This window comes from Chaetodon auriga, chromosome 4 (genome assembly GCF_051107435.1).
Source record: "Chaetodon auriga isolate fChaAug3 chromosome 4, fChaAug3.hap1, whole genome shotgun sequence".
Lineage (NCBI taxonomy): Eukaryota > Metazoa > Chordata > Actinopteri > Chaetodontiformes > Chaetodontidae > Chaetodon > Chaetodon auriga.
This window is the reverse complement of record NC_135077.1, coordinates 16,138,622-16,252,502: the sequence shown is the minus strand read 5'-3', so window position 1 is coordinate 16,252,502 and position 113,881 is coordinate 16,138,622. Positions and strand designations below refer to the sequence as shown.

The window sequence follows — 113,881 nt, the reverse complement described above, 5'->3', positions numbered from 1 at the left end:
TTTGTCCCCAACATGTGAAACTGTTCCTTTAATATAAAAACACGTGAAAAAGTTTAAACACGTGAGTGTATGTTCACTTGTTGAATATTCTTATAAATACAACATCTCTGCCACGTAATTCTGAAATAATTATAAAGAAAATCTTGAAGAGTTCGAATAAATCTGACTGAAATACTGAAAAAAACCCTGTGAATTACGTCAGAAACAAAGTGTTTGTGGAGGCTGTGAACACGCTGAGATTTACACGTCAATAAATTGTGAATGAACCTCAGTTTCTTCTTATATAATCTGCTGGTTTGCACTTTAGAGAAGCCACCCCTTACGCTGAATGAATCCTTTCTTATAATACTGAATGCAGTTTCTTCCAAACCCCGTATGATTACAAACCAGTTTAACTTGATCTGTATGTGTGCACGTCATAGTGCATGCGCGCGTGTACGCGTGTGTGTGCAAGCACATGCACATGAAAACCAAATTTCACAGTCGTCATCTATTTGCTTGTTATTCTTTTTTATGCATTTAAACTGACAGACAGTCCATGAATAAATCCTGGGATATATTAAGGAAACTGATCTCCTGTAAAGCTTTAAAATAGATCCCTTGTGTCCACGTGAGAAGACCTTGTTGGGTGCACTTTCAAATGATCAGAATAAATCCGCGTTAATGTTATCTGCACAGTCAGAAAGGTAAGTTCAACAGTACAAAACAGGTTGTGTCAGTCTGAATTGCTTTATTTCAGACAAAGCCAAAGGCTTACTGTATATCCAAAAACAAACACAAGGGAGGCGTAACCTGCAGGACGTGAATCACATGTAACTTCATACTGTGTTTCTCTATCTTCCTTTTTCCAGACTCTCTTTCTGGCAGGTATTCATGCACAGAAAAGCTGAGTGCAACTGTACACACACACACACACGCACACACACGCACGCGCACACACACACACACACACACACACACCTGAAGCAGAAGAGCCAGCCTCGTCCTGCCCCCCTTGTGCACCATCATCACCTATGTCATCGTCAGAGAACAACACGCCCTTCAGCAGTTCACTGGTGCACCTGAGTCTCAGGTGTCAGGACAGAGGGAGTTAAACACCGACACGTTACAGCACCTGAAGCACCTCAGCAACAAAACAAGACCCGGTGAGAGATTCAGCTTTAATTTCATGTCATTGTCTCAGTGTAGTTCCTGGCCAAGTTTGTCACAAGGATCTCGTTAAGTTTTCATTTTCTCTCTATGTGTCTGGACTTGCTTGTCATAGATCGCTCTGTTCTGATTGATTGATAAATGCATGTACGGTCTACACCAGCAGGTCTTCAGATAAGGTTGAAAATCAGTGAAGTAATCGCTTAACGTACCATAATCAGGTGCTTCTTGTTGTGTGAGCGGGTACCTCTGGTAACAACATGCTGTTCAGGGATTTGAGCTGTGGAAATAATGAATTCTGCTGCGTATAGCTGGATAAGAGAGTGCGTTCCAGCCCGCATGAGTTAAGAAGAGGAATTCTCCTCACAGAATGATAATATCTGAAAAAAATGTGACTTTTAGAGGAAAGAATAATAAATGCAATACAGGAAATTCAGATGACAAAAAGACAGTCTCGTGTGTGACTGCTGTCGATGACAAATTAGGTTCTCGTTGAGGAATTAATGTGATGTAAGAAGCTTTCTGACCTTTTATTTCAGTCAAAGTCCTAAATCTGAACTAAGTAAACAAGCATTATCTGCAAAATATACTAAAAATTTTAAAAGTAAAAGTACTCTTTTTAATGCAGAATGCTTCCTTTCAGAGTGTAACAATATTATGGATATTTACATGCAGTATTTAAGTGTTGTGGTTCATCATTGTGGAGTTCATGTTAACTGCTGTAAGTTATCCACTCTGTGGTAGTGGAACATTATTTATAAAATGACAATATTTATTCTAAAAAACAAAAACAAAAAACAGTTTAGTCAGTCACAGGTCAATCAACATTTATGATAACCTGCAATAACAAAACATTTGTTTTTTTGATATTTAGATTTTTTTTATTTTCCAGAGAGCAAAACAGAGAATAGACAATGACAACATAATCTACAAGACATCCCGTGCAACATTCGTTACAGTGTCATACATACCTACAAACAAACAAACAAACAAACAAACAAAAACAAAAACAAAAAAACAAAAAAAAAAAGGGGGGGGGGGGTGTACAGATGTATAGATTTGGGGCAGTCAGATTATTATTCTGTCGTTCATGTATTGTCTAATAAAAGTCCATGGGGCACCTAGTCCAGCATCGTAGTCTTTGAGGGTTGAGGCTGCACTCTACACTGAAAGTAAATCCAGGAAGTCCTTTAACCAGATCTGTATATTATAGCAGTCTGGTTTACGGGATTTCCAGTTCATAAGTATTGTCCTCTTTACACAGAGGAAGGCTAATGCAACAATACGTTGTGCATTTCGACTTTGTACATTTTCTAATCTATTTCCCAATATACACAGAGCAAGACATTGTGGAATATGGACATTCAATATAGTCTTTAAAACATTTATTACCTCAGTCCGAAAACGTTTAACCGCTGGGCAGGACCACAGTAAGTGCACAAGAGTACCAAGCCTACCACAGCCATGCCAGCACGGTTCAGAAGCATCTGGATCTATTTTTTTTAATTTATGTGGTGTGATATACGCCCTGTGTATAATTTTCATTTGAATAATTTTATATCTGACACAGTTGGACATAGATGTTGAACGACGAGCCCATGTCGCCTTCCCATTGTATTTTGGTGGGAATAGTGCTATCAGGGAGGGACAGACGTAATATCTTATATACACTTGAGACAGTTCCTAACAAAACATTTGTAATTTACAGCTCGTATTGTATAAATATTTAAATTGTAAAGGTGTAAAGGGTGTGACTGTGAACTCTATTGAAGGATTATGGAATCACATTTAATTGTATTTTGTTAAAATCCTTTTCTATAAATACAGTAATAACAAAAACTGAAGGGGAAATGAAATAAGAAAATATATGTTTCCATATTATATATATATTTTTTGTGTGTGTATGGGTGATGTCATTTAACCAGCCTTGTTGGACAAACATTTTCAAATATTTTCACACCACTTCTCTCAGGCTCCAGCTTTGGAAATAGAGAATTAGTCACAAAGAATCTAAGCAGTGTTTGTCTTTCACCTGTCAGAGCTACAAGTGTGTGTGTGTGTGTGTGTGTGTGTGTGTGTGTGTGTGTGTGTGTGTGTGTGTGTGTGTGTGTGTGTGGAGGAGGAACGATCCTGAATAAACACTCAAAGTTAAACAAGTAATTTATTCTAACACGAGCATCCATGTTGCAACATATGGCTCTGAATCAGTGGGTGAAAGTGTGGAGAGGGGTGTGTGTGTGTGTGTGTGTGTGTGTGTGTGTGTGCATGTCGTGGGGACATAAATCTGTTTACACAGTCAAATTGAGGGGACTTGCCGTACTTGTGGGGACAAAATGCAGGTCCCCATAACGTAAATCATGACATTTTAGGGCGAGGACTTTGGTTAAGGTTGGGGTTAGAATTAGCCAGGGAGTGGTTAAGGTTATGGTTAAGGTTAGGGTAGGTCTCCAGGAAATGAATAGAAGTCTATGTAATTATGCTGTTGAGACATAAATCTGTTCACACAGTCACATCGTGGAGACTCACCTCTCATTTGGGGACAAAAATCTGGTCTCCGAGTTTCATTAAACTGAACCAAGTGACATTTTTCTATTAACAGTGGATCAAATGGCTAACGTCAGACCATCATCACCCGACTCCTCAGTCCCCCTCAGCTCTGTGTCTTTCAGTCTTTTAGTCTTTTTTGGATCATAGTTTTGGTTCTCATCAGTTTTGTTTCCACCTGCAGCAGCAGACACTTTTCTCAGTGATAGTGCTTCGATTAATCCACTGCCAGCAACAAACAGCAAAAGGACAAAGGTAACGGCTAGTTGGTGAAGACAGTGAAGCATAAAGCGAGCTAATATTTCCCCACAGAGAATGAACATGTCTGTCCATCAGGTGGACACACATGTGACTCCAAATGAATGCTTATGTAATGAAGTTTAGCCAATCACCAACCTGCTAACTCGCTAGTTACAACAGTAACGTTTGGTACAGTTATTTTCATTGTATTTTAGCGCAGTGGCTAACTAGCACAATAAAATGCAGAACTTTGACTTGTTACACTTCTTTGTGGCATTTCGCAATGCAAACATGTTCATACACAACAAAAGCTGAGCTAAACAAACTCAGTCAGATCTTTCATGACAAGCAAAGTTTCTTTTATTTGTGTCAAGCGGAGTCACTCATGGTCCAAACCCTGTTACACTGATGTTGGTCTGTCTCTGCCTGGTGTCTAAATAGGCTGTGTGCCAACACATTTTCCACAACAACCTTTCTTTGTATCTTTTGGCCGAAAAAGCTGTTAATGCAACTTTAAATGTTAGGTTTGAGTCTTCGTTCGAGTCTGTGCAATGTCATCAAAAAAAGACCAGAACAAGTGCTTTTGTGTGTGCGTTTTTATTTGTTTTGACAGAAGCTCAGGAAAGACGTGAGAGAGAGATGTCTAAAAAATGTGCACTGATTTCATATAATATTCACAGATCAATAAAAAATCAGCCATATATGAAGACATAAGTAATGCTATCAGTATCATTGTGAAAGAAAGCGTACTCTTTGTTTCGGTAACTTTCAGAGAATATATTTTTAAGGCAGGTTCATGTGCTCGTTTTCTTTGTGCGGATTGTTTGGAGGTCAATGGTGTAGAGTTTCAGCATTCTTTGCACTGATCCATTGTTTCATGTTTAAGGTTCCTTTATGCAACTGACCAAAATAGCTGACTGCCACTCCCTGATTTCTATCTGCCACCAAACCCAAAGACTCCAACCCTGATTCTCACAAAGCGCTTTAGCCTTAAACCACTAAAAATTGACAGTGACTTGACAACAATGTTCTGACTGAAAACAGGTTCAAAAGTCTTCTCATGTAAAGTATGAGGATTTCAAACGCTGAGATTTCAAAGGAGAAAAAAGTGCCCAGTATGTTTGGCGGCGATCACGTAACACCAGTTATTTCCTGCTGATCTCATATCAAGATGACTGGTTAGATAATGGTTGAGTGTTTTGCTCTGTGTTGATGTTTACCTCAAAAGAAAGCAAACTCGTCATTTCTAGTTCAGACTTATACTCCACCAGTTTGTGCTTTTTGCTGCAGTGGCTGACTGTGTCACCTGCTTTCTCTGATTCCCTCCCCAGTGAATTTCACCACAAAGCCCTTCCATCCCATGAGACGGGTCACAGCATGAGATCACGCAACCTATTCCTCCTGGTTTACTTACTGGCGAGCTGCTTGGGTGAGAGCACATGTTGTGTCCTTTCTGTCATGTGTGAGTGTGGAGATACAATCGAAGGACAAATCTACACAATGACAGCAGTTATCCAGTATTTTCTAATTGAGAAAAGCTCAATATGATTGACCAGATCCAGCCAACAGAGACCTTCCGCTCATACCTACGTAAGGCTGTAGCTGTGTGCATGTGAGGTATACCAGATACTAAGTTTAGCCTGTTGCTTCAGTGATTTAGACAGAGCATGTTTTGTTTGTTTTAAGCCGGTCTGTGCAGATTCACAGCAGTTTTTGTTAAATCTCATTCACTGACAAAATTGCTTCATACTCCTCGTTATACTCATTGTGATCCTCCAGGAAAAGGTCGTCCATACAGTTTGAAAGCTGCACAAGTGTTACTGAGCTGTTCCTTTCTTTTATTTGTATTACAGTTATGTATCTGTCAGGCTGCAGGCTGCAGGCAACGTGTGCAGTCAGCCCTGATTTAATAGAACAACAATGTGGAATCAATACTTTCCGACTTCCTGTCTGCTGTACTAGTAAGAGTAACAGTACATTTTTCAGGGAACTATTTTCAGCTGTGGATTTATACAAAAGTAATGTGCTATTGAGTATTTATAGCAGTGGGTGACAGTTTGTGTGGGATTGAATCAAAATAGATTACAATGAAGGAACATCACCCAGTCCAGCAGGGTGGCATTCATGTGTTTTAATGCTTTCATGTGGAATAAACTATTAGAAGGATTAATTTAATGTTTAATTCACAGTTTTGGTCTTTTCACTGCATTTATTGACGGTGCACAAATACAGAATATTGCCAAAATGATCACTTAAACTCTGCAATATGATCAGTCCACATACTTAGACTTCCTTGACCCATTTTCGCAGCATATTTTTTCTTATTTTCACTGACGTGCTAAAATGTAGACAGCAAAAATCATTGTGACAGATTCATTGCAGATAAAATGCTAGTTTGCAGGCTCTAGTTTGGCTATGTCGAATTCTACCGTCAGCTCAAACGGTGTCTTTGTCTTTTTCTAACAGGGTCATTGAGCGCACAAAGGTAAGATCAGGATGCTGAAATAAAAGCCACAGAATGTGTTTATTACAAATCCTGTGCATCATACATGTTCTTTTCCACTTGTGAAGACCTCGCCCTGTTCTAACAAACTGTATTTTCTCTAAACATCATGTTGCTTCACCGATGGAAATCTACAGAAATGCGACCTGCGCTAAAAGAGAAAACTGTGGCCGGGTGAGTGAAACTGTCACACACTCATACTTAAGCATTTTACTTAAGTGTGCATATAAGCAAAAGTCTACAAAGAGAAAGAGGAATTTCTCTCCCAAAAGTGTTCAAATTCTCTCTTTTTTATGATTATGTTGATGGATTTGGATTCATGATCATAATCAAATCCCTCCCAAGGCAACAGGTACAAAGGTCAGAGTCTGATTTTATCTTTGAAGACAGGTTCTCAGCTGTTCCTGAACAACGAATGATGAGACAGCTTTGAGCGAGCTTATGGTGTGGTTTTGTTTTTCAAAGCTTTTAAATCTTTCCCTCTTTCACTGTTTGCTGTTATTTCACAGCAAAGTCTCCGGCCAAGCAAAATGATACTAAAAGTTTCATAATAGTAGTGTCAGACCTCATGAGTCCTACAGTCATGTGGGGTCAGAAGACCAGGATTGATGTTTGGTCCCTGCTCAGCATTCTCACTGTGAGTTGGCAGTTTGGTAGTTGAACTACAGTGACACCTTGAAAGTCACAGTTAGCTCATGAATTCACTGACACTTGAATGACTCAGATGAAAAGTTGCAAAACTGCCCAAATCACATACCAGTCAGATCAGGATTTCACATTGTCCTCCATTATCAAACAGAGCAGAGAAGATACAGTAAACCTGAAGCGAGTTTATCACAGCACCTGGTAGTCCACAGGCGCAGAGTCTATAACCGAAACACCAAATAAAAGAGTTATCTGCAGTGAACACATGAGGCTATGAGATATGAGGCTATCAAAGGTGTTGATGCAAGTCCTTCATCATTAAGATTGTTTGCAGTCTTCATGCTTTCAGACTTTTGTCCTTTACCACACGTTACAACGAGGCAGTGTGTGTCAGATTTTAAAAACATCCTGTACGTGTGTGAACTTACAGAGGAATGAAGAAACGAGACGCTTGCTGAAACATTATGCAGGTCTTCTTCACAGACCATAACCACTTTACTGTCGCCGTCTTGGCAGTGGCTCAATGCCAAACTCCCTGCTAATCCAAAAATGAACAAAGAGGCAGGGGGTGGGTGCAGCTGAGGCGGGCCAAATGAAGCCTGGTTGCTGAAACCTAGCGGCTATCTGTCACTCAAAACAGCCATACCTATAATTATGTGTAACTTTAAGCCTTAATATAATGGAAACGAGTAAGTTATATAAGAATTCACCCCCTGTACAGTTGTCATGAATGGGAAAATAAGCTGTGGACGAAAGGCCTGTAAACATGTTGACTTCTGCTGTAAAGTTGGACATTTTAATATGGGGGTCTATGGGGACTGACTCGCTTTATGAGCCAGTCTCAAGAGGTCATTTGAGGAACTGCAGTTTTTGGCATGTGGCTTCATTTTTCATCCGCAGGGGTTGCTGCTTGGTCAGGTGTAAATAATGAGCCTGGATGTAGACTAGTGGAACAGGCAAAGCTTCACTACCTTTGTGATGAACAGAGCTCCAGAGCTGACCCTTAAATACATCAACATTTTCCCAGCTGTGTCCACTGCCAGCTGCACTACAGCCAGAACCAGATCACATTCAGTCTTCAAAACAAGCGCAACAAACAATCTGCCTCATCTAAGTGGACACATTTTAATAGAATTTAGGTGCACCTGTTTGGGTGTTGAGTTCAAATGTCAACAATCTTTCTCCAGAATGACTCACCCCACCTTTAAATCTACCACGATAAATACAAAAATAATAAATCTAGATGGCCACCTTCAGCCTTGGCCTTGTGAAAATCAATCTCTGTAAATTATCTAATACAGAAGCCAAAGTGTTCTGGTTTTCGTTGCAGTCTGAATAGTATTGACCAATCATGTTTTACGAGCCTGTGGTTGGAAACCAAGTTCACCTGCATGCCTACAGGTGAACACACAAGCTATCTTCTGGCAATAACTTAGCTTGTTATTGTCTTTTTAATATGTATCTGGTTCAGATTCAGATATCTATTTGTAGACATTAGCGGAAATGTTGAGCTATTGTCGAGTTTAAAAGCAGTGTTGCTAATTACACTTTAAACAATGACTGGCGCTCCGAAGAAGTCCTGACCCAGATATCCATAAATCTAGATACACTTTGGCTACACTAGAAGACCTAAAACGTTGTTTTTTTCCCTTATTGTATTTAGAACCAAAATATACATCTTATCAACGGCTTTCTTCAAGGCTTTCATTAAAAAGTCTAAATCAAAGCACTTAGCTCAGTCAAAGATGCATCCATATCAGTCCTATGAGGTCACAAAGGTTGCGTATAAAAGCCCAGACCTTAGACTTTTAGAGTTCTTTGAATATTTTATGGCTTATTCATTGGGTTCAAACACCAAACCACTGGCCGCTGCCCCCAGAGGCTAAACCGTCTCCAGATCAGGCGATGGGTTCTGAGATTGGATGAGACTTTACCTAATAGCACAGTATGGTCCAAATGTTATGGACTAATTGTATCAGCTCGGTATCTATGAGCTCTGGTGCAGTCTCTTCTCGGAAAGAAGCTTTCTTGTCACCGCCAAAGAATTCTATCAAACCACTTCCTCACTGCTCGTCTTTTCATTTCATCATTCCAAGGTGCCAGACTCGACTTCGCACTTCCTCCAGTGTGTGGGATTGCCATCGACGGACACGGGGAGAGACCACATGCAGAGGCTGAAAGGAATGCTCGAGGCGACGATGGACGTGTATACTTTCATGGTACAGCTGACAGTAACAGGAATGTTCTCAGTAGAAACACAGAAGGAATGCTGCCATAAATTCCAGCCTGACCAGTTGGTGTTGTAATGCTGTTTTTGTTTCCTTTCGTGAAGTGACAGATTAGCAATGTTGTGACGTTAGCAAAGACTTTTGCTCTACTGAATGTTCAATCTCATGTGCTAGTGTACTTGTAGCTTTTCAGGCAAACACTTTCACCCATGTATCATAAATACATTTCAATGGACTCTTCTCTTCCCTCATCCCACCCCTTCATTTTTTTCACTACCTCCATCGCCACAACCACAGCGGTCCAGCATGACGGGAGTGCCACTCCTCAGCCTGCAGGGGGCGCTGAGGTTAAACGCAGGTGTCGACCCCCTCCAGAATGAAGACCTGGTCCATATGTGGCTGGAGGTCAAGATGAAACCGCTGCTGAAATCCATCACCAAACACTTCCTGTCCTGCCTCAGCACCAAGAACTTCAGCTGCTCCACTTACCAGACTGTGTATGTCTGAGTCTCTGTCCGCCTGCACGTTTCTGTCACTTCTGTTAAAACCGTCTCACCATCCGGTCTCTTCTCGCAGGGTGAAGGAGCTCAGCCACCATTATTCTGACATGAATCCAGTCAGACAAAAGTGGATCTACACTTTTTTTATGTACCCCTTTCTGTCTGGAGACAGAGTAGCTGGTAAGGTTTTTATGTATTTAATTCAGCTTGATAATGAAATTAGCTGGATAGCACATACCGCCACTAAAGCTGCACACTCTACTACACTTGTAATTGCTCCAATGGCTCTAGAAGCATGTGCAGTATAAACAAAACTTTATGATGAGAGTGACACATTTAAGATCATCACTGAAGGCCACATGACTAATGTGATACCACAAATGCACCTTGGAAGAAGCTGAAGTTGTACCAGAAATCCCAACTCTGCATTCATTTCCATGAAAAGAAGTTCTCTGCACATCTTCCACAAGTGTGCAGCTGAACCAGGTGCTCCTCGGAACAAACCCAATATTTCTACACAGCGATGGACAATCATTTTGACTGACTGCAGCCATGATTTTTGAGGGACTGCTTAATCCGGCCCAGGGAGAATAGATCTCTGTTCATGGATTAACTACTCAGACTTTCCCATGAGTCACCTCACAGCCATTGTGTTAAGACTAGGTTGACACACACACGTGGCTGATCAGAACGTAGCTGTTATTGCACAATACAATGGAGATTTATGTAAAATTATTGACTTGTACAAAACAATGGCTATATATATATATATATGAAACTGGTAAGACATCAACAGCGAAGGAAACACAAGAAAAGCAGCAATGTCCTTTTTTTAACATAATTTAAAACCTTCAGTTAATGAAGTTCACAGGATGACGCTTCAGTTTGTTAGCATACGAGATTATTTATCTCTGCTGAAGTCTGCATACGTGTTCACTCACTGTGTGAAATCACTGTTTAGGTTGTGTGAGCCCAGAGGAGAGCAGTGAGGAGTGGCTGATGAAGAATTTTGGTGCCTTCAGAGCCATGGCCAGAATGAAGGACTTCTCAGCACTCAACATGGTCTTCAGCGGAGTGAGTTTGAGTATTTTATAGGATTTACAACACTAGTCGACCTCAGATTGGGCAGAGTTTTTTTTTCAAGTGAGTAAGTTTCTCCTGATCTTGTTCCTGCGCTCTATTGTTGTTTTTCCCCACAAAGTTGGAAGTTCTTCACCTGCTGTCTCCAGCACAGAAGGCCGAGCTGCTGATGAGGCCTGAGGTTGCAAGTTTAGACAACGGCACTCTGAGCCTGGTCTTCCACAATTTGTTGACAGGGGGCTCCGGCCCTCCCCCCACTGCCGGCCCTGGAGGGAACCACACCTGGATGACCCCTGGATACCCTCCTAATTATTATCCAAAACCCACACATCACCCATACCCACCACCACCCCCACACAACGGCCTCAGAGAGGTACAGTAATGTGGCATGAATGTTTGGATCCTGCCTTTGAATGAATTCAGTGCATGTATGGAAACTCCTACTGCATCATGTTTTGATGCCAAGTTTTCTTCAAATTTATGAGATTTTTTTCAAGGTAAGCACTGAATGTTTACAACACCTGCCTCCGCCCCTGCATGACTGCAAATGAATGCTAATGCTAATGTCTCTGCTACATCTGTAAATTAGCAAGTATTTAAAAACACTTTCATTAAATAAACTTTATATGGTGATAATATATCGGTTTCCCCATTATTGTTGTGACTCACCCCCCCAAAAAAAGAAAAAAGAAAAAGAGACATGCAGCTTTAAAGACGTTAATCAAATCTTTAATTTTAAGAAGTTAAGATGTCATTTCAAGTGATTTAAAACCACCTCACCTGCTTTGTCACACCTACAGGTTGTAAATGGGTTCATGATGGCTTTCAGACCTATTGGGAGCTTCGTTCATAACTTTGTGTCCTTCACACACGAGGTACAAGTTCACACACACACACACACAAACAAACACACACACACACACACACACACACACACACACACACACACTACACAGTCCACCTGCCGAGTGAAACGACTCCTGACCTGCTGTCTTTCTCCAGAGGGACGTGTCACAAATAAGAAGCGCCACTCTGACCCAGTTCATGCTCAACTGGACGCTGGCTGAGCTGGCAAACTTGTACCGGCCACAAAACACATCTGTAGTTCCAGAGAGCCCAAAGTTTGATGTGACAGATGTGGAGGACTGGTACCAGCAGGTCGTGATGCCGCTGCTGCAGAGCTTCTTGCCAACCGACGAAGCTCTGATGCATCCAAACATCAAACTGGCCTTCCACCGGGTGTTGTATGTCACTCTATCATTATATCCCTGCATATTCATGTATTATTTCCATACAGACTGTTATTTTTTTGTTTGATGTGTGCCCGTGAAGATAGAGTTGAATGAGTACAAGTTTAAGAAATCTACATCATAACTATAACATATATAATGATGGCTGTACGTTACCAGACCAGCATGAAACTGCTAGTTAGCGTCTAGCTTGTGAAGAAAGTGGACCATTGAACAGCTAAGAACCCAGTATTTCTCTCAGGAGTTGGTGGAGACCAAAACAGAGAACAAAACTTCATAAAGAGAAAATTCTGATTCTGGAAAACTTTATTGATTCCTGGTGGGACATTGCTTTGTGTCAACATTGAGGGTTTGTCAGCTAGATGTGAGGTGCCTCAAAAAAAAAAAAAAAAAAAATGAATGAATGGGTAAAAATGATCTTTTCCACTCGCTCCAGTCCAGGTCAGTGGATATGTTTCTCTGGTGTAAGATGGGGTATCATAATGTCTTCTAATGTCTTAACGTACATTTGTGCTTGTTTGTGTGCAGCTATTTGGACCATGTTACGGACAATGAAACCACCGAAAACCCAGATGTCTGTAGCATCACTCTGAATAAGAGCCCCTGTGGAGTGAGATTTTTTCTAATTTTTAATAATTAATGAAGTCTGAATGTTTGTCATTTTAATTCAAACTTACATGGACCTTTTGTTGCTCCTTTCAACTTACACAATCATCATTTTTTCACCCACCAGCTGACAGACGCAGTGGAAAATATGGCCCATGTTTTGCATTGTGCTGCACGCAGCAACCTGACGATGTCTGAGGTGACGATCATGAGACTGATTGAAGAGCTGACAGCACGTCTGAACTCACTGATCCAAGCGTTGTCGAAAGCAGTGAGTAGACCAACGACCCTGTCCATATTTATCATTACTTGATAACAATAACTTGAGAATAACCTGTCAAGTAAAGGTGAATTTTAAAAACAAAGACATTAATAGATAATTACAGACACACAAAACCTCCAGTATGAGACTTCAGTTATGCCAGTAAGGAGTCGCTGTTATTGACTAAAAAGGTCTCATATTTACATGTGTGTTTTCCTGCTGATGTTACCACACGTTGTAAACTCAGTACTCTTTTTTCCTCCTGCAGAACTTCAAGGAGTTGGCGTCTGAGTTTCAGCAGATCTTTAGCGAGCCGGAGTCTCCGTCTCTGACCCAGGAACACCTGAGGGACCCGGACTTCATCAAGCTCTGGTTTCAGATCAAGCTGATGCCCCTCCTGCCTGACATACCCACAGACCTCCTGTCCTGCCTCAGCACCAAGAACTTCTCCTGCCCAGTTTACCAAACCATGTGAGTGCGCAGGTTTGTCTCTCACACAGATGCAGTATGGTGTATTAAATTTCTCACGTCTTTATTTTCTCTTTCTATATGTGCAGTGTGGCTGCACTCAGCAAACACATGAGTTTCATGGATGCTAACCCGATGTACAGTCATAACATCTATGAGCACTTCGTCTATCCCTTCCTGCTGCATCACAACACCTCTGGTAAGTAAGCTGTAAGTTTCATTGTGTGTTCACAGCTGATCAAAGGTTTTGCAGATGAAATCTTAATGTGTTTTAATTTGTACTTGAGGAAAGGTGCTTAGTTACTTTACACCATTGAGTTTCAGAGTTTTGTGTTCTCTTAACCATGAATTAAAATCTAATGTGAAGACAAACTGTTAATACATGTAACTAATTTAATAAATATACATTAATTTTGCATATGTGTTTCAGACCCACAGTGTTTGTCCTCAGCCAATCACAGTGCAGATTGGTTGAAAAACAACTTTGGTTTCTTCTCAAGATTCGCCCCCATCACCGACTTCTACCAGCTGAACCCAAACTTCTCTGGAGTAAGTCTGGAAAAGGCCGAAATGTTTCATCGATAACTGACTTCACTTCATTAGAATTAATGTCTTCTCTTTTGTCTCTTGTCCAGGTGGAGGTCCTTCACCTCTTGTCTCCAAAGCAGACAGCAGAGCTGCTGCTGCTGCCTCTTCCAACTCCACCCCACAAACACGTTGTCATCAACCAGGTGTTTGACTTCCTGTTGGAGTCCCCTGAAGACAGGAACTTTACGGAGGTCCTGCACTACCTGGTCCAGCTCGCCAAAGAGGTAACAGCTTTGCTATGATGCAGAAACGTTCATGCTTTTGGAAACTTTTAACTGTCCTGGATGATGAATTGTAAAATATTCCAATCTTCAGGTGGATCCACCCTGCGGCATCTACAAACACATGTGAGTGCTGTTATTTTAATAAGATACCTGATTGCTTCGTTGCATTGTGAGGCTGTAATTGTTCAAAGTGACTCATCTTTAATGCTATAAGTTGTATAAGTCAAGTCAAGTATAACCCCAATGTGGTTCCTATAAAGAATGAAGGACAAATAAAATAAAGAATAAAGAAATGCTGATTTTTTTTCCTGAAAAAAGTATTAGATCATACTGATGGAAAAATCATATATGAATCCAGTAGTGACCTTTCAAAGTGGGACGTGAACCACTTCATAAACCAGCTGTGATCAGATATATTCAGTTTGGCTCATTAGAATTATCACTGCTAATCTCTTTGTTATTTAGCAGCTCAAAACTTTGATTTTTTTAAAGCATTATTCTTGATTTTGTGAAGGCATTTTTGGCCATTTTCACAGCTTTCTTATGAGCCTTATGCAGTTAGGATTACGTAGCTGTGGTCAAAATGTGGCCTCTAAATGTTAAATAAATGTTTTATGTGCTTTCTTTACGTTTGTGTGTCAGCTTTGTGAGACTGTATGAAGGCCTACCGTCTCTGCCTCCAAGCATGGAGCCTGTCACCTGGGCGGGCATAGACGACCTGATAACCTTGGCACCAGAGGGTCAGTGTCTGTCACACACACACACACACACACACACACACACACACGATAAACACCAAGTCACAATTACCTCCTTTATACCCTCTGCCTGGCAGCCAAAATGAGGCTTTATTTTTATACTTTAGGCTGTTTTTTAATTTAAATGTATGACAAGTGTTATCATGCGCACACAGTAGTTGACTGAATATGTTTTCTGTTTCATTTTGGACAGAGTGTGTGCCTGAAAACATCACGGTGAGATTTCTTTAGATCTGCTCAACTCATATTTCCAATGAATCTGTTTTACCTGCATTGTTGTAGCTTATGCTTCAGTTTTATAATATATTAAATCTTTTAATGTTGAATAAAATGTATTAAATCTGTCCTTCGCAGTGCCCAGTAACCCAGTACAATGGTAAGATCTTCCGTAAAGTCTCATTTAATAACTCTTTACATTACTGTGAGTGCTTCTAGAGATAATATTATTTTTTCTCTGCTGTCTGACAGATACAAACATCTGCAGAGGAATTAACAGGTATCCCATTGGTTTTGATTTGCATCCAATATTACAAAGGACTCCTTCAGTACCACTGATGCCTCTTTGCTTTTGCCTTCACAGCTCTGACTTGTTCTTGAACACGTCTATGGAAGTTTCCTGCAGTTTGCCCTTGGAGTCATATGCATGTGCAGAGGTGATTATCTCATTTAAAAGAGTCATTTATTTCTGAGAGCAGCATCAAAGCACTGTGCTGTTTGGCTAAATGACCACGTACTGTCTCACACATGCAGCTGGAGAACTTCACAGCCAATCAGCTGGTGTCTCTACTGAAGTGTGATCTGCCTGGAAACAGCAGCCACTCCAAATCACTGTGGAAGATGCTGCTGACTAAGCTGTCCCACGTGCTGAACCCAGCTCTGGACATCTTGGCTAACATGGTCAGTATCTTTTTAAACCTCTGATGAAGTTTCCATTCCGGGACAGCTCCAATTAATAGAATCTACAACAATTCAATCAATTGATCCTCCTTCAGTCCATGGTTGGTCCATCAGCGCCGGAGGTTTTGGATGTGATTGGAGAGATCAGGGTGTCGATACTGACTGATGAGCAGCTGATGAACAGCAGCTTCATCAGGAAGTGGTTCTCCGGCCGTCTGAGCGTCTTCCTGCCGCATGCGTCAGGAAGGTTTCTGCAGTGTCTGAGCCGCAGGAACCTCAGCTGTCCCTCATACCAGCAAATGTAAGCGGGACCGCCTCACCTTATGTTACACGTCCTCTTTCACAAGAACATGCAGAATCCTGGATTTGGTGTTATGAGAGATACAACCTCATGATTTTTAGCATTAAATTACCCCGATTTTATAATGTCTCTCATTCTGTCCTTGATTTTGTTGCCAGACTGCAGGTGTTTGTCCACCATTTTGACAACATGACCTTAAAACAACAGCACGTGGTCTTCAAGGATTTCGTGCTCAGCTTCCTGTCGCACTCAGGTACTCTAACCTGAACGAGTACAACGTGATATTGTCAAGCCTATTACATCTTTTTGAACTGGGATGATTGAGAGCTGGAAAATGTGTTAGCATTCACAGATATGTCTTTGTCCTCATGACTTGGTCCAGGTCCAGACTGCGCGTCGCTCTCCAATGGCAGCGCGGAGTGGCTGATGAAGAATCTGGGTCCATTTTCAGGGTTTTTGTCACTCAAGGAGCTGTTTTACCTCAACCCAGACTTCAACCCTGTAAGATTCACTGTCTGCTAACATCAAACAACAGCTCTGCTCTTTCATTGTTGTTTTCAGCGGCAGTAAACTTATTTTGTTCCATTTAGCTGGAGGTCCTTCCGTTCCTGACTCCAAAGCAGACTGCAGAGCTGCTGGTCTTGACTCTGCCTACTCTTCCAGACAAAGACGTCGTCATAAATATGATCTTTGATCACCTGACTGAGTCTCCTGATGAGGGGAAATTCGCAGAGTTCTTGTCTGAGCTCGTCATGGTGCTCGAGCGGGTAAGAAGATAAACATGATTCCTCTTCAAAATTTACACTTTGCACGACTCATTGAAGGTAATGATGTCTTTTTTCTTTATTTGAAGGGAAACCTCTCCTGTTCGTCCTACAAAACGCTGTGAGTTCACATGTATTCATGTTTTGTTTTTTTTATAATTAATTATGTGAAACATAAAACTGTGATTTTAACCCCACATGTTGCTGCTCCAGGTTTGACAGACTGGACTTGGCCATGGCCACCGTTTCTCTCGAGCTTGCATCATCCATCATTTACAGCAAGATGGCCTTGTCTAAGCACATACCAGTCGGTGAGAAGCATACCTTGTAAAATGCAGTAATATAATACTTACTCTCTTTGTGGAAGATGTTTACCTTAATGGGCTTTAAAGTCGGAAAAATCGTCAGAAAAATTCAACCCTAAGATGATGTTGACGTTATGGCTGCATCACTCAATCGAATGGAAATATTTTGGATGTCTTTTGCATCTTTGTAAACTTATTTCCACAAAATGCTCCCTAACTGAACGCCATTACTTAAATGCATTATTGTTAAATTGAGTTTCAGCTCATTCAACTGTTTGACCTGCAGCTGCTCTCATAGTGTCGTCTTTGGCTGCAGCAGGCTGCAAAAAATCAGTTGTTGTAGGTTTAACTGGCACAGTAGATAAACCAGTGTGATCTCCAGTATCAAAGTGAAGCAATAATTAAAGTGGAACAACCTGCCACTAAAAAACAACCATTGGTCAATATTAGGATCAGATTCTGTGCTGTAATCAAGTTTATTATCTTACATGAACATTAACGTGTCTTTATTTATCCTGTCATGATGTAAACTCATTGAAATTGGCTTCCTAATATGTATGTCTTTTATTATAGGCTGCATCATATACAGTGGAGAGGTAATTACACCTGATTTTCATGTTGTTTCCTGAATATTGTTTGTGCTGCATTGATTTTATGATGGGAGACTCACAATCATCTTAATCTGTTTCTCCCCAAAGTGCAATGTTACCATGATAAATGGTAAGTCGTCTCGCTGCTTAAAAAACTTTATTGATAAAATGATTCACTATTTGAATGTTAATAATCACCATGAATTCATCTGTTTCTATGTCTCACAGAAACAGACATTTGTGCTGGAGTGAACAGGTGGGATTTATGAACCGCTCTGTGGTATCTTACTTTGAGCTTGTTTTTCATTTTTAATTTTCTGTCAATAAATGTTTGACGTCCTTTTTTATTTGGAAACTACAGCACAATGCTGCAGCTCCACCTGAACAGCGGGCAGATGACGGGACGTTTCTGTGACTTTGCTGTTGAGGAATTCGCTTGCGCCTCGGTGAGACGCTGTGGGAAACAGTTTCAGTCTGATCTTCAGTGAGTTTTCTGATCTTCATTTCTCACATTCGGCTCTTTCGTCACACAGCTGTCGGCACTGAAAGCAGAGGATCTGGCAGCGATGCTGGCGTGTAATCGCTCCGCCAACTCCAGCAGCTCCAGACCCGTCTGGAAGCTGCTCCTCTCCAAAGCCTCACACGTTCTGGATGAAGCTCTGGATCTTCTGACCAACAAGGTGTGAATCAGCAACACTCCTCACATCACGTTTTCCTGGTCAGATCTAGACTCTGGACTCTTTTTTTCTTGCAGACTCTGGACCTCAGAAGTCCTGCAGCATCAATGGTGTTGGACTCTATACGAGAAATCCGATTGGACATATTCACCGAGGCCAGCATCAATAATCCTGCTTTCGTCCAGCTGTGGTTCAACCGCCGGCTGCTTCCATTCCTGCCAGCTGTTTCCCCTGACTTCCTGTCATGTCTCACCACCAAGGGACTGAACTGCAGCACCTACCAGCACATGTGAGCTCATGCCTTTACTGCTCCGATTTCAGCATAGATCCTGTCAAGATATTATCATTAACCACGCGACGCCTCATGTCGTTTCTGAACTCAGCGTGCAGATTTTGAGCCGTTTCCAGCCACACATGACAATCCCCAGGCAGATGTCTGTCTACACACACTTCATTAAGGTTTTCCTGACCAGGAATAACAGTGCAGGTAGAGCGTCAACCAGTACGGTTAAGATGTTGTAGCCATACTCATAATCATAACTCAAAATAACACCTGGGACTAAGTTGAATTTGTCGTGTGTCTTGTGGTGCAGACACGAGCTGCAGCTCAAACACTAACAACAGTGGGGAATGGCTGCAGAAGAACCTGGGAGGTTTCTCTGTCCTCGTGTCCATCCAGGACCTGCAGATGCTCTATTCCAACTTTTCAGCGGTACTTCCTGTTGCATCGCCTCTCCTCTTTTTAAATTTCTGTGCTTGTTTCCGTTTTTTTGTCTAATCTGTGTTGTTCGTTATTTGTCTGTTTGCACACACAGATGGAAGCCTTACCACAGCTGACAGTCAGACAGCTAGCCGAGGTGTCCGCCACGCCTGGCCAGCTCACCTCCTCTGCCATGGTTGCAATGGTGATGAAACACGTCCCCGACCAAGCCCTCCCTGCTTTCTTTGATTACTTGTCGCCTGCTATCGTGGTGAGTGTGCGTCAAACACTAGTTTTCAGATAATATCTCCACCTTGATTGTTGTCTGGAAAGAATGTTTTTGTCAGCATGAACAACATTTATCTACTTCTCTAAGGGAGAAGATTTCATGATTCATACACTTCCTGTCAAAGTTTTGCCTTCAGAAAATGAAATTCTACCTACTAAATCCAATTTCTAAAAGGCCGGCTTTGTTGTCGCGTTGGAGAAAAATTGTTTTTCTTGTTTTTTTCTCTCTAAGGTTCCTTATTTTCCCCTCGTTTCTCTTTCCCTGCAGGCTCATCAAAACATGCTCCCCGCTGCGGTGAGGTCGGCCTTCTTGCAGGTTGTGTTTGACCGTGCAAACCTCTCAGATCACTCTGTGGACGATTCAGTGGTTTCGCTGTGGCTCCACAACCGACTGCGCCCCCTGCTGGTCAACCTGTCCCCACTCCATGTTGCACCGTTCTTCAAGATACTGGCAGGAAGAAACTGCAGTATCGAGCAGCAGGGGTGAGTGTGTGGAGCCAGAGCTAACGATTCATTTTACTGGAATCCTGGACATGTTTTGGTCTTAGACATTGTTTTTTTTCCTCATCTCCAAGTTGCCTTTATGGGATTCCATATACATGTCAATGAATGTAGCAATACAACAGACACAAAACTGAGTTTATTTATTTTTCATTGCAGAGTCGGAGACCTGAATGCAACAATCTCCACGCTCAGTGAAGTCACACAGAAAGAAATCCACAATCACATCGTTCAGACTCTCAAAGGTAAAGAAAGCACAGTGAAACATGCAAAATATGTTACAGTAGTAACTGTAAGGGTTTTTTTTTTGGTGTCAATCCACAGCTGGTGTGTTATGTGAGGTGGTTTATTTGGTAGGTGGTTATATTTACGTAGCAATGATATGGATTCGTTCCTCCTGTCAGGATTCTACCAACATTTTGACTTGTAATCCACACAAAAAGAGATTTTTTCAGATATTTTGTAGAAAAGGAAGGACAATAAAGTCAGCTACAGAGACTTAAGCCCAGACAGTTTATCTCTATATTTGTATTAGTGGTGACTGGGTATGCATGTATTTCCATTATTTATTTATTATTTATTTTTCATTAAAAGCTCCTCTGGGCTGTCAAAGAGCACAGAGGACATATCTTAAGTGCCATTTTAAACCTTTTTTTTTTTTTTTACATATAATGTTCAATAAACCCTTCCTTTTCTAACACTGTTGATGGTGCAGCAAGTATATACATATTGTTAACAATATTAATGAGTTCATATCCTACAGCCTTCATTCTGACGGCCCACCTCTTTCACTCTCCTTCGTTCCAGGACCAGTCCCTCTCCAATGTTACGGCGACGGCTACAACCACAGTTTCTACGCCTTCTTGAAGCGCTCGTTCATGGCATTCCAGTTCCCCAACCTGACCACCTTCCTGTCCCTCATGCCTCACGACAGGATGCATCAGGTACGTTAAATGAACGTTATGGAGGGTTAGGATGTGAGGAGGAAGAGGACGACTCATTTGATGTTTGCTCTTCTTCTAGCTGGTGAACTCCATGCCTCCGTCAGATCTCGGGGATTTTCTCCGTCGCCCTGATGTTGTCGACAACGATGCAGAGCTCTGTGTGATCTACAACAACTACGTCCAGACACCGACTTTCCTGGAGACTGTACGTCCCACACGCATTAAAACAACAAAAAGTGCAAACACATGTTGATGATATAATGTTATTACTGCATATATTACTGCGACAGGAGTCCATCCCGGCGGTGGTGCAGCGGCCCACGCTGCCTTGCGTCTGGCCCATGGCTCTCAGCAGCTCCAACAGGTCAGATGTCAACGCTTGGTTTGACCAGCGCCTCCACAGCTACTTGGCCTTCCTCACGAAGAGTCTGATAAGCCCCAGCAGCACACACAACGCCTCCTGCCTGGCCTTCCAAAAGCTGTACGTGTGCTTTACTCAACATCATAACCCCTTTTTTACTTCATGTCATTTTTGGGTGTTTTCAAATAATTTCTTCTGGTTTCATTTTCAGTGTTTCAGTTCTCGGTGAATACAACTACACTGCTGCAGACTTCATGAGGCGAGATGTGTTCAACACCATCCGGTCGTATCTCACCTCAGGTCAGTCCTCACAATAACAGACCTACTTTATCACTACGTTTAGTGACTTTTAAGACCCCTTTAGTGACAAATCGAGTGATATTTTAGGCTCAGGTTTTCCCACCAATGTTTCTCAGTGAGTGTGCTCTCGTGCTGTGACTCTCTGGGCCGACTGTGTTCAGTCAGTGGAGGAGAGCAGCAGCACGTTCAGTCGACCAATCAGCAGCCAAAATGGAAACTTGAATGAGATGTGACAAGTGCAGGATAGATGCTACAACCCTGATTCCAACCTTGATTCTGCATAAAACAGAAATAAAAACAGAATGCAGCGTGGAAAAGGGCCAAATATTGACTCTCTACGTTTCTTTCTTTCTCTCTCTGGCTTCCCTCGGTAAAATCCTCCATTTGTAATCTGTCGTTTTAGCGACCGTGCCGAGGTGTTACAACTCCAGCGACCCAGAGCTAAACTCTACCGCCTGGTTTGCTGAGTACATCGGCCCTTTCATGCCTTTCCTCACTCTGGAGGAGCTTCAGACGTTTGGATCTGCACAGGTATTGATCCTAATCTGGGGACTCATCAGGTTTTATTCACTGAGATTGAAATGTGATCGATGATGTGCTGACCACCTTTCCTCTGCAGGTTATCCAGGTGTTCACGGTGAACCCTTTGAACATCGCCCTCCTCAACCACTCCGTCTTACCTCTCAACCTCACCAACTATTACACCCAGCTCATTTACCAACAGGACAGCAACTTCAACCCCTTACTGTGAGTCAATGTGTCGCAGCTTTCAGCCACATGGCCACAAATACATAGAATCACAAATGTGACGCACATCTACAGCAGTAAAATGCAACATATACATTAATGCAGCAGTGATATTAATCCAAAAACATCAGATATGATAGTAAAACACTGACAGAGAACACTTTACTACATAATGAATACTTTTACTAATGCTTTTTGTAGATAATTTGGACTTAAATCAAGTTTTGAATGTCCAAGTTTTCCGTGTAGTCGAGTATTTTAACAGAGTGGTATTAGTACTTTTGTTCAAGTAAGGAATCTGAATACTTCTCCCAGCTCGGCGTGAACAGTAGTATCCTGTCTGTGTGTAAGTGATTCTTCTCTCTGTCTGCAGTCTTCCTCTGTTGTGTCGGTGTGTCGCTCCTGGTCCAGCATTCAGCCAGCTGACTGCACAAGAAAGTATGACAGTTCTGTACAACCTGACCACTCTCTGTACAGACCTGGACCCACAGGTGAAAACACACAAATACGCACATGCTTTTCTAACTTTTTTTTTTTTTTGGTTTAACAAACAGGTGTCAATTTTCAAATCTGATACTGTGTTAAACATAAATAAAAACATAATGATTCACAAATGAATGTTTTACTGACAAGTTTTCCCGAGCTTGTGTAGTACTGTTAACATGAATATTATTAACATGTTTGAAACATTCATCAAATTCAGAATAAGCAGACATAAATGAAAAATTAAAAAGCTGATGAAGTAAAACACACAAGTGATACATAACTGTTTTGAAGGTATGAGCAAGCATTGAACAGTAGGGGTACAGATCGAGTTTTGGGTAAGGGTTCTGCTCTGTGTACAAACACTGCTCTATTCACACAGAAATGTAACCGCAGCTGACAAAATTTGGACTTTTTCCTTTGTAGGTTTCTGCAGCTTTGGCGGGTAACCTCGGTGACAACATTGATGCCATGGCCATCGCGGCCCTCGGCAACCAAAGCACCGGCATGTCCACGGGTCAGATCATGATGATAAAGCCTCAGGACCTACTGGCTGCCCTCAGCACTCTCAGCGGTGTGATGGGCTGGAGAGAAGGTCAGGCCAGGGCCATTATCCTGTCTCTGCTGTCTTCAGGGACCATGAAGGTAGCCGCCATTTGTCTGTCTGTCTGTCTGTCTGTCTGTGTGTTTTATTGAAGTCAGATTTGATATCATGTCTGTGAGCAGCCAGAAAAAAAGCTGTTCTCATCAGTTTGCTGCCTCCATCCTTTTCCATCCCACCAGATCAACGACACGTCGTCGTTGATCATGCTGGGCTCTCTTGTTATGGGAATACCTGCGACAACGCTCAACAGCATCGACGGCTCCCAGCTGCTCGTCGCATCCAAAAATCCTGCATTTCTGACGCACTTGATGTCGGCTCCACAGGTCGTCCAGCAGACCATCGTTACTCAGGTATGACAACTTCACTTCAGTTCAACACTTTCACTTCAAGTACACATTTTCACCACTAACTAGCTGCTTATTAGCATGCATATTAATAGCATATTGACTCATTTTTGGTTATTACAAATCACTTGTTATTGCCTTATTCTGCAGGACCATATCCTACAAATGTTGTGCATGAATTACAGTCTTAATCACCTAAATCTTGGTAACCTTAACCCCCAGAATAAGAGCCAATACCCTACCAATATGCATGCTAATAATCAAAACTGCCCCATTACAAGTTTCCCCCAGAAGATACTGACTTTGTACAGCATCCAGCATCCTGTAGTTTTACCATTTGGATAAAGGAAAAACTACACAAAAACGGAGGAAAGAAAAGGGAGAGAAGTCACAAAAAGCACAAGAGGAGGGATCCAGACATGCAGCAGATGTAAAATTACAACACGGATAAACAGAATGACAATATCTAATATGTTAAAGTGCAAGCATAAGTAAAGCATTGGATGGATTGTCTGTAAAATGAAAAAATCCTGCAGAGTTATGATTCATTTCTGCCTAAAAGCCACAAAATTACTTTAGGCAAAAAATACGATGAAAATATCCCATGAAGTTAGTAAGTTAGGAACTTTATTGTCCAAGGTTTGGAGAGCTGTGTTCAGCTTCACCATATCGTGTTAAAAACAGTCCACGACAAACAGCATGGACACAGTATTAACTGACAACATGATACATTCAGATAACAATAAGACTAAATGAAATTGGTGGATAAAGTGAGTTTATTGCCTAAACGTTCACCATATTTATTATGTGTTCTGCTGCTGCCCGTTGGAGACAAAGAGTGATGCACTCTGGGATGGTAAAGCATGTAATTCGCCTGGTTGTGGCTTGTCTGTTTGCATGATCTGAGCGTTTCCTTTGAACCATCACATCCACAAGTCTTTAGCTTTTTGTTCTTCTCCACCATGCTGGAAAAACCATCCCGCTGCATTTTACCCATTGCAAACTGATGTTGATTTACTGATGCCACCAATGCCAGATGGGCCGATTTAGACCATACACAGAAATCATGTCATGGACTAATCTGAAACACATCTTTAACTGAACCTCCCGCCTGCTCACCCAGATCATATCAGTGAACGACAACAGTGACGTGATCATACAGAACGTTCCAGATGAATTAGCCACTGAGATCCCTCGTGCTTTCCTGACGACCTTCTTAAGCAGCCGCAGCGTCGTCGCCACAATCAACGGGAAGAAATGGAAGCGGCAGCAGGTAAGATGCAACACTGACACACACACCTGCTGAACACACCTACGGGGCAGAACGTCATTCCAGCCTGTGTGTTCTCTTTTTAGGTCGAGTTGTTCTACAATGTCGTAGCAGTGGAGAGTTCGACTGCAGCTCTGGGAGGTGCAAATAAGTGAGTTTTGAAGAAGCTTTCAATCAAGAGTTGACAGAAAACACCCAGTCAGTCCTGTGGGTGTGTTTCAATATGTGCATGACATCACTCTGCGTGTGTGTGTGTGTGTGTGTGTGTGTGTGTGTGTGTGTGTAGTCTGTCCTCCTCAGTGCTGCAGGGGTTCACGTGCACCGGAGTGAGCACGCTTTCAAAGGCGCAGATCAAGAAGCTGATCAAAGCGAGCCGGAGACAAGGCAAGAACAAGGTCGTACTGGTGGAGACTCAGGTGAGAGCGTGGCACAGTGTGTGTGAGTGTGAGTGTGTGTGTGTGTGTGTGTGTGTGTGTGTGTGTGTGTGTGTCTGGAATACAGCTCAACATCTTTTCTCCTGCAAATCACTGCTTATCATTGTTATCATTATTAATAATTTTGTTATTATTATGTTAATTTTGTTTTTAGTTTAGTGTTTTTAGTAGTAGTAGTAGTAGTTGTAGTTGTAGTAGTAGTAGTACAGTAGTATAGTTGAACAATAAAGGAGAAACGCACAGAATTGGTCACAGTTTTTGCTCGTCTCACCGACAGTTGACCTGCATGTACAACTACATTAAAGGAGACTCAGACGTCACCAGCTTCGACCTCTATCCTCCTGATGTGCTGCTGTACTACGAGTGAGTTCACAATTATTTGTGTTGGAGTAGAACGAAATCGTGTGGGATTACAGAGCCGTTTGTGTCATCCTCTCCGTCTCTCTGCAGTTACTCCCTGGTGCCACAGGCCAGCTGCAGGCTCTACTTTGAACAGCTGTCGGAGGCGGACTTCTCCGTCTTCTCCTCCGCCCTCAGCTACAAACTGACCGATCTGTTTGCCAACGCCAGGAGCTGCTTGGTGAGTCAACAACAATGCACACATCTCAAGTGAAGTGGCCAGGTCCTGAGTCCTACATTAAGGTATTAACTTAATCTAGATTAAAGTTGCTCCAGGACTAAATTAAAGTTTAAATGAAATCTCCAAGGAGAACGATTCACTTTTGATTGTTGTTGTCTGTCAGTGGAAACACCTGGGTTGTCTGAAAGTGTACAAAGACAATGCAGAGGGAATTATTTCACTGTCTGTTTCAACATCTGTACTTACTTTTGCTTTTTGTGCTCCAATCTGATCTTTTATTTAACACTGGAGCCTGAAATTAAGCTTAAGTTAGTCCAGGACTCCACAGTGAAGCAGTGATTGACTGAAATTCAAGTGCTTCAGAAAGCCTCTTTCTAAGACAAGCTTTGTAGATTATACCCTATTAATTATTTCATCGATAAGATTGATTAAAACTGAAAAATACATGCGAGTGTACAGCACAGTGTCAGTGTAAATCTAACTCATTTCAGATGCTTAGTCTTCATTTATCATCTGAACTGCAATTAATTTCTGTTCTTGTTTAATTTCTAAGGGTATAACGGGCAAAAGTTTGACTAAAGATAATATATCAGTGTTGGGAAACATGTGCTGCACTCTGAATGGGTCCTACATCGAGAACTCTGACCCGTCCATCCTGGAAAAGCTCAAAAACTGCCCAGACCTCACCGACAATCAAGCAGCTGCTGCTCAAGCTCTGCTGCAGGGCGGGACAACGCAGTACGGGTATGTGAAAATCGTGCAACCTCTTTGCTGTGCGTCCGTGTATCTGCAGATTCATAGCTGACCACCAGCCTTCTGTGTCCTCTCAGATATCCCAGTACTTTCTTTTTTGTTTTTCAATAACCAGAGCTCCATCGACATGGACTGAACAGACCCTGCAGGACCTCGACATGTTGCCGCTGTATTTCACTTCAACCTTCTACGATAACTTTGACAAAGTGAGTAACACGTGAATACATGAATGTAGGAGAGCAGGTGACTGCATCTCCATCCCTCTGGGGCATTTCGTCACCTGTCCGACATTGCGTTGAGGTTGGTCATCTTTGCTATTTTGAACTGTTTTATTCCTGCGAGCAGAAAACAAAGCGGAGCTTCCTGAAGTACTTCCTGGAAGTTCTGAAGAGCAACAACGTGGAAAGGCAGAAGCAGAGGAATCTGAAGAAAGAAATAAGGAAATCCATGAAAAAGAGGTCAAAGCGATCTACAGGTGAGTCTCCCTTCATTATCTGCTGCTCATTTCTTCTTCATTAATCCAATTTCAACTATTTTCTTTATTGTGTTTTAGTTAACGAGTGCACTGTGGGAGAGATCACCCAGGTGACCATCAGCGACGAGACGTTCCCCTTTGACTACGACGACGTTACCCAGTTCAACTGCTGCCTCAGTGCCACCACTGTCAAAGACAACCTGGACGCCATCACTGCGAAGGTGGACCAGGAGGAATACCTCGCCATTGTTCTCAGCAAACTGAGAGAGGTAGGTGGTGAGAGCCAGTTGAGTTGAGTTTGCTATTAAATGCATATTATTAGTAGGGGTGTAAGAGGTCCTCAGATCAGGTTAAGCCTTATTGCTCCTTACATTTTTACAGGCTTACGCTGCCAGTTCCATCATTCCAGAAAATCAGGTTCAGCTCTTGGGCCCGGCGTCCCGTGTGGCCACCGCTGCCGACATCAACATGTGGAGCATCACTGAGATCGACACGCTCTCTGCTCTGATGGACTCCTCTGAAGGCCAGTGGGACCCGACCATGGTGAGCAAACAGGCCAAGTGTGCTGTGAATGTGTGCGCTCGGGTTCTCATGAATCAGTGTTCCCTCTCGCGCAGGCTAAGGCCATCATCTCCAAGTATCTGAGTAAGGACGGGAACAAGCTGGGCAGCGCTGAGCTCAACGTCATCGGAGGACCCAACCTGTGTTCTCTGGACGTGGACGTATTGAACAGCATTTCCCAACAAAGCCTCAGGTAAGAAGTCAGGGCTGTGTGTGTCTTTAGAGTCCAAACTGAGGTTACTGTTTGTGAGGTTTATTCTAGTGTCTTTAGGAGAATATGTGCTGTGAATCAACATGCAGACTGAAAACATGTAGAGGAGGTGGTGGTAGTGGGCGGCCTGTACAACCCACCCACCTCTTTATACAGTAAGACAAACGAAATCCTGATTTTCAAAAAGTTAACTTTCACTCATTGACTGGAGTGCGCAGTTTTCTTGTCTTTTAACCACAATCAGAGCTCCCTTCAACCTTTATTTCAGGTCTTTCTCCCTCAGGCCAAATGTATCAGTGACGAGTCTGACACGTATGAATTTGGTAAAAGTCGTACAAAAAGACAACTCAGATTCTGGTGTGTGGACACTGTCCTTTGTATTCTTGTTGGTTTCTTTGGCATCCAGCAGCTGCTGTGTTGTTTAATTTTCGTCTCACACTGAGCACGTTCGTGTGTCCTGCAGAAACGCCGACGCCTTGACCGTGTCCAACTGCACCACAGAGAAAAAGAAAGCCCTGTTCGCCATCGCCAGACAGGCGTATAGCACAAGAACACGGTCTGAAACTGTTCCTGCTTCCGACTACCAGCTCTCACGAAATTACCTCGGTAGGCAAACACACACACACACACACACACACACACACACACACACACACATATACTGCATGCACAGAAATATGAAATAAAACTCTGAACTAAACACATTGCAAAAAAAAAAAAAAAAAAAAAAAAAACATTGCATGCTCTCTTGTTGGACATTTCAAGTGTTCTTGGAGGCCCCCTGGTGGGCTCCAAGCAGGCACTTACAGTAGTTTGCTTATGCGTTGGGCTGGCTCTGCACATGTAGAAAAAACTACATTTGCACACAGACAGATTACGGTGAACTCACTGTTCATTTCTTTTCTCGTCTGCAGGAGGTGCAGATTTAAACTATGTCAAACGTCTGTCGGCCTCCAATATCAACATGGACCTGGCGACCTTCACCAGTCTGGATGAGAACGTCGTACTGGTCAGTGACGTATTTGTGTGTTTTGTAATTGAGATTCTTTTATATTTTAGCAGTGTTCTTGCAAGGCGCATGTCTTCATAAGGTACATTGATTGTTTATGAAAAGTTTCAGGTGGGTAGCGACAGCAAAGACAAATCACTGAAGTACTTGAAGGACTTGATAGCTGGTGGTGATTAGATTTTAGGTTCTGCAGGATTGAAAAGTAAATGACATTTTCAGATTTGAAAATCTGTGAACACATCCTTTAAATAAGAGTGTGTTTATTTGCAGATAAATATACAACACAGTTTATCTTCTCTGCTCTCTCTAGAGCCTGAATGTTCCTGAAGTTAAAGGTCTTCTTGGCACCAACCTGGATGATTTGAGGTCTTATCAAAACCAACCGCTGATAAAACAATGGATCAGCAGGCAGCCCCAGTCCCAGCTCGACATGCTGGGACTGGGGCTCCAGGGAGGCAGGGCTGACCCGACCACCAGCTCCCCTGCCACCACAGGTGAGCACTGAAAATGCTGCATGGTGTATGGTTATAATAATTAGCTAGCTAGCTAGCTACATCTGATAAAATCTGTTAGCGACAATGTGCTATTTTTCTCTAAACTGAGTTTGTTTGTGTCTGTTTTAGGAAGCAACGGTGGCCGCATTCGAGCAGACGCTGGCTTCTCCTTCTTTGTCCTCATCGTGCTCCTCCTCACTCCTCAGCATATTCTCGTATGATTAAACACAGGACTGATGATTGTAACTGATCTATGAAATATATTTTCCCTCATAGAAGAAAATACATGTTGAAGTAGATGATGCAGACAGCCAGGGTTACCTCAAAACACAAGTGACACAAAATGGCAGTTGCTATGTACCAAACTGTGTTGCATTCTATGAAGAGAATATGTAATCTGTAATAACAGTACAGTAGATGTGAATAATGCTTTCTTAATTCATTTGTCCTTCAGTACCAAGTATGTATGAGACCGTTCCACATGTAACTTTTATGCACTTACATTATATTTACTTAACTCTTTGTTGTGGTGGTTCAGTGGTTTTAATTGTTAAAATGAAAGCTTAACAGATAAATTAAGGTGATTTCTGCTGTTTCTGCTGCATTTGTTTTCATGCATTCCCATGTGTACATTTTGAAATGGCACTTACTTAAGGCAGACTTACCTAATGCATGCCTGGAGCTGTATGAGATTAATATTAAATGCACATTGTGTGTAGTTGCACTCTCATCAGACTGCACGAGTCACAGTTTATTCATATTCAAGGTTTGGACAGAGGCTCACATCATTTCAGTAACACATTTAGTGACAAAATCACCAGTAAGTTTGAGCTGTAAGTAAGTGGCCGTCCTCTGTTTCTCCAGTGTCACAAATAACAGCTGAATAAGAGGCATGTGTGGACATATAACAGTGTCAGAGTCAGCCTTTATTACTGTCGGATTCAGTATAATTACATTTTCTGAATTCAACAGTGGTTCATTCAGGAGGAAACAGCTGTGTGTGGTGTGCTGTGCTGATGGATGCGCTGGAAGTTTAACCCTAGGAAGGACGCCATATCAGTCAGGGCCACAACTAATGATTTTCATCACCTGCGCATGATTTTCTTGATTAATCAATCAATTATTAATCAAAGAAAAGCATTTTAAACACATTTAAGAAGCATGAAACAGTTAATTTTAGCACTGATTTTTTTTGTCATTCGACTAATCAGTTAATCGACGAACCATTGCAGCTCTAATATCAGTTATAAGCGCTTATAGACGCCAAGTACAGTCTTGCAGGTAGGACAGGTGTGCTTTGCATCTCTCAGCCGGTCCACACAGAACGGGATGAGACAGCAGCCTAAAACAAAGCTGAGGAGAGCAGCTAATGTCAGGATCATCTGTTCATACAGTAAACTGCATATGTATTTATCAAATTATCTTTAACAATAAAGGTCAGGTCATCAGCCACTGCGCTGTGTAATTAATTACACCTGGTTCATTTTGGACTACATTTTAGCCCCGTTAGCAGTTCACCTCTAACACATTCCCACTTGACAGAGTCATGCTGGCTTATTTCCTCTGCTCTGTGCTAAGCTAGGCTAATTGCTCATCTTGCTAATAGATTCATACTTAACGCATATGAATATTATGCTGGAGCCAATGACACTTCACTGCTTCTTACCCACAGAAGAAGAGTCCTCCACAGAAAAGGTAGGTGAGCAAACCAGCGGAGTACTCCACCTTGGAGAGTACTGTCTGATGACACTTAGGACAGGCAATCTGAACTGGACTGTCCCCCAACTGACCGACTGTCACTGGACCAAATGAGGAGGATAAGACCAAAACAGTGAGGACAGAAATTAGATATAAATTGGAGTTATGTTATTATGAGGAACAATCTAACTGTAACTGGGCTCCTTTATTCAAACAGCATGGACTCACCAACGGCCATTTGTGTGTTTGCCATCATGCCTGTGAATAATTGATATCAAATATATTGGTAAATACAGGCTGCAACATGCACATATGAGAAACAAATTCACTAATAAAAACAAGATTTTGATGTCGGCGATGATATGTAAGTAAGTCATGGTCATCATAAATGCTTATTCAACTTGATTATTGACTGCCTCTACCTTAACGTAATAACATATTAGAAACTATCTTGTCTAAACGCGCATTTATCACGAGCACTGAGACTTACAGATATACAGTGTGCTGGGATTCAGTAGCATTTCTTGGTTCTGCACAAGTTAAACAAGTTTGCAACGTAACAAGAAAACTATTGAACAGATACTCACTAAAATCCTATAAATACTAACATAATCATCTTAACACACGAACAGAAACTTTTTCAAATAAGGCAGAGTACTCACAGTGTATGAGCCTGTTTGGCCGCAGAGGACAGTTTCTGTGTGGGCTACACCTTCCCTGCCAACCTCCTTTACTTCCCCAGGAGTCATAAGATTGCTCGAATCTTCTGTGTGAACTTCACTGACCCAACCCCGTTACAAACGCGGTGAGCACGGACAATATCTTTTCTGAGAACAATCTCAAACAACCGTAGATTTCCCATTTCCTCGACCTGTGCGTGACAAAAACACTGAGATGGATTGTCTCCTAAATGCAATCTGACTTTTAACATGGTATGGATTTATCATGGTTATAATTTGGGTGCACGTTTGTTGACTTTTTGTCTCTTCTTAACCACCTCTTTGTGGGCCATGGCCTGCCAGACAAACGTTATACTGGTGTTAAGTGCACAGATGTAGATTTACATAATTATGAAGACAGTAGACACAGAACTTTGATATAATTCAACAAAAAAGACATTTGTTTAAAATAAATGTGATTTCACTGAGCAGTCACTTGATTTTAATAGTTCGCACTAATTTTCAAATATAACTGAAGGACTGAGGTGTAAGGGCTAACGTGTGTTTTTAAGAACTGCAGCAAAAATGTAAAAAACTGGAAAACATATAAAACATCTCTGTGGCTGAGAGACTTGCAGTGCATGAAACTAACGAAAGACAAATAACGATTCATTCAGACTGAAATTAACAGCACATGCTCCTGCTGTTCTGAATTAGATCCTGCATTTAACTGTTTGTTGAACATGGCAGAACGGTGCACGGTGACGGTCAGCGATCCATTATCAGTCTGCATATCCTTAAAGAGCTTTGACCACTGGTATCACTATGGTGCAGTATTTTTGAGGCTATCTTGTGCATGTGCATGAGGAGGAGAGGCAGTAAATGTATGCGTGCTTGCTTGCTGTGAATCAAAGATACACAAAATGTGCTTTGGTGGTGACTAACAGAAAAGTAGTTTTCTGTTTAAGAAACCTCCACAGGGTATCTTTAAAGGATATTTTCTATATGTTACGACATAAATCCCATGAAAAGACAGTCAACACCAAGCTCACTGGTCCGCAGACCAATTTCAAATCTTGTAAAATAGGTCACAAATATAAAGTTCAATAGACACCAACCACAACAAAACACAGGACAATAAGATGAAAGTTTTTTAATCAGTAAAAACAGGTGCAATATTTCACATGTAAACAATTGCAGCATCTCATAATACCTGAATAGTTACATAGAAATAATATTTTAGTGACTCAATGATTCCTGTAAAAATAGATCAGTTTAACAAAAGAACTATATCCCCTTCAAAAAGAAATCTTGATAATTACTTCAAGTGCTCTTAGGCTGACCTACAGACTGATGAGTAGGTGCCACATCTTCAGTATTAAATAAATCTCAGCTTCATTAGTAGCCCTCTCACCCTGCAACCAAATTCTCCATCACTAACCTGCAGTCATGCAGGTGAGTGCATGCTGTAAATCCTCAAATAGTTGCATTCATAACTACCTCTGTGGCAGAGAGAACCAAATATTCCTTCTTCCACAGTTAACACAAACTCAAATCTTCCTCCATGTTTACCTTTTGTCCCAATAAATTCAATTTAAAGTACATTTTTTCCACAGCATTAATCCTGTCAGTACAGCAACAGTCATGTTAGTCATTCCACTTCGCCTTTTTGCTCCCTTAACGGTTTTAAGCTAACATGAAGGAAACTCCAACACTTGCTCAATCATCCTTCCCTTCATTGGTAGACTTTTAATTTGAAAACATCAGGAAGTGTTGAGTTTTGTTGATGGTAGCTTCATATTGGAGGAGTACGGCAGAAAGGGAAAACAGTATTTCTGTCAAAAAAGAGAAACTGAGAACAGCAGATTGGTGAGAACACGTTGTACTGATGGAATTAATACTGTGGATGTTGCTCTTGTAGTAATCTACAGGTAATTTTAGCCCCCATCATGTTTTATTTCACCTGGAGTATATTTGTTCGTGCTGACCTCGCACCGGGCTACTATTTGACACTTGGCCATTGTCACCAGCTCTTTGGTGAGAATTTCCAGTAATTCAATGAAGAGTTTGGCTGCAGGGTCTGTGTAGTACGTTTAACTCAGATTACGATTTCACCCGTCAACACACATTACGTTTTTGCATGCGCAGCATCAGAACTGAGTAGTTTGAGTTGGACAGTTGGCACTTAATTTCCATTCTAGTGTGTTTCTAAGATAATCACACTATCATCACAGCACTTAAAGAGTATTCCGACTGTTCTTTCCCTCTTTAAACACACTGCTTTCTTTTAAGTGTTTCCTTACTTCTGTCCTGACTTAACAGCAGTCTTAGATTTTCTCCTGACAGATCATAACTGTCATTTCATCCTCATTTTCTCTTATGACATGATTTATTAGGTCGTTGGCCTCTAGGATTTACATGACCTCCCCATCTCAGCTTTATTTAGCTCAAAAGTCCCTCCTGGTTCCCTACATCTCAGGTCTAACCACTGCTTCCTTTCCCTCTGTCCTCTTGTCTTGCTCTCAGGATTCCCCGCAGACTTTGTGGTCAGGAGGCCATATGGCTTCTTTTCTGTTCTGCCTCTTTTCTCTCCACCTCCGCCTGTTCTTTAGCCTCCGTCCTGTCCTTCAGCGCCCTCAACAGGAACCTGAGCAGTGTGTTCTCATTCAGCAGGTTTTCAGAAGTGTCTGCCAGCTCCTGCAGCCGCCTCACCGCCTCCCCGAGCTGCCGGCTTTTCTCCCGGTGCTGCTCCTCTAAGCTCTGCCTTTCTTGCTGCAGCTCTAAGTTCTGAGCCTCCAAGCTGCGAGTGTCAAACGTTAGTCGCCGGTTGTCGCGCCACAGCTGCGCCAGCTGCTGGGAGAGACGTTCGCGGGCGTGACGCAGCACTTGGACCTCACGCTGGAGTGCCAGAAACTCTTCATGGAAGATGGCACTGGGTCCTGGACCCTCTTCCTCACCAGACGCCATCACCGGTTTGTCTGCATATTGCACAGAGCCGGAGTGCTGCAGTATGAAGTGGAGGAGGTTGGGTAATGTGATGGGCAGGTCGTCTGGAAACTTCACACTAAAATGTTTTCTGGAAGAGAAGCAGGAACGGGGAAACACGAGTGAAAATTTTGTTTGTTTTGTCTCACCAACAGTGCAAAAACTTTGAAGTTTACATTCACATAAGACAAAGAACTTTGAAAAAATCCTGCGTGAAAAGATCAAAAACCTGAAGTTTCCAGCTTCAGCTCTACAGACTATTCTGGTCATTGGCAGCCAAATGTTCAGGTATGACTGGAAAACACAAATGTCTGTGTGTTCGTGTGCGTCTCACTTACCTGTATTTGGGAAAGAGAAGAACAGAGGGAACGTGATCCACCATGAACTCCCATGGAAGGTCATTACGGGCAACATTCACCCTACACAGACAAAATGAAGTTATATTACTTGTATTTCTTCTTTAAAAGGCTGGAGAAGGTGGAAGCCCGTTGTCAAATCCACAGTCAAATGCAGAAACACACACTGTACCTGGCGACGGTGATGGTGCTGTTTCCCTGTAATAACCTGGCCAGCTGGATGATGATGTGGTTGAGAACAGAGCAGAATCCACACCACTGAGTGTAGTAGAAGAGCAGCACGTCCTACAGGAGAACACACACACACACACACACACACACACACACACACACACACACACACACACACACATACACACACACTCTCAAGTCCATGAACTCAATGAGGTTTATCTTCACATCTTTTAAATGTGTGCTACGCCACATGGGACACAATGAAGGCTGCTCTAAACATTAGGCCTCTCACAGCGGTGGTGGCCTTCAAAGGGGGGAGGGGGTATAAGGAAGGGGACGGTGTGGGACGGTGCCTTAAAAACACCTTAAAGGATGAAAGGAAGTCTTTTCTCACCTTTTGGAGGTCCATGACGGAAGGCAGGAAGGAGGAAGTGGTCAGTTCTGTGATGAGGGGGTGTTTGGACGAGTGCTGGTGTTTGTCTGGATGCCTGCTGTCCCCCTCCCCTCCTTTTCTGTCTTCCTCTCCCACCAAGTGTCTCTGCAAGAGGCTGTATGGAGCACTGAAGTTCCTGATGAAGGCCTCTTTAATAAGATAAACACCATGAAAACACAGAATCAATACAGCCCTCACTCAAAAAAGCGGGGATGCTCATGATACGATCAACAGGTGTTTTTGGAGCATTCCACAACTTTCCCAGTCTTTAGTGGCCCCAGTCCAAACTGGTTTGAAATGGTTCAGAATAAGCATGTGTTTAAATTATATATTTTATGTTTTATGTTTTGCACAACGTCCCAACTTTTTTGGAATCAGGGTTCTGCTAGAATCAGTTTCACATATGACATTTTTTAACCAGCTGATGAGCTGCAAAAGGAGCCTTACAGACAGTTAAAGGAATATTGTGGTTCCATTAAAACAGCTGTTGTAGCAGTGAAGGTTTTTCTGGCACACAGTCAACAAGTTCCAACCTGCACAGAGCAGGTAAAAAACCTTAAGGGATCATTAAGTTTAGCAATTAAACAAATGCTCTCAGGATGACTTTAATTTCTATTTGGACAAACATGAAAGTATTGATTGATATTCAGCTGAAAGAACAATTTTAACACCAGGGTCAGTGGCAAGATTTGTTGTAGTTGTGGTTTTTGCTTTATAACTTTATCACCTACTGCTGTCACTGACATTAACATTTTTCTATCATCTGAGAATGAGCCATTATCATGACATCCTGATGAGACAACAGACCTGACACGGTTAATATAAGACATAATACCCTCACAAAATACAGCTTAAAGGGGTCTGTTCTCATTTAGTGAATAAACATGCCAACACTGCCTGATGTTTGAAGATGACAGTGGATTGAGAAGCACATGCAGGTGCACGATCTTATCTTTTCTGTTCATTAGAAACATATAAATACAGACCACCATGACATCATTAGACATCCTGTGGGAGCTCATAACAACACTTTTATAAGTTTAAAGTTAAATTTTTACTCTCACATAGAACTTTGAAAGCCACACCACCGTCCTGTGTCCAATTCATTGGACATTTCTTTGCGGTGACTATTCCCTGAAAACATCTGCATATGTTCAGTATGCAAAAGACCATGAAACTAAGCCACATCAGCTGATCTGCATGATACGCAAAACGGCAGCTTTGTCTTTGGTGGTATATTGAATTTGCACCAAACTTTGTAAACAGAGTCTGTGAATCTGAACAAGCACAGCAGCAACACACTGATAAACGCCTCAACGTTCCACACACACAGCATATAGGCACTAAGTGTGGCTGCCAAAGTATCCCCAAGTCCATCAACAGGAGGCAACACAAAACCAAGAAATGTGTTTTCAGACTAAAGATGCATCCATCTTAGTGGCATTTAGCACGCACAGACCAGATGAATGAAACGCTGCCCTTAACTTACCCAGAGACTCCGTCAGTGTGGCTGCTGGGCTGCGGTGGAGAACATAATGAACCTCATCCTTCAGGTTCACAATAGCTGCAAACGACTTCTCGCCGCTCACGTGACCTTGTGCACCGGCCTCCTGGTGAAGAGAAGCACTTCTGTTGCCGGTCGCTCCGAGCCTCACTGCCAGAGGCCAGTTCAGAGCAACATCCAGCAGATAAAACCTGAGTGTCCTGTTGGTCTGACACCGGAGCCCTGTGATGCCGTCTCCTCCCTGCTGAGGGCCAGAGGATGGAGCCATGGACGAAGAAGGAGGCGTAAGGGGGCCTCTTTGCATGTCTGGATCCTCTTTGGCTTGTGATTCATTGAGATGAGGTTCTACTTTTCTACAGCAGGCACTGTATTGACTAAATGGGCTGTAGCTGCTGAGAAAGTTGCTACAGCCCACTGAGTTTGTGTCTTTTATGGACACTGGAGCAGATTCTTGGTGTAGGCAGCAATGTCTCAGATAAGAATGCAACACGTCTCCTCCCTGAGCCGCGGAGGGGAACGAGCAGCAGAAAGAGGAGCCGGACAGGATGGAGCGTGACAAGCTGAGGCACACCTCACACACACTAGTACTGGACTCTGGGAGGAGAACTGACTGGCAGCACAGCGAGTGGGAGGTGAAACTTTTGTCCAAGCTGGAGTGGTTACTGTTGTCACAGGAATGATAGCGCAAAGCAATGTCTGCAACCTGAAAGACAAAAGAAACAAGGCAGTAAGAAGACAGAGGAGGAGGAGAAGGAGGAGAACAAGACGGAGAAGAAGAAAAGAAGAAGATGGAGGAGGAGGAGAAGGAGGAGAGCAAGACGGAGAAGAAGACTAAGAAGAAGAAGGAGGAGGAGGAGAAGGGGAACAAATAGGACATGAAGAAGAAGAAGAGGAAGAAGAACGAGGAGAATAGGACAATAGAAGAGGACAAGAATCAAGAGAACAAGAAGAAGACAAAGAACAAGAAAAAGTAGACTGACTTGTGTCTACTTTCGAGGCAAGCTAAGCAAATTTTGGTCCCATCCCTGCTCACCTGCTGTAGTATGGGACTGGGACTGGACCCGAGCGGATTGTGTGGCAGGAAAAGCAGCAGTGCCGGACCTTTAGTCAGCTCGTATTCCAGGAGGCGGGACTTTGTTCCTGGAGGCTGCAGCCAATGGAGGACGGTCTCGTGGTGTTCAAACACCCACCTGCAGATGGCCTCTGACGTGAAGTTCCGTTCCCTTCGAGGGAAAATCTGACAGAGGAAAACATACAGCAGGATGTTGGTGCAATCCCTGAGTATACATCTTAAGTAACAGTAAAATGAATTCAGCGTTTGCTTACATTTTCTAAACCAGTGCTTTACGTTCTGTCTCACTCACCAAAGAGGAGTTTAATCTTCTGGAAAGGTAAACGGATTCATCTTCTAGTGAAAGGGCCTCCGCCACCTGTTTGTTGGTCACAACCCCGAAACGCACGACACCACGGAAATCTGCACCAGAAAACAGAGAGACTCAGTGCGGAGACGTTTCTGTCCTTTTATCCTCGCTCACAGTGCAGTTGATAAAGTGATCAGCAAGTAAAGAGTGCGCGCTCAGCAGAGACATTACCCATGTTTTCCACATCACTGTCCATTTATCCTATTTATAACCTACTCACTGCTATCGTCACAGTTAAAATGACCAAGCTCTCCAAAACATGCCCATTTCCAGTCTAATCTTAAATACTCGACATGATTAAATATGCTGAATGAACTGTCTTCAGGCCTGTATGATCTCTTCTTACCCCTTTTCAGGGCCTGCAGGGCAGAGGACAGATATGTGATGTACCCCGGCGGCTGTGGAGAAGAGTTAAACTGGAAGAAACCCACCACCCGAGGCTAGAAACACACGAGACAGCCAATTAGAACATATCACATGGACATATAGTCTTATTAAAAGAAGACATACATAAAGATGCAGTGATACAGAGAGCTAATATTAGGGACTTGTATAACTCTTCACATGCTTTTCTGTCAACTCTCCTTCAGATGGCCTGAAGTCAAACAATACCTCGTGATAGGAGAGGAACTCCTCAAGTCTGGCTCTGGAGGGGAGGTAAGTGAGTGGTGTGATGACTCTGAGGATGAAACTTTCCACATATGGAGCCACAAATGGACCCTTGTACTCTATAGGCCCAAACCTGCAGCACAGAAACACAAAGGAAACTACAATGACCGCCTCATGGTTATATGCTAGCACCGTAGTTCACATCCATGTCTGTCCAGACTCGAAACACATGTAGTGAAGACGCTGACGGTAATAATAACAATAAAAGGTATTAAGTGTATTTTTTTTGGTGTGATGGAAATTCTCACTATGTTTACATACAGGATTGCACTGACTAATTTCCGCTGAGAAGCATGCTGTTTTCACTTCATTTTTCCAGAGAAGTACAGAGGACTGACAGAGAGCTTCATCACATGGTGCAACAAAAATCACCTGAAGCTCAATATCAACAGAACCAATGAGCCTGTGCTGGACTACAATGCTTCAAATATGGCTGCCGCTGCTACTGCAAAGAAACTACAAATTGTACAAGAGTGTTAAAGGCATGTCATTCTGTCACATTTTTCACCATATAACATTACAACGAGCGTTGTCCGTCTTACCTTCTGTAAAACAAATGGATGATCGGGTACTGATAGAAGCGGTTCTGCCTCCTGCATTTCCCCTGACTCCACCAGCAGTTCACAGCCACAAACTGCACCTGTGTGAGTGTGTGTGTGTGTGTGTGTGTGTGTGTGAGAGAAGGCAGAAAAAAGAGCTGAACAAAGAAACAATTTCCAGACCACAGACACGGTGTGATGTGTGTCATCAGTCTCAGTCACGTGTGCAAAAACAGACCTCAAAAGTTAGTGCCTAATGAACGACATCCTGACAGTCGAACACATTCAACTTCATAACTTTCTAAGCTGTATTTACTCCTCTGGATGTCTAACGTGTCTTCGTAGACTGACAAGCGTGTTGCCATAACACACTAGTTTTCTGCTACCATGTCAGAGGTCATCTGACAAAGTTGCTATTTGCTACTGAAACAATTGTGCTCGTTGTGTCCTCAGGTGTTCTGTACCTGTTTGGCCAGCTTCCTAGCGACCTGCTGCACTTCCTGCCGGGCAGCCATGGAGTGAGCGCACCACGGCGCGTAGAAGAAGATGAGCGATACCTCCGCCACACTCCTCAGACGCTCCACCTGGAGAGAAAATGTTGCTGTAATTCTGCATGATCTTTAATTGATTACTAACGGGGACTAACATTTGTAGTTAACCGTGCAGACTGTAAAATATCTGTCTCACCTGGTCTAGCTGGCCCAAGTAGAGGTCCACGACCGGGGCCTCGGCAGAGAAGAACCGCACCGGAGGCCGAGCTGGTGCCACCACATTATTAGCACGGCTGCAGAAAGAACAGATTTCAGTGTGGGGTTGTCACATGTGGAGCAGCTCTGCCAGAGTCAAGAGGCAAAGCGTGTCCAACATCATTTGTCTGCAATTTGCCTCAAGTTTCAGTCTTCGCTGGTGTGATCAACACAGCTGGGACCACAGGAAGAAAAGTCTGTTGTTGTGTGCTCAAACTACAGCGCTATTCGCAAGGGATTAGTGTTACGGGGGACCTCGTGTGATTTAGAAATCACCCCCCGTGCGGTGTGTTCGTACAGGATAAGCAAAGCCTGTATTTCACTCAGATTTACTGACATTATCCCCGGATATGATGTGAAGGCTTTGCATAACATCAGCTTCCTAAACGACAGGATCAATGAGCCTCCTGGATTTGCACCCAAAATGCTGTGAAAACTTTCATTTGCAGTTGCCAACGCAGCCTTTGTGATTCTCGACCAGGAAAGACAAACAAACAAAAAAAAACCCCAAATCTAAATCAAGTCATGATAAAGTCAAATGATTGATCAATTAATAAAAACAGCTGATGGTTAGCTGTCTCAAGTAATGGGGTGAACTGTTTCAGCTCTACAGATTTTGCTGGTTGTACATTTGACTTCTGTTTTGAATGAAGGATTTTTACTTGTAATGCAGTACAATGACATGACTACTTTTACTCAATACTTCTTCCACCTCAACTGGATGGGAGGCAGTCTGAGATCATTTGTCTGCAATTTGCTTCAACTTTCAGTCATCGCAGCTGTGATCTGGACCGCTGGGCTCACTGAATGTGTGTCATTTACTACAGAGCAATGGTCCTCTTGTCTCCAAAACCTTCATGAAATCCTGACACTGAAGGGATGGTACACAGTAAAACTCTTGGGTAGTACACTGTCTGTTTAAACGGTTTAAAGCATTAATCCTCTTGTCCTGTAGTACACGTCAGTTTCAGATCAGGCGCACAACATATTGATGACCCTAATTGACTCCCAGCACCTAGATTATCATAATAAGCGGCTAATTTACATTGTATTAAGGCTACAACATCTATCTCTCAGCAAAGCAGCCAATATGTTCAGTCATGATATTCAGGAGGTTTCATGTACTCCTGCAAATACAAGCTCATATTAACAGTACATAAACAGAAGCTGTTTACACTCCTGACTGTTACCTGCATGTGAATTTGACGGCCAGGACGAGCAGGACGCCGAGTACGATAGCCCCGCAGAGCAGACCCGGTCTCCGGGCCATCAGGAACAGCACCTGCCGGAGAGACTGCCGCACCCGGCGCAGCATTACAAGCTGTCGTCGGCTCTCAGTCCCATTTATACGCCCCGGCGGCTGCCCAACGCGTCCATTTGCCTTACGGGGGCGGGGAGGAAGACTGTTTCGACTGGGGACAGAGCTAACCTGGATTGGACATGGGTGCTGTTGGTGTGTAAGGTATTCAAACGCGGTCAGACCAACCTTTCTTCCCCACGTAGACTTTTCACTTCCGCAACAATGACGTAAGGGAAAGACGCTAAAGTGCTGTCCACGAGTTAAAAACGCGCGATGATTTAACACTGACACGGTAAGCTAGGTCAAAAATAGGATTCATATTTATATAATCTTACGTTAGAGCTGAATAGAATCGTTCTGAATATTTATCAAGTTTAAATTCGCCTGCAGTAGTTGTGTTTTAGTTATTTTTGCGTATTCAGTCTTCAGTGCTCTTTTGAGACAGTGCCTACGTTGTTATGGCGACCACCGTTGCTGCCATGCCTGCCGTTGAACACTAGAGGGCGGTCGTTTGAAAGATTTCAATCAATCAAATTTCATTTGTAGGGCACCGCGCGACATACAAATCAGCTAATCATTTCACAATTCACAATTCCAACTGTTTACCTAAATTAAATATTTCATCACATTTATTATTTATGTATTAGGACAACAGTATTTAGCAATATGAAGTTGAGCACAAATGCACAGTGTACAGTATTACTGGCTACTATCATTCTACATGGTAGAATCGTTTCATTTTAGAGTCAACGTTATGGCCTTATATTTAGTCTCTATTTGAAGTTTTTATTTTATTTTACATTTTATTTAGTGTTTTAGGTAGTGTGTATTATTTTTTTAAAAATTGTACTTGCATATTAAATCAACTCATGGCCATTAAATATTTTAATCAAATGCTGGGCTAAAAAATTTTGTTTTCACCAGGTTTTAGCTATATATGATACTATATAAAATCTGTCCTGGCATATGCGTTTATGAAAATACACATTATGTAAAAAGATGTTATTGACACATGGATCACAGCATGCATAACACTGAACCTGTGGAATCCAGTGGCCCAAAGGACCTTTGAAAGTCAATAGTATTTATACATTCACTTTTATCTGATGTTGGAGCATTTTTAAAGGTTAGTACGAGGAAACATACACGAGGAAACATTTCTGTGCTTTGCTCAGGTGCAGTAACAGAAGGAAAATAATATCGTATTTAAGATGAGTAATGTTTATAATGCACATACTTTATAGAATTTCCTATTTATCTATTTTATCTAAATTATTTCATTTCAAATGTTTTTTGCTTTTTCACCTGTTGTGACACGAGTTTCCCCCTAACAATAAATCTTATGTAATTGTGTAGTGGAGAACTCCTTTACAAGTATTTGACAAGACATGCATTTGTTCAATAAATGATATTTGTGTTTTTAAGACCATCACATCCTGAGATTCTTATTTTAACTGTCCTACATTGAAATTGTCGGGCAACTAAGTCACAACAAAAACAAATCCCCACAGCAGGATGGCATGTAAAAATCTTTATTTTTTTCTTTGTCATTAGAGAACATTGAAGAACAAAATCACAGTGTAGAACTTTTAAGTGCAAATGAACTATGTAAAAAATAAAAGTCCTTGATTAGTTCTACCCACCCATCACATGGAAATGAAGACTGTGAACAAAACGTTCTTGAATAAAAAAAAAATGTGCAAAGCAATATGTGTCACCACTACCAGCCAATAAAACCTGCTTCGAACACTTTCTCCTTAAAATCATCAAAATCAGAAGAGACCTCGAAAAAATTAAGACCATATGTTATACTTAAAATCTAAGTGCCACATGTAGAGTGAGATGTTTCTGTTTTTCACTGAATCAGCTGTAAAGCCTGAAGTTCCCGTCGGACTGCAGAACTACAAACCTCAACGTCTGACACATTTCTCAGCCGTGTTACCAAACCTCACCGGGAGAATTTTCAGACAGCTCTGTAGCACCAAGATCACAGCCAAGCCAGAACTGCACAGAAAGAATGCATCAAAATTTCTGCAGAATATAGATTCATATACACTTAAATTACTGGACTTGATACTTTTCAAGCAGCTGTTGTTCATTTAACTGTTTGTTGAGAACATGCGATTAAGACATTTAACAAAATAAGTTAAACAAAGATGAATTTTATCAATACTTGTTTTGCTCCACCTTCAGTAGCCAAGTGTGTATAAAAGCTCACATCCATCTCAGTGCTACAAAGCTGTCAGAAAACTCCTTATGAGGCCATTCACTACCACCAGTGATGGAACGTGACCCATCATTTGCATAACTGCCCTCTGGACCATTTAGGCAATGTGGTTTATGAGTGCACTGTGTACGCAGAGAGAGAGAGAGAGAGAGAGAGAGAGAGAGAGAGAGAGAGAGAGAGAGAGAGAGAGAGAGAGAGAGAGGGAGACAGAGAGGGAGACAGAGAGAGAGAGAGACAGAGAGAGAGAGAGGGAGAGGGAGAGGGAGAGAGACAGAGAGAGAGAGACAGAGAGAGAGAGAGAGAGAGAGAGAGAGAGAGAGAGAGAGAGACAGAGAGAGAGAGAGACAGAGAGAGAGAGAGAGAGACAGAGAGAGAGAGAGAGAGAGAGAGAGAGCTGCAGTAAAATCTCTCCTAATCAATAACATCTCACATATTTTGTTGCTTTTGTTTCTCCTACAATAGCCCAGTGCCTCTCTTGGTCCACGTGGCAAGCATCCAGCAGAGAGACAAGAAAAGGAAGTGAGAAAACTTCCCTTCCAACAGCAAATAAGCCAGTCTCATGTAAGTGTACTGCTAAAAATAAGCACTTCTTCAGCAACCTGATTTCTGGCTATTTTATTTGCTATGAACTGTGTGGCGTTACTCGGGCACTGCCTGCATGCAGTTTGTTACAGTGCCTGTGTTTCCGGGTGCATTAGCTGCTGCACCACCAGATCTATATTAATAATGGGACTGAAGTAGAGAGCCCAGTAGAAGAGGCAGTTACACACAAACTGAGGGACAAAAGGCCACAGGAGGGCGAAGGCAAACCCCTGAGATAACATCTTCCACAAGTGGTTCCACATCTTGCGCGGCAGAGACCTAAGGAAAGTGGAAGATACACATTAGTGTATGAAGCCCATCTATAACTTAACAAGTAGCCTGCCATGTTCAAGTAGTGTAGGAATTTTCAAACACATGCAACAGAAACAAAAGCTTGCGAGAAGAAATGATTGTTCAGTATCCCACAGTCTGCATTGCTGAGAGGACACTGTTTGTTCACCACCTCTCTGTTCTGCTTCATGTGAAGGCTCTTTGAGTTATATGAAAGGTGCTTTTAAGAATCATTATTATTCTTCTCCATCACATTATTTTCTAAATCGTGAGAGAATCAAGGAGTGGATGTTCTGATGTTCCGACCTCTTTCTGCAACTGTCTGAAAGTATCTGAAATGTTCTACGTTGTAAAACACAGTGGAAACTGACAACATAACAGCAAAGTCTTCAGGTGTTTTCAGACAGCGAGCAGCTGCAGGCGCAGGTGATGTCCACATGCTGCAATCTCATCAAGCAACTAAGTGGAGCAGGTTGCAGCTTAAATTAGAGTAACTGGTGAGTAATATGACACAATTAATACAGCAAGCTGTCTTAAGAGTTAAGATTATGTGCAGCTACAGGTAATGGGTCGTTACTTCAGTGGAAAAGGTCTGTAAGTGACTGTCTGTATTAAAAAGAAAAAAGAGAAAGAAAAACCCAGCCTTCCATCTGTGTTTACCTGATCGTGGCTCTTGTCCAGAGTCTCCACAGGGCGCAGCCTTCCAGCACAGACAGCAGCATGGTGTTAACAATAATGAAGCGAGATGTCCAGTAGTGGACAGCCAGCCAGTCCCAAGCAAACTCTGCTATCAGCTGGTATGGAAGCAGGAGGTACTTCACAAGAAACTCTGCCCACTGTCGCCAACTGGGCTCCAACTGACAAACACAGGAACATCACAGAAGACAAAAAATGATGGTTGGAAAGTGCTTGTAAACAATTAAAACAGGGATTAATGTAAGACAGATGAGTAACAGTTAATTAGCAAGGAGGAAGATGGTTTGGATCCACCACCTCTGTTTGCCTACATAATAAAATCCCAACTTTAAAGCTTTAAATCAAGTGAAAGATACAACAAATCTCATGAAAAGCAACAATAAATTGATCCCACCAACAAATATTCTCAGTGTAGCCAGAGCCTGATTATTCCTCTGTGCCACAGATCTCCTCTGCTGTCCAAAAACTATTAAAAGCACATCAATGAGCCACAATACACACTACACAGGGTGACATGTTCATTCAGTAGCACCAACAGAAGCACTGCAGTGTATTTTGGTCATTTAGAAGGATTTGCTGACTAAAAATTATCACCGTTCTTACTCTTTAAAGGGATATTTAAGCTCACGGCACCATCATAATCTCTTCAGAGCCCAGAACATCATGTGTATATTAATGTATAGTATCTACAGCTGGCAGTCTGCAAAGTGTCACCTGTGTGTTGAGGAAGTTGCTCTCCACTGAGTGATCGATGTGTGTGATGGCCGGACAGCAGGTGTGCAGGAAGGGCAGGAAGGTTTCAGCGTAATCGAATAAATACAAATAGAGGAGCGTGAGACGAGGGGAGCGCTTCAGTGCATACAGCAAGAACAGAGACTTCCCTGCATTAGCAGCCTGGTAGAAAGTGACAGAAATACAAGAAAGTGAGTGGACGGTCATTAGGTTGGATAACGAACACACTGACAGGAGACTCAGTTCTAAACATCTTAATTACAAGGTATTCTCTAAAATGAAGGGAGTGGAGACTAAAAGCAAATGTTACATCCTTAAATGATGTGTTAGACTAGAAGTGTAACAAGATGTTGCACACTAACTTGCTCAGAGGTACTATCACATCCAATTCAAAACATCTATACTTATACATCTAAAGATGCACAGATTACAGATCACTTCCACCAGCATGGGAAGCAGCTAAGATACAACTTTCAGCATTCTGGAAAGGCTCATGATCAGCCGTTTCTCTGTGGTATAATCAGCGTCCTGGAGCAGACCTTTACCTTGTATTCCCAGAGGTTCTGGGGAGGTTTGACCCCCAGGGCTTTAACTCTGTCCAGTTCAGCCACAACAGCCCGTCGGTGAGCCTGATTTTCGATGCTGTAAGGAGGTTTTAACAACTCTTCTTCCCCCAGCATCAACAGCAGCCTAAAGTGAAGAGATCAACACCGCATGGCATAAACATAATGATCTACAGCATGAGCTGCAACACTCTTTACACACTGTAGGGTGGTCTCTGTAGGTCGAAAGCTACTAGTAACTAGAAGTACTTTAGTACTTCCACTGAAAGATGACAATGTATTGAACGAATGGCTCAACTCAGTTCTGCTTTAGAGGGTATAATGTGTCTGCATTTCACAATCAGGTCGAGAAAAGAAAACCTGCACCTTAATAATATTCTGTGTAATTTATCTACCTTCCATTGACGTTCTCCTGCTGGAAGGATTCTCTGTAAAGCTGAGCCCAGGGACCCAAGTGATCCAGCCACGACATGACTTCCTCTGCCGTCCAGCGAGACACAGGTTTACTGATCAGTGGATCGTGCTGGTCTACCACACCGCTGCTCCAGTGATACACCAGCACCATCACCTGGTGAGAAGAAGGGTATAAGAGGTTTACGTGGTGGCTGCAACTACTGATTATTTTCATTATTGATTCATCTATCGATAATTTTCACAATGAATCTTTTGGTCTATAGAATAGGTATTGAAATAAGCACACAGTGTGTCCTCTTCAGAACAAGGTCACATCTAAACAAAGGCTGGGAAGGGTTGGTGGGCATATGGAGGTAACTTTAAAATGTAAAAATTTATTAAATTGAAGTTCTATGTTACTTGAAATGATGAAAGTCTTTTCATCTTGGAACTCCTCCTCTTATTTTTGTTTCAGCATGACAGATTTCAATATTCAATTCAATTCAATTCAATTCTATTTGTATAGCGCCAAATCACAACAGAAGTTGTCTCAGGACACTTTCCATATAGAGCTGGTACAGGTTGAGCTCTTTTATCTAGAGAGACCCAACAATTCAGCACTCAACAGTCACTTCATGACAAAACTATTCACATCTCATCCTTTCCATTTCAAAACACAGTCAAAAAGCATCCAAAAGAAACTGATGTTTTGCACACAGCTTCAGTCCCCTTTCATTAAAAGGCCAGATTTAGTCATGATATTCATTAATGAACTGGGGTCAAAAACCAGGACCGTGCTGTAATCTATTTGCACTCTCAAAGCAGCACACACACACACACACACACACACACACACACACACACACACACACACACACACACACACACACACACACACACACACACACACTTACTGCCTTCGTGGCAAAACACACAGTGACGTTGCTCCCGAGTGCCACATGGACAAAATAAACACGGTCTGTATACATGATATGAACAACCGACCTCCAAAGGCACATTTTGCAATACAGTGGAGTAAAAGTGGGCACAAGGAAAACAAACTCTTCAGCCAGATATTATGTATTATAAAATAACATTGATTAGTAATGCACCATTGTAAAGTAAGAATGTAACAATGGAAACTGATAATACTTGCTATATTTTACGAGTATGAATCTTATTTACCAATCCAAAAATGCAAACTGCTTAAACTACAGCTGCAAAGATTAATCAATTAATCAAGTAGTCAACTATTTTGATAATCGATGACTTGTTTCATTTTTCAAGCAAAGATGTCAAACATTTGCTGGTTCCAGCTTCTTAAATATGATGATTTGCTGTTTTTCTTTGTCATTTATGACAGTAAATGAAGTCTTTAGCTTTTGGACTATTGAATGGACAAAAGAAGCAATTTGAAGACATCACTTTAGTTAGAGGAGAACGGTAGCGACGTACCATAGCATCAATTCTGAGGCCAGTTACGCAGTCATACGGCAGTAGATAATATGTTAATTGTGAAGGGAGAGATTGTTTTTATTTTTTACTGCTGTTGGACACTTACAGCCACACACGTGAGTGCGGTGAGGACTCCAGAAAAGAAGAAACCTGCTCCTTTGTGCTGATTTGTCCTGGATCGCCCCAAGTTGTCACCATACCTAAAAACATGGAGATATTTAACAGATGCTGTTTCCTTTGCTTCACGGCACAAAGGCGGTTAGAGGTTACCGCCTGTCTGGAGACAACCACAAGATGTCGCCCTTGTTGATGTTCCTGAGTAACACACATCTTCCGCTTCCTGTCTACTGTCCTGATGATACAAGATTCTGTATGATGTAGGGCAGGCATGTCCAAACTATTCCACAGAGGGCCGAGTGGCTGAAGGTTTTCTTTCCAACCAAGCAGCAGCACACCAGACTTGACTCATTTCATCAGCTGATCTCAGTCTTCAGAGAGCTGATTGGTCAGACTTCGTGCTCTTGATTGGTTGGAGGGTTTCAACTACATTGATTTTGATCCTTTTTGTTTTGAAAACTGGCCATAATGAGTCTGACAAAGTTACAGGAGTGCAATGCCACAGTACATTTTCAGTGCATACTGAGTTCACACACTGTCCCAAAGCTTTAGACCAAAACGACTTGTATCACAGAGTGAAGTGTACTACCTCTGGAAGGCCAGCAAGCTCCGGGAGATTTTGGGGTTAGCCTGGATCTCTTCTCTCCTCCGCTGAACGACCTCACTGAACAGCTTGTCAGTTGCATCCCTAGAAAGAAAAACATTCAGTTAAGAAGTGCAATTAGTAGATAATGGTGGTGAATGTATAGTTATGTTTGTAGGGTTTTGGCATTGACCAGGTTAGTGCAGGTAAACATACTCAAAATGGGAAGAAGTTCATTAAACTAGAGTTCCTAATTCAGTATATCAGGCAGATGGAAGGTGGAGATGGCAGACAACGTCTTTATGGAGGATTTACACAATAATACAGTTTTGTTAGCAATAACGACCCCTCAATTAGGACTAGGTATCAAACCTTTATACTTTCTTTGTCCATAACAAGACTGTCAAGTAGAGCTGAAATGATTAATCAATCAATGCAAAATTCATCTGCAACTACTTAAATTATTTTTAAAGCAAAAATGGTATGAATTTCGTGGTTTAAGCTTCACTAATATGAAAACTTTCTGGTCTTCTGTGACAGTGAACTGAATATCTTTGGGTTTTGGACTGCTGCTTAGACAGAAGACTTTTTTCAGATGTCACCTTCGGTAAACTGTAATCAGCATTTTTGTGACCAAATTAATTGAGTTCAGAAAATGTTTGCCATTTGAAAACTTTGGCATAATTTGTTACATTAAAAAGGGGGTTTCCAGAAAAAAATAGATTTATATTTCCCAAAATAAGGCAATGTTTTGGATACAGACTAGGGTTGTTCAACAAATGTTCTAAATTCAAGTCTATATTCAAATACATTTGACAGTGAAAATTAATATTTGATTGTGTGAAAAAAGCAGCTGTTAGTGGTTAAACAAAGCGGATCTTACTCTTTAACAAAAAGGTCTGTCTCTGTAGGGATCCTTTCCAGAATGTTTTCACACACTTCTAACAATCTGAGTCTGTCAGTGTCAAAGCAAACACTTTCAGTGGATGTTCACTGATGGTGTGCAAACGCCCAGAGGGATTACACTGCAGCCTGTTTCCTGGCTGCCAACTGAAGCACTCCCGCTCAATATTGAGATAACTTGAAAAACTGTTGTCCCCATTAGTATACAAAAAAAATAACAACTCGAAATGTCACTTTCATTGATTGAAAATGAAGTTGTTTATTTTGTAATGTGTACGTATGAAGATCTTTTGAAAGACCTTTAATTGAAATATATACAAGTAGTACGTATGTTGTATTGGTTTCCCTCTTACGGACACAAGGCGCAAACATAGATTTTCAAACGTTTTTTTTTTTTTTGGACAGTTCGGACAGCCCTAGTATGGACACTCAATAACTGCATCAGCACAAATATCAGAAATTTTCAAATGATATCTAGATCTTGCTTTGTGACAGTGTATTTGAACCATACCTGTCACACACACACAAATACACACACAGATACACTGACACACAGGCACACAATCACTCACACACGTGCCCGCATACACATACACACACACACACACACACACACACACACACACACACACACACACACACTTGTGTCTTTGGAAGTTGAAAGTGGGTCTCTCTTCTCTGCTGTACATGAGAGAAATGTGAATACTGTGGTCAGAAAATCAAACACTCACTCGCTGATATGATCTGGCTGTGAAAAGCATACCTCAGCAGTATGTTGATTTTAGGAAAGCCTTCCCACTTCTCCCGGCACTCAGGGCACTCATTCTTGTGAGAGGACTCCCACCACAGAGCCAGACAGTGGCGGCAAAAGTTATGGCCACAGGTCAGGGTGGTGGGGTTCACCAAGATGTCGTAGCAACAGTGACATGAGAATTCATGTTCGGAGATTTTGGTGGTGGAGGGCTTCGACAGAGGAGATTCAGATAAGTGAGGGGGGTGGTCCATTAATGCTGCCAGACCATTATCTGGCGAATCCCACTCCATCTGGTGCAACATATCCAAGTCTGAATAAGAGGAGAAAGGGGTTACAAAGGAAGAACTAAACGAAAAAAGTGATAATGTAACTTAAAAAAAAAATCTAAAAAATATTTGAAATTGTTTTCCAGAGCCCAACGTGATGTCTTATAATTTCTGCTGTTGTCTGACCAACGCTCCAAACCCAGTTTACACTGATATAGAACAGAGAAGAGCAAAACACCTTAACAGTGAAGAGGCTGTAGCCACAAAGTGGTTGCCATTTTTGCTTGATAAATGATTGAAACAATTAATGGCTTATATTGGGGCAGATTAACCGACCAATGGTTTCAGCACTTGTGCAGTTTAATTACGAATTGATCTGAAAGGTTTGCACTGCTTTATGTGCCAAAGTACAACTTTGACAAAAATTAATGCAGACTTGATATTTCCTGTGATGAATTTGAAAACCCCAGGAAGTTTTCCAGAGTGATTTTCATGCCATAAGGAAATTAATGGAAACCAGCAGCTGCCTGGAACAGCAGGAAAAACCACATCTAATCATCTAAAGTTACACAGTCAGCATAAATGCAAAGTATACATCACTTGTAGTTGAGGGACTACGCTAGCTAAAATTTGAAAGAAAAAAAACAAAACAAAACAAAACAGTAACCCTTTAACAGGTGTTGACTGGCATAGGATGCTTTTAAGAGCACGTAAGTGCTGATTTGTATGGATGAGGTGTCAGCATAAGAATAAGTTTGGCACATAATGACATTAATGTCAACTTCGGTAAACGTGTACTGTTTACAAGGAGCCGGTGTCACGATAGCATTAGGTCAAATAAGTAACGTTAGCTACTGCACAGATACCACAACAAACGGTGAGCTTGTCAGCACCAACCACGAAACAGGAAGAAAACGATAACGTTAATTTAGACACTGACAGCTTACAGGACTTGTTAGCTGCTTTGATTGTAGGAAACGTTAACTTATCACATCCTCATCTGGACGTTAGATGTACTCTGTAACTGGTTAGCTCATCGTTAGCTACTATCGTTAGCTAGGTCAGCAACAACATTTAACGTTATTGTACAGCAGAAATCACAGCATACTGATATTAGAGACACCAGAATGTCCTATCGTTAGCTTAAAGACTGATATGCTAGTTAGCACGCGAATGGTAGCCAGCTAACAGTAACGGCAAGTGCAGAGTACCTTTGCTAAGTCAGTAACGTAAGTGCTAATAGTCATCGTCACTCAGTTTACCTCGCCTCAGGAGCAGCCTTTGACAGGTGAGCAGTTGGAGGATGACATAACTATCTGGTTCAATGACTTACGTCTGCTTCTAGTAAGTTAACCCTACATTAAACCGTACACGGAGCGGATAAATATTTCTGCTCGGGTAGCCGCCGCCATGGCTCCGCGTTGCTGTGGAAAGCCCCACGTACATGCGCACGCGCACGCCATGCGGGTGCCTGAAAGCAGTCGTCACCGGTGTCACGCTCACCTTTCCCAAATGCTGTTTACCTGCAGCCGGTGAGGAAGAGGAGGAGGACGGAGGAAGAGCCCGTCCTTTGTCGTCCTCGATGATGTTGTAATGCTTGTGAGGCACGTCTGATTTCAGCCATGTGGCTTTTTAAAGCTGCTTCAGTTCAAAGTTCAAATGTGACCCTGTCACTGAAGCTCAGATTCTGGCCTGAAGTATAAAGGATTCCTGACCACGGTACTAATAAAACAGTAACCTATTAACTTACACGTTGGCTCAGCCTGTATGGGGGAGACCATATAGTATTTCTAGTGAGCGAGCTACGTCCTAGTGTTTCTTCAAATTGGCCTGAACCACCACCAGTACACACATCCCAAAGTTTAAGACGTTACAGTAACATACTTACAGCACGTGCATGCATAAATACATTTAATAACAAATTGTGGTGTGCACAATCTGTGTAGGGGCCAAGGGGTGTTTTTTTTTGTTTTTTGTTTTTTTTTTGTTTTATGTAAATGTAAACTATAGTTACACACCCTCTGTGATCTCCTTTCAGGGTGAACTGTTTAATGAAGCAGAAATCCATGGAAATATTGTTGAGGTAACCTTCCCCTAAAATGTCCAGGAGATAAATTATGGAAAGTCTGCATCATCCTGCAAAATGTAAGATTATATAGACGATGGATTAACTAATTTCCAGTTCTTCTCATCTACTTTGCTTGCAATGTTGCAATTGCTGAATTTAAGCAATTTTGATATTGGTTGTCAATATTGGGTATGCCTGCTGGAAATTTCTATCTGAATTTGTTAACTTTACAAGATACATATACCTGAAATAAAGTCTTTGAAATGTCACATCTTGAAATTGACCATTGCACTTGAGAAAGAAAAATCACTCTGTAGTTCATCACAGTCATAACCTGTGATGATGGCTCAAATGTAGACTTCAACTTGTGGGTTCACAACCCAAAAATGTCGTTGTCCAAGGTTTAGAAGATGCTCATTATTTTCAAATTCATGGCTCCGTCGTTGACCGTCGGGAGGTAAAATGACAACTAGCATTTATATGACGTTTTCCGTACTGTCCAGTAGGTGGCGGTATGCGCCTTCTAGCATATGACCTGCCATTAGAGATGCTAACCGCTGCAAAAGAAGAAGAAGAAGAAGAAGAAGTGGTGGCGCAACACAGTTAAGCTAGCAAACACAGTAGCGATAGTTCATGACAGCTGCCCTCATCCAGAATAACGCTGCAACTTAGCTTCATTTACTGTTCACCCTGGTTTTCTTATGACATCCTTCAAAACCGGCGCATTATGTTTGAGGTAACGTAGACAACTTAACGCTAGCTGCTATCCGGGGTGTCATTATGCATGAGGCTGTCGTTTGCTGGGATTTTGGATTTAGCTTAACTGTTATAGTTAACTAACGTTTGCTAACAGATAACGTTACAGTTCGTTAACCCGGTACCTAGATAAATAAGAAGTACCTCGTTAGGCGTGGATCGACCTGGGTGACATCGGTCTGGATATTGACCGCCTTTTGCTCCTGTATTTAACAACATTTAAAACAATGATTATCAGAATAGATTGGTTGCTAGCTTTTTCGCTAGCGATGTTTTTGTGAAACTAACTAACGATGTTTTCAGTAACGTGTAGAACTTATAATTGACTGCTTCTGACTGTCGGAAAGTAGTCGGGCCTCTTTTGTTTCCAAGCGTTAGTGAAGGAAATATTAGACACACAGCTTGTTCAATGGTCGCTAACCTAACACAAGTTTATTTTATCCAGGAGCCCGCTGTAACGTTATTGCTTTCATGCATTTGTTATTGATGCTCAAAGTTATTTTAAAACATCAGTCGCTTGCATAATCCATTAAACGGATGCACTAAAACTTTTAGCTTAATGGATTTTTTGGCGTTATGCTTCATCACTATACATTTGCTAACTGTGATCATAACAAATGTTGACTTTCTGCCCGTTAGATAGATGAGACACAAGAGGTAGGTAAGAAAACAACACTTTAAACACTATAAGCCTTTAACGATACACATTGAATGGAACGAAAATAGACACTGAACTAGACCTCTAATATGTAACATTATTGAATATACACTGTACAGATATAAGATTGCCACAATAATACACCGTGTATTAGTATAAGCCGACAGTACTGTGTACTGTACACCGAGGTGGGTTGCTGGGTTGAGTGCGCATAGATGAAAATAGAATCAGATGCAGATGAAGTAAACTGTATATATAGATAGAGACTCGGGTAGAGGCGATAGACAGGTATATATTTCCTGTATAACTCGACTGGATGGTGTTGCAGGTGCCAGCTGCTTTTACTGAACTTGGAAAATCCAGTTTTTCTTACTGTGCACCTGCAAACTGGAATAACATGCAGAGCGATCAAACTCTGTCTTCATTTTGATCCAGAAGGCAATTTATATGTTTAATTAAATTTATTTCACATTCAGCTGTTCTTGTTTTAGTTAATTGATCTACTTTCATATTTGATTGCTCTGTTTATCCTTAAGTATTTAATCATTGTGAATGTGGTCACTACCTCAATGTATTTCCCAGTTAAAATAAAGGTTGAATGTACTAGTACAGAGATTTATGTTAACTACAATAATACATACTGACATATTGAGCATAATAATAATAGTAATAATAATTATACTATTAATACTACTATTACTACTACTACCTATAATTAGAGGAAAACAGAAATTGTAATGACTGCTTTAAAGGAGTAAGTAAATCAAGTTGTCATTGTGGGTTGTGGTGAAACTTGTTCTCAAATAGAGCTGCAACTAGTGATTCGTTATTGATTAATTGTCTAATTATTTGCTTTATTGATTCATTGTTTATTCTATAAAATGTCAGAAAATAGTGAAAAATCAACAGTTAGATTTCTTGTTATAACAACATACAAACCAATTTGTATCATCATGTTATTAACAAGCTTGTCAAAATAAAACTGTTTTATAACATATTATAACATGAAAATGATCACAAGCAAAAAAAGAGTTCACTACCGTCTTTTACATTATCTCATCTCCTACGCACCTGTCTTCCAGGTGTGCATTAGACAGTATAGATTTAACGTGAGACTACAGGACTGGCAATGCGGGCCACATTCTTGGAACAATATGTGAACGCACCCAAGTTGTAACAATGAGGCATTTGTTTTGATCTGCTGTCATGAATGTGGCATTGCTTACCGTTTTTTCAATTCAATGTGCTAAGTTTTAAGGGCCCTGCTGGATATAATTATTTGCATATACAGACTTTAGAAGTTGTATTTTCCAAATTATTTCTTCCAAATGAAACTTGTATTATTATGTGTAGCATTTTCCCTTTAATTGCAGCTATCATAAACTTGTGGTGGCCACACATCTTAAAGGTTTCTGAGGTTTGCTGTTGTTTGCCTTGCAGGCATCGGTTACTGAGCATGAATGCCTGTCTTTATTTCTCAATAGGATCCTGAACTCCAAGATCCGTTGTCACTGAGTTTAAATGAAAACTACGATGACCAGAATTCACCACACCATGATTCAAAAAAAGCAAGCCCTGACTATAGTTGTGAGACACCAGAGATTCAAGTAATCATCAAAGAGGAAGAGGAAGGCTGGACTGTGAGTGAAAATCGTGAGTGGAAAATCTTAAATATCAAACCCTTACTAGATGACATGCACACAGTTACTCGATTGTGACATTTCATGTTTTTGTTTGGTCTTGTGATGTTAAACAGATGAGAGCTTCAGCTCAGAGGGAGAAAAAGAAGACACTTCCGCACACCCTTGTCCTCCCCTCCTCAAAGCATGTGGGAGGGGGAGCTCCATTTCATATGGAGTAGAGAGACACAAGAGAGTACATTCAGAGGAGAAATGCTCAGAGGAGTCTGGTGGCCCGACTTTCTGCGGGCAGAGCTCCTCTGCCAGAGAGGAGCGGCAGAGACTCATGCTCATGGACTCTACTGAGAAACACAAGATTTCCTGTATATGTGGAAAAGTGCCGGAAAATGTGACCGTGCATCAGTGCAATAACACAGTTCGTGAGACGTCCGCCAGTCACAAAAGAAACACGAAATCCCATCAGAGAACACATGCAGTGGATGAGTGTCAGGCTCAACAGCAGAGCCGTGACGCAAAACAAAGCACATCTTTGCCAACAGAGGCAGAACTACATGAGACCAAAAGATTTGCACCTTGTCAAACAGTATGTAAAAACACTTGTTGTAGAAATTCATATATAACGACATGCAAACATAGTAGTTGGTAGAGAAGAATGTCCTTTTTCTGAATTGTTTATCTAGTCATCCAGTAGTGGTTTCATGTGGTCAAACAACGAAGTGGCCCTCTAATACCACTACTGACTCACTGCTAAATGTGTTCTATTTAACACTTTTGTTAGATTTTGACTTTAGTTTATTTGTCAAACATTGTGGACTGATAAGTTTCAAAAGTGTAATCCTTTTTATATTTGTGACTGTGCATTCCAGCCACATGAGCGAAATGTCCAAATCTGGTGTCCCTACTTCTCCTCGGAGTTACATAAAATGAATGCCTTTTCACCCTGCGTTCTCTATTTAGGATTCTCCTGAACATAAACCCCTGATGTCACATGGACTGAAGATGGCATCTGCAAACTTAGAGGACCAAACGCTCCATCTGACTGTCAGGTTGCAGGCAGGGGAGGAGGAGGAACAAGAGGAGGAACAAGATGAAGAAATAGGTGGTTTAATCAACTCCGATGGCGAAGTGGTTGAATGGGATGCCAGTAAGTGATTCATAGCAGCATGCTTACTGCACGGCCACGACCGGTGCAAACATTTATTTACTCATGGGGCCTCTCTTGTTTCACTTTCCCATGTGAGTTTATTTGGTGAAGAATATTTTAAGCAGCAGTTAAAAATATAAGACAGTTTCTTGGAATTGGCAACCAAGGATATTTAAGTATTTCCAAAACGAGACTTATGCAAACTCTATTGTACACAGCCTTAGTTCTTTTGTTTTCTGTTATCATTTTATTCACGTTCACAGTGTAATAGGTGGTCACAGCACACAACATTTTTCATGCAGACATATATGTGAGGCCTGACGGGGTAAAGTGCAGTTTAAGAATACTGTGGAAGATGTTGGATATCAGTTGTTATGTCAGGTATCTCTGAAACTGAGTCAACTATCTTGATTTTTCCAGGAGACAGTCTTGACCAAGGCTCTGACTGCACAGAAAGTCCTCAGCCTAGCAAGGTAATTTGTCTTTGTTTATCAATTTTTGAGCTACAACAGCATAAACTAGGGCTGTCCCCTACAGGTCTCTTGAAACCTCTGATCACATATGTAGCATATAGTAACATTGCATATGATACTATTTCACAGCACCAAATATACAGCCTCCAGAGTGACAGTAGAGCCAATAGGTGCCCTGCAAAACCTGAAAAAACTGAATTTTTCAATGCAGCTTTTCCAGTTTGACAAAGTGGGAATGAATGAAAATGTCTTTTAAAACAGCAGTGAGTTGTCCTGGAAATGTTTTTATTGTATGATCCACTTGTCAAATGTCATGTTTTTCCCTGAAGTCCCCCCAGATTGTATTTTTGACTGATGTCCCCCTATCTGCTAAAATTAGCGCTTTTTGAAGGGTGACATCCTCGTACATAACAGCTGTGGAAGTCTTTCTGATACTGACTTTACACTTCATAAATACTGGAATACCACAGTGTAACATCTGCCTAAATTACGCTATCAAAATCTAATAGTGAACCAAAGCTTAGTCACCAGAGGAGAGCGTCTTCAGGCTCACTGCAGAGTAGATAAACAGGCCTGATTACTAATTTAAACAGATGCCAGTCGCCTGCAGTTGCAAGCACAGCACCAGGCTGTCCTGTGCTGCCTGCTACCCCTCACAGATGAGAAAAAGGACATTTTACCACCACAGAGTAGTTTGGATTATATCATATAACTTCTGCGGGCTGTAAGCACTGTTACCTGGGGAAGGTTTGGGGGGTATGTTCCTGATGGTTTTCAATGATTATGATCACAGGTTGTCATCCTGTCCGAGTCTCAGCTGCAAGGCCAAAACCTGAGAGACAGCAGTAGCCCAACGCTCCTCATGGAAGTTGTGTCAGTGGGGGAAGATGAAGAAAGGGAAGAAGGGGAGGAAAAAGAGAGAGTAGGAAAGATGGCAGCTGTCTCGTCCTTGTATCGTGGTAAACACAAGTCAAAAGAAAAATGAAAACTGTGCAGGTTGTAGATAACCGCTGCAGCTCAGTTCTGAGGTGATGTTTTTGCACGGAATGTCACCAGGAAAGAGACAGAGAAGAAGGAAGAAGGTTCCAGAAATAACTGTGGTGTCTGTGGATGTCTCAGACACTGAGAAGGACGTCCCTGCAAGTCCTGGTGAGTGAAGTGATTCAGAGACGGCGGACGTGTTAGGATTCACAATTCAGCGTCAGTGTTGTTACTGTGTTTCTGTATTTTCTGCTGTTTTTCTTTGTCTCTAAGTAAAAAGAAGAGGCAGAAGAAAGATTCCAGAAGCTCCAGTGTTGTCCACTGAAGACCTGGAGGCAGAGCCTGGAAGTGAGTGCTCCTCTTGATTTTTGTGGTGCTGTTTATACGTCTGAAATGCTATTTTTGCATGTGTTGTTTTACAATAATAGGTCTTACTTTTTAATCTCACAGTATCGAGGCGTACCCGAAGAAAGAGGAATCTACCTGCCACAGTGCAATCGGAAGAAGTGAACTCTAAAACTGTCCGTCGTGTTGCTGGTAAGACAAGAAAAAAAACAGGTTCATAAGTACGGTTGGGTATTGTTTTGGTTTAGGGTGTGTATAAGGATGTGGACATTTGTGGGGTTTCAGATTTTAATGTTGTGTGGTGGAGAGGTAAAAGAGAGCATCTATGGATTTTAGACTAAAATGGTTAATATGGAAAACCTCTTCTGCCAGGAAGTTTGGTTAAGTTTCATCCACTTCTTTGAGTCCAAATGTCACTTTCAACTGGTTTTTGGACACCCAACCCATTTTCATCTGACAGTCTAACAACAGTTTCATGTTTTAGACTAAAGCAATACACATTTTTTTCTTTTACAAGCAAAGCGAACTTACAGAAGGAGGAAAGATACCAAACCATCTGCTGAAGGAGAAGGAGAAAACATGGGTGTTTCTGCTGGTAAGAGCAAATGAAATGGTCCACAGGAGTGTATAAACGATCAGTAGTGCAGCTGCAGCTAATACCTTTTTACCTTGTGGTTGGCTCAGTAGGACACAGTAAAAGTACTGCTGCTATGGCTGAATGCAGTTAAATGAACCTGGTGCAGTCATTTAGAAGGGTGGATGTGCTGTTGACAGCAACTATGAGGAACTGTGATTTTCAATCTACACCTGTGTTGGACTTGGTCCAATGTTATAAAGCACTCATCAACACAAAGAAGACACATTACAGAACCATCATCTTTGACAGTAATCTAAAGTCAGAGCAGCAGCAGTTCCAGTCCAACCTGTCTCATCTGTCAGCAGGAGAAGTACCGTTGGCAGCAGTTTAGATGCAGACATGCTGATGGATGCCAGGTCTAAACTGGTGCTGTGTTTATTTTTCTTTCGTACACATGACGAAGGTTGCCATGATTGTGTAGAACTGTTGTGACTCTGATCAGGTCGATCTGTATCGTGCTCAACATAGAGTGACTTTAAGTTTGTGAGTGATTTACAAGCCAGTTCCATCAAGTGTTTCGCACCCGAGAAGGAAAGGAATACTTCTACTTGTTCTGTTACAGCAACAAACAAACAAAAAAAAATTTCACTTTCTCTTTCCCCAATTAGGGAAGAAGCGTCCTGGTAGAAAGATGGTTCGAGTTCCGATAGAAATCCCTCCTGAGCTCCTGAAGAAGCCCAAAGAGAAGATAGAGTACCACTGCTCAGTGTGTGGCAAAGAGTTCCCTCATGCCTACAAGCTTGAGAGGCACGAGCTGATCCACACGGGAGAGAAACCTTACTGCTGCTCCATCTGTGGTCGAGGTTTCAACCAGAAGGGGAACCTGAAAACGCACTACAAAGTTCACTTAGGTGAGACTGGATTATACGTTATTGAGAATTACATTTTTTTTGTCTGTGTGTGTGTGTGTGTGTGTGTGTGTGTGTGTGTGTGCGCGCGCGCGCGCACGCGCGTTCATGCATGCATGTAATCAGTTTGAGTGCAGAGATTGTTATTGTTGAAATGTAACTTGTGATTCGTCTCTCCTCTGTGAAGGTCGTAAGGGCGCTGTGGATTTTGACGATGAGGTGAACCCCATAGCATCAGAACTCTCTGAATACTTGAAGTCTCTGCCGGGGGAGTCCAGGATCAGATCATCCCTCCATTGCCTGGAATGTGGGAAAAAGTGTGATAGTCAGTCAGCTTTACAAGCACACCACATTACTACGCACTCAGAAACAGGTGGTGAATCAGACGCAGCGGAGCACAGCACATCACAGCTTTTCTTCTGCCGCCGCTGCGGCATTCAGTTCAATGAAAAGGAAAAGCTGGAGGAACATATGAAAACCCATGTCAAGGAGAAGCCCTACTCATGTCCTGACTGTGGCAAGAGGTTCATCAACGAGAGCTATATTCAAATTCACCAGCGCATCCATACTGGGGAGAAACCATTCCTCTGTTCCCAGTGCGGCAGAGGTTTCCACACAGCTTCCTCTCTCAAGCTGCATGAGATGCAGCACTCCGGGGAGAGACCGTTCGCGTGCACCATCTGTGGGAAGACGTTTCGGATAAACTCGTACCTAACAGCACATTACCAGACCCACATTAAAGACAGGCCTTTCATTTGTAGTGTCTGTGGGAAAGGCTACTCCAGAGCCGAGGAGCTGAAGGTGCACCACAGGCTTCACACCGGAGAGAGACCCTACGAGTGTGGACAGTGTGGCAAGAGCTTCATTTACCGCCAGGGTCTGCGGCAGCATCAGCGCACACATGCTGGAAGACGGATCGGGCCAACCAGGCAGCTCGGTAGACCGAAGCAAGAGGCCAGGCTTGACATCTAACAGCTGATCTATCGATGCATCTTTTGTTGTAAACTGTGTCTGAAGATATTACGGTGAATTGCGCTTCTTTCCTTATCTACTTCCTTCCATTCCTCAAACCTACAGCAGAGAAGATTACTGTCTGAAAATATGTGCTACAGAGTCGGTGTGGATTGCCAAGAATTATTCGGAAGCTTTCTGTGTCGTCTTTCTTGTAATCATGTTTTGTACCCATGTTTTTATGTTTACTCTTCTCTAGTAGCCCATCTGTACAATTTGAGTGCCTTTGTATCCTGCATGCCAAATACTAATATTTAATGTTAAAAAATTATGCACAATAGCCTTGTTATTTTAAAATCCATGATGATGGAATACAGAAATTTTTCAGAAACACGCTTGGGTTTTTTCTACATTTGAAATCATGTTTGCTTGCATTATGAAAATTGAGTCCACTCAGCTCGGTGACCCTCCTTTGACGGTGTTGTGGTGCATAAAAACACCACCAGTCGTAGAGGGATGACCTAAGTTATTTGTTCCTTAAGTGATAATTCATCCAAAATCTTGTCAGTATCGAATCCTTGTCCCGTCGTCTTTAAACGTTGGTGGGTTACTCCTGAGAGCAGCAGCTGTTGTCAGCGTGAACCACTCCTGCATCATAATTCACTGTCCATCATTTTATTTCAAACAAATTCTCAGAATTTTGCCAAAATACGACTTAACACTGTGCATGGATTCCAGAAAGTATTTTGTTTTTTATGTTCTTAATTGGAGTCAAAGGTCAGATTCACTGTGACCTCAGCTGGTGACCGCAGGATGGTATTTCTAGTTGTTGATTGATGATCTTTCCTCAGCATTCGAGCGTATTGTAACAGGCAGGGATTCAAGATGTTACGCCTGCTGTTCTCTGAAGGAGGAAACTGACAACTCTCACCTTTCTTCAAGCCTGAGTTAGCGAGTGAAATGCTTCATAACGAAAGCGTAATTTGTCACAGTGGTGCAATTACGTGTGTGGTTGATTGTGCAGCTTTGACAGAAATTGCAGGGTGGATCAGTTTGTGGATTAATTTCAAAGCAGGTTAAATGTTTACACAACAGGATTGTAACCATCATTACCTTTTAAGAAAGTCTACAACTAATGTAAAAAAAAAAAAAAAAAAAAAAAAGGTTTGTTTACATTTGGTTTGCAGAAAATTCCTAAAAACCTGATATAAACACCACACATTAAGTCATCATTTGTCGGGTCTGGTCAAGGTGTGATCAAGTAGGTAGATGTGCAACTTAAAAATAAAACAACTAGTTTTTACACTTTACCCAAAAGAATAAACTACTAAGGTGAAAGTCCAGCTGTGGAAATTAATTGTAATTAAGAAGCATTTTGTTAATTTTGCCCCTGAGTAGAAATCTGTTAAGTCTTTGTGAAGACTCATTAAAAGCTTTCAGTCAAAACACACAGTTTTATATATTTTAGACACCTGTGTTTTGTTTTTTTTTATACTGAATCTAAGAATAGCTTCACATAAATTATGGATGCTCGATATTTATCTGACAAAATTTATGTGACAAATCCGCATTTAGTTTAGTCAAAACAATATTTAGATGTTAATCCTTCAGTCACGCTACTGCTTAAAACTTCAAAATTGTGTTTTTAGGGTTGTTAGCAGACAGCCGTTATGGGCTCCATTTAACAGCCTGAATTGCTTGTTTCAGTCCTCCGATCTGGCAACCCTGAACCTAGCTTCCCTGCTGCTCTGCTAGCGCCCCATGCTAACTGTTGTGCTGTCGCTGCTTCCATAAAGACACGAAACACCTTCTGCTACAGGCACAGTGGTGATGCTGAGACTCGGGGATGTGGGTGAAAGCTAACGGGATGATTTGAAGCCACCATGAACGAGGTGAGTGTTTTAAATTTGCCCCAAACGGACGAGTCGGTGCTACATGCTAACTAGCCGCTAGCTACCCGTCCAGCAGAGTAAGTTCGAGCAGCATCGTTCGCTCGTCAGGTTTCATCGTCTGCTGCTCAGAGACAGTCCAGTGGAAAACATCTGGTTTGCAATGGTGGAGAGAATATTCAAGTAAGAGTACCACACTGTAAAAATACTCAAGTAAAAGTATTGAAAAATGTTAAGTACATAAAGCGTTATCTAAGTATAATCGTACTCAATGCAGAAGAATGTCCCCTGTGACTTTTAAATTATTACGTTTTATCATGAAATTATGTTAATGTAAAAGCTGATGTTTACAGTTATAGTTGGTTGTGGTGGAGGTAATTTTGAGCTATTTTATAGGACTGCAGCTATTTTTCATTATGTATTAATTTGCTGATAATTTTTTCAGTTGTTTGGTCTGTAAAACTTATGAAAATAGTGAAAAATGCTGTCAGAATTGCCCAAAGTGACACAATGTTTTGTACAAACTTCAGTCCAAAACTCAAAATTCTTTTTAAAAATGTAGTTTTTAACAATGTGTGTGCCAATTGACTAATCAATTAATCAACTAATTGTTTCAGCCGTATTTGTATACACTGTTGGTTTTTAACCTAATGGTAAAGCACATTTTATAAGCTCACTGTATATTTAGTATGCAAAAACCTTGATTTGTTAAGTTCGAGTTAACTAAAGCTGTCAATTGTAGTGATGTAAAAAGTCCAGTACTTCCCTCTGATGGTAGTGGGGTACCTCAAATTTGTACTGAAGTACAGTACTTCAGTAAATGGACATTCCACTACTGCTGGTTTCCTAAACAAAATCCCATGAATGTTCCTAAAAATTATGTAATTTGGTACTGATTATAGACAAAACCAAATCGGTATTAAGTTTTGATTTACATCAATGCCCAATTAGTTGAAATGAATTGGTGGTTTAACACAAAGTCTTTTGTTCAGTGCACAGCCTGTCAGCAAAGCACACAATAAAACATGTTTGGATAAAAAAAAGTTACCAAGTAATGAGTAACTATTTATTGTTAGTTTCTATTTTCCCTATAATTAGTATTACTTATTACATAGTTCTTTTCAGCAAGGAAAACTAAATAAGTAAAAATAAAGTTGTTGTTGAAGCCAGTATTTTAGGATAGCTCTTCAGGGATGGTGTTTTTCCTGTGCGGAAAGCACAGGTGCAACAAATTGAAATAAACGATGGCTCCTAGTTAGCGTGCATACACGATAGCAGGGCCCTGGAGGTGACTCACACACTGCAAATTCAATGCAGTTGCTATCAATGTTATTAATTCCATCTGTGCTTTGCTCCATGTAAACATGTCAACAGTGAAAAGTCTTATTCAGCTACTGGAAATAAAGGTTTCATCTGCTTCTCCTCACATTGCTCTTCATTACATTACAAAATGCCACACAGTCAGTAGTTTTCTAGTAAGTAAGTAAGTAAGTAAGTAAGTAGATTTTGACTTCTAATCCTGATTGAAAGTTGTTTGGTGTGTCTTTACTTAACATTAACTGCAGATGTAGCTGTAAACCTCGAAAGGTTAGGTTTAGGCTGAGCAGCAGCGTGTGCCCTCTGATGGTGACTGTCTGAACTTTCCTAACTGGGCTCACTGGTGATGATGAATTCTCCTTCCACTCATAAGATTTACTCATCTGGTTATTTGTTTGAAGAAATCAGATGTAAGTGTAATTTCTCTGGAGAGTTGAGGTAATTTATTTACCTCCTTCCAGTATTTCAAAATTAGGTTAAGGAACTAAATGCACTTTTATAATGCCATGTTAATTCAAGTCAAGTCGAGTTTGGTTTATGTAGCCTTAAATCATAAATTTGGCCCTTTATCTGCCCTTTATCCTTCACATGTGGATAAGGAAAACACAAACACACTCCAAAAAAAAAAAAAAGATTAAGTGGAAAAAGTAGAAATTTCAGTCGTTGCAGCAGCAGTGTTGCAATATGGAGAAACACAAGAACAATATTAGATAAAATAAGTACAAAACAGAATATGTTATGGCTAAAAACTGCCTCAGGTTTATAAAAGATAGAACGATGGACTGAACATGCCTCACATGGACAGTCTTTGGCTTGAGTACATGGAGCTAGAGGAAGGACTGCATCTATATACTATGCAATGTAGAACTGTTGAGGGATGGGATGGGGGGGTACTTGTCGTCACGTGGTTGGTGGTGATGGTTCACCTTTCTAGATACTAGCAGGTAAAGTTTTACCTTCTTAGTATTGGGGTTTTTCACTTACTGGTTTTACTTTCTGCCTATTAGGAGTTGTCCAACCATGGAAAGCACAGTCCTGCCAGTAGTGTCACATGTGTTGATGGACACCAGCTCGAAGGTGACAACCTAAGTCCCCACAGGAGAGGAAGTGTCTGTGGAAAGAGTGGAAAGCAATACACAAGCAAGCAGAAAAGAGTACAAAGCAACTACATTCTGTGCAGTGTCATCAATGTCATCAGCACACCCACATGACCTGCTCTATTGACACATGAAGCGGACATTTGCGTTCATGTATACAGCTCGACCAGGTAATGTCCCATACGCAATTCTGGGTAGCAATGCATGTATGTGTTACTACTTCAGCTTTCATTGCAGAAAATGTAGGTGCCAAGATGTACTCATATACATAAAAATGAAATGCTCAGTTGAGGCTGTTGTATTCTCACAAAGGATGTACCAAAGAAGACATTTTTTGTATTGATCTGTACACCTACCAGCTTCTTTGTTCCATACATGCAGGTAAGGCTCCTGATGTTACATTACCTGGTGACAAGCACACAGCTACACCCACCAAACCTGAACACAACCACCGTCTGAAAACGACACCCAGGAAGCGTCGGAAGAAAACTGATGCTGAGGAGCTCTTCAGCTGCGCAGAATGCAGCAAGGATTTCCAGAGCGTTATGCCAGAGACCGCCATCTCAGAGAGAGACATGTAAAACGGACACTTCACAGGTGCTGCGACTGTGGGCAGACGTTTAAAGTTAACCGAAGCTTGATGGTCCACCGGCGGATCTACCATCCAGCACCTGCAACGGCTGTGAAGCCAGAAGAGGAGCGAAGGGCTCCAAAGACTTATGTTTGTTCAACATGTGGAAAGCAGTTTCCTACGAGTATGTCTCTGAAAAGGCACCTTATCATTCACTCAGGAAGGAAACCCTACAAGTGCACTTTGTGTGGAAGAGGTTTCACACAGATTGGAAACCTCAAAACACACCAGAAGGTTCATAAAGGTGAGAGTACTGAAGTCTACAGTATTTGTCTTGGCCCTTTTATTGTTAAAACAGTTTTGTGATTGTCTGTTTTTATATTCACTCTCCTGAGAAGAAATGTGTCTCTTTAGCTGCTAAATACGCCACTATGTCCACCAGATAGTCGCTAACTTTGTCTGTTTGGCATTTTGTGCTGGGCAGGTGACGTTTGGCTGAACTGTTTTTCACTGACGACAGTTGCCTGATTAGAGCTTGACCAACTGTAACCTCAATGAGAGCAGCGAGAATCAACCAAAACAGCCATAAAACCAAAAAAAATGAGCTGAAAGTAACAAAAATGCTCAGTAGATCTGCAGAGTTGGGTGTTCATTTTCTGTGGGTTTATCATTTTAAATGACCACGCTCACAGTACACGTACTAATAGATTGATTGCAGCTTCAAGGATGTGTGAACTTACAGTAAGTTTCTTTGTCTTCCAATAGGGAAATTCACCAACATGGCAGCATTAGAGAAAAGTTTCCCTCAATCTGAAGGTGCTCAATCATTAGTGGAAATCTGCTTCTGTCATTTGTGTTGGACGCAATTTTCAGAGAAACAACTATTAGAAGAACACTTGAAACAAGTCCATCAATCAAAGAAACCATTTTCCTGCACACAGTGTGGCAAAAGATTCACATACATCCAGAAATTAAAAGAACATGAAGCTGGGCATGAGGGTCTGAAGCCCCACCAGTGCCCACAGTGTGATAAAGGTTTCCAGACCTCAAAGGGACTTGAGAACCACATGCGAGACCACACAGGAGAGAAACCTTTCAAGTGTGTTATCTGTGAGAAAAGGTTTAAGCAGGAATCTACTCTGAGAGCTCACTACGTTACACACTCCAGACAGAGGCCTCACCTCTGCTCCGTCTGTGGGAAACGTTACGCCAGAGCTGAAGAGCTTAAAGTTCACCTCAGAGTTCACACAGGAGAGAAGCCGTACCAGTGTGACGAGTGTGGGAAGAGTTTCTACTACAGGCAAGGCTTCAACAACCATAAGAAGACTCACAAGGCCAAACCCATAGGCTCCACCAGGCAGCTGGGGGGTACCAGGAAGTCAAGCAGGCCCAAAGGGGCTCTGCCTGATTCAGATGGAGAGGACCTGAGCTGGGAGCCTCCTTACCTCGGTAGGTGTGTTGATCGACTGACTTTAACATCTAAATCAGAGCCTGTGTAGAGTAAACATAGTGCATTGATTGAGTCTCTGCTGCAGTTGTACAGTTAAGTGTCAAAGTGTTTAAATATTAACTTAAGATCATCTCTGTATGCACATTACTTGTGCTTTGCACACATTACTTAAGTCTTAACTATTCATTTGACCAATTGATATATTATGAATGAATGAGTATGAGTCATTTGTTTATACAGGAAATAGACCCCAGCATCTCCTTGATAACCAAGACAGTCATGCTGCAGACAGTCACAGTCAGGTGAGAGAAGCTGCATCCTGTAGATGCTAAAGTGAACCTGCTGCTCATTCACATCCTTCACATTCATTTCTGTTTTATGTTTTCCAGACATCTCTGTGGAACTTTAGTCATTCCACAGGACACAACCTGTGGGACCAGAACCCAAATACATCTAACTGGAGAGCAGCAGAGGGTCATCGGGCTTACAGTGCTCCGGCAGGAGCAGCCATTGACTTCAGTGCCCTGCTCAGAGGCACGGCGGTAAGAAATGCTAAATCACTCTGCTCTGGTTACAGGTTCATTAGTTTGGACTCACTTCCTCCAGCTACCTTGACATCTTGAATAAAGAGAAACCAGGAGGCGATCATTGTTGGCTGAATTGTGAAGTGTACAGTCAGGATGTTTAACTTTGATTAATAATAAAATGAAACCCATGTTGATCAACCCTTCATGATCACAGGATCAGGAGCAGTGTAATGACCGCTGTGCAGTGGAGAAGCCCTCCTGGTCCTCTGGGACTTCCTCCTTATCACCACCCTCTGAGCTTGGGCTCGCCACACCCCTCCCACCTAACACCACATCAAAGAAAATCCACCTGAGCAGGACGGCTGCAGAGGTGAATCACCATGAAAAACATAGACCTGAGACACAGGACCAGGATCACAGAGCAGCACGTACAGGTGGGTTTGACTGAAATGGTGTGAACACATACACCACTATAGATTTCTAATGGAGATAAGCAAGTGCTACACTAACCTAGACTCGTGATAAGTCTTAAATCTAAGGTTAGCAAACTTGTCCAGTCATACTCCTGCTGGATATATAAATAAGCAACTGCTAACAACTTTGTATTAACTGCATGAGGTGATAATATGTTTCTATCATTGGATTCGCTTCATAAAGGTTTCTTTGAAAACATTACTATGTGTACATGACCTTGTGCTTTTTTTTTTTTTTTTTTTTTCTTTTTAGGATAAACTTTAAAACGACCAGAACCTGAAGACAGCAGCTCTCATGAGCAACCTCAGGAAAAGCCAAAACAAGACCGGGGGCCTTGGAGTCTCAAGAAGAGCTACGACTGTCCGATCTGTGGAAGAGCGTTCTCCCACAACACTGCTCTGCAACGACACCTTGTGATTCACTCAGGGAAAAGACCGTTCAAGTGCTTCATATGTGGAAGAGGATTCACCCAGAGTGGAAACCTCAAAACACACATGAAAGTTCACAGAGGTCAGAGGCTACGAGAAGCTTTTGATTTGATTTTGCAGGGAAATTTTAAGGTTTTTGAAGCTGTGTTGAGACTGTGCCTCGACCACGTAAAATTCAGAAAATAAATGTCTCTTTTTCTTACAGGAGAGTTACAAAGTTGGACATTAGTTCAAGAGAAAACTCCTCCTAAGGAATCTCCTATAACAGTTCACGTGTGTGGAGAGTGTGGAATGGACTTCCCTCAGAAACGACAGCTGGAGGAACACCGCCAGAGCCACAAAAAGCCTTACGCATGTCCTGACTGTGACAAGACATTCAAAAACGAATATTATTTTAAAATACATAAGCGAATTCACTCAGGAGATTCACCTTTCCTGTGTTCAGAGTGCGGAAAGAGCTGTGTCACAGCTGATTCGCTTAAAAAACACGAGTTGACTCACACTGGAGAAAAGAATTTCCACTGTGATCAGTGTGGGAGGACCTTTTCACAATCCTCCCACCTCAACGTGCACCTCAAGACTCACACCGGAGAGCGGCCACACCTCTGCTCAATCTGTGGTAAAAGTTACTCCAAGGCCTGTGACCTGAAAGTTCACCTGCGAGTTCACACTGGAGAGAAACCGTATACTTGTGAGATATGTGGAAAGTGCTTCTATTACTCTCAGGGGTATCGAGCGCATCGGAAGATTCACGACAAGAAGCCAAAACCTCCAGCAAAACCCCTGGGGAGGCCAAGACAACAGCTATTAGTGGTAAAAAAATCAATGATGTCAGCTGGGAATTCACAATAGTCTGTGAATATATAGAGGTTAAAGTAAACGTATCATGGTTTGATCTTCTTTCTGTGAAATAAAACATCTTTGATGTGACTGAAGTCATTGGCCAAACCATGTGGTAAAGGTCATGTGTATGTGGTGTACAATCAGCTCCATTATTACATGCTTGTATTTGATTACGTATTTAATAAATCATTGAGAAACATGGTATTTGTTTCTCTGTGTTCTCTCTTGTATATGCTCTGCCCTCTAACAGTCTTCACTATTGGTTTGCCTTTGCAAGGCTCCACGTCGGAACCTGAAAACAAATTTTGTCCTCCAATCAAAAGCTTGTACTTTAAGCTTGAACTGTCATTTTTGTATATTAATATAAGCTGCTTTATGCATTCAATTATTATGACCATGTAGCAAATTAATAGTGTTAACATTACGTCTGCCATTGTTGGGAATTTGAAACTTCATTTTTCATCAAAACGACAGTAACAAAATGAAAATTTAATTGAAGTAACTTCAAGAACATGAACTGCATGTTCCTTAACATCAGAACATTCTTTCTTTATGAGACATTTTGCATTTTCAAAGCAGGAAAAGCACAAAAGGTCAATGGAATACCGTTAATTATGGCTCTGTTTCAGCAATTACTGTAACACAGTTTAAGTTACACCTGTATTTGACAATTCAAGTGTGCTGGGAAAAAGGTCCTTTCTCATGCCACAGTGTGTTTCATTATCATTTATCATAATTATCATCATCCATCCATCACTGCTCAGTGTGTGGTTTCCTCAGCCATGTCCTTCACTTCCTCCAGGCTGATCCTGGTGTGCTCTGCCCCAGAGTGTCTTAGCAGCCCAAAATGCCTGCCACACCTTTAAAGGATCATTGAAAAATGAATAAATACATAAAGTTTGGAAGTTTCATGTATCTTTTACTGTTTTTGTACAAGTGTTTATGTTGTTGTCAGTTTACTTTTCCCCACCCAAAGGTTGGCTTTTGCTCCAACCCAATTGTGTTCACGAACACAGTAATAATAATAATAATAATAAAACGTAAACACACACACACACACTAATTATTCTTTTATTATTGATATACATTAGGTATAATATAACTACATGATTTCTATCTATTGGCATATTTTAAGAATGACTGATTGTTGAGTAGTTTTAAGTCATGCGAGCATTATTTTACGTGATAAGAAAAAGCTTTTATTGTGATTTTAAAAGTCAACCGGAAGTCTCGACGCTACTGTAGGTAGCTAGCAGCTCAAGCTAGAAAGGTTATCATCAGACCCAAACGCTTATTTAACTTAACTCATGAGTTAGATGGCATTCCCTTGACATAGCGCTTAAACATACTGAGCACGAAAATGAGAGAGAAGTAGAAATATTGGCAAGTCGTTTCAATAAACTTCAGTCGAGCGACTACTTTTTACCTGAGGGAAAAATCTATGCTGAGGTTGGTCAAAATGTCTATTGTCTGTTGTTAAACGTTAGCTAGCTCAGTTAGCAGGTGTGACACGAGCGACGGTAACAGTTGCAACGGAATTAACGTATTATTTTCACGTTGGACTCGACGGTGACTCTGTCGTAACTCTTACTATTGTTGATTAGCAGCTGTAGCTTTGGGGGGCTAATGGTTAGCTAATAACTAAGACCAGCACAGCTCCTAAACGCCATGTCAGTGGCTAGCTAGCTAATAGTTTTCTCTTAGGCAGAGGTGGTCGTTGACCAAAGCGCTGGTCACCGCAGCCGCGTCACGACTGAGACATCTCATCCAGAGGTCAGATACCGGTGTCTGTGCTGCAGGGCGCGTTTACTCCCGATGAAATGGAGATAATGACACCATAGATACCAACAGGTTAGTCAATTAGGTTGCTGCATAACTGAAATTACAATCAATGTGAGACTTCAATGGATGGAGCAAAAATGAGTCTCACCAAGCTAATGCTACGGAGCTAACTGGGCTACTCAGTGAAGATGCACCATAAGAGGTGTCCACTTGATATTCAAACCATTTAAAAACACCATCATTTTTTGACACTAGCAGTTCCATAACCTATAATGTTGCATCTGAATTTCTGCCTCGTTAATCAACAACATTGTAAGGACCACTCCTTTTCAAGGTAAACAGTTCATCAGGCCCAGCAGGTTCAAGACCCCCGTCACCTCAAAGCAGTCACCCTGAGGAAGTGTCCTTGAGCAGGACAGTAGCTGCCCTCCAGGGTGGAGGCACTGTTGTGTAGCTGATCGCCCCAGTGGAGGGACACAAGTGACATTTACCCCATTGAGACTCGATGCTGGAGGCACAAAAGACAGCCTCAGTCAGTGAATGAGTCCTTGGGGGTTATTTACAAAACCAACACTATGAGATAAGACACACCTGGGTCAAAATAGTAATCAAATGTATGGTGTGGCACATTTTGAATTGTAAAAACATCTGGAACAATAGTGATTCATCCATGTCACCACCCCCAGTATGTCACAAATGCTTGAAATATAAGAACAAATAAAGAAAAGTGAAATTGTATGTTTTTGCTGTCAGATTTGTCCATCAAGGCAGACTTGATTTACCCCTGTTGAAATCATTTTAATTGTCTTACAGCCAGTCTGTAATAACTATGATGTACATCATTACATCATAATGCATGCATATAAATACTGCAAATGCCAAATCACTCTTGACTTTGTAAGTTGGCTCCCTGTGTGCAGACGTGTGATTGGGACCTTTATATTAAAGTCTATTAATTAACTCATCTTTGTAGTGATTTGCCATTTTGTAATTAGCTTTTTTCAACTTCTCCTCAGGAGCTAAGAAAGAAAATATTGAACACTGAGGCTGAAATGAGAGAGAAGATCCTGATTGATTCAGACGGTTGATTTAAATCAGGCTGTACAAGCTGCAGTGCTGTGTGAGAGACCACAGCCTTTATAGCACAAAATTGTAATCTGAGATGAAAATGGACCCAGAACACTTCGATAGATTTGCATTATAATACTAACAAATGATTTCTTACTGTACATCACAAATGCAAGATTGGATGACGTCTTTAATTATCGTTATTTCCAGCACATCCAGTCTTAGATTATTGTTAGCCCTCTCATGTAGTAATAGTCCAAAGAGCAACAGCAGTGGTTGCTTAGTTGTCTGCAACAGTTTTGAAGCTTTTAGCCATATTTGGCTGTTTATGTTCAGTCACTTGCTATAAATTGTAATTTGAGTGTGTGTTCATTGACTCTTGGTTGTTCACCTCTGCAAGGTTGTATATTTGAGAGATGGGCTCTGAAAACCCAGAGGACTTTGGACCAGCTGCGATCCTCGCTGAGGAAGATCAGCAAGAAATTGGAGGCCTGATCAACTCTGATGGAGAAGAAGTGGATTTCTCAGATCTCAGTGAGCCAATAAGTTGTTAAAGCACAGTGTACTCTGAGTGGCAGGAAAAGTAGGGCTGTTGTTCTGTGTGCGTAAATGACATTGGCAATATATTAGAAATACCTTCCGATATAATGCTGTACAATGAATCACATGTCCACACCACAGGCCGCAGGGCCACTGCACTGCCTGCACTGTCTATAGCGACCACTTCGTTGAAGCTAATTAAATAACGATAACTAAAAGTGTAGATGGTCTGTGCACTTTTAGAAAGGAACAACTACACATTGAGTGTTTTACTACAGGAAAGCATTATCACACTGACCTATAGATTTCCTCCACTTGTCTGTTCATCATCAGTGTCACATTAACTGTTTTGGAAATGTTTCCCCACCTTTTTGTTTTCCTAAATACAATCCTTTCTCATCTTCCTCTTCTCACAGGAGAGGGTGCCATCCCTGGGATTGTACCTGCAGAGGCTCCCTCCAAGACATTTGATCAAAGCGAGAATGAAAAACCACCTTCTCTTCACAGCTGCTCAGTGTGTGGGAAAGACTTCCCTTATGCCTCTAAACTTCAGCGCCACTTGCGCACTCACTCAGGAGAGAGGCCTTTCCCGTGCTCGATGTGTGAGAAGAGATTTCCAGAAAAGGGGCTGCTCATGATCCATGAAAGGGTCCATACTGGGGAAAAGCCATTCCCATGCACTTTCTGTGAGAAAAGATTTGCTAGTCAGGGCGAGCTCAGACTGCACCGGCGGACACACACTGGCGAGAGGCCGTATCACTGCTCCATCTGTTTGAAGAGCTTTTCCCGACACTGGCATCTGAAAACGCACCTGGAGGCGATGCACTCTGAGGTTGTTGCAGGTTTCACGAGGAAGAAGTTTCCGTGTTCGGACTGTGACAAGAGCTGCAACTCAGCAGCTGAGCTCAGAGATCATCAGAGGACTCACACCGGAGAGAGGCCCTACCAGTGCTCTTTCTGTGACAAAAGGTTCGCCTTGTCGGGGACGCTCGTGAGACACGAGCGTCTCCACACTGGCATCACGCCCTACCACTGCTCCGACTGCGGGAAGACCTTCGCACAGCAGTGGACTCTGACGACACACATGCGGACTCACACGGGAGAAAAACCGTACAGCTGCACGCAGTGCGATAAGTCTTTCGTGGCTCCGGGAGAGCTGCGGAGGCACACCAGGATTCACACAGGGGAAAAGCCGTACACCTGCACGGACTGCGGGAGGCACTTCTCGCTGGCAGGAACTCTCAGAAACCACAAAAGGTCGTGTACGCAGAACAAGAACGTGTCAGTTACAGATGTTGTCTCGGACCCAGTTCAAGCTGCAGTTGGTGAATCTCAGCAAGACCTGGACAACAACATCAGATCTGAGGTAGTGACAATACACAGAACCTGTGTTTACTTATACTTGCGTAACACTTCTTTACAGCGTCCCAGCACCATTTTTGACTCCATTTGTTCTCATGGAACTGTTTTTCCAGGTATCTGACGGTCAGAGTTTGCCCAGTGCAGTTGAGCCTCGTGCCTCAGAGGGTATTAACTGTGACAAAGCAGCTCAGTGTGAAAATCACCTGAGAGACCCAGATGGCCGAGCAGAGGACGTTGCTTCCAGTCCACATATGAATGTAATAGTGAAGGAGGAGGAAGAGGAGGAACCTTTGTGTGGTACGGAAACATGAGATTCCAGATTTTCTCGTTATATTCTGTGTTAAACGGAGCATAAACGCCCATGATGGTGATTTTTACACGTGTGGTTTTTTTCCACTTGTCCCCAGCAGAAGAAGCTCATGACCAGGTGTTCGTTAGTGAGGATAGTACCACGCCACAGGAAACCGAAAAGCAGCAGCAGGAAAGCAACACGGAAATTAGGATTACAGTAAAAGAGGAAGAAGAGGAACTTGTCAACAGTAAGCAAAATACTACTCGACCTAGTTTCATTGAAAAACTGGAGTAGTTCCCTGAACTAACTGGATGGTTTTCCCTCTTTAGTTCATGTTACTGAATGCCATTATTTCTACCCCCATAGCTGCTATTTTACAAGAGACCAAATGCAGCACTCTTTCATTGTTTCACTCTCTAGTTGTTCTCTGGTGTGTAGCTTTATTATAGCAGCTGGCACTACTCATAGCAGGGCAGACATTGTGTGATAAAGCCTTATTTTATCCCAAATTGGACGGTCTTCACTAATTGTAGAAGCGGGATGAATTCCTGCTGGATAGGTTGTCGTCTGACGTGTCAGTTTGAGCAGTTCCCTGCTCTGATCTCCCACACGGCCGCTGTCCACAAATTCTGCTAAACTGACCAGGGGTGACATGCATCGTGGCCGATACTAATAGATCACTTTTATATGATTAAGATTTTATCCCTACAGCTTGTAACTCATCCATCCATTCACACACCTGAGGCAGCAAGCAAGATGTTGGCAAAGTGACCATAGATGACTTAGCGGCCACTCTACCTCCTGTCCGTGTACAAAGGATGATGTAGTGTGAGTTTCAGCAACATGCAAGATAAATAAAAGCATAGTGTTTGCCCAGCTTCACTCACTTCAAGGTTAAATCAGCAGGCTTCTCATTTTTGGCGAGTGAAATGACAACTGTCATTGACTGATTTATTACCTGTGGCTAAATAATAAATTAAATTCTCGGCCTTTGTCTGTGCTCTTTTAATGTGTTCTTTTTTGTACTGTGTTTGCCTTTCAACCAAAGGTGGTTTCTCAGAGAATGAACCATCACTCTATTTGATATCTGAAGTGACAGAAAGTGGACTGTCTTTTTTTCAGTTCACTCCGACTGAGTCTTTGGTGTCTCTGACTGACTGGTTTGAAAATGAGAACCCTGCACTTGTGGTTAGTGTTGATTTTGTGTTTCTTCTTACCTGTGATGCACATGTTTCAATTCCGTGTAATACACCAAAGATGACAAGCCAGCATTTGACCTGGTCGCTTTGTTCTGGCATCAGGCTGATGGTATGTTTAGAAATGGAAACTTAATTTCTGAGTTTTCCCAGGATTTTTGGGGGGGGACAAAGGTGGAGAGGTTGCAGAATGTGCACGGCCATGTGCTGAAGTGAAAAAAAAAAAAAAAAAAAATAAATCATGATTTGAAGAAAAAAAGCTTTCCAATGTGACCCGTGAACAGATTCTAACAGGTGGGTCACATGACATGCAGGCTATTGGAAAAATAAATAAAAAATAAATTAAATAACTTGGCTTTCATCACAACATTGTTTGTATGAGCAACAGCAATTCATCGCTTACCTTCATCTTGCAGAAACTATGAAAGTATCGTTCCCACATTGCCTCCACACTGGAGTGCCACATGTAATGTGTGTGTGCTTGGTATTGAAACAGTTGCTGCAAAAAGTAAAAATAATTTTGGGTAAGGAAAAAAAAGTGTTTGTGTTTTAGTTGGAATTTTCAATGAAGATGGCAGCAAAGGGTTAGGTTTACCCCCTGAATAGCCTTTGAATAGATGGCGAAACCCTGAACTTCAAGCCTTAGAGATGGCTTATCAACAAGTGTGCAAAATGAAGATTACTTCTGTGGGCATTTTTTAAGCTGGGGTGCCTGTCCATAGCATTTTATTGTACCAGCTAACCTGAAATTTTCATGTGCTTCACTCCTTGACTGGACAATAATGCTTATACAGCATGCAAATGAGTTGAAGCTTGATCACCGGATCATTTGTTTTTATCTCACTGCAGTCTTCCATCATGTTTGATTCCACAGTGAGCGTCTCAACAAGCAAAAGGTTAATATCTGTTGTTTTTGTCTTCAGTGTTACTAAATGGCATGTTTCACCATGTGATTTTTGTTCATACAGTGCCTGAAGGGGATCCCGATCACGTCGTTGACAGTGAAAAAGACAGTCCTCCAGCCTCACCAGTGCAGGAACAGTTCAATGACAATCTGACAAAGAGCTCTTACTGCTGTGGGCTCTGTGGAAGAGACTGTCACAAGATGTCTGCTCTTCAGATTCACATGCGAATTCACTCGGGAGAGAAACCCTACCAGTGCACTCTCTGTGGGAAGCAGTTCACCCAGAAAGGTCAACTTAAAGGTCACCAGAAAGTCCACACGGGAGAGAAACCGTTTGCCTGCCCGGACTGCGGGAAGAGCTTCGCCCACTCGGGGGCCATGAACAGACACCGGCTCACACACACAGGAGAGAGGCCCTACCACTGCTCTCTGTGCGACAGGAGCTTCAACCAGTCCGGCCGCTTGAGGGAACATGAGAAAATCCACTTTGGAGAGAAGTTTGACTGTCCAGAGTGTGACAAGAGTTTTACACGAGCTTCAAGCCTCAAGAACCATTTCAGGCTTCACACGGGAGAGAGGCCGTACGGCTGCGACATCTGCGGGAGAGGCTTCAGCCGCTCGCAGAGCCTGAGGCTGCACAGGCGGAAGCATGAGCAGATTCAGACTGAGGACGAGTCTGCGTTCAGCGTGAAGAACGATGATTTATCACAGAGTGACTGTAACTCCCCTATCAATATGTGTATAACAGACAAAAATGACTGATAACGTATTTATATAAACCATAGAGATATGTACCAGTAGTAGTATTACAACACAAGATTTTAGGCAGTAAAACATGAATGAAGAGGGAGAAGTAAAGGACTACCTCTGTGAACGGACCATCATTATAGCTTTATATGGTCGTTCACAAAAAGAGCTACAATATTTAACACCCAGAGCGGTGCAGACAAATGAATAAAGAGACACATGGCAGGTGATGTTCAGCAACTAACGCAGTTTCAGACAAAATGGCCAAACAGATATTTCCTACAAATGCAACTTTTGGAAAAGTCTTGGAAACTACTTAGATGATAAATTTTAGAGGTCGTATTTATTCACGTTTATCACTCTTAGTTGCACTGAAATACCGTACTCACATTAGTATTTATGGTAGTAAAAATGACTCGTTTAAGATCTGTGATTTCACTTCTCCATGCAGTATTTATCATTCAGACTAATCGTGTTTGTGGAAATTGGACCGAAGAATAAGTGTTTTTGTATCAGATGTTATGATGGCCAATGAGAAGTCTTGGAATCAGGTGAAACTGGAATTCATTCTTTGGGCATGAGCTACTGAAATGTCTGAAAAAGTTTGCCAGTAATGAAGCAGTGGAATCATATTCATCAGGTTTTTTGCCAAAACCATTTTGCCTTAGTGGTGGTTAGTTTTTTTTATCTCTGTTTTGTACAGCAGTTAATGAACAACCAAATCATGAATCAGGCTCACCTGGTTTAGACACACTTAAAGGCCAAGTGACCATTGTGAATAAAGGTAACATCCTCTGCGGCTGTGATACGGAAGGCAATAATTTGAAGCCATGTAGATGGTAAATTTTGCCCAGTGCTGCCTCTGTCTAATTGTATGGGACATGTTATACTGAACAATAAAAGTAAAACTACTAAAGACTTTTGCCTGGGGGTTTCTGACTGCAGGAGTTAATGTATGAAAGGTCATTATATCCCCTACTGCATGTCTCCCTCTTTGCATTGCCGCAGCACACATAACCTATTTGTTTGTATTTGCCTGCGGGAACACGGTCATTTACAGGTTACCAAAACCCAAAGCTGTTCCTGAAGGCAGCACAGTGGCACGGAAACACCGAAACATGCTCCTGACCCCGTCGGTTAAAAAAATAAAAATCCACATAAGCAATTATGATTTACTTTTTATCTTTATCTAAAGATTGCGGTATCTTTAGTGTAATATTTTTATAGCATTAGAGAATTTGACATTTATATCGATATACATAGTATTATAGGACGGGGCTCTCCACCCGGAAGTGTTCCAAATTACGAGGAATTTGAATGTAACATTAAGATAAACAGACGCGCACGATGCAGACGTGTAAGGTTATCGGCGTAACGAATTATTTAGCTAACGTAACATGTATTTAAAGGAATTGTTGTGTAGCTGTATATTTTCTGTCTGTAAAATTCAAGATATTTAGGTAAGCAACGCTGATGCTAACGCCCTTGTCAGCTAACGTTAGCTCATGTTAGCTAAAGTTACACTGCTGTTAAAGTTAGCTAACGCTGATTAACGTTACATGGCTACAATATCCTGTGTCAGCCCCGGGGGATTATTATTTATTGTTTTATCACAATTATAGTTGTTGTTGTTGATAAGACTCCAGTTAATTTAGTTGTCAAACGTCTCCTTGGTGAACTTTGACATTCACATGGCTGTCTATGCAGAGCTAGCTAAAGTTAGCTAACTTACAACATAGTGTCCTTTGGATAAAATGTGCAACACACATATCGGTGTGGGCATGCCTAATACCTCAAAATTAGATTCTAATAACGGGAGCTGTCACCAGTGTGTTGTGTTTGAGGCATTCACCAAGTCAAGATTAGGTTTTGTTTAAAAGTGTAGCTGCAATGAATAAGATATGTCCTCAAGATGAAGGCTAACGTACCACAGCTGAAGACGCAGCATGACTGTAATATTCGGTTATGATCATTAATCATACTTGAGGTGATTAATGACGGTGTACGTGCGCATATATGGTCACTTAATGTGACCTTAAATGTTAAGTGTGTGTGTGTGTGTTTTAACTCTAATGATCTTGATGAAATGCTCTTGCCTGTCTTACTGTTAGAATGACAATTCCCATTATAGTCCCATTTTTTTCTTATGCATATATTTTGCTTTCTGATTTCAACAAGCGAAAGCAACTGTCACAGCAAAGAAAGTGTCACTACAAAGAGTAGGAAGTGAAATTTGCTGTTGTACTGAACTTTGATCTGTTGTTTCTGTCTGTTTCTCTCATGTGTTCAGTCACTCACTTGGACAAACACTATCAGGATGGTGTCATACAAGCGGCTGAACCCTGAAGATGTTCGGTTTTCCAGTGCAATTTTTTCAGAAGAGCCTCGTCCGGCTGTCCAGGAAGAAGTTCCAGTGAGTTTATGTGTTTTATGTGTACTGTTCCCCTGCCTCAAACCCTCTGCAGTCACTTTTGGATGTGTGAAGGAAATCAGTGCAAATCATTGCTGCAGAACCTTGAAATGAGACTTTCTTGGTTAGAAAAAATCTCATTGTAGCTTTGGTGGTGACTAGAAAGGATCAGGGTTTTTTTGCAGAATAGAGGGGTTATTCTAGGTCTTCTTCATTGATTGCTTTTCTCAGTGTGTTGCTTATCTGATTTCCTTGTTGTGCTTTAAGGTACCAGAGCCAGAGGAAACCTCCTTGCTTCCACGGAGGCGCTCATGTTCAGTCACCACAGGCCTCCTGGTGATTGGCTGCCTCCTGCTTCTCCTCTGTGGAGGGTGGCTACTGGGCACCGTGTTCTGGCTGCACAGGCCGTCCAACCAACAGCCACATAGACCGCCGCCACCGACTTCTGCGCAAACACCCGGCTCTGGATTAAATGACACCGCAGCCGCTGCCCGCCGTGAGGCTTGTAGCTTAATTCCTGAGGCGTGGAGGTTTGATTGCTACCCAGAAAGAGGGGTGGTTGTGACCCGAGAGTTGTGTGAGGCAAGGAACTGTTGCTTTATTCCAGCATCCTCTCCCTCCTCCGCTGCCACCCGCCCTTCAGGGAAAAATGGTATCCCTTGGTGTTTCTATCCTCCGGATTTTGCTTCCTACTCGCTTGTGTCAATAAATGACACATCCCTGGGACAGAAAGGCATGCTGGTAAGGGAGGTGAAGACCTACTACCCCGCAGACATCGTCACTTTAGAGGTGGAGATACGTCATGAGACAGACTCACGGTTACGTGTCAGGGTGAGTCAGATTGCATACGCTTCCTGTTTTGTACAGTAACTTCGCTCTCTTACACACTGACACAGATGTTTTAAGTTTGTTGCCTGATTGGACCTTTGTGCAGGTTGAAGTTAAGTTTGCTAAAGTCACCAAACTCCATATACCGAATGAATAAGAACAACAAAAGCCGCCCACAAGCAAAACAGAGCATAATATCGAGGAAACATCAATAGGCCCTTTTCACAACAACATTTTGACTTGTCCTAGTAGGAAGAGCACAGGTGTTACTGTTAACATTAATGATGGCTCCATTTTATTCAAGTGTCACAGTAAGCTGGCAAAGTGAGCCAGCATGCAGCATTACATGTTTCCTACTGTGACATTTCATGAGAAAGCCGATCAAGCGAGGTCTGTTCTCTGTCCTCACCTGCCCAGTCCAGAGCAGAGGTCTAATCAGCTAGAATAAGTGGAAACACCTGCTGGCGTTCACCACAGGTTTTTATCAATGTTGTAGTGTCATATTATTGAAATTTATCGTTGAAAGCAGCGTAATGTTCCTTCGCGTTAATTAATTTCACTGTGTAACTGACTGTGAAGACTCAACATCACCATCACCAGTTAACTGTATAAACTTCCTCACTCAGTTATTGCTTGTTTAATTCACTGGAGTTCATGGGAAAAAAAGGTTAAGAGGAATCTACACATATCTGCACACACCAGGAACGCAGACAACAAATTTTACTTGTTTTAAATGCGCACATTGTGCTGTACATTACCTGATCTGTAATTTAATGTTTTTCCTCATGTTTCTCAATCTAGATTACGGACCCTTCTGATTCACGGTATGAGGTTCCGATCTCTGTTCCCACCGCCACCAAGAAGGCACAAAGTCCAGCCTACGTTGTAGAGATTTCAAAGCAGCCGTTTGGCCTTATTGTGAAGAGGAGCTCTACAGGAGCAGTGCTGTAAGTTTGACTTCTATAGGCTCCATTAGAGTGCTTTAAACTCTCTTATAGCACATTCAGGTGTGAAAATAGCCGACTGTATTCTAATGATAATATTAACGATATAATACTGTGTTCTCTTTCAACTGTTTCCTGTTAGTCTGAATACTACAGTGGCCCCTCTCTTTTACGCGGATCAGTTTCTCCAGTTCTCCACCTCCCTGCCGAGTCAGTTCATTTACGGCCTGGGCGAGCACCGCTCCACCTTTCTGCATGATGTCCACTGGAACACGCTCACCATGTGGGCCAGAGATGTGCCTCCTATGGTATGGAAATTCCTGCTTCTGTCAGTGTTCTGGTTATAGTTACTTTACCCACAGACACAAATATTCCTTTCAAGTGACAAACTGCAGATGTTTCATTTGAGGTGTTAATCTGTTGACCAAAAAGATTAAGGATGGCTCAGTTCTGACAGTGACAGTGAGTCAGCGTGCACAAAAGACCTTTTTACAGCGTACATTTTGACATGTCACAGCAGGAAAAGCACATGTTAAATAAAAATCAATGAATGGCATAAGTATTCCTCTTAGTCCAGGTATTGTGCATGCAGGCTCTGGATTAGCTTTCTGGGACATTTGATGGAACCGATGCTGCCTTCAAATGTAATTTGTGGACTAATGGTTACAACATGGAAAGTCATGTACACGATATGTTTGCTGTTCAAATGGTAAAGTTGTGAAAGCATCTCTGTGAGGCAGTGCCAGCATGTCGGCATCTAGAATCCACTGAGGTTAACAATTTTGGTAAGCTAGCGAGCGGGAAATGTAATGCAGGAAATTGTGTGCAAAGTGTAATGATGGAGGACTTGCTGCTTATGATTATGGCTTGATTGATTGTGTACCTTTTGTAAAAATTTCTTGTGTTATCCTTATGTCTCTCTCTACAATTTAGGAGCAGACAAACCTGTATGGGGCTCATCCATTTTACCTTGCAATGGAGGACGGAGGGAACGCACACGGCTTCTTCCTGCTGAACAGCAATGCAATGGGTCAGTCTGCTCGTCGCCCTGTTCTTCCACTTCAGGTTTCACTACATGCAATAATACACGTGAGCGTCAGAATTAGTGGATTGCAGAAGTAGGATAATATTCTTGCAGTGTCACCAAACTGCTCAATAAGCACTTTCATAAAAACAGAAGTCCCCATCAGGCGTTCATAGGTTATGTTGTACTTCCTAACAAAGACACTGAGCATTGCTTAATGAGAGGTCAAACTGGTTTGCTGTCTTACTATCAGTCAAAGTGTAAATCCACTGTTCATGAGCAGGAACAATCAGCCGTGTTTTAAAATATTCATATAACTGTACATTTCTGTCTTTGTGTTTTTTCTGTACTTTCTTTGTTTATTGGCTCTCCAGCTTAATAGTTTTGCATGTCTTAGTGTTCTGACTTGTTGCTGACTCTGAAGGATTTTCTCATAACTCACGAAGGTTTCATCAGTAGTTTTTGTGTTTTACTAGATGTGATCCTCCAGCCTGCCCCGGCCCTCACCTGGCGAACTATTGGTGGAATCCTTGACTTTTATGTTTTCCTTGGTCCTGATCCTGGTTCAGTCATTCAGCAGTATGTGGAGGTCATAGGTCAGTCGGGGTTTGCTGGGATGTTCAGTAGCTGCATTGCAAAAACATTATTGTACTGTAACTGTCACTTAAAGACGTAGTTCCATATGTCAGTCACTCTGAGCTTCAGTTCTCCTGTTGTATCATATTATCTGAATGATTAAAATGTCCATAAACAGACTGGATACATAGATATGAACAGCTTCACATTACTGTTGACCTCTGAGTCTGTATTTGTGACTTATTCTCTCTCCTCTCTCTCCTCACCCCTCCGGGCTTTTGCAGGCTACCCAGCGATGCCCATCTACTGGGCTCTAGGCTACCATCTCTGTCGCTGGGGATACAACTCGAGCGACTCCGCCTGGGAGATTGTCAAGAGCATGAGGAATTATGGGATACCTCAGGTAAAGTCGAACCAGTAGACTGTCACAGTATGGCTTGTTGAGTTCTTCTGTGATATAATTCTGTATGTGTTGATTTGGTCGCAGGACGTCCAGTGGAACGATATCGACTACATGTACCAATCCATGGACTTCACTTTGGACTCCAAAAAGTTCGGCACGCTGCCTGAAATGGTCACGGACCTGCACGCGCACGACCTGCGCTACGTCATGATCCTGGTAGTTTGCATTTTCTTTCGTATGTGTGTTGCGTTTGATTTGGCGTGTTTGTGTGACAGTTATGTCCCAACTTGCAGGATCCAGGTATCCTCAGCACGCAGCCTAAGGGCTCATACTGGCCGTACGATGAAGGGCTGAAGAGAGACATTTTTATTAAAGACGCTGAAGGAAAAACACTCATCGGGAAGGTGAGACATTATACCATATTATTCACAAATGAGATGTCAGAAGGAAACATTCGGGATCTCTTAGTGATAAAATCCTCCATCTCTCCCTCCAGGTGTGGCCTGGTCTCACAGCATATCCTGATTTCTCTGATGATGCGACATATGAATGGTGGTACGACAACCTACAGAGATTCCATGAGAAGGTGTCATTTGATGGATTATGGATTGTGAGTGGATGCAATTGAAGAACTTACTTTCACTATCATGAGTCTCTTAATTCCACATCTCCTCCCTGAACTTTGTCTCGTTTGTTTTTAGGACATGAATGAGCCGTCAAATTTCCTGGATGGCTCTACCAACGGCTGTCCATCAAACAGCCTTGAAAATCCTCCTTACACACCCGGTGGGAGATGCAGCTCTCAAGCATATATAACACAACAAACATTTACACCATTACAAAGTACGAATGACTTCAAAATGTGAAGTTGTGTCTTTTTCTTTTCAGGCATACTTGGCGGTTTGCTGAGAGCCAAAACTGTGTGTGCCACTGCAAAGCAAAAGCAGTCCATACACTATAATATCCACAGCCTGTATGGACTTATGGAAGCGAAGGCGTCGGCAAGGTCAAGACCTACCACACACACACACACACACACACACACACACACACACACACACACATATGTACAAAAACACAGAGCAAAGATAAAATGCTGAAAACTGAAAGGTATTTTCGCTGCATGAATAATTTGTGTCCTCTCCTTCGATCCTCTGCTTGTCCACTCTGTCCTCTTGTCCAGCGCTCTGAAGCGGATCTTGGCAAAGAGACCTTTTGTAATCTCTCGCTCCACCTTCCCCAGTCAGGGGATGTACTCTGGTCACTGGCTGGGAGACAACAGGAGCCAGTGGAAAGACATGTACACGTCTATAGCAGGTGAGAGCATTTGGACTCGTGTCAAATGACTGCTAGCATTGTTTTAATAATAAACTTTGTCAATTTTGTCTTGTGCCTTTTGCGCCTAGAATTATCTGATGTAGCTTCAGATGTTATTTTATTGCCATGTTAAACAAAAACAATGCTAGTCAGCAATTTGGATTATATTTACAGAATTTTATGACACATTTAGTTGTTACATAATGGATAATTTGAGGGTTGTGCGGTTCTAAAAATCTTTTTTAGAGGTTTCTTGCGGCAGCTACACATGGTTTACTGCACACACTGCTCTGTAATTATTCTGTCAACTTTTCTAAAATGAGAAAAAGCAGTAACACCAGTATTTAGAGTTCCTAGAATCGTGCATGAAATTGTCCATTTGCTGGTTTAATAATGGTTCTCTTTCTCAGATTCTCTGCTTGTTGTCATTTTAATGTCTCATTTGTCCCCTTCAGGTATGTTGACCTTTAACCTTCTGGGCATCCCGTTGGTGGGAGCAGATATCTGTGGCTTCAGCGAGGAGCCGCAGGAGGAACTCTGTGTCCGCTGGACGCAGCTGGGAGCTTTCTATCCCTTCACACGCAACCACAACTCCATCGACATGAAGGTAAGAACAATGCGGCTCCAATGTGGCCACAAAGCATAGAGCGCAAAAATACTCAGGAGCTATTAAGGCATTGTAGTAGCAACTAAAGTACCACAACACCATGGCAAATCCCTGCGGTTCTGGTTATACTATATATAGAGCGCTGTAGTGTGTCCTTCACTCCCTTTTAGAAATTTTTACTGTGTTTACTTTGCAGCATCAAGACCCAACAGCGTTCAGCCCTCTGGCTCGTACCGCCATGAAGCAGGCCCTGCTGCTGCGTTATTCCCTCTTCCCTTTCCTCTACACTCTCTTCCATCACGCACATGTACACGGACACACTGTCGCACGGCCGATAATGTTTGAGTCAGTAACGCTGTTTGATTAATCTTGACCTAATTTGATTTTTGCTTTTGGCTGGACTGGGAGGACCTTTGACGTGTATCCTGTATGTACTCAAAAGGTTCCCAAAAGATGTCAGAACCTACGGGATCGACAAACAGTTCCTGTGGGGGAAGAGTTTACTGGTGACACCAGTATTGGATCCTGGAGTCGACTATGTGGATGGTTACTTTCCAGAGGGTGTGTGGTATGACTACTACACGGTAAGACCCACACTCCTGCTGTCAACATTCAGTGTAGGACACACAGAGTGTACAGTGTTGTATGAATTAACTAGTCTGAACAGTTTACTGACACTCTCTGGCCACATGTGGTCCTCTGCTTCCTCCAACCTCAGGGCGACTCTGTGCGCAGTAAAGGTGAAGACCTTCGACTGCAGGCTCCTCTAGATAAGATCAACCTGCATTTGCGTGAGGGCTCTGTTATACAAACCCAGGTAAGCACAGGTTTCATCATTCAGTTTACACCGTGGTTCTTTCTGAATGATTCTAAACCTCTGCACGATCTTTGGCCTCCTCAGATAAAGGTTGGCGGTGAAACCTTTGGTTGTCAGTACAAAACGGTGGTCCTGGATCGCACTGTGCGACAAGTCCAAGACAGTTTACAGCCTCAGCGATCAAAGACGGCCAGCGTCAAGAATTTAGACTAAAATCTCACCATGTGACTTTTGCCATGATGCACATCCACAAAACCAACCGATCAGAAGAATACGACATGAAATGAACCATAATACTCCTGCTAAAGAAATATTCACCTCAGACTTACTCTGCAGAGTCTGCATTTAACACCGCCCACTTCTCCACCGTCTACAGCCTATTCTGTGGTCTTCAGTTAAAGGGCAGGCAGTTTGTCAATGCGTGTTTTTCCTTCAGTGTCACAAACACTGAAATTGCCAGTGAGGAAAAATAAGGTCAGACAGCATCTGGACGATCCACAGACTCTGATGTCGAGCATTTCCACTGGGACCATTTCTTCAGTAGAAAGTAGTTCCAGTGAAACAGACAGCGAGGTCTGTGGATTAGTTTGGAGTTTTTCAAATGGCATGTTTATCTCGACTCTGAGGCTGCACCACAACAAACAGGGCTTTTCTGATTTTGGTGAACTTCAACATAAGCCGAACACCCAACCTTGATCCTACAAGACATTTCTGGGGATAACTAAATATTTGACATTTTTGTGAACAGAAGCACACCTTAGTCAGTGTTTCTCATGTCACAGTTGTTTTTCTTTCTCCATGTATGTTCGTACAGGCGCCCAACACGACACTGTGGGTAAGCAGCGGTCAGCCGCTCCATCTAGTCGCGGCTCTCTCTGATGAAGGTTCAGCCACTGGAGATCTTTTCTGGGACGATGGCGAGAGCATGGACACCTACGAGACCAACCAGTACTCCTACATCGTCTTCAACGTCGCTCAGGTGCTCACACTCAATTAGTTTTGCCTCAGAAGTGAAAAGAAATCCGTCCTCCATGTTCAGACCTGGACTGGCCATCAGGAGCGCAGGGAGAGCTCCTGCAAGCTGATTGGCCTGGAGTGTCAGGCCAGTGTTAAAAATGCTAAATGGGTAAAACAAAGAGAAAACAACAAAGGGAAGCTATAGTCACTCAGAACTGTAGACCATCAGCTGCTTTTAACCCAATGACATGATCCCTCTGTCATCACGTCGCACATACTCATGAACAGTGTTCAGTCAGTGCGTAGAGTGTGCGTGGCTGAGCAGAGTGGCCAAACGATGGACAGCACAGACTGTATGATATCTATGAATATTTAAAAATAAAAATATTGATTAGTGAAGCTTTAATATCTAGTTTTGATGCACATTCACTAAAACATGTGTTAACTGATATCCATTCATCTGCTTATTATGTAGAACGTGATGACATCAGAGGTGCTCCACAGCAACGTGGAGGCCACATACATCACGGTGGAGACGGCCTCCTTCTACGGTGTGAAGCAGAAGCCGAGCAGAGTGCTGGTGAACTCCCAGGATGCAGCGTTCACCTACAGAGCCAACCAGGTGAGGTTAGAGGTCAGGAGCGAATGAACACACTCAGAAAATGAGAGACTGTTGTTGTGCATGATGCTCAGGCTGAGTCGCTTGTGTTTAGTGCAGTTTGGCGTAGGTGGATGTAGCTCATAAGATGAAGCAGTAAATGTGCCTGGTGACAGATCACATGCTCCCAAACAACAAGCAGAACATAATTAATCATAAGATACAGCCAGTGTTGTCAGTTTCACTTCCTGGAGGGAATCATTTCCGTCCCCCGATGTCATTGTTTAGTTGTACCATTGTTTATTTCACAGCAGAAGGATAAATATTATAATTTGAACGGCTTTATGTATTTTTTCATAGTTAAATCTAAAACAATGCAACATGTCATATAAACTGATTCTGTGTTTTTTTTAATGTAAAGTGAAGACATCCTTCATGCTGAAGTGATGTGTGTGTTTTCTTGCTTCTCTCTGCAGGTGCTGACAGTTGCAGATCTTGGTCTCAACCTCAGTCAGAACTTCACCATCAGCTGGATGTGATGAATCAGATGGTTTTTAATCACTGGCTTCATTTGCTGTTGGCTGTTTACATCACAAGCTGGTACATGGTACGCTCGATGAGTATTAGGACAGTGAGGTTAAAGCATTTGCGTAGTTTGAACAGTATACAATCCCTGTCCTACAGTAGTCTGAACACTGCTTTAAATGTCTGTGGAGAGTTTAATATTTGATGACTCACAGCTGAACTCTCACCTGACTCGAACAAAACGCTAGGCTTCGTCTCCGCATTTCATTTTAGTTTCATCTTCTAGCTCAGTTCAACAATCAAATACGCATTTTTAAAACTCATCAGCAGAAGGACAATGTGCAATAAGTGAAAGAGAGGATGCTCTGCCTTCCTGAGAATGTGTCCGAATATAGTTCATGATATAGGATGTCGTGCTTGAAAGCTGTTTGCGGCCTGTTTTTGCACTAATGAGTAAGCAGTAGTGTTGTAAAGGTTGATCCAGGTGCCTTATGATTCCTGTTTGTGTGTTTTTGAGCGTCTCTTGGTTCGTTCCAGATGATCCTCTGTTCAGCTTCATATTGTAAGCCTGTTTTCAGTGCTTGAAGACCATAGTGCTGCTATGCACGAGGATCACTTGCATAACTACAGTATAAATAGACCAGCCACAAGTTTTCTGCAAACATTTTACTGTGGATTTCCTCAGCACTGGTTTTCTGACGCGTCTGAAGGCAGAATGCAACTGAATGCTTATATTTGACCTTGATGCTGTGAAAATCTGATTTGACGTTATTGTTAAGAAGAAGAGCACATGTGTGCCGTGAAGCAAACAAAGCAAAACGCCGACATATTGTCAAGCATGTAAGCCCACCGGTACAGAGTATATTTTACTGTCGTTTGTCTTAAGGTGAGTGGAATTGTGACTACATATTTGCAGTATTTTATGATGAATTCTTGTGTTTAATTATTTGCGTAATTGCTTAAATGTAATTAAATGAACCATGTGAAAACTGCTGTTGCACTGGATCTTTTTTCTGTTTCATGATAAACATCTTTTGGAGCAGCAGCAGGTAAAGAAAATGGAAATTTGGTGATTCCCAGCTGATGTATTGACCCTGATATGTTGTCACCTTGAAGATTCAAAGCAAAGAAAGTTCCTCATTTTGTTAAAAAAAAGTCTGCTCTTGAGGATTTTAGTTGGGATCAACAGATTTCATGTGAATACATTTGATTCTGAGTTGCTGGAGCTGTTGTGCCACTAGAGGACACAGTTTCTCAGTGCTGTGATGATCGCTTCTGTCACTCCTCACAACAGATGCTGTTGTTTCCCCAAAGGCTGAAAATAATGTGAAGGTAGATTTTATCTATATATTGTTTTTAATTTTACAGAAATGTAAGAAAATTCTCCTCCTTGCCTCTGATCAAATCACCCTCGAACGACGGATCTAACCCAGTTAGTACTCAGAAACTTTGAAGTGTGAGGTTGAACTACAGATAGTTTAGGTGTAATATTAAAATATGGCCATCTTATCTGTTGAATTACAACCTTTGTCAACTAAGAAATGTCACGATGTGTAGTTAATGTTTACCTACAGTTACTCTTGGAGACATTAACTGTGTGTTGGCTCAAATTAAGTCTCATATCCTGTATTTCGCTTTTTCCTCCTTCCTCCTGTTGTCTTTACAGCAGAGGGGATTGCCACTTATTTCTCACCACCTCCTCTTCTTTCTCCTCCTCCTCTGTCAGTCTTTCCCTTTAATCAACATCCCTCTGCAGCCTCCCTATCTGTGTGTGTTTTTAGGCTCCACCATTTTAAACCCAGTGGTTATGAAGATAGAGGAGTCTCAGGATGTCTGTTGTGAAGATATGTGGGGTCATCTGAGGGCAGAGCTGAATAAGCTTGTCTCTTAAGAATTAAATAGGCCTAAACAATGTCTACTATGAGCTGCTCTCCATAGAAACCACCCAGAAAACAAGCAGGAAACGGAAAGAAGCCAAAACTTTGAGTGGATCTCATGAGCCGTGACACCCAACAACTGTTTGATTGTCTCCAGCACAGACAGCACACACATCAGCTTCAGAAAGTGAAAGCAAACAACGATCTCCCCCTCTGATAGCGCTGCTGAATTATCCTCCGCTACTGATATACTGGCGATAGGCCTGTTTATATTGGCCCTGTGCAAACGTTCACAGGCTAACTGTTTCCAGATGGCAGTTTGTGGAGGGCACATATATCGTTCGGCAGAAGGGGGAGGAGAGAGAGCTGAGAGAGAAAGAGCAGCGGGGGTCTGTCAAAAGCATTCTGCTCTACTGACGAGGGCATTTCCTGTCTGGATTTGGGAGGATTAAGTATTTGTGCGTGGGGGGGTGATGTTTGTATGGTCGGCATGTGGGGAGAGGGACAAAGAACAGGACTTCACAGGACTTTTGGGGGATTCTGCACGTTTGATTGGAATAAGTGCTCATAGGATGTTTGGGAGGAATGGAAACAACAAGGAAAAACTTGTTGTTCCCAGTCATTTTTTCAGTCACCTTGAGTCATATTTACGTAGCTTATTTGACACAGAAAGCTTCACAATATGCTTCAGAAAACAAAACCAAAAACGCTGAGTTTGACTATTGTGCACAAGAGTCACGGGGGTCATAAAAATGCCAAAAGCAGCTTCATTGTTCAATTGTCTTTTCTGTAGGGGTGTTTTTTAGTTAGAGTTAATGGTGTCAAATCGACAAAAACAGGACAACTCCTCTGTGTGTGTGTGTGTGTGTGTGTGTGTGTGTGTGTGTGTGTGTGTGTGTGCGTTTTGTGAAGTCTGAGGATCGCTTAGGTTTGTGATTAGAGTTGGATTAGTGAAGAAATGTCACACTTGGTTTATCCTTTGAGTTTTTGTAACAAGTCGGAATTTTCAAAAAGTAAAACTTTAATAAAAAAAACAAGACTAAACTACAGCTCTGTTGGGCTGTAGCCTACACAGGCAGCACTGTGGTACTAACATGTTAAAGTGTTCACATGCTAATGTTTGCTAATTAGCGCTACATGCAAAGTACAGCTGAGGCTGATGGGACAAATTGGAAATTTGAGAAGTGATGACTGATTACAGTCATCGTGACGGGGGCATGAATGCCTGAATCATGTCTGATTATAAGTCAACCAAACCACAAATGTCAGCTTCATGACTGTGTTTGGCCTCCACACCTACAGTCAGTTGAATTTGGTCTTTGTCAAAGGTGTGGTGAGATCTGCGTAATGTTTACCCTCTTATCACTCTCACCTTTCCCACTTTGCCTTTTTTGTTCTCTTTCGTATCTGTTTTAGGCAATGTGCTGGTATGCGCTTTGCATGCTAAAACTCTTAATCATTGTCTCCTCATTACAGTATCCGATTCTGGTTTGAAAGTCCTTTTCCCTCAACTGGCAGGTTCCCTTCACTGTCTGAAGCTTTAATTCATCATTAATGGTTTAAGTGGTATCCATTTAAATGTTCAAGATCTGACTAAGAGTGAAATGATGGTTTGTGAGCAATGTAAATATAGAAAAAACTAGTTTGACCCTTGACACAGAGAGGAAGATGATGATTAAGAACATGTGGAGTAATATGAGATTAAACATGTCACTGTCACAAGATCTAAGAAGTTCATGGGAAGGATCAAGCATGATTAATACGGCCATGTTAAACCAGAACAAACCCAAACCCATATGTCTGTGCCAAGGCTGCACAGTCCCTCCACGATTTTCATTTTAATAACAGTGTCAGTTTCACTTTCCATCTAAGTTCAGCACCGCTTGAAAACACAGTGATGATGAGCTGACGGCAGCTGTGATGTTTGGAGAACACCTGAATCCTATCGAGGAATTTTAGAGGTGTGCAACTTCAAAGGGAAGCTGCACAACACTGACCTCTTCTGGTTGAAAGTTTGGCCACGCCCAGCTGTGATGTCACAGAGTACTGGCGACACTCAGGAGTACACTGCTACATCACAGCAGCAAGATGAGAATTTCACCCAGTGAAGGTGGATTTTAAAGTCTATCAGATATGCTATAAAGCTGCATTAATTTAAAGTTTTGGCCACTTGGTGACAGCAAACAAAGCTGCAAATCATCACCTTGAATTTGTTGTTGAATGTGATGATGAACAATTGCTAACATTTAACAGCAGGCATGGAGCAACATTAGCATTAAAGTCCAACATTCGTTCTCCTTTTAGCTCTGTTTTTGGTCACCACCAACCCTTGAGAAAACTTCCTGGCTTGCTACGTGCTCTGAAATGTTCCCCAGCTCGGCCTTGTATCTGTTGTTTGGTGCTGGGCAGGGAGCATACAGCAGGTTTATCAGACCTTTACTGCTGAAAACTGGAAACAGACTTGATGAGAGCGGAGAGAGTCAACCAAAACAGTAAGAAAAAAAGGGGGTCTGAAAGACGACAAAAGCTCAGTAGAGTTAGGGAATCTGCAAAAATTGTGTGATAATTCTGTGGGTTGATCCATTGCTGATATGAAATATTGATTAGTGCAGCTTTGAAGTGAACTGAGTTACAGCAGTTTAAGTGTATCACATAGCTGTAGTTCCACCTCTAGGCAAATGAACTCAGATTTGTTGATGATTTCATGCTGTCTAAACCCATTCAAGAATGATGGCCATTTATGTCAAATAGGCTCCAAGGATATGGCAGCCAATTACAGGAAACTGATAAAGAACATGAAAAGGTGGTGTGGTGGAAAAACCACATGGTGGCGCGATTCGCCTCAGTAGCTTGTTTCTTTTTCCCAGGGCCTAACCTTCCACCTAATTTAACTGAAATCTGCAGTTTATTCTGTTTACAAACTGTCAAACACTGCAGTGAAGACGGTGAAATAAAGGGTTTTCTGAGGTTTGAATGAGCAGAACAAGGCCTCTGTGCTGTCGGCCTGATGCATTATGAACAGGACATGTGTGCAGGTGTCGGATAACTTAGTGAACAGAGACACCACCCGCCTCCACCTACACACCCAGCAGACAGGACAGGACAGGCTGACTTACACAAGCAACAACCACACCTGGTTGACTGGTTTCACAGTTTATCCTCCACAGACTAAAATAGCTCCATGTTCTAATCCTTAAACAGCCATTAGACTTAAAGGCAGTAAATAGAGATATGAAATGTAAACATATTATGGTCATCTTTGTTATCTGGGAGGTGGTTCAGCAGGACAAACCCTCAGGTTTGTTTCTGGGTATTTGTGGGTTTTTGAGGGGGAGTTTCACATGACATAACTGCACACAAATTACACATGGTGGGGGGTTTAGAAACAGCTGACTCACGTATTCTCTGTGGCATAAATGTCTTTAAATGTGCCAAAATGAAAGAAAAACTAAAATAAAACTTGGACAGGAGTGAGGGCTGATACAAATCTGGACTCTTGATCTCATATCTGTAAAATCTTATCCATGGCCCTGCGATTAATCCTATGTAGGCCAACACACGCACGCGCGCGCGCGCGCGCACGGAGAGGGTTAAAAGAAACACAACAGCGCACTGAACTCCACCCATGCCGCGTCACTGTCGACCTTTCGCAGGTGTCACATCCACTTTGTTTCCACTTTCTCAGTCGAGAGAAGGTGATTCCCACAAACGCACACACACACACACACACACGCACACGCAGGCCTGCCGTCTGTCACTTCCCGGATCCAGCGTGTCCAAGCTGCGGTGGAAAGTTTCACAAGTCGGTTGTTGGAGGGAGGGGGAGCTCGCTGAGCCGACAACGGCGCTGCTGCGCTCACACGCGGAACAGTGCGGGATCTAAGCTCCGGGATGTCGGCCGTCAAGGCGCTGCAGCAGTGGTGCCGGCTCCGGTGTGAGGGCTACCGGGATGTGTCCATCACCAACATGACCACGTCCTTCAGGGACGGCCTGGCTTTCTGCGCCCTCATCCACAAACACAGACCCGATCTCATGTAAGTACTGGAACCACACGGCTGGACAAATGCAGGAACTGGGAGACTTTATGAAGTAAAACATACCATGACGGTCTGTCTGTATGCTGGCTGCTTACAAGAGCTCATTTTGGAAGAAGGAGCCCAGTGGTATACTTTCCAGCTTGGTTTCAGCAGCTCTCCGGTGAAAGAGAACAAACTTAAGCTTCATGGGTCTGCAGGAAAAGCAGGAGCAGAGGTTCAGCTGTAGACCGTGGAGCTCAGAGACCAAAGGGGCCAATATGCAGCCACATTGGCCCCCCAGGAGGTCTGCAGAGAGGGCCAGTAACCATATAGTGATGATGGAGTCTGCATGTTTTAACATTTGAGCTTGGTTTTACTTTTCTGCAGGGCAACACTTTACTTATGTCTGTCCTGTTACTCAATATTTCAGAGCTGTAGATTTAAGACTCAAGACTCGGACAATCAGACTTAAACAATAAAGACTTGAGACTTGAAGGGCACATCAATCACGTCTCAGGTTCTGACTGGGTAAAATCCTGAGACAAGACAACATCAGGCATGCAGCCAATAATCTCCATAAAGGTTTGAGTCTTCTAAACAGCTGGATACTTGATTGTGAAATGTAATCACTTCTGCACACTCAGTGTTGAAAATGAGATTTATTGCACTGAAATATTTACTGTGAAGTGGTTTGTGGGCTCATCTGCTCGGTCACACTAAAATTCAAGACATGAAGTTTCAAGATGAACATACAGGGAGCCAAGGCCAAGCAGTCGAGCCTGAATGGACTCAATCAATTATCTGCTTGCATAACAGCAGTTCATCTGGCTGACTTACTTATTAGGCCTGTGCATTGAGCAGAGCTGGTCTCAAGTATTGTAAAAAACACGTCACAGAGCTGTCGTTGACTGGCATGTCACATGAAACTAGACTTATATCAGACTTAAAAACAGCTGTTTTGTGTCTTGTAGGTGTAAATCAAACAACTGCTGCTCTACTAATTATGTTCATCATTATTAAATAACCTCTAGATTCATTTTTGGATGATCTTTAGTCCTTAAATTGTAAGAAAATGACCAGCACAGGCTCCCATAGTCCACCATGATGTTTCATCTCTGTGGCTGCTGTTACTGTCATTGAAGTGTGTGCTGAAAAAAGCTGCATGGGATCTCAAACAGTTCGTCTCTGTGTTAAACATCCTTTTCAATCTGGTGCCTCCATCAAATGTTTGGAATCCAGTTTTTACAGGCAAGTTAAAGGACACCCCCTTCTTTTTTTCCCTCCAGGACTTTCTGATAACGACCAGGGAATTTCCACCAGGGAATAATGGTTAATATTTTGTCCTTGACAGCTGAAAGGTTTTCTGGCACAAGATGGTCTGAATAACATCTGCCTGCATCAGGCTTTGCCTGAATTTTTCAAATATTCGAGACTTGACTCGTCATCTCTATTGAACTTTGGCCAGTTTCACACAGAGATGCCTGGTTTTGTTCCAGAGAGGCCATTATGATAGACAGACAGTAGTTTCATTTTAAGAAGAGACGCAGCTGTTCCAGTCCTTCCCACTCCAGCTTTTACCAGCAGCCAGACCAGTGTGGTTGCACATGTCATGTTTATGTGGGCAGAAACACTTAATATTGATTAATGGCTTCTTTTTGCTCAATATAAACACATTCATGCCTGAATGTGGGCTGAGCTGTCTGTGAGTTTCAGTTTAAAGACGCTCAGACTGCAGAGATGTGACACCTTGTGTGATGAGCGGATCAGTCATACTGTCAGAGTCATGCTATATGTTAATGTGAGGGCTGTCCATGACTAAATAACACATGTTTAGTCCAGACTGCTTGTAAACAAATGGATGAGGAAGGGAAGCTGGAAGCTAACATGTGTTTTGTTACTCATTTATTTTCTCTTCTGTTGCAGTGACTTTGATTCGCTGAAGAAGGAAAATGTTTATGAGAACAACAAACTGGTAAGACATGTTTACACTCTGCATGTTGACCTCTGGATGTTTAGCATTTTTTACTCTGACACACATTGTTTCCTGAATACACGAATGCTTTTGGTATGGTAGATGAGGTTGACGTTTATGGTTTTGAGTGAAATGTCTGAACAACTATCTGATGGATTGCCTTTAAATTTGGTACAGACATTAACGTCCTGCTCAGGATGAACTGGAATAACTTCGGTGATCCTCTCTGGTTTATATAGCGCCATCATCAGGTCAAAATTTCAATTTGCACATAGCTTTGTTTTATCCTTACTTACTATTTAGTGCTAATTAGCAAATGTTAGCATGCTAACACTCAAGCATGCTAAACATATGTCAGCATGTTAGCATTGCTATTGTGACCATGTTAGCATGCTGAGATTAGCATTTAGCTCAAAGTGTTTAAGACCTCGCCTGAATAAAATGTCCAAAGTTATAAAAGTTTGCTGCTTTAGATAATGATCAGAGAATAAATCAGCAAGACGAAGAATCCGAGCCTTTCACGGCAACTTTTGACACTTGACACAATGACATTTATATATAGTAATTTTAAATTAAATAGACTTAAAAATAAAAGTTCACTCTTGACCTCAGAAGTAGTATTTTGCAAAATCTAAAATAAAGGTCCGCCTATTGGCTGTTTCTGGAGCTTTCAACCACAAACATCCGAGAATCTCCAGCAGTGGACGTCATCGCTTGACGCTTCACCCTAAACTCTGAGAAATTGTGACAGACGTGCTAAACAGTTTTCTGACATTACTAAACCCGCCAAAAACAAATTGACTGGTTAATCGATAATGAAAGCCATTGTTTCCTGCAGCTACGAATTGCTTCAATGTGTGTGCGTTGGCTCTGGATGTTGCTTCAGCACCACATGTTGGTAATGGGGAGTTTTTGAAATCGAAAAGCGTCAGTGCTCAGACATAGCTGAGAGGAGAAGTCATTGCCAAATACAGAGTGCTTCAATCTGGCCGCTCTGACGTTGGCCAGTTTGTTGCATTCTTTACTTTCATTTTCTCTCTGGAGCGTCGTTACAGGACTCTGCGCCTGACAACAGCTCAACATCACAAACTTTAACGTGATGTCGAATAAAATTAAAGAATTAACGGTGATTATGTGACGCAATTCAGGATCTTAAGTGAAACCACAGGCTGATGAATCAAACAATAAGAAGTTATAGGATTAAAGTGCCACAGGGCAGTGCAAAGTAAACTGTTTTTATAGCTCCCTTGATCATCTGATTACTGATTAAGTTAAGGCTCTGGTGCTCGTTGGCTTGTCTCTGCTTGTTGTTTTTTTCTGCTTCCATGGATTCACTGAGTGAGAATTTTGTTTGGAAATTCCTGAGTCTCTCTTAACACATCCTGTTAGGTGTAGATTCAATGTGCGCTCACACTTCTGCCGTTTGGACAAAGGGATTTTATTTAGGTGGAGATGGAGGATAGAAAACATTCATTTTAAGTCCACATGGGAAAGATCGGCACTCAGGCACTCAGATAACTAAAAATAAAACACACTGAATCTGACTAAACTTTTGAGGAGATCCTGGCAAAATAAAGCTGAAGTCAACAAGGAAGCACGTATTTTTTTCCCCACAGTCTCAAACGTGCCCTTGAAAACGAACATCAAGCAGCAAAGGTCTTGTATGAAGTGTGTTGAAATGCCTCATGTTTTTTGTTGCAGCCTCACAGAGTCTGACTGTGCTTTTTATGTGATTTATTGGCCCGTTTTCATCCTAAATTCTAAAAATCCACCCCGAGCTTGGTCTGTTTTGTTGGATAAAGTCGATGTTATTTGCAGGCGTTCAAGGTTGCGGAGGAGGAATTGGGAATTCCAGCTCTGTTGGATGCAGAAGACATGGTGGCTCTTAAGATTCCCGACCGCCTCAGTATCCTGACGTACGTCTCCCAGTATTACAACTACTTCCATGGACGCTCCCCGAGTGAGTATCAGTGTCTCGCTGCCCTGCCTTTGTCTCCCTCTTCCTGTCTCATCTGCCTGACTGTTTGTGTATTTGCTGCAGTTGGTGGTATGGGAGGCATAAAGCGTCCGGCTGAAGGCCCCGCAGAGGAGGCACCTGGGAAGAAGAACCAGCCGGTGGCGTCTAAGGTGTTTCCCTCTTCCAAACCAGCCAGAGAGAACAGCCCTCCACCCTCCTCCAACATCACAAGACCCCCTCCATCCCCAAAACAAACCAGAAATGCCACGCAGGTAACTTTACAGCCTGAATACTTCACACAAGCTTCGCTAAGTTATGAATCACATTTTTTAAAGTCCAGAAAGTGTAAAATTAAATGCTTGATTTTGGATTTACTTCACTGATGAGAAATGAGTTTGCCAAGCCAGAGATGACCTTAAAGATGACCCAAATACCTACAAAGTTCTGTTGTGTCTATATCAAACTGCTGCTCCAAAACAAAAAATCCCACATTGCCTCAGATCAGTTACAGGAAGAACCAGATCAGCTGTCCTGAATGAAGTTTCCACCTCTCCCTCCACTCCCCTCTTCTAGGATGTTCTGGTTGAGAAATCCCGTCAGACAGGCACTCTGAGTAACAAATGTGTGTCCTGTAACAAGCACGTTCACCTGGTGCAGCGACATCTAGTGGACGGGAAGCTGTATCACAGGAGCTGTGCAAAGTAAGTCCCCATGTGAATTCATTTAATCAGAGCTGATCCTTATAATCTACAGAGCCTACAGAGTGCCACCAGAGTGATTAAAGATTGTTTTTAATTAAAATCAGTTAATGAATTGATAAGTCTGGAAAGGGATTTATTAATTGGTTAATTAAATTTACATTTAAATTATGCATTATAAGAGTACTGCACTTATTTAGCATAGCACGTCTATAGCATTGTCAGACTCATGGAGAGTTTAGAAAAAGGATCAGATAAAAGATGATGTAATTTCCAAACAGCATACAGTTAAAGGTGACACATTTCTTTATTTCAAGTGATATTACTTTTTTATTCCCATGTTTTACAGTTTTAAAATAACTAATAATTAATAACTGTGGCAACTATCACAGCTTGTAAGGGCTTTTCTTAGCCAGTTGAGGGTCTTTCAGTTCTTGTTTGCATGAGTTTGGCTCATTCTTCCTTTCTAAAAGCTTCTAGTTCTGTGAGATAATAATAATAATAATAATCCAGAATTAATACAACTGTAGTTATTCAAGCTAACAGCGCCAAAAAGAGTTCTGATTGGTCAGCTGTTGGACTCTCCCTCTGAACTGTTCAGGAAGGAGAATTTCAATCTTGTGCTTTCTGTCTTTCAGGTTGCTGTCGCCTGCCAACACAATGGCAAATCTCAGAGATTTACCCACAAACACCCCTGTTTCCAAAGTCGCTCCTCTACCAGACTACACTAAAACCAACACAAATACCCCCACTCACACCCCCTCCAGACTGGGACCAACATGGCTGACGGAGAAGCACAGCACCCCTCCCAGCTTCTCCAGCACTTTTTCCACTTCGTCTCCCTCCCGGCCTGCTTCAAGTCTCTCTCCTGCTGCTAAAGCGAGTCAGACATCTTTAGTCTCCAAACCCACAGCTTCAGGGACGACTTGTGAATCTCCCGTCACCACAACCACTTCCATCACCACCAGGCCCACTGCTGCTCCTCGTACCTCCACCACGGCGGCAAAGACGCTGCAGTCTAAGCTCAAGTTCCTCCAGTCGGATAACACCGCTAAAGACGAAGAGAAAAAGACTACAACCGTCAACACTGACATAAATAGAGGGCCGAATGTGACTGGTAAGCAGCCCACAGCAGGTCAGACTGTGACTGTGCTTGTGAATGTCGGTGGTCCTGGCAGAAAGGAGCCGAATGTGAGCTTGAACACAGGTGGGGAGAAAGTTAAAGCAGCAGGTGTCGGTGGAGATCCGGGAAAGGTGAGTGAGAGCAGCAAGACGAAAGCATTGGCAGCAGCCTTCATCTCCAAAAAACTGGCTGAGGAGAACAACAACAACAGTAAGCCATCGTGGACGACTGTAGCGCTGAAGAAAACTGAAAAGTGAGTAATGAACCGCACATCCGCTCACCTTGTTTTGGCCTGACCCCCACTGGTCAACAGTAGCTTTAATATCACTTCACCTCTAATCAGACCTTCCCAAGTCGAGACTCCAAAGAGGGAGACGGAGGGCGTCAGAGGGAGAGTGAAGCTGAAAGTAGACCCGTCACTCCTCACTGACCTGCAGAGCCCGGACCCCCCGAACCCTGCTCCGAGCCCGGCCAGCAGGAGCGGCCTCAGAGCCAGAACTCCAGACAGAGGCCCCTCGAAGCCCGGCAGTGCATCGGCCAACACCTCAGGTTGAACTCACACCTGATATTTTTAGAAACTTTTGTGCAAATTTCTGTCTTCATTATGTGTTTTTTATATTAATTAGTTTATTATTGATATTATAATATTATTGTTGATTATTATTTATTTATTTATTTTTGACAAACTCTGTGTTTTCTCCTCCCTGACACTCAGGCATTATTCTGTTTACTCTTTGGCTGTTTTTAGCTGCATACTTTTCTAATGCAGGACAAGGCTGTTCAGCAGAGAGTGAAGGCTCTGTGAATGTAGTTTGTGTCCAGGTCGTCATCCTGTCCTTACCCTGTGCGAGTAGTTTGTATGTTAAATAATAGTCTGAACTTTGAAATGAATAGTTTCAATTAGTTTTCCTCACAGAAATGAGTGTAATGCTGAGACATTGGCTCACTGTATATTTTCAAAAACTGTTCTCACACCCCTTAAAATCGAGCCGTTGTCCTGACCCCACATGAAGCTTTGGCGACCCCTAGTGGGGGTCGGGAACCAGGGGTTTCAAAAATGAAACCATATGAAACAAAGCTGTGGACTGTGTTGTATTGCATTAGGTGAAACTGCTTGCAGTCATACGTTTGACCCTAAACAAACTAAGTCCAGTTTGGAAATGAAGTGGAAAGAAAAACCTTCAAATTAAGGGAAAATAACTGCAATTTGACTCATCAGATGCACTGAGGGCATGGATTCTTCCAGTATCGTGCTGTAACACTGTTTGTTCCTCTGGTGTTGCTCCACGAGAGTCACTACCGTTATCTGACCTGCTCAGATCTCTTCATAACAATACAGTAAAATGGGAACTGAGATTGGCTGGTGGATGGGACTGAAAGTGAAAAGTTTCCTTTGATTTCTTTTCTCTCAGCAGCATCAGAAAGTGAGTCTCCTGCTGACTGGAGGTCGAAGCTCAAACCCATCTCCAAAGACGCCAAGTAAGACTTTTTTTATTGATTTGACCTGTTCTGATTTGTCGCCATATTCTCTGTTTCCTGTTGATTCTTTGCCCTGATTTCATACCTCCAGCAGGGAGTATCTGTACGTGGGCGTGCTCACAGCGTCTCACCATCATCAAGCATTAACTGTATGAGCGCTTTTTGCTCCCGATGTCCTGTCCATCCATCCATCCATCCTTTGATCCAGTCTTTCATCCATCTATCCAGCCATTCCTCCCGCAGGAAGCCTGTACCTGCTGCTCCTCCAAATGGCTCGGCCATCATTTGTAGTCAGAGCTTTCGGCCTCTCCTCTTCCGCCACATGCATGTGAGCCCCAAATGGTGTCAAGACTGAGTAGAGTCCTCCGTGGTGCAGCATATGCTCAGTGCTCAGAGTTCCTTTCCCCACATGACCTTTCCTCCCACTCTCATGAATCAAAGAGTGAGACAGAAAAGGACTCGTAGGAGCAGATAAATCGCCATTAATTAAATTCTGTCTCTCGTTTTCTCTTTTCCGCTCATCCTCCATCCGTCCACAGACCGGCTGGTCCTTCACAGTCCTCCCCCAAACCGTGGTCTAATGGAGGTGGAAAGTCACCGACTCCAGAGCTTTCTGTCGGGCCTTCTTCCTCCCCTCATGTTCCCAGCCCGAGCATTTCTGTCACTCCACCAGCGCCAAAGGGTATCACGTTCACCTGTGCTGTCATGCTGCTCTGTTTAAATATCATTTGGACATAAAAAATGCCAACAAAAAATACAAACAGTCATCTTAAAGATGACCTAAATATGAATGAGAGCTCTCCAGGTTTGTGTCTGTTCTTAACTCTCTTCATATTCTTTATTTCTGCCTTTGATCTCTTTCTGTTTTAGGATTCCTGAACGGTGAGGGAGACCAAACTGCAACTGGTGCCAAGTCAGAGTCAAAGTTTTCCAAGGTACCGAGCCTCGGAGAGAAAATAAGTTTGCTTTAGCTTCTATCGTGTCATTTTAAATTGAAGCCCTTTTTGCTCAGTCAAACATTTAGAAGAAGACGACACCTTGGCCCAGCAGTTTTAACTCTTGTAACCATGGCAAGAGCATTTTAGCCGTCAAGCTGAGGCTAACAGAGTTAGCGACCCAACACGGATTGGAAGTGATTAAATGTGTGCCAAAACCAAAATGATAAGAAAACTAAGGAGCTAATGAATAAAACAAGCTGCTGAAAGATATTTAGGAAGGAAAAAAAAACATTTGCCCTCCATTTTGATTATTTCAAATATTATTTATTAATGTAATAATTGATATTTTTTCTAAGATGTAAGGATACGTCCTTTAACAAACGCACTGGGATCACTAATGTCATCACTAATGCATGTATGTGTGTGACGAGTGTAGGCTAAACCGGACTACATTCTGAAAGAGGACATCCTGAAGGAACTGCAGGAGATCGAAGATAATTTGAACGCGTTGGAGAAGAGGGGAGTCGAGCTGGAGGTGAAGCTCCGCAGCAGTGAGGAAGGTGAGATAAACACACCGACTGTACGAGCCTCCTCGTTAGTTAAGAGTGAAAGCAGGCAGGTTTAGAGGAAGGAGTGTATTTGGGATTAACTGTGTGTGTTCATGTGTCAGAGGGTGAGGATGACTCTGTCATGGATGGGCTCATGGTTGAGTGGTTCAACTTGATCAGGAACAAGCAGGTGGCCATGCGCCGGGAGTCTGAACTGGTCTACATGTGAGTACACACACACACACACACACACACAAACACACTTAGAAAAGGGGCATGCCACTATTTAGCGATTAGTGAAACAGACTTGTGGCCAGAAGGTTGACAGTTTGAATTCCCAGTGTCCTCCCGCCTCCGTCCCACAGCAGGACGTCCTGGAACAAGACAGCCCACCCCCCCACCGGCCGCAGTGCACAGAGTGTGAAGTGTGAAGCAGGATCCTGCTTAACAGCACACATTTGTTCCTATCACAAATCAACGTTAAAGCTGCACCAGGACAAAGATCCTGTCATTTTCTTATTAATGGCAAAAAAGATTAGAAACACTGTAAATGACCTGCTCACAGACAGAGAGGTCACCACCTCAAATAAGCCATCAAATAAATTTTGTAGTGTATGATGGGACTATGTTTTCCACAATTATGGTAATTTATGTCACATTGGCCTGCAAGAACTTAGCAAAATTTACATGAAAATGTTCACAAATACCACAAGTAAATGTTTTTTGGCAGCCATCCAGCTATGTTGGTACCAAATTTGATGAATATTGCATAAAATTTGCTAAATTTGCTCAATCTTTGCTGTTGTTGTATACTAATACCACCCTGATTTAAAAAAAAAAAAATGGGATGTTGTATATTGAAACGTGCTGCATTAAATTCAAAGTGAGCAGATACAAAAATCAATGAAACTGATGAGGTAAGACATTAAATATATTGTCTAGTGTATGTCAAAAAGGACGTGCAAATCATTGCATTCTGCTTTTATTTCTGTTAAACACAGCGATGCAACTTTTTGGGAGTTGGTATTATAATTTGTACCCCTGATGTGCTTAGCTTTATTATAGAGTGCATCTCATGGAAAATGTGTGAAGGCAGCAATGGGCCTGTATGAATATATAAGTGCTGTTCCAGAAATTGGAGCAAAATAAAACTTGTCAAACAAGCAGACCAAAGACAGAATTCTAGGCTGTAGTAACAATTGCAATAAAGCATTTGATCGTTGTTTTTATGTGTAGTGGAAGAACCCAGGACCTGGAGGAGCAGCAGCCCAGCGTTGAGCAGGAGCTCAGGAGGCTGATGGACAAACCAGGTGAGGGTCTGGCTGGAGAAACACATTCAACGTGAAACGGATCAAATGTCAGACTACAATGTGTTTGTGCTTGGGCAGAACGTCTGAAAACAGCGTGGGAGCGGAAGAGAGAAGAGGAGCTGATGGCCAAGCTGGTGGAGATCGTCAATGACAGGAACGCTATCATAGACTGTCTGGATGAGGACAGACTCAGGTGTGTATACGACTGAGTGTTTTGTAGTTTTTAGACAGATAACAGCACTTCTAGAATACACAATGTTACATATCCAAGAAGAATTAATCTGGAACATCGTGTGTAGTGTAAATTCAGGGTTTTAGGGTGTTAACATCCATATTGAGTGAATTGTGTGTAATATAATACAGAGGAGTCCTAACCAAGCAGTTTTATGGTCAAGAAGCAAAATATTCTTGACTGGCCCGTTCAGTAGCATCACCTCAGTTTAGCAGATGATTTGTTTTACTTGCTGAAAATTAGCCAAAAGCAAAAATCTAAAGTGTGAGTCAGACATTCTTTGACTGCAAAGGACTCCAAAAACATGACAATTTGTCCTCAGTTTAATTAATCCAATGCATATTTGTCCTCTAAAATTGGGGGACTGTGTATAAAAAAGCTCTATGGTTCTTCTGATTGATGGGATGCAAAACCCTTGAAATTATTGAATAAGTTGTGTATCGAGGAAGAAAGCCAAATATTCACTCTTTACAAACGTTTTCTGTTTGCATCAGTGTAAATTGAATATCTTTGGGTTTGGGTCTATTGGCCCATCAAAACAAGCAATTTGACACCCTGTTGGAGAAATTGTGACGAGCATGTTTCACTTTTTTCTGGCACTTTAAAGGCTGAGTGATGGATGGGAAGTTAAAAGAAATGAAGTGATAATGAAAACATGGTTAGTGTTAGCCTTATCTCATGGTCATTGTTCCATTTCAAATCCAATTTACTCGAGTGCAGCAGAGCTAAAACAACAAAATGTGTCACTGCTCCAGTACTTACAGATCGCCGTGTATGTGGAGCACCTGGTGGTGGTGGTAGCTTTTCACACCTGGATTGGTTTTCAGGTAACAGCTGTGCCTTGTCAGAAGTTAATTAGTGGAAGTACTCGTCCTCTTAATGTGTTTTGTCGTGTTGTGCAGAGGTGTTGGTTCACTAAATAATAAAAATGTACTTTATTATTGACTACTGCTGCAGTTCATATGATGGTAAGAACCACTCAGCTAAGCAAAGAGAAACTAAAGTCCATCATCACTTTAAAACATGAAGTTCAGTCCGGAAAACTTCAAGAACTTTGAATGTATCTTCAAGTGCTTCTTCAAGCGCTCTGATGAAAGTGGCTCTCATGAGGACCGCCCCAGGAAAGACCAAGAGTCACTTCTGCTGCAGAGGAGAAGTTCATTACAGTTACCAGCCTCAGAAATCACCAATTAACGGCCCCTCGTATAAGAGCCCACAGAAATGCTTCACAGAGCTCAAGCGGCAGACATGGGCCTTCATGGTCAAACTGCTGCAGTAAGACCAGCACGTGGAAGATAACTGCTTGGGTCTTGAAACACAAGGAAAGGACATGAAACTCTTTATGAGACACAGAGATGGTGAATGGATGGGTTCTGCATGCGTGGCTCTGACTGTGAAGCATTCGGAGGAGGCGTGATGTAGCTGGTGACGCTGTCGAAGCAGCATGGCTACCACGGCATTCAGCAGAGACGTGCCATCCCATCTGGTTTGTGGGACCGTCATCATCATGACCCAAAAAAAAAAAAACCTCCAGGCTCTGCGCGGGCTCTTTGACCAAGAAGCAGAGTGATGAAGTGCTGCATCACATGACTTTGCCTCCACAATCACTCAATCTAAACCCGAGTGAGATGGTTTGGAATGAGTTGGATCAAAGAGTTTAAGGAAAAGCAGCCAACAAGTGCTCATCTTAAACGGGAACTCCTTCAAGAGTGTAGGAAAAGCTTTCCAGGCGACGACCTCGTGCAGCTGTTGAGAGAAAGCAGTTTGTAAAGCTGTTAACAAAGCCAAAGGTGGCTACGTTCAAGAATCTAAAATATCAAACGTTTGGCTTTGTTTTGCTTACTACATACTTCAGTAGGTTTTCTTTCACAGTTTCTGTGTCTTCAGTATTAATGGACAATATAGAAAAAAATAAAGAAAAACCATTGAAGAGAAGCTGTGATTGGTCTAAACCCAGTACATGGATGGTCACACAGGTTTGAACTGCTGTTAATCTGCATTTGTGCCTTTCTTGCTTCATTTCCTCAGGGAGGAAGAGGAGGACGAGCAGCTAAACAAGATGATGAAGACTTTCAGTGAGTGTCTCCACCACCTCCACAGGCCATCTGACCCCCCTCCACTCTGTTCATTAGTTATCTCAACCCCGGTGTCACTGCAACTTTGTTGGCTTATAAATTATCCAATTGAGGATTTCCATCATGGACGTCTCTAATTGAAGTAGATAGAATTCTCGTTGTTATGTGTGTGTGTGTGTGTGTGTGTGTGTGAGTGAGAATGTGCTGCATTTTTAAGGGTGCCACTGGGCGATGTTTTCATCTCATTCGATCTAATGACTGCTAATGGAAAAAGCATCAAACAAAATGCTCCCCCTCTTTGTGTCAGCAGCGTTCCTATTAGACAAATGGATAATGTAGCTGGTTAATTTGACCCTCTGATAGAATAGAGTTAAAGCCGGCTTCATTTGCAATTCATGACTGAGAAAGCAGGGCTGAAATTGAGGAGATTTATTGAACTTCAGTGAAAGGTCGTTATGCTACGCCGAATGAATGCCGACCGTGGGCTAAAGACTAGCCATTTCAATTTAATATATTCATAAAGTTAATGCCAAAGTTTCACAGTTCATTCCCACTCTGAGTCATGTAGTCGTTCACACACATGTTCTCTCACATAAGAAGGATACTTCTCCACACCGTGACCACAGAAGAAGCCACTTTTTGATGTGGTGGCAGGTGTTTGTTAAAATCCTTTGACTCAAATGTCCAATCAACAGGTCAGCTGACTCTCTAAATCAGTCCAGGAAGTACATTAAACTGCGTGTAACAATGGCAACAGTGCCTTTGCTTTGTGAACTTACATGCTGAAGCTGAAGAGCACTAATAATAATATAAATGGAAGAGAAAATGTCCCTTATGTTGTTTTCATATATCAGGAAATCTGGACACGTTATTGCTAACCTAGCTTCAGTGTCTAGCTTGTAGTGATGTTGTTGCCTCATATTTAAAGCTGCAATAATTAGTTTTTCTTGGCTGCTTCGGGGCAGCACTCCACAACAAACTATAAATCACACACGTTTGGGATATTATGGCCTTATAAAGCTGATGTGGCTAACAGGTTAGCAACCTACCCGCATGCCTGTTTAGCTATGTATTCAGCTGAGATGGAGCAATGTTAGCATTTGTTTGGATGTGTTTCTGGGCATCTGTCAAATGTACCTGCACTGTTCACAAACTTTAAGCTCTGTTTTAGTCTCCACCAGATGTTCAATCTCTAACATATGAAGCTCTCTGTGTTCATTTGTGCTGCAAACCGTACTTTTAAAATCTGAGCTTCTCATTCTTCAGTAATTGAAAATGTAAAAACTGAATTTAGAGATTCCACCGAACTCTTCCAACCGGTCTCACCTGTCATGTTTACCTGTGTGTCATCTGCTGACTAACCTCCCCTCCTATTTCTCTCTGTCAGACATGAAGAAAGACAAACAAAAGAAAAAGTCTCCGATGTCCAAACTGTTCGGCTGGGGGAACAAGAAGGAGGGATGAAGCTGTTCAAAACACAGCGCTGATGTTTGCTTTGATGTTTCTTGCTGCTCTTGTTGTAGTCTTAATGTCAGTGCAGACAGCCTGTGATTCATGGGATAACACAGGCTGTGTGTGTGTGTGTGCGTGCGCGTGTGTTTGTACACAGTATGCGAGTGTGTGATCCGTCATTTTAAGCGCTTATAGAAAATTGCCCTTCCCTCTGTCGACTACATCACTCAAGATCTGACGTTATTCCTGCCTGCCAGTGCCACACACACACACACACACACACACACACACGCACGCATGCACACACATAGATGATGCTGAGGGGTTAATGACTCACCAGCCTTGATGTGATTGGGTTCAGTGCTCCAGTTGTTAGTTTTAATACCCTTCTAGTCTTAATCTGTCTACTTAATGCTGTCAAACACACACACAGACACACACACACAATTCCTCCATTGAGTGTATATATACAGTATGTACACACACAGCAACACTACAGATGCTAATACAAGTTAAAGATCAGAGGTCAGACAGCTGTTTTTTGCTCTCTGGTCATGTTTTAGTCTGCACTACAAGTGACCGCGTGACTCGCTTCAGGGTCGCCCTGTGGTAGATTACATGTTTAACTGCATTTCTCTTGTCGTCTTAAGTTCTCTCTGTGTGTTTCTGCCAAACACAACAACACGTATACTCAGAGCATACTGTGTTTTCACAATTTTCTCTAAATTCTCCATTTTTTTTCATAATCTCTGGATGTTTTTCTCATGAATTACGTCTTAATTTAGTATCTTCAGGCCTCAAATTAAGAGTCTGAGAAGGAATAATCACTCTTCAGCTGAACTCGCAACCTGCAGTTACACAACATGTGAAGAGGCAGTGCTTTGTTTTAAGGGGTTACGAGCCAAGAAAGGCTGGAAGCCACTGTTCCAGAAACACACTCAAATGTAATTCACTCTTGACTTTTGGGAACAGTACATCTGGAAGAGTTGGACTCAAAGGTTCAGTTACTGATGATTTAGAGCTTTAAACCTTATTTTTAGGTCTTCATTCAGTGAACATGATCCTTAAAGAATGAAGTATATTGAAATCTGTGAAAAGCTCTTTATCATTAGTAAGTGCACCTTTGAGATTAGATTCTCTTCACCGTATATAAATGGATATTTTTAAATGATCGACAGTACGCTCGTAAGTTCATACAGATTTGATGCTCAAACACGTAAAAAAAAGTCACTGGATGTTTTGCTTTTTGGGGTTTTTGTGGCTGTTTTACTTTTCCTCCGTCATCTTCTACTGTGGCTGAATTTGTGCTTTAGTTTTTCACAGTTGACTAGAGGAAAAGGATGAATGTGGTCGGTGTCATGTGACTGAACTGGTCCATATTGGATCTGGATTTGTACATGTTTTAAATATTTTCTTGTTTAATTTGTGTGTGTCATAATATATTCCTTGTGTTAAGTCACTTTGTTTGATGGGCACTGAAACAAACTTTTAAATTCTGTGTTTGACACCAAACTAGTTGGTACTACACAGACTAAACATTGCACTGTATATACGTTCATGTCCTTGTCCCCTTTATTTCCCTTTATCTCAGCTGTATATATTGTATGAAGTTTGTAGTTACAACAGGCTGATTATTAAATGAACAACCTGGCCTGCATTTTAAACAGATTACTGTAATAAATGTACTCAAATTTTAATAAAAAGATTGCATTAATTGATTATGGTGCTCTCTGTAGAGTGATATTTATTCATATGGGAATGAAATAATACATAACTTTAATGGTGAATGTAATTAATACTAAACCACCTCAATCTAATGCAGTTCACTTGTCAGCAGCTCTCACAGGGGCAATGGTGGTAGTTGTGTAATCATTTCCAAAAACGTTGGGACACTGTGTAAAAGGTAAATAGAAACTGAATGTGATGATTTGCAAAACATTTAAATAGCACAAATAGCACAAAGACAACATATCAAATGTTGAAACTGAGACATTTCATTTTTGTTTTTTGAAAATTATATCCTCATTTAGAAATTGATGACAGCAACTGATTTAAAAAAGTTGGAACAGTGGCAACAAAAGACTGGAAAAGTAGTGAAATGCTAGAAGAAAACAGCTGCTGGAACTGATGAGAGTTAATTAAGTTAACTGGCAACAGGTTAGTGACATGATTGGGTGTTAAAAGAGCATTGCAGGGAGTCTGTCTGAAGTAAAGATGGGGAGGGGTTCACCACTCTGACAGACTGCACCGGCAAACAGTGCAACAAAATGATGCTGAAACTCATGGAAACCATGCAGGAAACTGCATATGAACCAGACCCAGAAATACCATCTCTGGTCCCGAGCTCATTTAAGATGGACTGAGGCAAAGAGGGGAACTGTCCTCTGCTCTGATGAGTCAAAATCTGAAATTCTTTTAGGAAATCATGGACGCATGGTCCTCCAGGCTAAAGAGTAGAGGGACCATCTAGCTTGTGATCAACCTACGATGGTATGGGGGGGCATTAGTGCACATGGCATGGCTAACCTGCACCATTAATGCCGAATGATATCATCAGACAGCATCAAATATTAAATGAGGAAATAAAAACAACAATGAAATTTCACAATTTCAACATTTAATGTGTTTTTAATTAAATTTGGGACTTCAGTGTTTTGCAAATCATCCCATTCTGTCTATTCGTTTTACATTGTGGCCCAACTTCTCTGGAAACAGTTGTATTTAGCCTTCATATTACTTCAAATGTGTTGAAGTTTATGCCAACTTAAGGTTGAATTTGAGTTTGAATTTTGGTGTTTTATTCAGACGCTGCAATGATTTGATCATATTTGGCAAAACGGCTGCAGTGAAGATGCATTTTCCCTGTACAAACACTAGGAGGCAGCATGAGACTTTCCGTGTCACTGGATCTCTGCAGGGCCGTCAAACTGAAGGTTCAAACTCAGACATAGAGTGAAAGACACATGGACTCGCTTTTTTAAATCTTATTTTAAAAGAAATTTGTTTTTGCTCTTTGATTTTTCTTCTTTTCTCACTGTTTCAGAAAGGCCACACCAGCCTCTCTCTCCTCCACCTCCAGCTAAGTCTGGCATAACTCCTCCAGTCAAACTATTACATAATTCACTAAAAACAGAAATAAAAAACAGAATCTGGATGATGTTAACAGCCAGTAACAATCTGCAAGTCTGCTTTTGATTCTGCATTTTCACTGCTGCAGAGACTGCTTTTTGTCTGCACTACAAACACATCAAACTCTTCATAAACACAGTGAGGAAAAACGTGTCATCATAAGTAATGCTAGTAAAAAAGTTTGTATTCATTGCAAAAATACAGAGATTATGATGCTCAAGTAAGAAGAGACACTGAGAAGAGTCGACAGTCTTCTTAACTTATTTGTTTTCCCATCTTATACTGTATTTATATTGTATGTTCATCACCAGCCAAACCTTCACCTTATATATAAAAAAAATACTTTTCCATTTTTTGATATTTCAAGACAGAGATTTAACAGTATTTTATCTGAAATCAAACTTCCTTTGAGCCCTAGCTTGTATGAAAGAGAAGATCACATGGAACACATCGAGTGTGTATTGACAACATTAAGGTTTCTGACCAGCACACATGCAGAAAAAAACAGCCATTAATCTGCTGCACCAAAACCTCACAGAGCGCTTTGGGGTCAAACACACACGTGCATGCAAACACGAGAGCAATTTGTCTCTGCTGCACAGTTAAAATATCCATTTACAGTAGCGAAGAGGAAAAGGAGAAACAACACAATGAAAGAAGAAAGGAGCGGAGAAATTGACTTTTCGTTCCTGCTTGTTGTTTTTTTTTTTCTATCTTTTGGTGTGAAAATACAAAAGTGTGTAATCTTTTCCTCTCTAAAGCCAACATTTGTTCCTGTTGTTATGTGTGAAAGTGTTTGTTGATTCCTTCTTTAAACCATGATAAAATGTTCCATCGCCGCGCCGCCGTGTGTCTGAATCAATCATGTCTCCGCTTGACTTTGGAACATGTTTATCTTTGAGGTGAAAATGTGCCTTTAAGTCGACTCAATAAGGTACATTCATAATGTGGGAGACTGGGGTTTCAGCTCAGACTGTAAATATACCTTTGAGGTGGTTCATTTACATAACACAGTGGGCCCTCACAGATTCTTCACGCAGACTTTTAAACAGTTTAGTGAGTTTCGGTGAGGCTCGACTCTGCTCTGACATGATGCGATTCAACCATTCAGCGCTCATATCTGTTTAATCCATGTCAAAATGGTATAAACACAGCATTAGCATACACTCAACCTGTTGGTATTGTTGCTTCTCACGCCTTCGTGTTCTTATCCTCACTCTTTTAAGGTTTAAAAGGAGGCTGTGTTCATTATTGGACACACCGCACACTGTTTCTCTTCATCCCGTTATCGGTGTTCAGCTTGGTCTTTTCACACCTCGCAGATTTTATGGTGCCTTCAAGTCAACTCAAGTTAACTTCCTATTTTTTTGTTGATGACTTTAGTGGTCTCACATTTT

General features: G+C 42.0%; 8 protein-coding genes across 13 annotated transcripts; 5 read left to right on the top strand and 3 right to left on the bottom strand.

The window, feature by feature from the left end:
- Positions 1-6,577: 6,577 nt before the first annotated feature.
- On the top strand, positions 6,578-30,366 carry LOC143320055 (uncharacterized). Its single transcript, XM_076729431.1, has 62 exons — positions 6,578-6,610; positions 9,178-9,300; positions 9,607-9,806; positions 9,886-9,989; positions 10,771-10,883; positions 11,011-11,262; positions 11,690-11,764; positions 11,892-12,133; positions 12,668-12,749; positions 12,873-13,016; positions 13,276-13,478; positions 13,565-13,674; positions 13,906-14,024; positions 14,111-14,287; positions 14,379-14,410; positions 14,930-15,027; positions 15,239-15,261; positions 15,400-15,421; positions 15,514-15,541; positions 15,626-15,698; positions 15,796-15,942; positions 16,038-16,243; positions 16,402-16,496; positions 16,626-16,744; positions 16,834-17,010; positions 17,097-17,128; positions 17,221-17,318; positions 17,886-17,908; positions 18,011-18,032; positions 18,131-18,158; positions 18,264-18,348; positions 18,436-18,582; positions 18,657-18,868; positions 18,963-19,066; positions 19,173-19,291; positions 19,395-19,550; positions 19,836-20,050; positions 20,228-20,313; positions 20,876-21,012; positions 21,092-21,217; positions 21,303-21,493; positions 21,585-21,673; positions 22,077-22,204; positions 22,293-22,420; positions 22,794-22,911; positions 23,330-23,548; positions 23,687-23,857; positions 24,975-25,124; positions 25,208-25,272; positions 25,408-25,537; positions 25,833-25,918; positions 26,006-26,135; positions 26,689-26,879; positions 27,004-27,094; positions 27,234-27,363; positions 27,442-27,632; positions 27,745-27,906; positions 27,981-28,117; positions 28,599-28,741; positions 29,050-29,144; positions 29,455-29,638; positions 29,768-30,366. The coding sequence occupies exons 2-62, from the start codon at positions 9,247-9,249 to the stop codon at positions 29,857-29,859; spliced, it is 7,506 nt and encodes a 2,501-aa protein (XP_076585546.1). The 5' UTR covers positions 6,578-6,610; positions 9,178-9,246; the 3' UTR covers positions 29,860-30,366.
- A 13-nt stretch (positions 30,367-30,379) lies between these two features.
- LOC143319044 (lipopolysaccharide-induced tumor necrosis factor-alpha factor homolog) lies at positions 30,380-31,589 on the bottom strand. The gene is made up of 3 exons (XM_076727611.1): positions 31,565-31,589; positions 31,305-31,437; positions 30,380-30,991 (listed from the first exon to the last, which is right to left on the bottom strand). Exons 1-3 carry the CDS (start codon positions 31,587-31,589, stop codon positions 30,883-30,885), a joined length of 267 nt encoding a protein of 88 aa, XP_076583726.1. The 3' UTR covers positions 30,380-30,882.
- A 1,545-nt stretch (positions 31,590-33,134) lies between these two features.
- Positions 33,135-42,343, bottom strand: txndc11 (thioredoxin domain containing 11). Its single transcript, XM_076729395.1, has 13 exons — positions 42,013-42,343; positions 40,764-40,860; positions 40,541-40,660; positions 40,080-40,177; positions 39,481-39,610; positions 39,215-39,308; positions 38,812-38,921; positions 38,481-38,684; positions 37,433-38,150; positions 35,905-36,092; positions 35,509-35,621; positions 35,319-35,399; positions 33,135-35,071 (listed from the first exon to the last, which is right to left on the bottom strand). The coding sequence occupies exons 1-13, from the start codon at positions 42,135-42,137 to the stop codon at positions 34,543-34,545; spliced, it is 2,607 nt and encodes an 868-aa protein (XP_076585510.1). The 5' UTR covers positions 42,138-42,343; the 3' UTR covers positions 33,135-34,542.
- Positions 42,344-43,638: 1,295 nt separating this feature from the next.
- LOC143320054 (bifunctional apoptosis regulator-like) lies at positions 43,639-53,112 on the bottom strand. The gene is made up of 9 exons (XM_076729430.1): positions 52,947-53,112; positions 51,428-51,728; positions 49,768-49,866; positions 49,168-49,261; positions 47,609-47,781; positions 47,196-47,340; positions 46,633-46,812; positions 45,883-46,079; positions 43,639-45,210 (listed from the first exon to the last, which is right to left on the bottom strand). Exons 2-9 carry the CDS (start codon positions 51,718-51,720, stop codon positions 45,018-45,020), a joined length of 1,374 nt encoding a protein of 457 aa, XP_076585545.1. The 5' UTR covers positions 51,721-51,728; positions 52,947-53,112; the 3' UTR covers positions 43,639-45,017.
- Positions 53,113-54,308: 1,196 nt separating this feature from the next.
- LOC143319043 (uncharacterized) lies at positions 54,309-70,984 on the top strand. The gene is made up of 19 exons (XM_076727610.1): positions 54,309-54,488; positions 56,651-56,819; positions 56,923-57,389; positions 57,764-57,950; positions 58,371-58,423; positions 59,217-59,382; positions 59,480-59,572; positions 59,678-59,752; positions 59,855-59,941; positions 60,267-60,344; positions 60,995-61,237; positions 61,422-62,193; positions 67,008-67,363; positions 67,825-68,508; positions 68,750-68,811; positions 68,899-69,051; positions 69,251-69,470; positions 69,763-70,020; positions 70,144-70,984. Exons 1-18 carry the CDS (start codon positions 54,480-54,482, stop codon positions 69,765-69,767), a joined length of 3,879 nt encoding a protein of 1,292 aa, XP_076583725.1. The 5' UTR covers positions 54,309-54,479; the 3' UTR covers positions 69,768-70,020; positions 70,144-70,984.
- A 1,016-nt stretch (positions 70,985-72,000) lies between these two features.
- On the top strand, positions 72,001-79,590 carry LOC143319407 (uncharacterized). 4 transcript variants are annotated; one of them, XM_076728371.1, is made up of 6 exons: positions 72,001-72,230; positions 74,032-74,165; positions 74,588-75,537; positions 75,647-75,830; positions 75,941-76,072; positions 77,990-79,590. In XM_076728371.1, exons 2-6 carry the CDS (start codon positions 74,048-74,050, stop codon positions 78,685-78,687), a joined length of 2,082 nt encoding a protein of 693 aa, XP_076584486.1. In that variant the 5' UTR covers positions 72,001-72,230; positions 74,032-74,047; the 3' UTR covers positions 78,688-79,590. The 4 variants fall into 4 exon arrangements, with proteins under 4 accessions (XP_076584486.1, XP_076584489.1, XP_076584490.1 ...); XM_076728374.1 differs by having other exon boundaries at positions 72,002-72,230; positions 75,944-76,072; XM_076728375.1 differs by having other exon boundaries at positions 72,022-72,632; positions 75,944-76,072.
- A 388-nt stretch (positions 79,591-79,978) lies between these two features.
- Positions 79,979-90,661, top strand: gaa2 (alpha glucosidase 2). 2 transcript variants are annotated; one of them, XM_076728365.1, is made up of 21 exons: positions 79,979-80,132; positions 80,963-81,085; positions 81,350-81,913; positions 82,712-82,857; positions 82,997-83,162; positions 83,788-83,884; positions 84,355-84,474; positions 84,739-84,857; positions 84,942-85,073; positions 85,151-85,261; positions 85,354-85,467; positions 85,559-85,643; positions 85,746-85,863; positions 86,041-86,174; positions 86,630-86,781; positions 86,978-87,126; positions 87,224-87,365; positions 87,500-87,598; positions 88,413-88,577; positions 89,031-89,177; positions 89,630-90,661. In XM_076728365.1, exons 2-21 carry the CDS (start codon positions 80,990-80,992, stop codon positions 89,690-89,692), a joined length of 2,919 nt encoding a protein of 972 aa, XP_076584480.1. In that variant the 5' UTR covers positions 79,979-80,132; positions 80,963-80,989; the 3' UTR covers positions 89,693-90,661. The 2 variants fall into 2 exon arrangements, with proteins under 2 accessions (XP_076584480.1, XP_076584481.1); XM_076728366.1 differs by having other exon boundaries at positions 80,009-80,029.
- A 4,768-nt stretch (positions 90,662-95,429) lies between these two features.
- On the top strand, positions 95,430-111,001 carry micall2b (mical-like 2b). 2 transcript variants are annotated; one of them, XM_076728369.1, is made up of 16 exons: positions 95,430-95,589; positions 97,495-97,543; positions 99,362-99,503; positions 99,585-99,772; positions 100,074-100,201; positions 100,837-101,574; positions 101,665-101,870; positions 102,737-102,800; positions 103,340-103,482; positions 103,671-103,735; positions 104,175-104,298; positions 104,409-104,511; positions 105,523-105,596; positions 105,675-105,789; positions 107,857-107,903; positions 109,291-111,001. In XM_076728369.1, the coding sequence occupies exons 1-16, from the start codon at positions 95,447-95,449 to the stop codon at positions 109,365-109,367; spliced, it is 2,406 nt and encodes an 801-aa protein (XP_076584484.1). In that variant the 5' UTR covers positions 95,430-95,446; the 3' UTR covers positions 109,368-111,001. The 2 variants fall into 2 exon arrangements, with proteins under 2 accessions (XP_076584484.1, XP_076584483.1); XM_076728368.1 differs by having other exon boundaries at positions 102,734-102,800.
- Positions 111,002-113,881: the final 2,880 nt, after the last annotated feature.

Bases quoted from the DNA above. Each gene is read 5' to 3' on its own strand.
- micall2b (XM_076728368.1), top strand. From the start codon at position 95,447: ATGTCGGCCGTCAAGGCGCTGCAGCAGTGGTGCCGGCTCCGGTGTGAG. The intron at 97,544-99,361 runs GTAAGACATGTT...TGTTATTTGCAG, and splicing joins TTTATGAGAACAACAAACTG to GCGTTCAAGGTTGCGGAGGA. The intron at 105,790-107,856 runs GTGTGTATACGA...TCATTTCCTCAG, and splicing joins CTGGATGAGGACAGACTCAG to GGAGGAAGAGGAGGACGAGC.
- txndc11 (XM_076729395.1), bottom strand. From the start codon at position 42,137: ATGCTGCGCCGGGTGCGGCAGTCTCTCCGGCAGGTGCTGTTCCTGATG. The intron at 40,178-40,540 runs GTACAGAACACC...ACACTCACACAG, and splicing joins CTAGGAAGCTGGCCAAACAG to GTGCAGTTTGTGGCTGTGAA. The intron at 38,922-39,214 runs GTAAGAAGAGAT...TTTCTGGTGCAG, and splicing joins CCTGCAGGCCCTGAAAAGGG to ATTTCCGTGGTGTCGTGCGT.
- LOC143319043 (XM_076727610.1), top strand. The intron at 59,942-60,266 runs GTAAGACAAGAA...TTCTTTTACAAG, and splicing joins AACTGTCCGTCGTGTTGCTG to CAAAGCGAACTTACAGAAGG. The intron at 68,812-68,898 runs GTGAGAGAAGCT...TATGTTTTCCAG, and splicing joins CTGCAGACAGTCACAGTCAG to ACATCTCTGTGGAACTTTAG.
- gaa2 (XM_076728365.1), top strand. From the start codon at position 80,990: ATGGTGTCATACAAGCGGCTGAACCCTGAAGATGTTCGGTTTTCCAGT. The intron at 81,914-82,711 runs GTGAGTCAGATT...TTCTCAATCTAG, and splicing joins ACTCACGGTTACGTGTCAGG to ATTACGGACCCTTCTGATTC. The intron at 85,262-85,353 runs GTGAGACATTAT...CTCTCCCTCCAG, and splicing joins GAAAAACACTCATCGGGAAG to GTGTGGCCTGGTCTCACAGC.
- LOC143320055 (XM_076729431.1), top strand. From the start codon at position 9,247: ATGCAGAGGCTGAAAGGAATGCTCGAGGCGACGATGGACGTGTATACT. The intron at 18,349-18,435 runs GTGAGACGCTGT...TTCGTCACACAG, and splicing joins AGGAATTCGCTTGCGCCTCG to CTGTCGGCACTGAAAGCAGA. The intron at 18,583-18,656 runs GTGTGAATCAGC...TTTTTCTTGCAG, and splicing joins TGGATCTTCTGACCAACAAG to ACTCTGGACCTCAGAAGTCC.
- LOC143319407 (XM_076728371.1), top strand. From the start codon at position 74,048: ATGGGCTCTGAAAACCCAGAGGACTTTGGACCAGCTGCGATCCTCGCT. The intron at 75,538-75,646 runs GTAGTGACAATA...CTGTTTTTCCAG, and splicing joins ACAACAACATCAGATCTGAG to GTATCTGACGGTCAGAGTTT. The intron at 75,831-75,940 runs GTACGGAAACAT...ACTTGTCCCCAG, and splicing joins AGAGGAGGAACCTTTGTGTG to CAGAAGAAGCTCATGACCAG.
- LOC143319044 (XM_076727611.1), bottom strand. From the start codon at position 31,589: ATGGCAAACACACAAATGGCCGTTG. The intron at 31,438-31,564 runs GTGAGTCCATGC...CATTTGGTCCAG, and splicing joins AAACACACAAATGGCCGTTG to TGACAGTCGGTCAGTTGGGG. The intron at 30,992-31,304 runs GTAAGAAGCAGT...TGCTCTCCTCAG, and splicing joins GGAGGACTCTTCTTCTGTGG to CTTTGTTTTAGGCTGCTGTC.
- LOC143320054 (XM_076729430.1), bottom strand. From the start codon at position 51,720: ATGTTGCACCAGATGGAGTGGGATTCGCCAGATAATGGTCTGGCAGCA. The intron at 49,262-49,767 runs GTAGTACACTTC...CCATGTTTTTAG, and splicing joins AGCTTGCTGGCCTTCCAGAG to GTATGGTGACAACTTGGGGC. The intron at 46,080-46,632 runs GTGACACTTTGC...TGTGTTTGTCAG, and splicing joins GCAACTTCCTCAACACACAG to TTGGAGCCCAGTTGGCGACA.